The 144,179-nt window shown below is 36.1% G+C and overlaps 8 protein-coding genes and 1 long non-coding RNA gene across 16 annotated transcripts in view; 4 read left to right on the top strand and 5 right to left on the bottom strand.

Moving 5' to 3' along the window:
* Positions 1 to 3,043: 3,043 nt before the first annotated feature.
* LOC143175066 (uncharacterized) lies at positions 3,044 to 43,608 on the bottom strand. The gene is made up of 3 exons (XR_012999683.1): positions 43,353 to 43,608; positions 42,056 to 42,846; positions 3,044 to 3,224 (listed from the first exon to the last, which is right to left on the bottom strand). It is a non-coding gene; the product is annotated as an uncharacterized LOC143175066 (long non-coding RNA).
* Rop (Syntaxin-binding protein Rop) lies at positions 43,463 to 50,276 on the top strand. 2 transcript variants are annotated; one of them, XM_031981042.2, is made up of 11 exons: positions 43,463 to 43,524; positions 45,160 to 45,456; positions 46,047 to 46,150; positions 47,216 to 47,364; positions 47,436 to 47,651; positions 47,722 to 47,820; positions 47,900 to 48,107; positions 48,195 to 48,443; positions 48,538 to 48,728; positions 48,807 to 48,961; positions 49,038 to 50,276. In XM_031981042.2, exons 1-11 carry the CDS (start codon positions 43,497 to 43,499, stop codon positions 49,097 to 49,099), a joined length of 1,758 nt encoding a protein of 585 aa, XP_031836902.1. In that variant the 5' UTR covers positions 43,463 to 43,496; the 3' UTR covers positions 49,100 to 50,276. The 2 variants fall into 2 exon arrangements, with proteins under 2 accessions (XP_031836902.1, XP_031836903.1); XM_031981043.2 differs by lacking the exon at positions 46,047 to 46,150 and adding an exon at positions 46,470 to 46,573.
* A 144-nt stretch (positions 50,277 to 50,420) lies between these two features.
* On the top strand, positions 50,421 to 53,264 carry Ass (argininosuccinate synthase). Its single transcript, XM_031981044.2, has 8 exons — positions 50,421 to 50,620; positions 50,699 to 50,767; positions 50,899 to 51,144; positions 51,229 to 51,374; positions 51,553 to 51,817; positions 51,921 to 52,059; positions 52,129 to 52,230; positions 52,309 to 53,264. The coding sequence occupies exons 1-8, from the start codon at positions 50,513 to 50,515 to the stop codon at positions 52,470 to 52,472; spliced, it is 1,239 nt and encodes a 412-aa protein (XP_031836904.1). The 5' UTR covers positions 50,421 to 50,512; the 3' UTR covers positions 52,473 to 53,264.
* A 969-nt stretch (positions 53,265 to 54,233) lies between these two features.
* LOC116428839 (homeotic protein female sterile) lies at positions 54,234 to 78,659 on the bottom strand. 6 transcript variants are annotated; one of them, XM_076372018.1, is made up of 24 exons: positions 78,217 to 78,659; positions 76,295 to 76,582; positions 75,875 to 75,923; positions 75,269 to 75,310; positions 74,011 to 74,259; positions 73,729 to 73,923; positions 72,990 to 73,595; positions 72,576 to 72,650; positions 72,195 to 72,290; positions 72,017 to 72,118; positions 71,764 to 71,909; positions 71,532 to 71,682; positions 70,783 to 71,350; positions 70,296 to 70,454; positions 69,877 to 69,996; positions 69,612 to 69,761; positions 63,953 to 64,041; positions 63,543 to 63,660; positions 62,910 to 63,278; positions 62,268 to 62,819; positions 61,596 to 61,723; positions 61,343 to 61,492; positions 60,926 to 61,231; positions 54,234 to 59,819 (listed from the first exon to the last, which is right to left on the bottom strand). In XM_076372018.1, exons 2-24 carry the CDS (start codon positions 76,303 to 76,305, stop codon positions 59,754 to 59,756), a joined length of 4,497 nt encoding a protein of 1,498 aa, XP_076228133.1. In that variant the 5' UTR covers positions 76,306 to 76,582; positions 78,217 to 78,659; the 3' UTR covers positions 54,234 to 59,753. The 6 variants fall into 6 exon arrangements, with proteins under 6 accessions (XP_076228133.1, XP_076228131.1, XP_076228132.1 ...); XM_076372016.1 differs by having other exon boundaries at positions 61,596 to 61,741; XM_076372017.1 differs by lacking the exon at positions 76,295 to 76,582 and having other exon boundaries at positions 61,596 to 61,741.
* Positions 78,660 to 80,453: 1,794 nt separating this feature from the next.
* LOC116428845 (ribosomal RNA small subunit methyltransferase NEP1) lies at positions 80,454 to 82,287 on the bottom strand. The gene is made up of 5 exons (XM_076372022.1): positions 82,176 to 82,287; positions 81,712 to 82,013; positions 81,099 to 81,342; positions 80,785 to 80,993; positions 80,454 to 80,687 (listed from the first exon to the last, which is right to left on the bottom strand). Exons 2-5 carry the CDS (start codon positions 81,853 to 81,855, stop codon positions 80,574 to 80,576), a joined length of 711 nt encoding a protein of 236 aa, XP_076228137.1. The 5' UTR covers positions 81,856 to 82,013; positions 82,176 to 82,287; the 3' UTR covers positions 80,454 to 80,573.
* Positions 82,288 to 83,966: 1,679 nt separating this feature from the next.
* LOC116428863 (uncharacterized) lies at positions 83,967 to 88,859 on the bottom strand. Its single transcript, XM_076372224.1, has 4 exons — positions 88,549 to 88,859; positions 88,336 to 88,480; positions 87,143 to 87,295; positions 83,967 to 84,491 (listed from the first exon to the last, which is right to left on the bottom strand). The coding sequence occupies exons 1-4, from the start codon at positions 88,857 to 88,859 to the stop codon at positions 84,276 to 84,278; spliced, it is 825 nt and encodes a 274-aa protein (XP_076228339.1). The 3' UTR covers positions 83,967 to 84,275.
* Positions 88,860 to 89,582: 723 nt separating this feature from the next.
* On the bottom strand, positions 89,583 to 92,239 carry CCDC151 (Coiled-coil domain containing protein 151). Its single transcript, XM_031981034.2, has 5 exons — positions 92,149 to 92,239; positions 90,280 to 90,401; positions 90,061 to 90,213; positions 89,881 to 89,982; positions 89,583 to 89,810 (listed from the first exon to the last, which is right to left on the bottom strand). Exons 1-5 carry the CDS (start codon positions 92,237 to 92,239, stop codon positions 89,583 to 89,585), a joined length of 696 nt encoding a protein of 231 aa, XP_031836894.2.
* Positions 92,240 to 94,253: 2,014 nt separating this feature from the next.
* N (neurogenic locus Notch protein) overlaps positions 94,254 to 144,179 on the top strand; it is a 336,265-nt gene continuing 286,339 nt past the window's right edge. For both annotated transcript variants that reach the window (XM_076371906.1, XM_076371907.1), the window contains exon 1: positions 94,254 to 94,596. In XM_076371906.1, coding sequence (XP_076228021.1) covers positions 94,479 to 94,596 — 118 coding nt within the window. In that variant the 5' untranslated portion in view covers positions 94,254 to 94,478. The remainder of the gene's footprint in view (positions 94,597 to 144,179) is intronic.
* LOC116434209 (uncharacterized) lies at positions 142,325 to 142,900 on the top strand. Its single transcript, XM_031992927.2, has one exon. The coding sequence runs from the start codon at positions 142,325 to 142,327 to the stop codon at positions 142,898 to 142,900; it is 576 nt and encodes a 191-aa protein (XP_031848787.2).

Raw genomic sequence — 144,179 nt, forward strand, 5'->3', positions numbered from 1 at the left:
TTTACATAATGACACAAATAATCCGCATTAATTTAGAGATCAGCGTGTGCTTAATTACGTGAAGAGCAATTTATAATTCACGAGTAATGACGGAGCAATAATTAAATGCGAAAACCACATAGGTGCCGGTACATGATCTTAGAATTAGAATTAAAACGTACAATACACGAATAATTATTTCCATGGTGAGAAAACAGTTTGTTCCGTAGCTTGCTGAACATTTGTGCGTAATGAGAAAACAACGTGATGTTAGCTGTAGAATAAATGATTCAAATTCAACCTACTACACGACTTGAACTAATTAAACGAACCTTTGTGCGACCGTCTCTAAAAACTGCCATTTGTAATTCACCAGAATCTGAGCTTTGACTTGAATTACCCACCAGAAACGTAAACCGCGAACCGTATTAACTAGAGAAATTCTCGTAGAATGCTAATTATCGTTTAAGAATGAAGGAATGTTCCTTTAACTTTCACACGATACAAGAACAAGAAAAATGAAAATTTCGAAAAATATTAAAACCATTGAATCAAAATAAACAGTAATGTCTACCAAAACAAACAAAAATTAAATATACTAATACTAAAATTCAAATACCTACACAAATTTACATTTTTCAGTAGTAATCTACTATAAGTCACAACAAGGAAAACCTTTCAAAAAAACTCGACATCCTTGCATAATTTCAACGAAGAAAACTGAATCTTACTAGTTTAATTATAATTTGATATTTCGACATTTACAACTATGTACATTCAAATAATTACATTAATAGTTTAATTTAATTTAGCCTTTAATTGTTGAACCTCAGATTCTTACTCCATTATTTCCCGTTTCCCATTCAGATGTGTCACAAGTGCATCAAATCTATAGTACAGTGATCACTCAGACAATCTCAATTATTCCAGTGTACCTTGTGTATCCAAGATTCCGTTTAGAACACCCGATGTTCCTCGGATCGTCGTCTGCTTGTTAATATTTCCGTTCACAGTTCACAGTTTATCGTTGTGCCGGAATTTCCAGAACCATGCGTTACGCGTAGCAGCTAGTCATCGCAGTAACGCGCAACAAGGCGCCAACGGAACGTAATCGGCGAACGAAGATTAATAAACGCGCGAGCCTTCGAGCGAGGGAAGGCCCATGGCGAAGACGAACGAGCCAGCTTTATCAACGACATAATTATGCTCTAACTCCCCGGCGCTGAGGGTACAGAGCGCGGATTGGATAGACTTGCCAAGATATTCGAAGTTTCATTAGCTCCTAATCAAGCCGCTACGCTGCTATGGCTACCAGCCTGCACGTCCTTGTTCGCAGGACTACCCTTTAACCATGAATTTTGCATTTCAGCGATAACAGAGATAATAAAGCCTGCGTTCTCATCATCCCCAACCCTAACTTTGTTCATGTACGTCAGATCTTCGCAGGAACTTACGGTTAATGTTGAATAACCCCTCGTGAACGAGAACTGAGGAGTGTTTGTATTATAGGAAGCATAATATGTGACAAAATTGAACTACACCTCTCCCCCGAATTACACGGGAGATCGGTTCCTCAGAAAATCGTGTAAACCGAGATCGTGTTGACACGTAAAATCGTATAAACTAAAATGTGTATAATGTAAAATGAAAGTGGTATGTGCACGTATTTTAAAAACCGTGTACAAGCGAAATCATGCAAATACAGTACCATGTAAATTGAGGGAGAGGCGTATTTTGTTTTTCTATTATTATTGTGTAGTATACGAGTTATATATATATATATGTATATTTATATAATTTATTTCGATTAAATAGTAAAAAACGATCACAATATTTATAATGAAATTACTATTTATTGTATGAACTACTGACAATATTTTATAAATACAAATGTAATCCAATTAAATGTACAATGTTCAACACTAAACTTATATAATTTGTATATAATGCACGATTAAATTACACAACAAAACCTTGAATACTAGAAAACAAGAAAACCACGTAAACAATTTCTAGTTATATGAATAACTAATTATTCATTCAAACTGTCGATTCTAGGCACCAAAACCTGAAATCGCCATTAAAGCGGCAGTAGTTTCCAAAAAGGCAAAGCACACAGTCTGTCTAATAAGATAAAAATTTTTATTCGAGTACCGTTATCGTGTAAACTGTCGAAAAATCAGGTAACACGGTGTGTCTTTTACAATGCTTTCAAATCTACGCGCCGCCCACGCATCGACCAATTGGGCGAAAGAAAAATGTTACCATAAACGATTTCTATAGAAATCGAACAGGAAAATGAAAAATGTCTATTCTCCTTTCGCATGAAATTTACGGGAAGCGAGGAAACCCCCGATAAAGAACCGAATCGCTATTTCCTTATCGCTTTCGCGCAGGAGTTGGACTTTCTCATTTCCGACGGTGGAGAATCTATTGCCATAATTCGGAAGCTTCGAGGCTGCGTGGCCGATAGTCCAAAGCTGAAGGCGTAGAGGTAAATACGGGTTTACGTGTTTTCGGTAGCCGCCAATGGAATTTCAAGAAGGATCGGCTAGACGTGTTTTATACGTAGATATACCGAGGTGATGCTTTTATGCTTCGCAGAGAAAATATTTAGAATACGTTCGAGTTTAGCAATCCTTATATCCACTCATCTTTAAGTCAGCATAAAAAATAATAACCTATAATATTTTACGCTTCATAAAGGTAATTTTAAGGTCTTCCTCTAAACATCCTGTTGGTTCCATTTAGTATTAATAAATTCTTCTATACGATGATCTTCAAAATAAAATGTATGTACTAAAATAAAAAGCTTAACAAGATGGCAGTATATTTCATCAAAGATGCAAATTAAAAGTAAATATATGTTTAGAAACAGAAATAAAATAATTGTAAAATAAGATAGAGAAACTTACTGGTTTCACATTAATTGCTGGTTTTTAATTTCCTCAGATTGGTTTTTCGAGTTGTCTTACCATAGTAATTTAGTCGCAGAATATTTTGGACTTTCTTATTAATCGCTGCCGTTTAATTCCCTTAAATTACTTTTCCAAGTTGTCTTAGCCAGTGAAACACGATTACGAGAAGTTGAAAATTGTCTCATTTATTGTTGCTTTCTAACTTCTTTAACTCGAACTTTTTCGAGTTGCCTTTGCAGACTACAGGAACACAGTACTGTACATCTGCTCCTGATGTGGCACAGTATTTCTTGCACTCGTAATTAAAGTGATTCGGAAGTTCGAGAACTGAAAGTCATCGAGAAAACATTTGATTCGTTAGGTAAGTTTCCCCGGAGCTCCAGCCTTAATCTTCTCACCCCCGAACGGTCGAACACGAAAGAATTAATTTCTGAAAAGTACGAGCGTTTATTCGTTCGCCAACGACCATAGAAAAAACTGTTCCGAAAAGAATATACAGAGAGTTCGAAATGAAATCCGGTGAATGAAAGTAACTCCTTGCTCTATGATTTGTTTCTTAACTGTGATCGAGACAACTACTTCATCATTAATAATGTATTAGAAAAAAAAACAATTTTTATGCTTATTCGATGTCTATGTTTACTCCAAAGGTTAACGATTGATAATAGAAGAGTAATATTCAATTTATATTACATAGATAATATATAACATAACAGATAACACTCAGATTTGTCAAATTCAGTTAAAAATTTTCGTCACGGATCTGACATGATACTGTAGGTCAAGGGTTGAACACGTTCGCCACCAGCACTTGTTTCAGTAATAATGTTCTCAATTGTAATATTCAGTTCAATTCAACAAATCTTTTAAACAAAATATTGAAAAAATGAAACTAAACCGAGCCAATGAGTTCTCAAATATAATGTCGTATCTTATAATTTTAAATAACAATATCTATAGTGTTAATTTGGCAGCGAACGTATCAATCTTCCAGCCGTGCACAGGTTTCTGACTTTTTAGAAACGACAAGAATCCTCAGCGCAAAATGCGTGGCTTATGTTGAGTAATAGTAAGAAAATTTGTGATAACAAAAGACCAAGATATAGAAGTATTATAAGTTATAACTTTAAATAATAATATGTATATGGTTAGTTTCAATTTCTTTACGTAAAATATAGAATTTCGGCTGTCATAAATATGCGTCGTTGGTAGCGAACGTGTTAAATCGGGCCCCACGCGACGCCTAAGATGTCAAAAATGATTTCGCGGCGAGCACGATCGATCGATCGATCGATCGATCCCGTCGGTGCCACACGGAATTTTAATTAAGCAATATCCATGGCGCTAATTATCGTGGCCCTCTTTTCGGTTTCCCGTACGACTCTCGCGAACAATTAATCATTTCATCGGCGCTGCGGCGTACAATGTAATCCGGTTAATTGCGTATCGATTCGCGAAACGAAATAGGAACGCGTGTATTCGATGCGTTTCGACGAACCCCGTTGCACTCGCGCCGGGTTATTTCAATAAATAAAACGAACGAGACGGGCGTGCCGCGAAATTATTCTGTGAATGGCTTTGAATTTCGGATCTGAGTTTTTATTATATATAGGTATTAGTTGTTCTTCACGATTTATTATAATTGCTATTGCGGTGAAAATTTTGCATTGTTTAACAACCTTTGTCATTCTTAATATGACTTTTTATGGAAATGCATTTGTAAAGTTTAGATACAATTTTTCAAAATGGAATTGTAGAACTCTGTTTGGATAAAATTTGATGAATGTTTTCGATTTCTTTCTGTGAGGTAATGTGAGTGAATAAATCGTAAAATATCTCTCTCTCTTCCACCTTTTTCGTGGGCTTTATTTAAAGTTTATACGCTAATTGATTAAATTAGAGTGGGGCTTTTGCAAACCTGTAAACAAAATTTTATATCAAACAGAAAGAAAGGGTAAAAAAGAAACGGAAAATAATTAAAAGATCTGAAAGAAAAGCGCCTTAAAATATATGGCAGAAAAATATAAATGATAACCCAAGTGAATTCTTATATTATTTGCTACTTAATTTATACTACAAAACAACTCACAGTCAAACTAGATTACAAGCAATTTCATCTTCAATCTCTTTCATCAACCTCTGTAAAAACTGCTACAAATAAAAACTCAAATTTACATACAAACATTTACATGAAAACCTTTAAAAACCTTTATAAAGTTGAATTTTCATTTGTTAAAGTTTTATTTGAAAACCCGACAAGACAAGATCTCCAGAACTCGAGGATCTTATGTCTTCCCTTGCCATTCGACCTACGGATGTTCGACTGTAATACGAACTAATAGAATTTAGAACGTTATTTTCACGCAATGAATCTCTCGCACGATGGAATACAAACTGATTGCATCAGAGATTCACAAGGTGGTTCCATTAAGAAATACATCAAGCGGCAGATGTTCAATTCTTTTCGGAAATAACTCGCTCTTGATTGATCGCGTATCGAAGTAACGAAGAAGCCAGGGGAACAGGGCCGTTTCTTCCCGGCTTCCGAAAGTTCCTCGATTTACTGTCAATTTCGCGGTTCATTGACTTTTTAAATTACTCCGCGGTCGGCTGTTATCAAGCGACAATCATGAAATAATAGCCGCCGCACCGGGCTGAATCGGGCCGGGCGCCGGTGATAAATTCGTGTTTCGCTGACAGAAGGACCCGGGAGAATTTTTAATGAATCCGCGATGGTAAGACGTACTTTTCAGTTTCGAAATGAACATTTTTTCCAAGCCCGAGAGCTCGGTTTATGCTTTGATGCCGTAAAATAGTCGTATAAATTTAATGCTCAGAACGCGGACATAAAATTCCGCAAAAATCTGTTGCGGAAAATGTAAGCCACGTTGCAATCGTTACTGTCGCAGACGGAAAAATTACGACAATTTATAGTCCGCATTGGGGAAAAATTCAAAACGGGAAAATCGAAACCTGTCCAACAATCGCGTTCGAGTTTCCAGCGTGACGTTGGCTCATTTTTTCTGCTGCAATTTGCGCACTGATGCCTATTTCAAGCCTCGCATAAAAGTCTTACATCCACATTTCATAATAAAAACGAGTATAAATATAATTTATTGAAATGAAATCCTAACTGCGAATTTGATGTATTCACAATAAACCGCATCGTGCACAATTAAATGAACGTTGTTTTAAATATTAATCAAGGGAAAAACATCTATAAAACTGCTAGCATGAAGAAGTGCTCCATGAATGTATAAATTATCATAAGAATCCGTAATCCAGGGGATCAACACGCATGGATTGATCGCGGATATTTGTTTCCGGTGCACGATTGTCGTTCGGTTGCGATATCGTGCCAAAGGCCGATTCTCAAGGAGATCATCGACCCGCTCCGTTATAGGCTGGAATAATTCACGGATAAAAATCAAGATTAAAATTCTATGTACGCATTACGCAATCCGAGACGTTAATGAGAGATGCGCCTGCTGCGGAGATCATAATGTGCGACGTGCAATCACGATCGTGGGAAATCCATCCGACAAATGATATTGAAAGCAAATCAGCGTCGGCGGCCGAATAAATTTCGCTCGCGTAATTAGAGCGCCCAGTATTATATCGCAGACTAATTAATTGCCGTTTATTCCTGTATTGTTCGGGTTCCATCAAACGATCTTATCGCTGCTTATTTAACACAAGTTGCTAGTTTCTTCGGCTTTAGAGCTACAAAGAGATTGAAAACTCCCGATTTGCAAACAATGAGGTCGTTTTCTCGAGTCGGATCGCTCCAGCTAGAAGAAAAGCAGAACGAGAACAACGGTGGAACAGGGGGGAAGCAACATAATATTTTAATAAGAGACTCGTTTCCCGGCTACGCGTAGATTAATCGCGGGACAAGTCCTTCGTTAATTGCCCGCGCCGGCAATTATCGAAGATTCGACCGCGATAACGACCAACCGAACCGACGATTAGGTCGATGCACCACTGAACGATTCAGACGCGGCTCGACCCTCGGGTGGATCTAGATTACGATTACTCGAGCGTCGAGGATCACTGAAATTACAGCTGCCCTTGCCTGTCGTTCTGAGGCGAATTACTCGTTATCCTGTATGTCGGTGATCCCTATCGATCAATGTCTCTGCGGATGAAATTCAAGGAAAGCCGATCTATTAAGTAGTGTAATGTAAACTGTCAAATTTTGCGGAAAAAAGGAAACCTTAGTTGGTGTTCTAATAAATATTTATTCAAGGAAAATATTCCTTTTTTTGTAAAAATTCGGGATTTTTAGAATGAGTAAATGCTAAAGACATCTTTAGAAACTACCCGAAACGAAATTTTGCAAAACACTGCACTGTTCTTTCATTCACAGTATTGTCCTCAAATGCTTTGTTTATATTTCGAGTGGCTTTTGCAGTATTATTTTCAAGTTTGAATTCATATAAGAAAATAACATGAATGTTGACGGTATCCATGTTTTCAAACAACGATGCGACAAATAGAATAATTATTTCTATTGTATATTAACTACTTGCGCAATTCGGAAATACTTTTTTACAAAGTTACTCTGGTAATCGGCAATGAAACTGTTTAAGAGGTTATATGAAAAACAAAGAATAAAAACCACAGGAGATATTTCATATTACACGATCTAATAATTTATCTGTACATAGGGAAATTAAAAAGATAGGAAATGACTTTACAGACGAGGATTTTTTGAAATATCCAAAACTTTCAGCAGAGAAAGCTAAATTATATTTCGAAATCCTACACAATAAAGAAAAAAAGCTATGTATCGATCTTTCGTTATGCGAATAATTACATTATACATTGCCAACTTTATATCTCAGATATGAAAGTTTGATATCTTGAAAATACCAACATTCGTCCTCAAGGGGTTAAACATAGAATAAAATTTCTGTATCTGAAGCTTCATCTTCGGAAAAATCGAAAAGCTTTATTATTAATTAACGAAATGCAAGTATATTTTTCACACTTTCAAAATGAATTCCCTAGAAAACGAGATTTCAAGGAGAAAATATTACTACACATTTTTTATTTACTCATTTACACTATCTCTACACTTTTCTCAATTACACTATCCACACTAAATCCAATCAGTTAAGTACACTTCACAAAATTTGATTAATTTCCATGAAAAAGAAGCCTCTAATAAAAAATTCTCTTCCATTTTCAAATATCGATTCACTCGGTTTATCTTACTTTCAAATCGCAAACGTGTCCTTCATAAAACGTGAGAAGCTCTCTATTAACAAGAAGGCACTCATCGAATCGCACAATTTTATTTCGCACGCGTAATATCGCGCAGTTCGCGCGTCAAGTCTACCGTTCCGAGGATTTATTGGACGCGACGCGCGCGTGTATTCAGAATGTAACGCATTGAACAGGATTTATTCGTCGTCCGGCGTCGGGATGCGGAAAAATAAATTACCCGATGATGCGTTGTAACCGTGGAAGACTGTAAACGACGCGCCCACGTGTTTCTCTATTACCACGTCAAATATTTACGATCCGTGGTCTTCCTTGACGGTATATCTTTCGGCGTAGAGAGTTCTCCTCCGCTGAACACAAAGCTTGCTCCTCTTTCTCTCTTGAGACAGTTGAGCTGTAAAGAGATCCCCGATCGTTCGTGCCGACACGGTATTATCTTATCGAATTATCTATCGTTCTTTTCCGTATTTTCCCCCGTTTCGCGCGCTTGTAAACCATCCCCGGGCTGAAGGTTCGAGGGTTCCGCTGCCGGCCATAATAAATTCGTTCCTGTTCGGCTCCCGCACCGACAGACTTCGCGAAACGACTCACCGGCGCAGTTAAATCTCTCGGCAGCGCAGCCGGCTGTACGCGGCGAGACTTAGATGTGTAATTAATTGACATTGTAACGGATCAGTTGCTAAGCTACGAATTAAGTCGGCTCGCTTATTGGCGGTGTACTCCGTAGGTGGATTCAATGTGACGGATATATGATCTTCTTATGTCTTAACCATGGATTGCCTAGGTGGAAACTTTATGGAATTTCTTAACACATTCGAGAACGGTATGGCAGTTCCACTTCATATTAATTATTTTACACAATTATCAACTTGACACAGCAAAATTGTAAAGTATAATATTAAATATCAAACACTGTATAATACATGAATATGTGAAATATTGAGAAGAAATAGTTTAGTTCCTCAATGTATGTACGATTTCTCGTCAAGTCAATTTCAGAAAATGTCGTCTGCATCTGATTAGAAAATGTTGAGTATTTCCAGTGAAAAACTTCTGGAGTGCAAAAAGATAATTGTTTTAGAAGAAAACCAGTAACATAGTTCTCTGTCGTATTTAATTGTTTTAGAAGAATAATGGTAACGCAGTCCTAGGTAATGTCACATTTGTAGAAAATAGCCGATATCTTAAACTTACGTCATTTCAAAATTTGTATTTCTGTAATTCATAAATATTTGAATAATATACTCTTGTTCAACTGTAGACGATAAAAAATCATTATCTATATGATCATGAACGTGTTAACGTTGCTTCAACTTGAGCCATTACAACACGTAAAACATAATTATCAAATATGCACATCTTTCCCATAGCCACACAAAATTCAATCTAAATCAATTTCTTCGTTTCCTATTATCCGCTGTCGAAGCGAACGGAAACTTCGTTCCGCATTTGGCACATGTATTCAATGTATTTCGATCACAAGTGCAGTGAACGGTAAAAGGTTTCGGCGCAAAGGAACCAGTTCACGTATCCGTAAGCAGAAGCGGTTTCCACGGCGCGCTAGTATCGGTATCGTGAGAATATACTTCAAATTATCACCTGGCGCTGGTCTGAAACGCGCCTACTTGGTCGCGTTCAACGAGCCCGTCAATCAACAGAGAGGTTGCGAAACACGCCGCGCCGCGCAAACTGTATCCTTAAACGGTGGAAACCGATGGGATCGTGATTTACGATCGATCCCGCGCGAAGAACGTATCCACTATCCCCGTCCCGTGCCGGCTCGTCGGGCGAAAGTAATGATCCGACGTAATGGTACCGCGGTGCGTTCGTAAAGGCCGGTCCAGACTGACGGGGAATTGAGCCATTCATTTGGCAAACTGATCAACTTCACAAAATGAGAAGTGGACAAATCTGATGGAACCACATGCGTGCAGAATTGATCAAGCGTTTTGGCACCGAAACTTGATAACATTAGAAAATGGAAATAGTTGGCCTTGTAAACGATTCAATTATCGATACAACACAAGTCTTATAACAGTCCATGGACAAATTTGTCATGTGTACTTTGTTTTCTGTTGAAATGAAAAACACGAGACAAAATTTAAAAGCAATATTGAAAGAAAATAGAATAGTCATGACGAGATTCGGAACAGATCACTGTGGATTCATTCACGAACATCTCATCAAGAAAATAGACATCTGAGTCTGTAACGAATGCAACCGGATTCTAACAATTTATCACTTCCTACTTGAATGCAAAAGATTCCAGATTCCTAGACAAAAATGTAAAATATGTAGAACCATCCACATCCCTAATGTCGGAAAACGATACAGGAGCTAGAATTCCTAAAGGAAATCAAGTTATACCATAGATTATAATAAATAGAACTAATAGTGGCTAATGACTGAGGGGTTGATTCGATATAAAACTCTCATATAAAGAAAATATTAAAACATGCTAACAGACATGTAGTTCAATTTGAACACAGTCTTCAAACAATAAACGTATTGCTCATATTGCACCTTCTATATAAACTTGAAGATGTTTCTATACTGACAACATTGAACTAAAACCGTATGTCTCTACAATTGTTTATCTGTTTTTTCTAGAATATCGTATCAGATTTGTGACGAAAATTTTCAACCGAATTCGTAAATTTAAATGTTATTTATTTATGTTTAATATAAATGAAATATTCCACTAAATTATTAACGATGAAGTAGTTTCATCAAGCACAGTTGCGAAAGAAATTATAGGAGAAGGGGTTAAATGTTTCCTATTCCTGTCCCCACGAAGTTAGAAATACATATGAACCATAAATCATGACAGCAACCTCACTCGTCGTCGGAGACACGACGGAAGACACTAATTTGATGTGGATGCACGACATTGTTTATAGATGGTCCATATACATCGTTTAGCGACAGCGTTCTGCTGTTAGTAGATAATGCACGTAGACAGACTACAGACAAAGTCTGTCAGTCTGGACTAGCCTTAACGCAGCTTACACGTGTTGGAGAGTCCGAGACATACGTGTTGGCCCTCTAACGCCGGATTAACGCCACGATAAATTGTCCACGGATAAAGGAGCAATCGCGATTTATCGTCGACGTAGCCGAAGGCGAGCGGAACGGGAACGTCCACAGCAACCAACTTCGATATCAATTTATTTTCGCCGGGTGATAGAGAAAAATGAAACGTCTGGGACCCGTGCATTATGGGGATACGCTGGAGAGCTTGAAAATAAAAATTCTGATGAATATCGATGCATTCTTTTCAATAATTTCATTTAAATATTGGAAATTTGTACTTAATTTCTGTTTCCGCTGAGTAATTTAGAAAGACTCAAATTTGCATAAATATCTACTACACGATCATTAAAGTCCTTACTCACTTACGCTCTTAAGGAATATCGTTAAAGTCCATTACAAATCCAAGAATATATAAAAAATATAATTTACTTCCTTCGAGAGTCGCATTTACAGTAAATCGCCTCCAATTAAATTGAAAATTACGCCTTCCAAATTTAGTGCCGACATTTTCGATCGGCCTTGCGCAAAAACTAGAAACCGCACGGAACAAGAACGAAAGTTTAAATTGATTTCGCTGGGACGTTCGAAAGCCAAGAAGCTTGGAGGCCGATTCAAAGGAGCTCAAGATCAGCCCGCAACATCGTTCAGCCGTCGTCGTCTCATTCATCTCCATCCTTATCAATCATTCATTTTTTCGAAATGCCGAATGAATGCCGCTCGACGGAGCATTAACGCTCGCAAAAGGAACAAAAGCGGCCCGGGAAGAAATTCCACGGCAGAAGTCCGCTAATTAAATTCGCATAAATCTTCATTAAATGAATAAAAGTATCTCGTTACAGTTAACCGCGAATAAGTCATCGTGATGAACGAGTCGCGGCGGGAATAAGAATATACGGAAGTAAATCTGAAGAGACGCGCAAAAACCGAGTGTCTCGGGGGACATTCAGCGGCTCCGTGCAAGAAAAATGTATCTAATCAACGTGACAAAAGGATGGAGAGGGGCACCCGCGCGGTAAGAGAAGTAGAATGGCGGACGGAAGCGACGGCTACCGAAGACAGAAGAAGAAAGGCCCGTAGGACGTTGACGGTGCACCATTCTTAGCAAACTGTACCGAGGGGCAATTTCTGTCCGCGATATTGTTACAAGACCGGCAGAGAACCGGTGTATACGTAATTATTATGCGGCGCATTATACCGGAACTCGTATTATTTTTCCATCGCGTTCCAATGAAAGTCTTCCCCGGTAGTGTGGGAGCAGCATGACCTCGTGTTCATACATCATCATATCATGACGGTAATCTGCAGGAGGTATCGTGATACAGTGTATCATTCGTTCGGGTTTTAGACTTGTTATATTTTACGCTTGGCTCCACGAAAATACGAACCTGTGGATCTTTCAGGTTATATGTATAGTTATACGTATGGAATATAGAAATTATGTTAACATGGAGAGTTATTTGAATAATTATCAAATATTTTTCCTCTTCTCCTTCTAAGATTTGGTTATATGCTGTCTCCAAATTAAAGTGTCAAGGGGAAGAAGTAATAGAATCTAATGAAGTTATTACTACTTAGGTATTTAATTATTGTGTTGATGGGTTGGTAATTGTTAATGTCAGTTTTGGTAATATTTAGTGTCAATGACAAGAATGTTGATGTAAATTAAGAAATGAAAAATAGCTTTATCGCTGAAAACTGTCCGATGTCCTACAACACGAGTTACAAGTAGAAACAGCGAGTAATAGACAAACACGTTTGCCAGTTGTATTAAAAAATATAGGAATGCGTAGACACTAATTTAAAAATTCGTTTTTAATTTCAATAAAATAATTCTATTATAATGTTTTAAATCATTTTCATCTTTACATACAATATACTCTAAATACGTAAATATTATCTGTTATTAATTACACACGAGGAAGTAAATGAAATTATAAATAAAATTTGTTTATAATACTAAAGAAAGAAGTCTAGTTTGCTTAATTAAAATTAAAATCAAACGCTACAAATTAACAAAATCTGAACAGTTCGAACAAGATCAATGTTTATATTTATCTTCTCCTTTTACCAAAACGAAAATTTGTACCTCACAGAATTTTTATAAATTTTGCTGAACAGTCAAAGTTGATTCAAACCCTAGCTTAAAACGTTTTTACGAAACCTTTTTCTCCCCCGAGAAAACATTGGAATCGTATAGATAAGGAGTAATGCCTAATTTTACATTGAAATGCGGAAATTAATTATATTCAATGTCACGATCGTCGGAAACACTTTCACCGTTCAGAACGTTCAACTTTCGTCGGTTACGTAAAATCGACGATAAATATTTAATTAAGTGATTCGCCTGGATACAACGAATTCTTTTCTGCTCGTTTTTGGGCAGTTATATTGTTTATTTCTGTTTGTACTCCGCTAATTTTGCGTTTTACGGGGAGGAAAAGAGGCTGAAGAACTGTCGGTCTATGTCAATTCGATAATTCACCGTGCACCGCTAACATCGACAGTAAATACAGACGTATTATTACGTGTACACAGACCGAGATAACAGAGCAACGCGCGCGTGTGTATTAAATTCGTAGCCGTTTGCTCGCCAATTAACGATTGCCATTCTACCAGTATGAACGCGCGTACCTGCCGTAATTTCAATTACGCCGAGGTTCGGCTGTTTGATGACTTTCGCCGGACACAGAAGCTGCCTAGTCGCAGATTAAACAATTTAACCGAGCCCCGATCTAAAATGAGATCGTTTGCTGATCAACTGAAGACTGGGGAGGAATTTATTATTTGGATGGAACGACGTCCGGTAACACGATCCATTGCCTGTGAAATGGTTCCTAAAATGAGGACAGTTACAGAAATTTGTATTTCACGGATTGGTAGTAACCGACATTCAATTAATTTCAATACATTCATGATAGAATTTAAATTGCACGAAATGGAAGCATTAATTCGTTAATTTCTGTTTGAAACGGTAACTGCCACGTCACGCAAATTAGAGTGACACCATTTTTTGTGTAGGTAGGTAATTTTATGTAGGAATTTGCAAAACTTTGGAAACAAGAAACTATATTCACTTTCATACCCGTTACATAATGAAAGACACGTCACACAAAAAATGGGTGGTGTATTCTAAAAGACTTCAGCTTTAACGATGAAGTCTGGCTGATTGTACACCGTTATGTCATAAAATTACAACACATCACACATAACCAATTTATCAACGACAATTTACTGGTCCTTCATTTCAGGCGTTAATATATTTATAAAAGAATACACATTAATTTCTTTATAACTCCAAATGAAACCTACTAAATTGCACGAAACATGAGAAACGGTAACGTTCGTGCGCAAGTGTGCAGCGTGTATATTGCATTATTGCCATTACAATAACCTCCAATAGAAACAATGTACAGGGTTGTAGGAATTTCGCACAAGTTCGTAGTCGTAGACATAATTACTCGACCGGCACGTGAAGGGTAATAGCCGCGCCGCTGTCACGTTCAATGAACGAATAAAGCCAGGGATGAGAGATCAAAGCGGTCCAAATTGGATAGCTCCTTTCGGGGCGAATTCTCAAAGCGGTACGGGATACGCGCGCTGTTGCGTTGATGTCGGAGGATTTTCCGGCAAACAAGCTATCATATGCTCGTTGCCTTTCGTTGAAACATTCAATTCTCATAACTATCGGGTGCCACCGCAATGTGTACGCTTATATTTATCGCGTACACACGCGGTGATTCGCTTTGATTCTTCTCCACACGCAGCTGGCTTTCAACCGAAGGCAAATAGAAATTGATCGAACAAGCCTCCAATTACCGTTGAATTATAGGCTGGGACATTATATTAGAGCGCAAAAAAGAATTCGTAATTCAATGATCATGGCCCCGATTGCCTTTCCGGCGACTTCCATGGTACAGAGGTTGTTAGCGACAAAGGACGAGCGAGTTCTTCCCTTTTGAAATTAAAGAAAATGAAAGAGCAACATTTTTGCGGAATTAAAGCAGAGATGCAAAAAGTATATTATAGGAGATCGTTTCATATAACCTTATACGATACAGGCTTCACGTCATTATGTTATTAACTTAATTTTTATGCCGCGATTATTGTGTATTATGAAGCGGATTTCCTATTAATACAATTATTATCTTTCAGTTTCACATGGATTTCTTTTGCGAAAATTCCAACCTACGATTTTATTTTCGTACAATAAGTTAGATAATGGGCAATCTTTTCAATGTGGAAAGAATTGTTTCGATCGTACTGTCTTTTTCTTTTGTGGAATTCTTCTTATAGTTTGATTGGAGGCAGAAGAAGCTAATCGTGCATGACCTCAATTCGTTGTTTCAAGCATGTGTCAGATCTTGTTTTTACTTTATTGTTAAAACAAATCGAAACCTTCTGTTAACAACAGTAATGTTGATGCTGTTATTACAATAACACCGCTGCAACGCTCATAAGTCGATTTCAGTGTTTCTCTGAAATTAGAAAAAGAATGAGGGAATCGTAAACTCGTTCACTTCTCAAATAAATCATGACGCACGCCAATCATAAACGCAGTTATGGTTCCATAGAATAGACTGTAGAAGACAGTGAAGAAGTTCGTACCGCGGCGGTCAATGTTTTATATGCACCATCAATAACTCGAAATTTCATAGTTCCAACAATTAAGGTGTGGTGCTACGATAATTTATCGGCAATAAATTTTTTAATTAACTCGGGGTAACGGGAACCTTAGATAATTGGATCGTAAGTACTGTCTATCGTAAAGCTCTGCCGTATTGCTTCGATGATTCCTTTTGAAACAGCCCTATACAGTGTAATAAATAAAACCACCTATGTTTCTAATAATAAATATATCAACGACTCGAAAATTAATTACGCTATCCTCGTATAGGGTACAATATAGTATAGTGTATAGGAAGCTAGCAATTTTCTAACTTCCAATTAAAAATGTTAATTTGTATATCATGAATATTATAATTAAAACGTCAGTAGCATTAAATATTTATTAAATATTAAACATTAAGTTACTAAACATTATCATAAACACACATTGAATTAAATCATTAAATATTCTATACACAAAACAATTGCAATGAAATATTTACATTTCATAAGATTGGTAAAGGAGAATAATATATAAACAAATAAGGGGTTCAATCAAACAAGGGGTTAAATCACACGAAAATCAATATTCGACTTTACGATCGTAATTTAAATCGAATTACCTGAGAAAAACAGTTGTTCTCACCCCATTTTTGGTCACCCTTCGACACCGTTAACATCTGTGCGTCATTCTTAGTCTATACACACGTGCGTATCTATCCGCACACCTGTCGCACGGTCCTCGAAGCACGTGTATGAACGCGTGTTCGAGCGTGGCTGAATTAACATTCGACGAAGCATGGCAACGTACAATAATTGACTCCCGACCCACGGCCGATCTGGGACACGATCTTCCTCTCGCGGAAAGAAATCAGAAAACCCGTTCACGCTTATAGGGGCACCGACAGAACAGATGCTAATCATCGGGTTGTTACTCGATACATGTGGAACACTTGCAAAACCACAAATAAAGGACAAATAGAAACTCGCGACTGTTTCTTCTAGTCTAAGTATTAACTTAGAATAAAACAGGTTTAATATGCGATACCTTCGATTTAGAAGTTTGCATTTTTCATCATTTTTATGAAATGTTTATGGCTGAGAAACTCAATTATCGTTCTAAATATGTAGAAGTTAATGAACGTTAGAGATGCGAGCTTGTATAACATTCTAGAATACCGAAATTATAATTCTATATGCAATCTGTGAGTATCATAATTTGATACGTTAATTTTCGTATTACATGATGGAAAGACGTTTTATATTCTCGGAAAAATGTATAGAATATAAGAATATGTCACTTAAAATGTTTAAAGCAAATTGCCAAGTTCTTTTTAGAGGAATGTAATATTTTGGAAAGCATTTAATATTCTGTGAAACTATAATTCGTTTCTTCATTCGATATTCGTTATTTAAAAGCTATTTGAACGTAACAATCGTTTAAATTAAATTTCGAAATAAATTTCAAAATATAAAGAGAAATATAATTTTTTTAATTTACAGATATTCTAAACCAATGTGAATTTCCAACCGTTTCAAACATTAAGTAAAATCAGAAGAAATTTCAGATTAGGAAGCTCGAGAAATGATTACAAGTGACACGATTGAAAAAGTGTAATTGTAAACTGTTGACTAAATAAAAATTCGGATACGGAATTCGATAAAAACTGTACAACGACAAGCTGAGATTTTCGAAGTCTGTCACGAACCACTTGAGTATGCTCGGCCAGGATAAAAAGCCCCATTGTATTCGTTGCGCGTAAATTCTGCCTTGTACCTCGCAGATTGATATGCAAATGTGTCAAGATGCTCGTATACCCAAGATCACACTCCAATTTCACTTTAGCCTGTGACTCACAATTACGTTACTTTGTACGGACTCTCGGTGAGTCATCTGCGATCAACTGCAAGCGAATTTGCGTTGCCACGACCTTATTTTGGATAAATATGAAAACACGATAAGTATCATTAGAACGAAACGTGAATCGCGGAAAGGACTATTAAGAGATACTTTGTTATTTTTAATTACTTTCCACATTTTGTGTCATATTACAATATAATAAATTATAGTATTATTATTTATTATTATTATTATTAGTATTATTACTATTTACTTTTTTAATTATTTCACAAAAAGTATTGTTTTATGACAAAAAACGCATTCATTCTCTCTCGAGTGCACTATTTACTGTACAATGATGGCTCAGATGCAACCCGTCCACTCCAAGTCCTACAACAATCTTCAACAATTACTCCATTACAAGTTTCATTTCCTATTGACCTTTGTTGCCGAAACCGACTCCCTGACATTTAATTTCGACAGAAAGGTTAGTCTCGACGAGCGAGACGACAGCACGATGCCTTTCTTACAGCATCGTCAAGCTCGTAATTGTCCGCTATAAAATAAGCGGAGCACGTGTGAACTATACTTAACCCAATTACATCATACACAAATATGGAATATTAGTCTGTATCACCGAATTGTTTTTTTTATTATATTTTAATATTAATATCTCGAAAAATACAAGAAATAATATTTTAATATTTTGTGAATGTAAAGTGAATAGCTAAGTAAGTGAATCACAATCTTATGACTTTTACAATAATGGTATACATAATGATATGATGATATAATAATATGATAATATGGTATGATAATATGGTATGATAATATGGTATGATGATATAATAGTATGATAATATGGTATGGTGATATAATAATATGGCAACGCGATGATACGGTAATATGACAATATAATGATATAATAACAAAGCAATATGAGTATATAATATTATCACATTGTATTATTATAGTTTCATATTGTTATGACATATCATTATACTTTTACATCGAGGTCCCATCATATTATCACATTATGATAGTATCGTGCCATCATACTATCATATTATCATACTATCATATTATATACCACCATACTGTACACTGTATCAATATTACAACGTTAATTCTAATACTAATTATACAATCACCATCTTGTTTGCCAACAACTTGCACATACTTCAAGAATGCATACACACGTCTCACTGATAACGACTGATTAAATCAATCGCACGTATGCGCTAACGATGTAAATGGGGTATTTCATCTAAATTTAATATCACGAACCGTCCACAGTTCGATTATTAAGAATGAACGAACGATGATCGAGGCAGAAATGGATGAAAAGATGAAGGAGACAGAGAGACAGAGAAAAAGGAAGAGAAAGAGAAGGGGAGAGAGGAGGCTGATGCGGTTAAGTTTCAAGTAATTTCGGCGTGCATCGAACACGAAACGTTCAATTAATTTCTTGTCCCGGTGTCCCCCGTATCTGTACACGCGTTCGCCGGCTCGTTAATTAAGTTTAACGTCCGTCTCTCTCGCCTTCTCATCTATCGGGATGCAAAGTATCTATTAGCCAAGCCTATCCTTTGCGCTCATTAGGTAATAAACTCGTATAATTATCGCTATTACTCTGTGTAAGTACGTGTGCACCTTGCACTCGGCGTCGTCGCTGTCGCGCCGTGACAAAACAACCGACACTCTTTCTCCCTTTTGCCGAGCCGCCACTAGTGCTCGAAATATTCATCCAATGCCCGATATACAATTGGTGATCGCACATTGTTTTTTACCATTTTTTTTTTGTAGTAGCCTTCTAGGTTTATAAAACTTTTAACATTCGGATGATGTGAAAATAATCAATTACTGAACTGATTTCTTCTAAAACGACACATTCTGCTAAGACTGTTAATAGTTAACGACATGAAATTGGTAAAACAGACTTTTGTCGTCATTTCCGATGAGTTGCGGATTGTTAAAATTATGAAAAATTACACAGTCTGTTTCTCCACTTTCTTTCTATTAAAAAGAATTGCTTCCGCACCTTTGATGTATATATGTTTTATATATTTAATATATCATTAGTTTTATAGAATGTATTTCTCATCGTAAATCCTTTTAAAAATATGAAGATAAGAATATTAACCAGAATTGTTTAATATGGTATTTGTAATGTTTCAATAGCATACAATATTTCAAGTGTATACATGTTCTATATATTACTACTTATAAAAATAACTAGTGAGTAAAATAACTGACGTAAAATTGGACAAATGTGAAAGTACTTAAAAACTAAACAAAAGTCATCATGAACGATTCGTTGGAACAAAGAGAAACGAAATCGAGAAAATGATTCGACAATAAATTAATGAGAACTGGGAGTGAGGAATGTTACACTAATTAAAGCAAACTTCATTTACAAGTCTCCTTCCTTTTTAATAAAATCTGCTAATTAGACTCCGCACAGTCTAATTATACTGAATACGTAAATGAATAATTCCGATGTTTCAAGTCTCCCTATTATTTATTCTATTCGTGTCAATCTGAGACCTCGTTTTCCGAAACCCTTTATTCCCCGAATTTAGAGAGAACTCGAATGCAGGTTGCAAGAAAAAAATTCAGTTTATAAAAATAGCACGCTCGATTTGCTAAAGGTCTATACGGATAAAATAAAAAAAAAAATAAGAGAACGTTGTGCGCAGCTGTACGATACGCGAGTAAAATACGGAAATAGGTGTTCCGTACACAACGATTCTAATACTAAAAGCGCTCGCCAGCGGAATGTACAAGCGAATTTACTGTACGAAAAATGGAGCCATCGTCATTTCGGGAAATAAAACGAGCCGAGGCAAACTCATTAGCAGTACCGACAATTACTTTTTCCTCGTTAATATGTACGGTTATTCGTTTTAAACGAGATATTTCGCCATGCAAAGTATTAACTGTGCCATGCATGAAATTTCACGTTTCCAGGAAACAGAAGAAAAGAAAATGAAAACGCGAATGGGAGTTTCATTAGTCCATATTTTCAGGAAGCCGCTTTAGAAAAATTTTCGGCCGAATGAGTCAAAATGATGGTAATTAGGATTACATCATCCGCAGTAACGGATGAGGAAATGATTGAAACATTCTTTGTTCTCGTTGCATTGGTCGCGACGCAAATTTGGGAATCATTCATGCAAGCAATTACAATGGAAACCGAAATTCTGGCAAATTTTCCACTTTTGATGAAAATTAAAACTGACATTATGAAAGACTTTTTACAGATTATAATTACAATAATAATGAAAATACTTTTCACTCATAGTCACAACCAAAAAATTCTATTTTCATGAATGAAAAGTTTTTATTAAACTTGTTATTTCCGTATCACGTATAATTTATGTTGTTTACAAGGAAGTATTTGTTCTGCCAATAAAATTGTTTTAACCTTGCCTAAAATAAGTTAGAACGGACAATAAAATTAAATTTGTCTCGGCTCAACTAAACACATTATTAAACAAAATAATATGAAATTAATGTTCAGAAAGCAAATATTCTGCAAAATAAATATAAAAATTCTTTAGTTACATAAACAAAACTCTTATATTCTCTAAAATCTTTTTTTTTCACAACCACGTTAATTTGCAATCAATCCACTATTTTAATTGGGTTACGAACAAATGTGGTGACTTCGAAACGACTTTGATGAGAGCTTTGGGTTGGTACCTTAACTGATACTTAAAAAAACAGTTTTATTCCAAAAATATCCTAGTGCAAAGAAAGAAAGTATGAAAATGTTTCAAAAACATTGCTGAGTTATTTTTAAAGAAATGTAACGCACGAACAATAATATTTTATCCGACAGCAATTTATTTTTTCGTCTGATACCTTGATGTTTTAAACACTCCAAATTAATATTTACATACCGTTTTAATCAATCAGTTGGAATAGTTAAATATTACGAAGAATAAGTATTTACGCACTGCAGATCATGAATCAGCAAACTCAATATCTCACTTCATTAAGCATGCAGCTTTGCAGACGAAAGTCTCGCCAACGTGTAACAATAGAAAAGACAAGATCCAGTCACGACAAGTGACTTGTTAGTCTTTCCGTTAGCAAGGTATCATGTGTCTTCTACGAGGAAGTGTAAGTTTGCTTGGCCCCGAACATCCCCCGATGATTTATGAGGGCATCTTATGCAAATCGAGGAACCGTCGCGGTATGCAATAAGAAAATCTGGCTCCGCATAACAATATTTACCGGATTGGTTTTACCCGCGCATAAATATTATCATTCACTCAATGTAACGCGTTGGAGAGACGCAGACATTCGGTCGTGAATCACTTCGCGTGGAAATAGAGCGGAATGTGTCTGACAAGTGAGATCTGTGTTCCTTGATTTGGCACGCGCCAAACGAATAATACCTATTCCCATTTCAAACATTGCTTCTTGACGACTTTTTCCTTTTCATTTACCTTTAATACCTTAATTAAATTATATTCATTTACAGCTTTGAATTAACTCTAGGTATTGTACCAGTCGAAATGACTGATTTTAATTTTCTTATTTCGCAATTATTGGTATCTTAAGAATATTAAATATTGGACATGATTTTAGAAATAAATAGTTTCATCTGGATAGTACTTTAATGAATAGACGAGGAAACAAAAAGAATCTAGTGTTACAACTTTTATAAGGATAACACATAAACCGTATTAAATACTTGGTATTTCTAATACTAAGACTTCACTGATTGATAACTTATTAGTATAGACATTTGATTAAGCATCATGTATTATTTTATGAGAATACATTTTTTCAGGATGTTAGTTTTCATCAAAATATTATTCACAAATGAAAATTTCTACAAACTCTTAGCGTACCGAGCTACCAGTCATTGCATGCAGCCGAATTTTTATTGTTATATAAATAATTTAATTATGTAATTTTCTTATCTTGTGTTTTACATATGAAATTGTAAAAAAAATTTTACTTTAACATATTGTCCGCATGTGAAGATATACGGTGTACGTCCCTCGGGTCAGAGGGGTTAATAAAATATGTAGAGAAGATTTATTTTCGACCCTAAAAATTTAAGACTTAGAAGTTCAGGAATACTCCTTGAAACCCATAACCATGTAAATGGTCTATAAGCGTCGGTCTTCGCGTTATAGTGGATTAGCCATAAAAGTGAGATCCTTGCCAAACGGGAGTTATGATAGAATGTAAGGATACGAAGTGAATCATAGACCAATAAAAATGGAAACTTTAACATTTGTTGATATATGCTCACGTAGAATTATTAGGGTTCTACTACAGAAAATAACATTGAATCATTTAAATAATTTTTAAATGTAAATAATCTACTCGCTTGTAACAGATGCTTATAAAATAACATTAAAAATTGCTTAACACTAACTACATCAGCACTTTCTAACCAGTCAAACAATTGACTACAAAATAAAGGTAAACAACTGAGGTAAATACATTTTTCTTAGTGGAAATAGAGACAAAAAGAAAGACAAAAATTGAAAAACTGATTAATCGGACAATATAAGAATCCAATATAAACTTAAGCAAATAAAACACAAAATTTGAAATCAAATTTAAAAACCGGTCATTTCACCGGTTCGCGGTACGGTTGGCCTTAACCCATTGCCCTACAATATCAGACTCATAATAAAGATTTTAAATAGAATTTAACAAATATAAATGTTATTCGATTCTTCCAAGTTCGAATTGAATATCATTTTTCTATTATTATTTGTAATGCTTTCCAGTAAACGTATACATAGAGTAAACGTAGAATGAGTTGTGTATTTGTTACCTAGATATATATCCGGTCTATATAAAGTTTTCTACAAAAAGAATTAATTTCCTCTGGTTAAAAGGTTATAATAGAACAAGGCCCGAGATAAAGAGGAGGAGATCTCCTCCAGGTAATGAATAAACCCGGCAAAGTATCAAGATCTCGTTAACCTCTGCACTCATCACCCTCCGAGTCTCGCACGACTTCGCTAAGAAGATTCCCTTTTTCCATCGTCTAACGACACTTTGCTGAAACATCTCGCGCCTGCTCTTTCGTCTATCATAACGCTCATCTAGCTGTTCTCTCGAGGGATCCAGTCAGATATTCCAGATGGATAGGAGAAGTCGTGACGAGAGGCGAGAGCCTCGGAAAAATGTGGAACGCCTCGAGCTAACTTCGCTGGGAAAAGACGATGCAATAATCGGTCACGTAGCGGCCGGTTGCTAACTCGAAAAATTAAGGGGACAGTTGGCAACGCTCAGGAGATGTAATCGAGTTTCGTGATTGGCTCAGCTCGTTTACGGACCGATCACAGAAACCTGGAATTATCTTTCGTGTCTTCATATTAGGGGACTTTTCCTTTGACCTACAGTGCAGATGAATTAAGGCCACTGATAATCTTGATGAGTTTTAGATGTCTTAGGTCTTTACAGTTCTTTGCTTATTTATAGCTCCGTTTATTACTGAATAATGATGATTTTGTAACTAATTTTGAAAACTGAATCTGTTACTTTATGATAATGAGTCAGTCGCATGACTTTGGACTGAATTTAAAGGTTAAAGAATTATTAAACAAGGAACAACATTTGTGGTCCCCAACAAGAAATAAATCATGAGACTGATAATTCTGCATGTGTCTTTAAAACTGAAATTAAAGTTTGCTTTTCAATAACTTAAGCAAATAACAAAGAACTGTTAACCATTGGTGCCTCCCAAAAACAAAATGGAAATAAAATCTCCTGACGTACTAAAGTGCTAATAATCAAGATGTAACACTAACCTTTCTCTTACAATACAGAATAAAGCTAGCTGCGAAGGTTTAATACCCATTCAAAAATAAAATAATTCCCTCGAGTTGCTTTCGGAAATAATCGCACAGCATCGGCTCGACCTCGCAGAAAACAAAACGAACTCTTCCGCGTGAAGAAAAGAAATTCTTTCGCGGGAACAAAGAGTTGTTACGGCGTGTAACAAAATTATTCGCAATTGCGTGGAGAAATGGTTACAAAGCGACCTCTTGCAATTGCGTTACCCGCCCACGCGCGTGTTCTTTATGCAAGCAGAAGCAAACGGTGCTCAGTTTACGATAACAAACGGGCGTTTCTTTTCGCGATTCCATTGGCCCACGTGTCGTAACGTATATTATAGTTGTTTACAGTCGACCCGGCGCCACGAGAATCGTGAAATTAAGGAAACCCGAAATTACGGTACCTGTTGGTAGGGGGACACATCACGTCGCGTGGACACGCTAAATAATTCCACTGGAATGAAGGATGAACTCACCCTTCAGAAATGATGTCTACACACGGTACTAACTCCGATACATTTCCTGCTGGTCCATATTTTGTTTTATTATTTAATTAGGGTGACTCCGAGAGTTCGACCACATTTATATCAAGTTTTAAGCGTAACTTATAATTTAACCCCTTGCTGTACGATTTTCTTCGTGACAATATTTGACTGATTATATAGAGGATGCAAATGAATTATTCCGATAGTAAGAAAACGGTCCTTTATTTCGATCCGTGACAATTAATATTGGTTTTTACTAAATTCAGCTGGAAGTCTTCGTTTATCATTATACAGGGTTTATTGCGGCTTCGCAATAATTATCGATGCGACATTTGTAATAAGCTGATTCAAATAGCAACAAAACATATCAATAAAGAGTGTAAAAAAATTCTATTACTAATAGATTATGGTAAAACTGGGAAATTTGAAATTATGCGTCGTGTGTAAAGGATTAACTCTTACATTAGCAATCGCTAGATACCTGTTTCTATATTTTCTATACTTTCATTTACCTAATTTGTTACATTCTCATGTAAATTAAACAAAATAACAAAAAACCTCCATTTTTCGAGTACGTTCACATGTGTCTGCACTTTGAAAATAAAAAGTTTACACGACAAACATTGTAATATTAACACTAAAACTATCGGATCAATTAAATGGAGTGTTTGAAATTTTTTTATAGCAACCCTAAGAGTGCATTTGTTGAGACTATAATTGATTTACAATTCAAATTGCGTGGTGCAAAATGTGTTAATAATTTCTGACAGGAACATTTGTTACCTTTTTAATAATTGCAAAAAGAAGACATCAGAAATGAGTGACTTTGACCAGTCTGGTAGTTTTAGTGTTAAAAATTTTAGAAAGTAGACGTCTTAGTTGCTGACATAAGAATTAGCGTCGGCCCCGGTGGCGCGCGCCGAATGAAGAGTTGTTCGGAAATTAAGGAAACGTCTCGCTCGTAATAACCGTAAATCCCGTTGGGGTCCGGCGAGCGAGAGGGTTCTCTCACGGAGCCGACTCCTCTTCCGTCGTCGCTGCTTTACCGCTGGCTCGGTTCCATCCCCCGTCGTTAAATCCGCAAGATGAATAATTAATCCGCGACCTTGGCCAGCCGCTTTACGCCAAAGCAGATATGTAATTCGGATTTCCGCGGGGTTATTTTTGCGTTGGAGACTTTCCAATTCGGCCGCGGTACCGGGTACCCGTAATTTTTGCGGCGATTGTTGAAAACGGTTTGCTACGAGCCCGCCGAAAGAGAAAACGAAATAAATCTTCTACAACGATGTGACGAAAAATTTCGACACCGAATTTGTTTGCATCGATGGTGGCGACATTTTGATATCAGTCGACTTATTCGCCGAATGTTCTGCGTTCATCGTTATTCAGTAGGTCCTTTAAACACGGTAAACAGATTGTTGAGAAATAACTTTATAGTTACATAAATTATACAGGTAGCTCACATAGGTATATAGTTATATAAAAAAACTATATATTTTCTTAGTTTTATAAGTGAACAATATTTCTACTTTTATAAGTGAATCACTTTTTTGTTTTTATAAGTGAAAAAATAACACAAGCAGAGGCAGAAGTTGGACCAGCATCCAGCATAATCGGTGGAATTTAACGCGAAATTCGTAAACCTGAAATCACTATAACGAAGAATATTTTAATTGCGTTATACGGGGTTCTATGTATTGTTCATTAACGGCGAGTTTGGTATGTTTATAGCATATGTGCGATGCCCAAGACAAATTTTTTATACGCCTAGATTCTTTACTTTATGTTCTAAAAATACTTCTTGAAGAAATTTAAATTAACGCTGTTACAGTTATCTTTTAGTTTTCTAAATTTCTCAAATTCAAAAGTATTCTTCAAAACATGAACACGTGATTAAATAGAACGTATTTTAAAGCATGTAATAGTAATAAAAAATGAGAACATTGTTGGCTTAAGAAGAACTCGAAGAACAGAACAATGTTAATATTGAGAAGAGGAAACGACAAACAAAATAAACCAGAGAAACAAGTTAATGGTGTTTATTATTTCTAGTATATTTGATTGAAATTCTATTATTTATTGTGTTTAGAATGTAAAATGAAGATTCTGCTAGATAAATTTTGCAGGTTACTGTGAATGTACCATAAATAGTAAAATGAGAAGTATAAGCAGAATTAAAATAATTTTTGTTTTGTTTGAATTATGAACCTCACTGAGAGAAAATACAGTTTTGAGAAAATTAGTTTAGAAAATTTAAAATACATATTCGTCGGAATACTATTGGCCAACGTATATGCCCGTTACTTACTACTTTCACTTCTTTTACACGATAATAAAATTTTTTGCATGCTATAATGATAATCATTATCATTTTATGATAAACTCTGCTGGAGTATGCTAAGCATGCGCATAATTTCTGCACGTTGAATTATGATCTTATAAAGATAACTTCGCCGGAGGTCATCTGAAGGTCAACCATTATATACGGTTGAATTTGTTTTTTTTTTTATTCATTTTACTACTACAACGATGAAGATACGTCATTCTATTGGAAAAAAACATCGATCACTTTGAAATTTTGGGCAGCAATTTCAAGATCAAAATATTCTTTATCACAATATTTCGCCATTTAAAAAAAACCTTGTTTTTTCTTAACAATTGTATCGCATTGAAAAACATTGCAGATAACGATATTAAATAATTCAAAGTATTACTTGCTTTTATCAGTGAACCTGATATTTTCGTATAATATTGAATTAGTAAATTCAGATCAAATCTCACTACGAGAGCATCGAAGAATAATAAAATTATTGTTTGCTTAAAATTTTATACTTATAATTTTTTAATGAAGCATTTATGAATATTTTGTTACATTACACTTCCATCCATACACTTATTGTTAGATATAGAACACATTGATGAATTTTGTACAGAGACTTTTTATAACACTCTGTATATTCTTTAAATAAAATTTGAAGTACATATTGCACATTATCACTTCCTCTTACTACTAATTATGTGTTTAATAAAAACTGTAATACAACACGTTTCATGAGACAGATAATAAATTCATCGCGTAGTATACATGGAAACTCACAATTCGGAAAATTACTTCGTCCCTCAAAGGTGCACCGTATAGAATTACAGTTTTAATATTTCTGAAGTGCGTTACAGTAAAAGGGGGTAGAGGCACAGTTGAAGACGAGTTAGTAATTCAGAATCTTTTGTAGGTGTAATCAGAAGCTGGTACCAGCAGAGTTCATTGTACGCCGACGCGTCGCGACGTGACTTCCGTTTGTACCTTTATGGGTACATCGGAAGCCACGTTGATGAAATAGCGAAAGGAACGGCTCGGAAGGAGATAACGTCAGAAATTTCCAAAGTCAGACCATTGTGAATATCGTCCCATCCAAAATCTCTTTTCCCTCTCGTCTGGCTGCGACGACGAAGAACTTGTCGCGTCGCGACGCGGGGATAGACGCAACACGCCAGATCGAAAACGGAGAGCAAGGAAAGTTTCAGACAAGTTTTTAAATGTTCCCTTCCGCGCGGAGCTACGAGGGGAGAAGTCTTTGTGATCGATGTTGAAAGAAAAATTGTATTCGAAGAATACTATTGGAAACTGTCCGACGGCACTTCGTTTGTCATCCTTCGAATGGAAATTACTTCATGGGAAAGGATGATAAAAATAATTATAATGTAACATAATGTTTCATGTACTCAAGATTACTGTATTTTTCAGAATTTATAGCGTTAAATACAACAAACTTATTAACGATACAAACGTGGTGAAATATTAAGAATCGGTAAGAATTTGTTTCGAAGACTTACTTAATTAGGAAGAGATATGTAAATTTGTTGAAAATTAATATTGAATACTTTTATTATTAACTCTTATCACTCTAACCGGCAGTCTCACTGCCCAGCATTGATACATCAAACACAATTGCAACGGTAAAATATGTATGAATTAATTTCCTGTTTTTTTATATTATTTTATGCTTATCCAACATTCATAATTGAATTTCCTCTTTAAAACTAACATTATTTATTTGGAGCAACTGACAATCATTCTACGATATTCTTGAGTTAATACTATGTAATCAAAATAATATTGATACTTTTTACTAATATACGTAATAATTAAATCTTATTCACTCTTCGCAATTAAGTAATTATTTTAATGAATTAGAAAAATAATTATAAAAGATATGAAAAAATTAATTTACTTGATCAGTAGCATAGGAATTTGTGTTTCTTAAACTTCATGAGAATATTTAGAAACGAAGATCGAATATTATAGAAACTTTTATTACGATATCGAATTTCGAAATGTTTCTATGAATAAAACGTACGCGATCAAAAACGGCCACATTGGCCATTAAACCGGAAGTCAGTGTAGCTAGCCTTGAATTTGAACTTTGGACCGTTAAAAATCGCGAATTTATACCGATCTATGTTAGCAGCACCGTCTTCGATTATTGACCTACGCGATGAATCTGGCTCAGATTACTGAAGAGATACATCGAAAATGCTCGCAACACAAACTGTGTATTCGGGTGCGCGCCGAGGAAGACATTAATTTACATGTTTGTAGATAATACCTTGAAATTCTCGCCTCGTGTACTCTGCGCGATAACTATTGAGTCATCTATTTCCATATTGACAGAAGAGATTCCACCTTTTCTGAATATTGAACACTGCTGCGATAGATTCTCCCAAAAATTCGCAATTATTCCAAGATTTCGAAGAACAATTTCTTCTCAATACCGTTACTTACTTGAATACTTCTTTTTAAAACATAAACATTTGATGTTATAGAATAACAATAATATCCAATATAAGTACGTTATTTAAGTGTTAATAAGTAAAGAGGAAAGTATATGTAGGAAGATTAAAAGTTCAAGAGAGTTTTAATTTACAGGCTCAGAGTTTCAATCCGTGCATGTCGTGGATCTTTATTTAATAATACTAATCCCTCCGGTATTCTACAAAGATGTTGAAACGACCAAACAATAGAGCGTTCATATATCAGAAATTCAGATAACGGAGAATCTTCAGCGGGTTTTGTACAGTCAAAGCACATTCATAAACATTATCTCCGGGTGAACGATACGCATATTAAGTGAGCGGATTAAACGATATAACGATGTCAACGTCGAACTATGCACCCGAGCTCGTTAAATTCCTATCTACACAATTTAATTCGGTCGTACTCGGTCAATTAAACCGGTATTAAACGAGTTCGTGAGTTTGATCGAGAAAGTTGTTTCTATCGTACACCTGCCCGCGACTCGACTGTTGCAATTTCTACTGTGTTATCAAAACTAGATGCACGTGTGACCTATCACATAATCGGCGTACAAAGTAAAAGGAAAAACAGCCGAAAAATGTTCATGATGAAAATATTATTCCAGCTTCAAACTATTGTTTAACACGTTGACCGCAACGGTAGTCACCGATGACCGGAGCTTTCAAATTACTTAAAAACTGTTACAAGAAGAAAACTAATATGAAATCAAAGTATTTCATTGAATATGCAATCAAATAATAGTACGACTTAAAAGCTATGTTACTAGATTATTAATAAGATATTCGAATGTCATCTATCTTTGTTATAAATGATTAACCCTTTGCCCTACGATTTATTCCTCAACTATGATCGATACGTCTACTTTGTCATTCATAATTTATTGAGGAAAAAAAAACAAATTCTAGGTATACGCTAGGTCCATCATGTTTGCTTTAAAATATAATCATTGATAACGGAAGAATAATATTTAATTTGAACTCTAAAGAATCCCGTAATATTTATGCTTGTTAAATTCTGTTTAAAATCTTCACCACGTATCTGACACGTTATTGTAAGGCAAAGGATTAAGTAATATTATACAATACGCTCAAAATTCTCGTGATGGTCAACGTGTTAAAAGTATTGTCTTTTAAAAAATTCGAAATACAGTTTTCAAATTTAGTTTAATTTCCTTAGCTACAGAATCTGTCTTCTTCATTCCACGATCGAAAGCTAAATCTAGTACAAAGAATGATTTACAGATTTAAAGGTAGTATAACGTCCTACTCTTTGTCTGCAATGTTTAACTTTCACCAACCCCTTTCAAATAAACATGCATGTAGCAACTGATAGCTGAATGTCCGAACGTGATCATCAATCATTGTTGAACTAACGACAATCCTGTTCAGTTTCATTCACCCTCTTTCAAGACCACCCACAGGCAGAGGCTTTGCTGTGCAGAGTGTCATGTAATCGGTAGTTCAAATTAGAAAGAAAAGGTGAAATTTTACGTGACAAAATCTGAAAGTCTAAAATATACCATAAGACTTTTTTCATTGTGATCTCATTGTTAAGAAAATGAAGCATTCATATTCGAGTGGTACAATTAATGATTATTGTACAAATGGTACAGTCAATGATTATTGTAAATGCAACAGTAAATAAATTTCCTTATTTGACATCTTTGGAAACATTTAATTTGAAAAATTCAAAGTTAGTATTTTTTCGAAAAAGATATTTTAAGTGGAAAACTTTTATTTCAAATTTTTGATTCATTTTTCCATATAAATACACGTTATACCATGAACTAATACGACCAGAACACCCTGTACATCCTTCGAGCGCGAAATAGCGCATACACCTTCCATTCCATTTAAAACACAATGGCTCTAATAATTTACCGTCTGCCGCCCATTTAAAATGATTGACGCTAATTACTTAATTTTTGAATAAATGAATATAGACGCACTTAATTATCACTAGACTGCATGCCTTGCCGCAAGTTCACGTTTTCAATAACTTATAATTCAGAATTTTCAAAATATGAGAAAAATGTTTACATTGAATATTCATTCTTTATGACTTAATCGACTATTACCTATCGATAAAAATCTTTTCCTTTTGTAATTTACAAATTTTATTAGCGATAATAATTTGTTTCACATTCAAAATAAAACATTAAAAATATTAGAAACTATGAGGATTAACATAAGTCAAATCCCCAAGATTACATGTATCCATGTATATCGTGTACGCAGTGAACTATAAAGGATTAAAAAGTAATTAATGGAAACGGGAATTTAGATGTTGATTTAGAAGTTTTTGCAATACACGAATAAAATCCGTAGTGTAATTATCACCGTAACACTCCTAACGAGATCTATAATACGCTTAATTAATGGACTACTAACGACACGATTTTTTCAGGATCGTAAACACGATATCGGCTAAACAGTGTTTTATTTGAATTTAATTACAAGTGTAAAATGTTTCCTAAGCAATAGTAAACATGTCAAATTAACTTGTTTCATTCTTTACGATGAGAAACCTCCGAAAGAAATATTTCTCGATGGAACGCGAGAGAAATAAAAACCGTAAATGAAATTACCATTTCTCGGTAACGAAGATCGAACTCGATAATTCAATCCGTGAGTCCATTGTCACATTGAACCACATAATTTATTATCTGCGTCCACACTGTCGGCAACGGGAATATTTTTGTCAATTGGCCGATACTGGCGCAACGCGCAGATATGAACGTGCGTCTAGAGCTACTTTTGCAAATGTCAGTGAAATTCTCATTTACGAAACCGGTACGCGCACACTTGGAGGGCGGCGATCGGTCGGTCGGTCGCGTAAACATATCTACTATGAAGTAATATTTTGTCCCGCAACCGATCAGGATTATCCAGTTTCCTGCCTAGATTTTTGTGTCCCATGTTTATCGCGCAATTATTTACTTGCCGTGCGTATTATGCAAATGTCATTAACGCGGCGAGCCACCTTTCACGTGGCTGCAAATCAATATGTACCGTTCACGGGTTCGCGTATACTTCACCTCTTTTGTAGTTCACGGTATAAACACACGGCGATCCCTAAACTATGGTATAATCGAGAAGGAGACGAATCTATTGGGTCATCCTACAAATAATACGGTTTTCTTGTATTTCTTTCGTTTTTAAACATTAAGATAAGGAAAATTGTTTTGAATTAAAATATATATTCTTCTTCATTATGTACAGATAGCGAATTAATTTTTATACATGATGATATTTTAATTTTTAAAAATGGAAGAAGTAGAAAGAATCGTATTATACTTAGGATAACTCAATACATGAAAAAAAGTAAGTCGGAAGTATAAAATGAAATCTTCTTTCTACTTAAAAGAAATGATTAATATTTGTATTTCGTAACTTGTAAACTTTTAATCTAGATATATGAAAAAAACAAATCGAAAATATAAAATATAATTTTGTCATGGGGGATAATTAACTACGAATGTGTATCTAACACTCACGAAGTAATATTTACAAGAAGTGGAAATTGTAATTTATAAACAGAAGCATTAATTGATTATTCCAGTGTACTCGATGAAATCGAGTCTTCATACGCGATTATTTTGAAAACGAAGAATTACACGAAAAAATGTTTTATATATTTTCTAATGGGCTTCTCATGTAGAATAATTTTCTTCTCGATTAGACTAGTTCGGAAACAGTCTGCTGATATATTACTAAAGCAGCACTGTTCAGAAGACATTCCGGCGTTCAGAAGACGAAGACGAAACAAGACGAAATGAAAAAATGATTACGCGGGAAAGAAAAAAAAAGCTTTTATTGGGTTGATCCCTGTTAATCGGAATTACAAGAAAATACTAACGAGACCTGGTTAATCATTGCGTCCATTGGGCAATTCGAAAACAAAAAATGGCTTTTATTCGCGTCGTTTGAAATTATTTTTATTTACGCGATCCTTCAAAAGTAATTATTTACGGATGGAACCCGAGAAGTAAGAAACTTCTTGTTCACGGCATCGAAAGTTCCCGCGATTGCGACGCGTAAATAATTTTATAGTTATAAGAAAAATTAAACGATTCGTATATTTCATAATTCCTAAGACTAATAATCTTCTTAGTAGATCGGCGGGGTTTATGCATTTATAGCGTTTTCGATCTTCTTAAACTGGGCATAGTAAAATGTTTCATAAAGTTTAATGCGATTTTTATCTTCTTTGGAATATTATAAGGCCTTTAATGGAGCATAGATACTTTTTCCTCGGATTCCAATCTCAATAAATTAGACCATAAACATTCGCAGTCTGCTTACTCTATATACGCATAGAATTTCCTTTAAATAAAACAAACCCTCAAAAAATAGTGGCGGGATCACGCGGACCTTGTTACCTTCCTCATAATTAGGTAACTAATACCATACACCTGTTCAATTTTTAAATTAATCCACAACTGAAGTCTGAAATTTCAGCCAATGCGCGTAACATATACCCACTCTTTCAGTAGAGAAGGATATGCAAAGAAACCTATTCGACTGTGCACTATAGCGCGCGTCGATCGATCAAATTACAACGCGGCGATAATTAATACAAAAGACATCAACGAGAAGCACCAAAGTGGTAAAGGAAACGGGGGAAAAACAGCGAGTAAGTGAAAGAACACGGTCAATTCAGCATGCGAAGAGGGAAGACTATGAAAGTTGTCGTATCGAAGCAGTTGCAGCGCCGTGAACCCGGGTTCAAGCTTTACGATCGCGCTTTACAGCTGGATCCGCCGCGATATCGTTTACTAGGAACACCGATGCAATTACACAATGAAGTAGTAACGGCAATAGGCGCGATAAACCTGACGGTGTATCGACGCGGACGGAAACGCGGACCGCGGAGCAGCGAGTCCTAGCGATGGGACCAAGACTGAACGGTGGACACTGGTGCTAACTTGAAACATGAGATCTTCGAGCACGACTTTTATCATTTTTCGAGATGATTTGTTTCATGAAAGATTAAAACGGGATAATTTTTTGAAAAGAATAATCTAGGGTTTAATCTCAAAGTTTGTGATTAGCACTTCAATTACAACATTAACCCCTAGCCTGAATAAGTAGGAGGTCTGGTAAAGTTCTTTAATTCTCCGTTTTTGAAGAATAAACTCTTTATAGTAGCTTTTATTAATCAGAAGCTAATAATTTGGTAATAATGATTTATTAATCGTACTTTTTATTTTGAAATTTCATTTAATTATTTTCTTTTGTCGGATATTTTATTAAGAAATTTAGTTTTCGATTTAGGAATTGAACATCGAATTACAGGTATTTCATGTACTAGTGAACTATTAAGTTAGAACATAAAATCTAACATTTCTACAATTTCAATTTTTGAAAACGAAACATAAGCGAAATCTTCAGCTTTCGTCAATGGACATACACAATTGGAAATAAATCAATACAGTAGGATTTCTCGACCAACCGATTTAATCGGAAGACAAACAGACTGGATAAATTGGAACTCAGTGGATAATTGAAATCTGGCAATGACAGAAAACCGAATAAAAATTTATTTAATGTACAGAGTATATTCTACAATTGCCACTCAGTTAAATGAGATTTCACTGTAATTTTTCCAAAAATTTTTAAAATCTGCATTTTACTCCGTATACTATCACATATTGTAAATTAATAATTAATCTATAAGATCAAATAATTACTCATGAATATGTTAATAGAGTATGTTTCGAAATATTCAATAATGACTCCATATTTTTAATTTTTTATTTTACAATTTACCTGCGTACACTATAAACACATCCGTGTCGGAATTCAATAACAACCAAAGGCGGTAGTATTTGTATGATGTAATGGATCTATTGCATAATAAAATTCAAACTCATAATTAGGCTGGGGAAGTACGTATGAATACTCTTAAAGTTACAGACAATTTTAAGAGTATTGAAAATGAATGGAATACTTTTTCCTTCATTAATACCTTCAGTAAATAAAAAACAAAACAGAAGTTATACTAAATTCTACTAAGTTTTACATTTTATAATTCTTTGAAGATTCTTATAAACCACAAATGCTGAATCTACTCACAATATTTGTAAATTATAACACAAACACACTACCATTACAAGTTTACATTCTATTGCGAAAAATGTTACAGGTATCAAAAATATGAATACATGAATATGAACGAACGAACAGTACAATCTTATATCTCACAATTTTTCAAAGATTTTTATAGGCCATAGATAAATCTTCAATTCATTATCAATATCAACAAATCATCATCACCATCAATAATGCAAACATATCAAACTAAAAGTTCTCTTGTTTCGTGTACCTAACCAAGAATACATAAATCGAAAATAAAATAAGATGAAGCACCTCGCAATTATACCACTCAAAAGCGACTCATTTTTACAGATGCGAATCGGATTGAATAAAACCGACCTCAGATACCGAATTGATTGATATCCACGAGCACCGCATTTGAACTTGGTCCCATCGCTAGTGTGTACGCGTGAACTTCGAACGTATCGGGTCGAACAGAAGCGGCGGTCGCGGAATCGTTATAAATCAGCCAATAAATCAATTATTTATACGCGCCGGCCGCTGCGCCGAGGGAAGCGGTGTGTGTGTTCTTCCCGCGTAGGAGTAAAAGGGGAAACGTGACTGGAAACACCGTATTTTGCGCGCGTTACGGCTGAGATTAACCCGAACGTAGTTACTTAAGATCGGCCCGGTGGTTAAGTGCGCCTCTCGGTGCGGGTAAATAACTCGCGATTGGTTCGTACCCGCGGTATCTCCGGGCTCTGTATCCTTTTTATTCTCTGCGGCGAGCTCGTGCTCGTGTTACACGATAGAATCGGAGAAAGGAGCACGCACAGTTCGCGTACATATCGTATGTAGCGCACACACATATGTTCTTCCTTCTCCCCTTTTTTCTTTTCCCTTTCCCTCTTTCCCTTTTTTTCGTCTTTCGCGAGTCGCGTTGTATGCAAATGAGGAAAGCGGAGCAGAGCGGTGCAGAGAGGAGCGTATCGTAAATTGCGTTATTCGTTGGCATCCGTGTTCGCGATTGTTTGTAAACGAGCCGAGTGGAGTAAATAATTCTTCAAAATCAGTGAACGACAGGGGATACGCGAAGAATTAAACGGGAATCATTCGAAGACTGCTCCCCCGCAAATGATTCAGATCCCCGGGTAATCTGGGAAATGAGAGGAGAGATAGATAGCAACGGTGAAACCGCTGTGTAATCTGGAGTGTGTTCATGCGTCACTCATCGATTTTAGCGAAGAATTTTTCGTCAGAACGAAAGATATTTTAGGAAATATTTGATTGTTACCGAAATACTGGGTTTAATGTTTATATCAACAATTGAAATGTTTGAGTTGGATCAAGCCTTAATATTAGAATGTTTTTTTTCGAAACATGAATGTAAAAATGTAATAGTGTTTGAAGCTATTTTGTAGGATATTAATGACTGAATTTCCTGAAAAATAATGTATAAATAGAACCTTTTATAGATTTTGTTAAAAATAAAGTTTAATCTAAATAGTTTCATAGTCCTTAATTCGATGAAGAAAATTCGTGTCAAGTAAATATTAAAAATAACATTTTTGTGATTTCTATTTTATTTTGGACACATCTTTTGTAACTCAAGAGAATCCTCGTTTCCATGATGAATTTTTTTCACCTCTAATTATCTATTACATCACAATATTGTACTTATAACAAAATTGAAAAATTGTTCGAGTTATTTAAATGCGATCTGAAATATTTACAGTATCTCTTAAAACAAAGGTGTTAGGTCCTCAAAACAATTACTGAAGTAGCAAGTGAGTCATGTTTACCTGCTGCATTTTTTTCATAAAGGTTGAATAGAATTATCTGCATGACTTTTTTTCTCTATGAATCACAGTATTTCTCTATCTTACTCATTTCTTTACTATATTTAATCATTATCCTACCAGATCATTTTCAAACTACTTCATAATATCATCTCCCCGACACAGAAATAAAAAGTTCATGTTATTTATTTGTTCACTAAGCAGTTTGAAATATTACGGAAAAATTCCTAGACTTATTTATTAAACTGGCAACAGTTACTAATAAATTTAATAACATTACGAGTTTTTTTATTGTCTTTATATTTTTTTAATTTTTAAACGGGGAAATCATTAGTCTCAAATAATGAGGTCATTGAATTTTTCGAATTACCCTAGAACACTTGTAATTCTGTTAATTCTGCAACTGCTTTTGTATAACAATACACGCAATTTTTCCTCAGTCCAAGCAGGTTTACTATACGAACACAACAATGTTTAAATACGCGTTACGTAAGCTGGATAATGTTCCTCGATGCTCGAAGCAGACTCACGTTCCCCGATTTTACATGATTTACTCGTTCGTAATGAAGAATCGTGGACTACGTTCAGAATTACCCACGACTTACATGCATAGGTAACCCGTTTCTTGTCACGTGCTTAACGAAACGGTCTCTATTATCCGCAGATGTGCATGCAAACGAGCCAGGATAAAATACGAACGTTGTATGGCGAAAGTGCTTGATTCAATAGTGCCAGTTATTAAATCGTTGCTCGTTCAAATAAGAAACCGCAGAAAAAGCAACCGTGTTGTCAGCAGTGTTATTTAACTATGCCCCAGAGCAAACTGTACGGAAAATGAAAAGCAATAAATTGCGTCAATTGGATTTGAATCTTCCTGGATTTTTTTAGAAAAATTGAGAAATAAAATTGCTTTATTTGTTATGTTATTTAGAGAATGTTAATTCAAAGAAGAGTATGATACACTTTTCTTTTACTTAAAAATTAATTTTTATAGTGACATATCAAGTACTGTAAATCAAATCTAATGAAACAATTGAATGATCTAAAATTACTAATATACACTTGATACTTTAACACACATCCGTTTACTTTTTTTATATACTAACGAAACTATCATTATTTTGATTATAAAATATTGAATCTCATGTTTATTTTTATTATTAAAAAACATTTTGGATCAAAAGAGTATGCCAAAAATTACTATTTCAATTTACAATGATAATATCAGTGAAATAATTTTCAAAATATTAATACCACTTGAAATATAAAATAAGCAATCAATACAACATTTTTTTCACTGATATTCATTTAAAAACAGGACGTATCATATAACCGATTAATCAAATTGAGAGTCTAAAATTAAAACTATGCCGTAATGCCGTAAAGCTGCGTTTTATCGACAGACTACCGTCTCGCGTACTAGTATAACCGTTCCAAAAGCCTGTGGAGAGCAAGACTGCTTAGTATCATGCTCAAGACGCCAGGCATTGAGGCTCGAGGTAGCAGCACGCTGAAAACGGTCGTAGGTTCACGCAAATACGCCGCAAATAGCGGATGTGTACAAATTCATGGTACAAGGAACGTCCATTCGTTGGCCGAGCAAAGACAAAAGGTCTCCGTGATGGAGATCGGCCATCAAATAGGGATGTTTTCATTTCGATGCAAATGCCAGACGCTGAGAATGGAGGGATAAAAAAAAGGAGAGCCATCGATCGCTGGTCCTCTCGATACTTTGAAGATCTCCCCGAAGGTCGGCAAAAAAGCGACGAAGGGGATGGAAAAAAAGAAAAATCCAGCGATGAAACAATCGTCGATAATCGATACAACTGGCCACGCAATAACCCCCAACGTAATAATTGAACCGCCTTTCGATATTTTACAAGAACGTCTGGGAGTCCATTGGTCGGGCAAAACTTCGATTAATCACTTGGGGATAGTTCGTAAAAATTCAATGTGTACAATCTTAAGAGTAGTTTAAAAACCAGTCAATATGAACAGCATTTTACTTCTTTCAACGATGTAGAATGCATTGAAATCAACCCCTTGTCTTATAACTTTTTTTTGCAATTGTTTATCAATGGCATTACATCGTTCATGATTTATTAGAATATAAATGGATTTCTATTATAAGCCTACCCTTTCTCTAAAGATTATATCTAGGTTGATAGATATACCGGAGAAATATAATTTCTTCCCTACTTACAGAACAGGGTTTGTATTTATATTTAATGAATTCGGTTTGAAATCTTCATCGCAAAATGGTTTAATTTTATTAAAGCAAAGAAGACTAATCAAAAACGTGATTCCAAGTTTCTCATTTTTTGGTTATTTCGCGGAGTACGTTGTACGACCAAAGTCAGCGTCATTGACACTGACCGAAAGTCTCTTTGTAAGCAATGCTGGTTTGCAGGACGATTTATTGCGCCCCGCGCGATACATATTCATCGTGTGCGTCCGAACCGGAAAACTATTTCGGCTCGTCTAGGAAACAGCAGCTTCGCAGACAAAGACTTCTTTCAATTAAAAAAAAAGGAAAAAAAAGCATCGACGTGGAACAAACATCATACGATCAAGGTCGAGAAAGTCGAACGATGCCTTTCAACCAGAATCAAGAAAAAAAGGTAAAAGTTAGCGAGTATTTTCTTGAGACACCTTTCAAACTGCCTGGTTTTTTCTTCCTCTGTCGGGCAATTGCGTTCTCATATGTTGAAAGATCAAGGAAGCAATTTCGTATAAAAAACGGTATGCAAACATTCATTTGAATAATAGATGATAAACAGAAACAATCCGTAACGTTTCATCCGAACATTCTTGTGATTTTATGTTCTTATTTAAATATTTTCTTATATTTATTTGAAACAATATTTTACTGCATAATATTTCTGTTTATGTAACAAATAACGAACAATCAACGTTTTGTGCTTTTCGTATTCGTTATATGTGACTTATCATTTATATGATAAATTTATCAATTTTTTAATCAACTAATTAGTAAGCAATAAAATTTCGAACGGGGAAATTCCACGTGAAATCTTTTTACTGCCTTCGAAAATAGAATCACTTCTTACTTCGATTATACTGCTATTACCAATCCACCTTGTATAAAACGAAATTAGTCGATCACAGCAAAAATTTAAAAACAAATATGCGTAGAGCATACATCCCTCGCAAAAGTAAATAAAGGTGTCTTAGTAAAGGATATCGTCAAATTGTCTATTATACTCTCCGAATCAACTGTAATTCCAATTCTCCCTCGCGATTCCTATTCCCTCAACACGTTCGCTACCAGCGTTTATTTCAGTAAGGTCCTCCTCAATTGTAATACTTTATTCAATCCAATAAATCTTCTAAACAAAATAACGAAAAAATGAAACTGGAACAAGTTATTGAGCTCCTAAATATAATGCCGTAGCTTATAACTTTAAATAACAATATCTATAAGATTAATTTCACTTGCTTTATGTAAAATATAAGATTGCGCTTGTCACAAATGTGTGACGCTGGTAGCGAACGTGTTAAATAAATAAATAAACCGTTCACTAAATAATGCGACTGCCTCCACTTTCCAAATTTCTTTCCAATTTCAACACCAAAATGCTAATAGTTCTTCACGCATATAATTTAACGGACATTTTTCCATTTTTCCTACATTCAACAATTTTCCCAAATAAACAGGTAACTCGAAACTACCAACGATTACTACTCCATTCCGCCCGCGCCCGGATCATCCCCCGTGACCCACAAATGGGCGTTGGAGCATTACGTAACCGGGTGTCGATATCCCATATAAACACACTTCACACATCTGAAATTACTTGATCAATACACCTTGGGAAACAACGATTTCCCTGGCTGAATCCGTAGATTCAAATGTACACCTTAAAGCCCTCTTTCCGGCAAGATCGAAAATGATTAGAAAAACAAACGGATGTTAATACAAAGGAAACATTCTTCGGCTGGTTACGGGCGGAGGCGGGAGGGCAGAGAAAAAAGTGTTCACAGTCTGTCAAGCCTTGTTTACACAGAGATAAATATACCGGGGGACTATCAAGAAATACGGCGTGCGTGACATTCCCGGGAACGGGTACATAAGGCCGGAGAGAGTTTCGGTACGACTGAACGATGACAGACTCCCCCTACACTTGTTGTTATGCAACGAGGCGTGCAGGCCCGGCACTCGAGTGCCGGCTAGCGAAATGAGCGAAATAGCGTTCTCGTGGCGCAGAGCGCACGTGCATCTGGAAGGTTCACTGTACCACCAGACACTTTTGTACACACGACCGCACATAACCTCCCTCCGGGTTCGAACCGTTCGTCTGATTTCACTCTTTTTTTCTTTTCGTCTGTCCGGGTCCCCCTCCCCCGCCCCTCATCGCCCCCCCCCCCCCCCCCCGGGCTCGTCTACGATGAACGTTGCGCCGGATATAGCGCGCGCGTACACCGCGGCAAAGAAGAAGAATAAAAAAAGAAAAAAAATATTGAAAATTTGTAAACTCACCGCAGACGTTCAGCCAGCCCTCGACGCGACAGGGATACTCCAGCTTCATGGTGAACTATTTGGGTACCGAGCGCACTGAGTACCGGAAACGTGTCGCACAATTTCACACTGGTCACATAAGAGAACGAATAACAACGGCCCGATGGTCAGGACGTGTTATCACTGTTAAACAATATCCGCGGCACACATTCTTTACCGTGGGTTGTCGCGAGTAAACCGGGAATTACTACGGTTACTTTTATTCGTTTATTATTATTTCTTTTTTTTATTTGGATTTGACCCGCGGGGATCGACGAACACACGAAATCACAGGGATAGATAGAGGAATAATCGGTGCGTGTCGTTGTTACGAACGCGAGCGGACCACACTGTCTGGCGTTGCGCGCGCAAACCGTCGACACGATCCACGCACACCGGCGAACAAATCGGTACTGACTGAACAAACCCTCTCGCGTCCTCGTTGAGCCGATCTTCCTTCTCCCTTTCTCCCGCACGGCCACAACGCCAGCCTCTCTCGCGTTCAGGTGGTGCGCTCATCCCGTGAGATATTCCTTGTACAGTATTGATACGATGATTTGGATTTATCAATTATTCAAAATGATCGTTTTCGTTATTTAAACGCGTACGCGACCCTATTCGGAACAATTTCTTTAGCCGACTGAACATGGCGTTCAGTTTCGCGACATAATGGGACGATTATCGGAATTGATTTTTTAAACGGCGATCGATGTATCGAAGACAAGTTCAACAGGCGCCATGTTGATTGTTAAATTAACCGCCAAAATGCGTTCCTGTAATAACGAAATTTGATTTTGGGGATTACGATTATGATAGTATCCTGGTTATATTGATATTCGTTCTTGCGTGAATGCGATAAGAGTAATTTAATACTACACTGACAATAATCCGATGGTTTCATAATTCGATACTTTACTAACCTTCATTGTTTAAGGAAATATGTACGTTTACCTATATTACTGTATTTTACAAATATACATGTGATAAAATGAAATTTTGAAGATACTTTAGGATCCTTATTTATCTATCCCTATACATGAATTTAAATTAGTATTATAGGCTTTGATAAAATCAATGTAGTTTAATGAAACTGCAAATATTTATATAGTTTGACAAAAATTTAATGCCTATCCCCGACTCGAAGTTTTTTTAGTATTACAGGTTTATCGTTTACCTGAATTCAGCTTTTTATCATTATCAATGAAATCAATACTTCGTTTATTAATGTTGCTTATTCAGGACGCTTTAAAAGGCAAAGTAATTAATTAATTGTACTTACATTAATGGGCAAGAGTCAGCATCATCGATTCGAACGGTAGAACCGTACTAGATTATTGTAGATGACAAGATAATTCTGGAAGTATCTTTGGCTTCATTTCAAAGTGCCACCTGGTAGTCAAACCGTCAGTCAGTTACCAGCAACATGGCGCTCAAGGCACAAGTCGGTCAAAGTAAGTAACGAAAAATTAAGTTATTTTTCCATGATGACGATGAAATTTTGAAATACTTTTACGCTATTATATCAGAGCAACCACTACGATACGTTTTACGTGGAAAATATGTTACCTAAACCACTGTCAAACTCCGTAACCTCCAAAGGGGCGTATGTGCTGTGATGATTTCATCGTTTACGAAGCGGCTGCTTGATACAAATGTCAAATCTGCGTTCTGCTCTTAAAATTTTATATTTTACGTTTCAAATGTCATTACATGAAATAATATATATAGTTAGTTTTCATACTCACTAAGATTTCAGTCTATCGATGACATAAAGTCATTTTATCATTATTCTGTTGAAGTAAATACGTAAATATTGACTGATAGCCTTGTACAATTCTGACCAATAAAGAATTAATACATGCACTTTTCTATGTTTTACGCAGAAAACAGTAGTTCTTAAATAATGCCACGTAATTTGTCTCGATGAATGTATTGGTAAATGACATCATGTATCAACTCAACTTTGACAGCATGTTTAGAATGTAGCAAGTTATTAACGTTCACACGGTATATTCAAGTATAAAATATATAATATATTTGTGTATTTAAGTTGCAATTTCTTCTTTAATTAATAGTCATTATTTTTCGATGAATTAACAAAGTATAGAGTAAAGTACAGTTTAAATCCATCAATTAACCTTCTTGCTCTTTAATAGTTGTCTCATGGTTATAATATTGTTACTTTTAATATTTATAATCAATATGAATGAAGAATCGTTTATTCTATGTACAGTGTAGAGCTGTTAACATAAAAGTACAAACAATTGTCCTGTATCGAGGAATCCTTTTGAGTTTACGTTCAGTATCAGTTGAAATTGGATAATTCAATTAGAGAATTGTGTTTCTAGAAAGATAATTTCTGTGTCACGGTGGTACCTAATCATCGCCGACGTTGAATTACCGAAACCCACCTGCATAATAGATTTAGTTCATGTAACTTTATGCACCTTGTCGCATATCAATCAATTATATTCCTTTAAATGGGGCTCTGTCATCTGTAGATACGAACCTGTAGTGGGTGACGTCATTCCTGTGTAAGAACGATCAATACGCGTTGAGAGCGCGAAAAGATTTCTTATTTAATTTAAAATTACTCAAGTACAATTGTGATTAATTATGAATAAATCCATACAGTTTTTACACAAAAAACGTCAATGTAGGACAACCTATATCGGACTATTGAATTATTCAAATGGTACTATAATATATCTGATATGCGCAACAGGAAACGAGTACAGAAAAAGATTCAACTACCATTTACTGGTAGTAAATTTACATATTAAGTTTCCTTAAACTGTTACATTCAGAAAATTATTAAATATATTCGTTTATTGAACTTTATAAAATCTTTTAATTATATTTTTTGTTACAAGTTAATATGAATTATTAATATATTATAGTTAACGTAGACTTAACGTATATTAGTAAGAAGCGTAGGATGATAAAACAATGCTTAAAAATAATAAAAAGAAATTGTTTTATCATTTATATATGTTAATATTTAAGCGCAGGAATAATAATAACTTTTCTGCAAAATTGTTATTAATAAGTGCAAAGCCTATTTTAATCATTGGATTTTTTCGCAGAGATTATGAATGAAATCATTAAACAAAAAAAGTCCTCGGGGAGCGGGTCCAATTGGCGTATTTTGGTAGTGGACCAACTTGCCATGAGGATGGTATCGGCATGCTGTAAAATGCACGATATCAGTGCCCAAGGAATCACCCTGGTAGAAGACATTAACAAAAAACGGGAACCATTACCTACCATGGAAGCAATCTATCTGATCACACCGTGCAATAACTCTGTTCAAAAACTAATTGAAGACTTCAGCAATCCGACGCGGACCATTTACAAAGTTGCGCACGTTTACTTCACAGAAGGTACTATCGCAGTTTTACGTTACTTGTACATACGTGGATGATTATGAATTTATAAATATAAAAAAGAATTTTATAAAGGTAGTCTACTTTCATTGGACACTATAAATATGACAGTAAAATCTTAAATATGTTAAATAGAATAACGTTGAAGGTATTACATGAAAATAAATGTTCAATACTCTTTTTCAACCATAGGCATTCAAAATAATGAATACTCTATATAAATGAGTATAAGTAACAATATAAATATATGTAGAGTAATAATTAATTTTTATATAAAAATATTAATATGTTAAAACTAATAGTGAATTCAAAAGTATGTTTTAAATGAAGCCGTTCCAACAGACGTTCCATATTGGAGAGTCGCTACTTTGCAATACAATTCAATAATAAGAAGGTCTCGCTATAATGTTTTAATAGCACACCCGGTTCTCTTCGCGTACACATAAGAATTCTCATTCCCAGTTCTGTTTATTTTCTAATTCCAACAAATACACGCTTACGCATAGGATTATTTTACACAAGAACGGACAGATTGGTACATTAAACGTACGTAATCCAAATAAGGTTCTAAGTATATCTCTTTACAGCATGTCCCGATGAGTTGTTCAAAGAATTGTGTCACTCGCTGGTAGCTAAACGCATAAAGACACTAAAAGAGATCAACATCGCTTTCATACCGTATGAAGAGCAGGTAAAGCAAAGAGAACTAACGAGAAAACAAAATGTATCGTCATTTTACGTTCTTCGTGGTGGCGGACGCACACACACATACACACACGAACACGCATTAACTCACACTCGATACACCCCTTACACACACTGTCTCCCACGTTGGTGGTATTTCTGGACTCGCGAACTTAAATTCTCGATTTTTTCCTCAACGATCACGATAATGTTGACGCAATCATTTTAACTCTTTTCCTACCTCCCAAATATTTCCCCATTCTGTACAATATTCACAAGTGAGCACGTACTAACGACGGAATGCATTCATGCTTGTACGCGAACAGTGTGTCCGGAGGAGCTGTTCAATGAACTCTGCAAGTCTCTCGCCGCTAAAAAGATCAAAACCCTCAAAGAGATCAACATCGCCTTCCTGCCTTACGAGTCGCAGGTGACGATCAAGAAAAGATGAAACTGTAGTTGCTAGATACGAGCATAAATCGCAACGATTACTTTCAATTTTCTCAGTTTCGAATAGCGAACCAGTTCTACCTTTTTTCAGCTTTTTTTTATTTTAAGAAGTAGAACATAGGCGAAAGACTTCTCTGAATACCTTACTATGTATATACGAAGTTGCTTGATAGAAAAATACGCAGCTACCCGTTATTAACATTTTTTGTGGCATGCGAATCACCGGTGTACTAAAAGAACTTTTTTTTTATTCTTCTTGTAATACTATTTCTATTTTCCTATAATGAAATATTGCAATTCGATAATATAATAAGTTTCTATAGTGATGTCAAAAACGCGAAAGCTCAAATGGTGCAGAATTTGTTAAATCAGTTGTTACTAGTGCTACGTAAAAATTCAAAATTACTAATTGAATGATCTGATAACTTCCTATGTTTCCTTTTGTACGAAAATTTTTGTTTCTTGCATGCAGTTCTGTAGACCCTTATAATTTCATTAGATACCTTTCATTTTTCAATGTACATATGTATTTCACTATTGATCGCATCGCTTAATATATGACATTAAAGTTGAATCTGGGATACTGTTTTCCACGATGATATTGAAATAAATATGTATATAGGTCTTCTCCTTGGACTCGCGCGAAACGTTCGCTTGCTTTTACAACGCTTCCTTCGCCAACCTGAGAACTGCCAATATGGAGAGAATAGCTGAACAGATCGCAACGCTTTGCGCGACTCTTGGAGAATATCCGTCTGTCAGATACCGAAGGTACAAATATTATCGCGTAAAACTTCTCTTGCAACTTAATTAACATATTGTCCCGTCCCTTCAAATTTCAGTGACTTCGACCGAAACGTTGAACTGGCGCACATGGTTCAACAAAAATTGGACGCTTACAAAGCAGATGAACCAACAATGGGAGAAGGACCAGAGAAAGCTCGTTCCCAATTACTTATATTGGACAGAGGATTTGACTGCGTCTCACCCTTGTTACACGAGTTAACGCTGCAAGCTATGGCGTATGATTTACTCGATATTGAAAATGATGTTTACAAGTAATCACTCTAGCTTATATGGTAGTCTTTAATTTAAAATAGTATTTTAATATCTGTTAATTTTGATAAGGTTCGAAGCGTCGGCTGGAGTGCAAAAAGAAGTATTATTGGATGAAAATGATGATTTATGGGTAGAACTTAGACACCAGCATATTGCTGTAGTTTCACAGTAAGTCAATTCAATAGTACAATTTGATTATTGGATTTGGAAAAGTATGACCATATTCAAACGTACGAATTTTTTTTAGAAATGTTACCAAAAACTTGAAGAAATTCACAGAATCAAAAAGAATGCCACAAGGAGACAAACAGAGCATGAGAGACCTTTCACAGATGATCAAGAAAATGCCTCAATATCAAAAAGAATTAAGCAAATACGCAACGCATTTGCAATTAGCTGAGGATTGTATGAAACGTTATCAGGGAAACGTAGATAAACTCTGTAAAGTAGAACAGGTAGATAATATTTCTATACTATTCCTTAAAACTATAACGCTACTGCACATCAAATTTTATTTAACTTTTGTATATTACATTTACTAGGATTTAGCGATGGGCACTGATGCAGAAGGTGAACGTATCAAGGATCAGATGAAAAACATTACACCAATTTTACTCGATCAAACTGTTCATCACTTGGATAAACTCCGAATTATCGCTTTATATGTTATTAGTAAAAATGGTGTGACTGATGAGAACCTTAATCGTCTAGTTCATCACGCGCAAATATCAGTCGATGATAAGCAGACTATAGTGAACATGGCGAATCTGGGCATCAACATTGTAGTAGATGTAAGTACTACTTTTTTACAATTATATATAATTTTATTCATTCCTCATATAAATTTTCTTCAATATATTGTATAATCTATATGTTGGCCTACAGGGTGGTAACCGTAAAAAATTATATACTGTACCACGCAAAGAAAGAATTACAGAACAAACTTACCAAATGAGCCGCTGGACACCGATTATGAAAGATATCATGGAAGACGCTATTGAAGACAAACTTGATTCTAAACATTTCCCATTTTTGGCAGGTCGTGCTGCTAGTTCGGGGTACCACGCTCCCACCAGGTATAACATTAGATCTTGTCTAGAAGTAAAGTATAATATATCTTATATATGCAATATTATATCATTATGTATTTTCAGTGCGCGGTATGGACACTGGCACAAAGATAAAGGCCAACAAACTATTAAGAATGTACCACGCTTGATCGTTTTCGTTGTCGGTGGAGTTTGCTTCTCTGAAGTACGATGTGCTTATGAAGTTACAAATGCTTTGAAGAACTGGGAAGTGATAATTGGTACGTACATATTTGCAAAAACGCTGCTTATTCACAAATACATTTTAACATCTACCTATTGTTCTGTTTTTTTTAGGTTCGTCGCATATTATTACACCAAAGTCCTTCCTTGATGACCTGAGTAAACTTCACGTTTAAAGACATTTTCGTGTAGACAAAACAAAAACATTCCCATCTTTCCTAATACGTCATTAGCTTTGGCTCCATCAATAATACCAGCTATGAAACTCTCGACTATACAATTGAAAATATTAAATAGGGAACATACAGTCAATTCTGTAGGTCGCGCAGCCATTTAGCGACCACTTAAGAAATTGGAGAATGTCATATCATGGATAGTGATATGTGAACGTTGGTTAGAATGGAAAAAAGTATTAAGTGCCTCCGCGTATAAAAACTTAATAAGAAACGAATAAACATCTTGGCAATACAGGTATAGGTCACACGGAAGTGCTTAATTGTATCTTAGGCTGGCGAATAATCTAGTTCAGATATAATACGTTTGAGGCGAACTGCTCCTTTGTTAATAATAAGGAGCTGATTAGCAATGGAATTTGATGTGTTGTAGAAGAAAATCGTGATATACGTGTAAATTTCTCGTTATTAGTATTTCGTTATCTCCCGCTCCAAAAAAACTATAGACTGTTACATACTTTGTCTTGAAGATTTAATCTTCGATTTCACTCACAGAATTAATAACGCTTATCGAATTCGCATGAAGGGTGTAAGTATCATGTGCATTGTGTGTGCATCAACCACATCGGTTTGAAAATAGAGATACGATGTGAGTAAATACTAGTATTTATTCTTTATTCTATTTAAATATTTTCCTTGTATAATAAAGCCGTAAGTGTACATTAAATTATTTATTGTACGTTTGTTATAGTATTGATTTGTTAACAAACATGTTCACTTAGCGTGCATATATGTTGAATTATAGTGCAAATAAGTCGGTTTCAATTTCCCATTAAAAGCAATGCATTTAACATTCATCAAAAAGATTGTCCGACTTCTAAAGACTTATACACCGATTTAACTAAAAATAATTATCTTCATCGTATTGATAAGTATTTACATGTTGAAACTTCTGCTGCACATAAGAAGCAATCATAAACCGCTAGGGGCCGGTGGAAGTGAATCTGTTAATTATATATAATAATTATTGATGTACGTTAATATTACGATTACTTAGCGGCGAGATTATTACAAAGTTTACGGTATTGATCAATATATAATATATTATATGAACGTATATGTATGTAGATTGTAGACTAAACAAAATGTTCTGCTTATAAAGGCCTACAATTTGCTCCAATTATTGTCTTCTTTTCAACGTACACGTCATACCACATGAAATAATACTTTTATGGATGTCATTTTAAATTCGTATAAATATTGAAATATTGCATACTACTGTTGGAATACGACTGCAAAAGGTTATCATTTATCAGGGTTCAAGAGACAAGGTATGTCTATATAATAAAATTCCAACTTTTCGTTTAAAAGTTAACGCTGTCATTTTTAATCACGATCATCTGACGTCTTTATAATATGTCAAAGCTGGGAAAAAAAATAATTTTAGCTTATAGTGGTGGTTTAGATACATCATGTATACTATTGTGGTTAAAAGAAGAAGGATATCAAGTTATCGCATACGTGGTACAGTTGTTGAAGTACTAATTACTAATCCAAATGTATTTAAAAAGAAACACATAATATCCATCAATTATAATTCAGGCAAACATAGGACAAGAGGAGGATTTCAATGCTGTTAGGGAAAAAGCATTAAAGATCGGTGCTATAAAGGTAAAGAAAAAAATATACTTGCGTTAAAATACGTTATAGGAAATTGTTCTTACAATTTAGAAAAATACAACGATAATGTTTACTTCTTTACTAATTTCCCACATGTCTATTACCATGTAATTACCTGCAAGGTCGTGATAGAGGATCTCAAAGAGGTTTTCTTATCTTCCTTCGCATGGCCAACTGTTGCGTGTGGTTTGATCTACGAGAACAGATATCTCTTAGGAACATCGATCGCTCGGCCATGCATTAGCGAAGGTCTAATTAAGATCGCAAAAACTGAAGGTGCTTCTTTAATAGCTCACGGTGCGACTGGTAAAGGCAACGATCAAGTGCGTTTCGAGTTGAGTTGCTACAGCCTCTGCCCTGAGATCCAGGTATCACATCTTAAAATTATGCTCAATATTCTATAAAAAAATAATAATATGTAAAACAATATTTTTTGTATAATTATCATACAGATAGTTTCACCATGGAGAGAAAAGAAGTTTTACACGAGATTCGCAGGACGGGCGGATTTGTTACAATACGCTCAAGAAAATGGCATTCCTGTTTCAGCGACACCGAAAGAACCATGGAGTACCGATGAAAATTTATTACATGTTAGGTATGGCTAAACTGATACATTAAACTTTCAATCGCGTAATACATGGATTGCAACATTTATACACTTATGATGTATACAAAATATGAAAATTGAACGAATCAAACATTTTACTACCACAGTCTAATAGCGAATGCGTATGGTACTTTTTAAATTTATGACAGAAACTTTATCTTTTCAGTTATGAATCTGGAATTTTAGAAAATCCTGCCACGTCAGCTCCCAAAGGATTATACAAAATGACGACTGATCCACTGAATTCTCCTGCAGAACCGGCGGAAATTGAAATTGGTTTTAAACAAGGATATCCATTGTTCGTGAAAGATTTAAAAAGCCAAAAAATGTATACTACTCCTGTGGAATTACTTCAGTATCTGAATAAAATTGGTGGTCTATATGGAATAGGACGTATAGACATCGTTGAAAATCGTTTCATTGGTTTGAAAGTATGAAAGCTTGAACTTAATTAGAAGAGTGGTGAAATTTAATGATTGCATCACTAATACGTTAATAAGGCGTAATAAATAAATTTAATTAAATTTAATGTAGTCCAGGGGAATTTACGAATCACCCGGCGCTAAAATTCTCTACGAAGCTCACCAGGACTTGGAAATATTCCTGTTAGACCGTGAAGTGTTAAGAGTGAAATCTTATTTGGCCACCAAGATGTCTGATTACGTTTACAACGGTAAAAGAATTTCGCGATACAAAGTTAATTATCCTTTGTCTTTAAATTACACCAGAAATCTTTCTTTAGGCTTGTGGTTCTCTCCGGAATGTGACTTCGTGCGAAATAGTATACTGTACTCTCAAAAATACGTTAATGGAACGGTTCGATTAGGATTGTATAAAGGGAATGGTGCGTATAAATGAAGCAAATGAAACGTAAAACAATTCGTATGAAAATTGAAAAAAAAAAATAATTTTGATCTTGCAGTGTCTATACTCGGTCGACATAGCGAAGTCTTGTTGTATAATAAAACGTTGGTTTCAATGGACGCACAAGGCGGTTTTGAACCTGAGGATGCCGGTGGTTTTATACGGACGCAAGCACACCGGTTGAAAGAATTTTATCGTTTTAAAAATCAGTGTGACTTTTAAGAAGACACTATGACACACGATACTGTAGATCGAAGCCTATATAATGTTCTGTAAATGTAATATCATTATGGACAAAATAAAGGACTTCGAGTAAGATGAAACATACCGAAATGGAATTAATGCTTTGAAACTTTATATGTAAGTTTAATATATTTCTGTTCGATTTAATTTAATTCGGTGTTATCCATTTTTTTCGTGGATTGGTCACAGGCAGGACGTGGTTTTAGTATTAAAAAAACTACCAGCACACTTATTTTCAATTAGTTATTAATAATTAAACCTTAGAATAATTAGTATATTCGTAGATATTATAATAACGTATAATATGCATTGATTTCATCTGCAATAATAGTATACACAATGATCGTTCTTATCGTTTCTAATAGATTCGCAACATAAGAGAAAACGTCAAATATGAGACAATAATGTTTTAGTTAATATCTCTTCTATCAATGACTATGTAACGCTTTCACTCTACTCCACATTTTCTCTATCTATCTCTCATTCATTCATTCACTCTCTTTCGCTCTCTCTCTCTCTCTCTCCCTCTCTCTCTCTCTCCCTCTCTTTCTCTCTCTCTCTCTCTCTCTCTCTCCCCACCTCCCTTTTGTCACTTTATTTTATTTATATATTTATGTATTTATACTTATAGCTTTATATATAACATGCAAAATTACAAACTAAGAAAGGTAATCCTGTATGTACGTACAATTAATAACCTGCTGTAACTCCTGTATTCACAATTACCTCGTTAAGTTTAATTCGAATATGTAATAAACATTTCTTTCCTTACTCGTTACGTTAAGGACTAACAGTACAGACAATGTACCTCAATTTGACATTGTTAAGTAAACTGAGATTTAAATAGAACATACATATATATGTATATATGTCCATTCTATGCAATTAAAGATTGCAATTATCGAATGGGAAAAGAAAATTAAAAATTTAAGTAAAACTTCTACACGAAGTGTAAATTGATTATATCTTGATCAATGATTTCATTTAAAAAATATATCATGCTAAGACTTAAAATGTACCTTACGTATACAAGATGCGTTTACGTAGAAAAATTGTGTGCAAGGTTCCGTAATCGTTAGTTTCTTTTTTTTCTTAAATTTTCTTTTTCAACAGTGTGGATCAGACGAAAACACAGGATGAAATGTAAGGTTTCATTTGAACGAGTAATGGTGCGATGGAAATCAAGGATAAACGTGCGAACAAATGTTGGCCCAGTAAACGGTTCTCTCTTACTTAACAACATCAAGCGTTTCTTTATTTTTTAGCCATTTATTCTTCATTTCATTATTATTTATGTACAACCAGCTTAATGTCTCGCTATCGTTAGTCGTAATAAGTCTACTAAAACTCATGTGCCATTGGAGATGATGTGCGCCCGTGGGAACTTATATAAAAAATTATTTTTTGATACAGCGGAGTGATTTTGGTATTACTTACGAATTATTTTAGGTCTTTACCTAGTAACTTACACTGAGATCTAGTAGGTTATACAATCTATCGGCCTCCCTTAAATATTACAAACCTTATCACATATATAGAGGTGTGTGTATTAGTACTTATTACTTTTTTTTATACATAGATATTCTGTATTCTGTTTAAATTGCTGCCAATGATTTCTTCTCGTATGTACAATTACAAACCACGTATTATACAATCATAATACCTAAGCACATGTATTCTCCTTTCTCTCTTTTCCTCTCTCTCTCACTTTCTCTCTCTCTCTCTCTCTCTCTCTCTCTCTCTCTCTCTCGCTCTCTTTCTCTCTCTCTCTCTCTCTCTCTCTCTCCCTTTCTCTCCCTCCCTCTCTCACTCTCACTCTCTCGCTCTCTCTCTCTCTCTGGTTCTCTTACTCTCATTCTCACGTTCGCACCCCTATCTTTCATTATATTTCACTTTCTCACTCTCGAACTCGCTCTCCTTGATTACCTCACCTTTTTTTCAATATTTTTTCTCTTTTCTTGTTTTTAATTTTAGAATTCGTGTCACTGTTGAGCTTGTTAAACTTCAATGCGGCGTCATTTCTTTGCATCCGGAGGAAATTCTTTGAAAGATTCGAAGACACTTGCGATTGGTCATTCTAACAGTACAGCGCGAAAGGGAAACGAAACGTCTAATTGGAAACACTTTAAGAGAGTTCCCTGAATCTTTTGTCGCGAACCGGACGTGGAATTGTTCGAAGTCTCCAACAATACTCAGGACACGAAGGGTATTAATTAAATCAACAGAAAAATAACTGACGAGGAATACAAATTAACTGTGCGTCGATCTTGCATAGAAACGTGTATCATCGCTGTGAAAGATCGGTGGGCCACATTACTCGTGGCAAAAAGAAATGATACGTCCTAGAACACAACGTTCCGATACTATTCTCCGAGTCTTCGATACCGATTGCTCTATGTTCGCCAATATTTCGCGTTGTACATAAAAATCGTATGACAGGGTGACCCGTGTACCGCGCTCGAATATCGGCTACATCGATTCCGCAATCGTATATAATACACGGCGATACACACCCTCTAAATAATCTTGTTCAATTACCGACGACGATCGATAACTCGTCCAAACCGAAACGATACGCGTGTTTCATATCGCACCCACAGACAATAGAAAACTCATTAGCCCTCGAAACACCGCTTCACACCGAAAGAACACGCTCCCCGATTATACAAGAACAAAACAGAACACGATCGATCGTTCCTCGTGCTCCCCTTTCCCGTCCGCAGCTCGTACGGTCTTTCCGTTTCCCGATAATATCTCTTCGAGAGAAATCGTTCTACCACATTAAGTGCATACAACAACAATTAATATACGGATGACTAAATCATTGTACATGCTAAGCCGCGGGCGCTGGCCGCGCGGTCGAATAGATTGCTAAAGGTCCGGAACCAAGATTCGTCTCGGAAATCTTGAATTTTGATTAACGAACACCGCGCGCACGGGACTCGGTTGCTGTCCCAGCGCATTAAATTAAAAAAGGGACGCAGGATAGTCTAGTGTATTGCTAGAATTAGTTATCGACGATCACCGAGTGCGAGACCGTATTGATATGAAAGCGCACACAACACGTGAGAACTGGGAGCGTCCCACCCCCATTTCGCGAACAGGGGTCGACGCTTTGGTCATCGACAAAGTTCATCGTCATCAACGATCATCTCCGATGCACTTAACAACGAAAACAGGATTGCGAATAAACGGCGCGAACCAATCCGTCCTCGTTCTCCGTGACTTCTCAACGAATGCCGTGAGCCGTGTCGATCATCCCCCGCAATGATCTCATATATCCTCCCGGAGTATTTGAATCAGTGGCAAACAAAGCTCACGGTATGAACCCATTCGGGGAATACGTCGCACGATCATTCGTAAAACATCTTTTTCCATATTTTTTACCACCGATCGATACGCTCTGCACTTAGAAATTCTAGTTCCTTTGTCGATTTGCAATTTATACATAACTACAACCGTTACACACGCACACATATGATTACATTATGCTAAACAACGTGGACACTAACGACGTGCTTTTTTTCATCTTCTTCTTCTTATTCTCCTTAGTTTTTTCTGTTTTCGTCTGTGTTTGATACACGCATCCCACACTTTCCTGTTCAGCAATTATCTTGACGCATCATTTCTTGCACCGTAAGCTCCGCCATATGCTCGGAGAAAGCGCTCAAGGAACAAACACGAGGCGACTGTATCGGATCTAAACCACGGATCGAAGGAAACATTCTCTATACACACTGCAGCGTTACACACACGGTGATCTTTCGGCGAGTGGCTCGGCGTTTGAACGCATACGTCCGATCTTTTAACGAAATCGTTTACGGTTTTACCCTTCTTTCTTTGTTCGCTGTTGGTCGCATCCGCCGCGGAAATACTCGTATACCGTCGAAATTACGCGGCGGAAAGGAACCAAACGATCTTGTTCAGCTTTGCATGGTACTTTGGACCGGACTACGCAGCGATCTTTGTACTGAAAAGCATTTTCTTATGACGAACCGAGTAAAGTCACTGTGAGAAATGCACTTGAATTTTGAAATTCGATGAGGCTGATAGGATTGCAGAACATTTCGAGCGAAGAAATTAGAATATACTTAGGGAATCTGCTTGTATGCATTACTAAAAAAGTAATAATCTTACAAATATAAATTGTCACGTGTTTTTTCCTTTTTTTTATTAATTAGGGCAGGTGTGACATTACAGTGCATTATTCCGGATATACACCGAATAGTCGTTTTTCAACTTTTGATGTTAAAACCACTTAACATTATAAAATACTACTAAGTAATAAAATTCGAGTTAACGTCCCAAACCTTGCATAAGGTGAATCCACGCTCACAAATCTTTTCGTTCATCATAACTGGAGGTTTTCATGAATGTACAAAAATCGCTGCGCGCCTGTAAATTCAAAACGTTCCACCGATTTACGTGACCCTTTCGGAAAGCTTTCCAAAATCGGAGTGGACATGATACCATCGTGATAGATCGTGTTGAAAAACAAAACGCAGAATAAATAAAATTAAACGCTACGGATTTACAATCTACGATCAAATATCGCACACACTTTGTCGTTTTCTTTTTAAATGAAACGAATCTACTTAAGACAAAACAAATTCGTTCCTGATAACCGTCCGAATAACATGAATGTTATTAGTGTATGGACCAGATTGCATTTCTTTTCCAAGAGTTGCAAAGCACTTGGTCTAATTCCACGCACACATTCGTGACTCACGTATTAAATGTTCTCGACTGAGGTAACGGTAAAAAATCTCAGAAGCCTGTCTTTAGCGCCGCAAACTTATTCTCATCCAGCATAGCGCGTTCCATTGACCCGAAACAGAATTATTACGCTACGTTAAAGAAAAACATTTGCAGGTTCGAAGAGGCTCTTAAAAACGTAAAATTGCATGTAACGAAATAATTTAATAATCATAATAATAATAATATTATTATTAATAATAGTGTACCTCGCATAACTTTCGTTATCAGAAGTGCCTGTGTATCGTCTACGACCACTATTGTCACGACTACTACGAATTCGATTACGACTTACGGAAAAAAAACAAAAAAATAAATCCCAATTTAATAATAGCGAGTAGTAGTAGTAGAGTAGTAGAGTAGTAGAGTAGTAGTAGTAGTAGTAGTAGTAGTAGTAGTAGTAGTAGTAGTAGTAGTAGTAGTAATAGTAGTAGTAGTAGTAGTAGTAGTAGTAGAGTAGTAGTAGTAGTAGTAGTAGAGTAGTAGTAGTAGTAGTAGTAGTAGTAGAGTAGTAGTAGTAGTAGTAGTAGTAGTAGTAGTAGTAGTAGTAGTAGTAGTAGTAGTAGTAGTAGTAGTAGTAGTAGTAGTAGTAGTAGTAGTAGTAGTAATAGTAGTATTACGAAATATATGCAAACTTTAATTAGCCATCAAATTCATTTATGGTTAAATATTGTTTTTTGTACTTTTTTCCCGATCAAAGATTTTTTTTATTCAAGGCATTCATATTCGCAGAACGATGTGATTATTTTCCGTTTATAAAAATTCAATCGATCGTTGCACATACGCAACGCCTTGAGATTTATTAATTAATAATTTTCCTCTTTGTTTTATTATCGCCTTAATGAAATCCCTTTTCCATTTTTTTTGATACCTTACTTTGTCGAACAAATAGATATAATTCGTGTCTAGACAATTTTTCATTTACGGACCGATAACATGTCACGTATTCCTATACCACGATACTAAAGCATACCAAAGTTTAAGTATCATACGTCTCTGAACACCTACCGACTACGTACAAGCTAAAACTGCACAGAGGCAAGGGAAATCGTCCACTCATTCCACCTAATCTTTTATAAGAAACCTTCTAATATATAGTAATAGAAGTCATGTACATGGGATTCCGCGAACAGAAGAAAACCACGGACATGAAAACATACGCCAATGTTATTTTCTGTCGTTACATTTTACGTTACCGCATGTTGTTTCACTTGTACTCTTCGTAATACGACTCGGTAAACAACGAGAATGCGTTGAAACTAAAGCGTCACTGTTGCTGTAACTACTCGATTAAGTATCGCGAGCGAACAACAATCGCACTTTTGTCCCTGTACAGTTTTAATTTGTGGGTAGTCGGCCAACTTCTCAGAGACGTATATTACATACGTCTGAACTGATCTAATGGTTGGTAGGATCGAAAACTACATCATTCTACAATCACCTTACTGTTAACTCGTAATAATTGACGACTTTGCTCTAAGGTGAATTTTACAAATATTTTTCCTTTGTTTTCCCTTTCTTTAAATTCATATCAACCGATTGGCCCTCTCTGACTCTGTAAGTCTGATAGTTGATAGTCATACGCGGGCTATCGTGATAATCGATTACGATTAAATTCACCAATGTGTATGTTCGCAATAGGTATATTTTTTTCTCTATATTATTGACTTAACAAGCCTATCTATTTCATGATTACAAATAGCATATATTCATAATCGAGAAAGAAATCTGCAATGAAATTATTAGTAATAGCTAATAATTATATGTATTATTAGCAAAAACACTGTCTATGTAATCCTACCAACGATTAATGACTGAATGTGGAAAAATATAAAACTTAACTAAATGTACACAACTTTCACTCATTCCCACGTACACTCACTTTCGCGCGCGCGCGCGCTACACACATTCATTGGAGGCATACGACATTTTCTCACACACACACACGCTCTCTTTCTCTCTCTGTTTCTATGTCTCTCTTGCTCGCTTTCTTGCTTTCACTTATCTTCTGCGTAATATTTTTTCTTTTGTTTCCAAATTTACATAAAGTACAAACTTATGAAAACCGGAAAAATGTAACACAATAGTCAGTGTAGCATTCTCAAAATGTCGTGTAGGTATTTTATCTAATTACATGGTCACACTTAGGTGTCCGTCGATTACACACAATTAGTACTGCGTCATTTGTTAAACTGTCTCTTTGAGTTGTCCGTGTTACACGAACAATTGAAATTAGGATTCTCCGTTGGAATGTCCCAACCCGCATCACCATTTCTTTTTTCCATTAACTATTACACCGACTTCCTGATATCAGTTTACCGTGTGCTCTCTCCCCCTTTCTCTTGTATTTTGTTTTTAAATTATTATTATTATTATATATCGTTTCGTTCCATTATTGACTGACGTATATGTTAATACGTTTTTTTTCTGCGGTACCCTCCAGCGCCAAACATTCATCCAAGTCCTGCCCGGTTTCAGTAGGTACATAAAGAGCAGCAAATAACATTATAACGATTCTTCAAAAGCAGCCATCAAATCGCTTTGCATGTTCATGTCTATTTGTCCAGCCATCTGAAATAATAAATACATCCTATTCTTGGCGGATTCGCCCACAGAGACTGCAGCCAGTAAAAAAATGTATTCACAGCACACATGCATGTGCCTGTATGTATGTGTGTATGTGTGTATGTGTGTATGTGTGTATGTACGTATGTACGTATGCGTGTATGTATGTATGTACGTATGCGTGTATGTATGTACATTAAAATCGCCCTTAAGTATGATTAGACCATTAAACCCTACAGCAGGGCTGTCAAACTGCCTCATCTCAAACTAGTGACTCTCGATCAAAGATTCCACTAATACCTCTACTCTATGAGACGCCTGAGACTGTGTGGAAGCAGCTCTATATAGTGTTCGATACAAATAGATAAAAGTAGATATGGAAAGGGTTACTATTGTCAATCGAACCGTGAGGGGAAAGAGCCTAGAGAGTTCACGAACTCCCAGTTTGACATCCCTGTGTTAAAGTATTGAAACTATAAAAATATATTTACATAGAAGTTACACTGTATAAGAGAAACGATTTTTTGACAGAAGCAAACTTTCCTTTTATATTATTAATTTAAAAAATATGGAAATCTAATTTCGTCTTTGATATAGAACTATAATAATAGGAAAAATCGAAATAAAATACATTCGAGCAGGAACTTAAATGTAATAATAAATGACTCAATAAAAAGTACATATTTCCATTTAAAAAACGAAACCTGACTATCATATTTTTTAAATTAATAATAAACACAAATTTACCTCTGCGAAAGACTTTATCCTTCTTGTGCCATGTAAGTATCATAAAGACGCATTTTGGTGTTTTGACACTTTGATACATTCAATACTTTAAAAGATTATGGTTTATCTATACTTTAGCGAAAATAGATTGTATATACACCCTTTCATATATTAAGAAATGTTTATTCCAAATTTTTTAATTATTATTTTCAATAATACGTTTAATAATGTCAACATTTTTTTTCAATAATATTTTTATACCTATATATCGATTATCTTCTACTGGAACTTTTATGTAACAGTTATAGTAAAATGCTAATTCGAAGAAACATGTTATTAACGCAAACAAAACGACCTGCGAAGAATGAGGTTATGATGACACTTACCGCTTCGCGGCGCCGTCGTTCTTGCTCCCGTAGCCTCTGACGTTCTCTTTCAGCCGCGGCCTTGTCTTGACTGGATGAATGACTTGGACTACTGCTATCGGTATCGACAATGGCCTTAACCTCTTCTGCCCTCGATGTAGCAGACATTACATTCCCCTGTTGATCGCCAACATTTTTTCTAACTTTGTCTAGAGCGTCTTCTTCCTCCCTTTCTCTTCTTCTTTCATTCTCTTGTCGCAAACGTTCTCTTTCCGCCTGTTCCTTCTGTTGCCTACGCATTTCTTGTTGTTCCAATAAAGCCCTTTGCTGTTAAAAAAGAAAGTTTACATTCGTTACCATATGTTAACAAAAAATAATATCAGAGTTTATCACATTAGACTTTATCATGAAGCACAATAAAACACTATTTATACTAACCCTATCTTGTTTTTCCTTGGCCTGCTTCTTGAATGCTTGGAATGAGTCCCTAGCAGCACTCTTCATGCTGCTTCCTGCTGCTGATTGCGGACTGGATGCCTGGGCCAGAGATGACCACGATGAGGCATTTTTCACATTTTGTTCTACAGTCTAAAAATAACAAATTAAATTTTTGTGTCATGAAAGCAAGGTTTTAATTAACAGTAAAGATCCTTAAAAATAAGATTAGGATATTAAATACTTATTTTCTTACCTTATTCTTAAAGGCTGAGGCAAAATTTGATGCAGGATTTTTCGAGTCAGGCGGCGTCATCTTTTTTTCAGGCATGAGTTGCGAACCTGAATGATTTCCCATTGGTGGCATTCCTAATGTACTCATTTCTGCAAATAGAGCTCCGGCTAGAGCAACGGCATTATATATTTTATTAGTAAGCAATTAATGCAAGGTTTTAGAATATAAACACATTTACAAAGGTGCGATAAAGCATGATTAAGAGTAAATCTTAATAAAGCTGATGTCTTCAATAATATAAATTATTGATTCTTTGTAATAAAAAAAAAATATTTCATAGTCTGTTTATTATATGAAAATGTAATATCATTTAGGACAGATTCTATTATGCAATTAGTGAACTTTTAATATGAACGTAACAGTAAGTTAAAAATGTGACCTACAACACCAAACGATTTGAAAAATTTAAAAATAAAAGGCAACAGCATTAAAATCCGTTCGACAAGACGAGTCAGTGAGAATAGATAGAAAATCAGCGTACTTTGTTTTAATTATATAAAGATGCAAATCCAACTTTGTCCCACTTGTGGATATCACGATCATATTTTTGCAGCTATAGACTCAGCTCATTGAACAGACTATAGTTATGATAACTAAAATATGAAACTGAATTTAAGTTAATATGAAACGTACCATCCATCGGCTTTTGAGTCATTGACGGTTGAGAAATGGGTAACGGTTTCTCTTCTTTCTTTATTGGCATTTGAGATATTTGCATTGGCATGGAAACGATAGGTAAGGGGTCAAAAATTGAACTCATTGCTCCCATATTCATTCCCATGTTGAGTCCAGATATGCCATTATTATTTAACATGTTAGGCGGAGAATTCTCACGCTTGATATTAGAAAATCCATTGGAATGCTGTTGCGACATTGTAGCATTATGTGAATTTGGTATATTAGTCAATGATGAAGTGGTATTTATCATGTTTTCCAATTGATTGTGCATCGACATATGAGTCGCTAATCCTTGCGGTAAGTTCATATTCAGATTGGCCATAGTTATGTTTCCCAAATTTAAATTGGATGCCATACTTGTAGGCATCATATTTACTGGAGGTTTTACATCCGCCATTAAGTTTAAACTATTATTGGTTGTCGTGTGTGGTGCTTGAATCATTGGTATATGCGGTTCTTTTTTCATTGACATCGTTTGTTCCAATGATTGCGTAGTAGGCACAGGAGCTAAAGGAAACAAAAAACATGTATGATCTCTTCCTCGCCTAATTCATTATATGCGAAAATAGCGAGTAATAATTAAATTTAAACATGTACCTAGAGTATTATACGGTTGTAAAAGATCTGATTGCTGAGTTAAAGCTGTTCCATCTGACGGTACAGGCGTATTTGCATTTGAAAAGGAACTAACGGACGTGGGTGGCTGTGGTGGCTGAGGCACAACCGGTGAAGGTACCATAGAATTTGTGTTTGTAGGAGTAACACTAGGAGGTGGAGTTGGTACAGAAACCGATGGAGTTGGTGGATTAGAAGTAGTCGGTGGTGGAGGAGTTGGTTTTTTTACAGGTGCAGCCGTAGCCATAGCTGTGGGTCGCGACGGTTGTGCTGGCATAGATGTGTGACTTGCTACGGGCATTCCTTGACCAGCTGTAACAGCTGCTACTGCCACGGACTGTTGATTACCACCTAACGAAAATATTAACATAAAAGTTAATAACACATATATATAAACTACAATATAGACTTAATCTTGTATCTTAGTTGAAAAATAAATAAATAATGCAACGTGCTTTTCAAATTACATATTTTTATACGTCGCAGAATAAAGCTAAACACAAAATTAAGAAATTATTGAATACTTTTACACTCAACAGTGTTGAATATAAACACCTAGTTAATATAATCAGTTATACATATTATATAATTAGAGTTATTATGATTATTACAAACCTTGTTCTGAAGATATATTGCTAGGTTGAGTTACAGCTGGTTTTGTTATTGGTCCCGTAGAATTTGTTGGGGGTTGATTGTTCATTAAAAGACCTCCAGTGTGATTCAATGTTGTTGCCTAAAGAGTTTACTATTACTTAATACAAATTACTTCCTTATATACCAAATGGTTTGTACTAGTTATGTTCAATGTTAGTTTTATGATATTAACACAGTATACCTTTAAATATAAATAGATTTAATACCTTGTATAATTGAAACCTTAATTATTATAACACAAAACGAATCAATTGTAGGATTATGGAAGAAATTATTTCAATTACATGAAAAAATATACAATGAATGGACAGTGTTATTATATATACAATAGTTCTTACTATGCCTTGACCGTCGTTTACATATTATCTTACCGGTGTTACAGTAGTTGTTGTAGGAGGTTGGCCTGTGCTTGGCGGATTCTTCTTTGTTTTCTTTCTTGGAGGACGATTGGAAGAATTTCCTGTAATTCAATGTAACATGCATCTAACTGTGAATATGTGCAATCAACCAATTTCTCATTACAAGAGATACTTCGATGTAAACATAGTGAAATGCAGTGTGCAGAGGATACCAGCCATGAGTGTTGTGTTTGCCAAGACACGAACTAAATATTAAGTATTATTAGAAACAAAATTAAAAAACTTCGAGCATATATTTTCTAATAGATTTTATTCATATGCTTATATTATAATTGTATCACTGTGTACAACAATGTTAATTTAAATATCTCAATTGTATGATTTTTTGTGGACTTTCATCTTAATGATTTTTATATTAAAAAATTTTTAATGCGCAGAACAATTCATTCTTTTCTCATTCTACATAAAGTTAGTTGTATTCAATTCATTTATGAATAATTGCATGTGCATATATATATATACATATACACATATACATATATATATATACATATATACATATATATATACATATATATATATGTATACACATCATAAATACATACATACATACCACGCGCGCGCACATACATACACGCTCACGTGTTGCGAAACTGCCACACATACATACATAACAATATATATGTATGCGAGAGCACGCACTTTTCCTTCTCTAAAGATAATAATAATATTAATATTAATAAGAATAAGAATAATAAGAATAATAGTAATAATAATAATAATAAGAATAATAAGAATAATAATAATAATGATTATTACAATAATAATCGTGACAGTGGCGAAAATGATGATTATAAAATGTTGACTACAAAAATCATCAAACTGCCTTTTTTTAATTTTCATACAGTGTAATGTAATATAATATAATTAATGTAATATAATAATAGAATTAATGCAAATAAAAGTCACGTAAATAGTACAATATGGACTCAACTTAAACATGAATGATACAAGAGTGTCACACTCATACAAGTAGTTTGCAACGTAAATTCAAGTCGTAGTCAGCACAACATTGAGATCGGTGGCAAGATACTCCTGCTCGGTGTCTATAGTATTAATTATATCAGTTACAAGAAGCAACTCGAATACTATATTTAACCTGACACATGCCCGCGATGAATTTATATTTGCAATGGAATGGTCAATAATAGATTAAAATTTATAAAATGTACAGTACAAGAAGAAATGATTATAAGAAGACATAGTGAAGAGCTAACAAAAACATCGAGTAGGAGTTCCAGCGTATCTTAATTTATATAATATAGTTAACTGGACCACCAAATGAGCCAACCCCGACTCTAGAACGACCTCAAAGAATTAATATTCTGTTTACATCACTCATCTACTTTTGTGTATGCATTTAAAAAAGTCTTCTGTGTGTCGCCTTCATTTATAACTTACATCTATTATTAATATTTTATGATATATTAGTTTTCACTATGTACAAAACGCGTATGCTTGTGTACTGTTGCTATGCAATTCGTAATACGCATAAAACAGATAGAACGTACATACAGCTTTTGAGAGGAGAGATAATTAATTATTTTTAAATAAAAGAGCGTCTCAAAAAAGCACAACGAAATATTAAGTTCGTTAAATCTGCTTTTGCGTATAACGATCTAGAAGGAAGAATGATGTTCCAGTCTGGACAAAGATGCGAAAAAATTTAGACGCGTGCTTGTATGTATATGGAATAAATGCTACAAAAATTTTGGAAGGCAATATTAATATTATTATAAAATGCCCTATACCTTGTGTTACAAGCTAATGGTGATTGTATTAATAAATACGTAGTTTCTATCTAATTCAGCACACGCCATCAATTTGATCTCACATAGTCTAACTAATTATTTGGAAATTCGTTTATTCACTTTCAATATTTTAGAAAACATAAAATGATAAATTATTCTGATCAACACTTGTTTCTACTTTAATACTTATAATTTCCTTATAAATCAATGAACATTCTTTTGACCAATTGTAGCTTTCTTCTTTCACTTTATTGTTTTAATAAAATTAATAGCAGTTAATAATTTATTTTTCTACGTCTTTTGCTGGAACAGTAAGTACGCTGCTGGCTGTATGATTAATGATACCATTAAATTGTACTGATGTGAATTTGATCACTTTTTTTTAATGTTCATGTTATACAACATCTTGAAGCAAAAAGTGCTTTCAAAAGCACCTTAGAATCTTATATCAGTTACGTCCATAACTTCTTATGTATATACTTTGCTATATATAAGAACTAAATTTACATGATATTTCAACAAAAAACGCTATCATGGAGCAGACATTTACACATAGAAATATAAAAACAAAATATCACTAAAATTAACCTCATTCAAACTTGTATAAAAGATTTTCTAAAAATGTTTTAATAGGACGGGTTAAAATTAATATTATTTCAAACGCTTTTACAACGTGAATACTTTGAATCAACAGTATGTTTTATGTATATTTCCAAATTATATTGTTGCGAGAAGATCAGATCCACTTTTAACAAATGTAATTATTTAACATAATTTGTATAGTAGGGTATGTAGCACTATACCGACCTATATAATTCATTGACATAATGATATTGATTTAATAGAATCGAAGAGTTTATCAAATTTTTGTTTACGTACTTCCAAAAATGAGAAAACTGACAATGGATACCAATGAAGAACTAGTGGTATATATAAAACAATGAAACGACGATTAGCAAAGCTTAGCGGAGTGCAAACAATGTGTTTGGAGGCTAGGGTGCCTTGTTTCTATTGTAGACCATTTCCTCAACCTGCTCTCGCTTCTGTTTCATCTACCATTCCCTTCTCTCTCTTTTACTTACAACAAGTAATAATATGAAAAGTACACTTTTCTGTCTGTGTTATCTACACACTCCCCTTGCCTTTCTCTTTCTCTGATATGTTAACATAAACCTTGTATGCTCAAAGTCATTAACCTTATAAAAAATAAATGGAAATTGTTGATTGTATCACATATCACATCATTCTCCGCTCAATTTACATCTGTATTGTAACAACTTTTACATCAACCCACATACTTAGAGGAAGATTTAAAAACTGCAGTTTAATTTCACTGCTTTATCTAAATAATACAGCATACTATTATACCAAAGCGTATTTATGAGGTGATAAATATTAATAATTGACATTTTAAAGGAAGCACCACTTCTTTGGCTTTTGTCAAACTAAACTTAGTTAAGAAATGGAAATAGTATATGAGGTAATATCAGGTAAGAGCTTTTAAGAAATATGTAAAATCTAATATTGTTTTGCGGAGACGATATTAACTCGAGAGTGTATCTAATTAACTATTTTGACGCGAAAGCTGTGGATTATAAATAACCTTAGACTGCTGACTTGCAAATCCAGCCACCAATACACATTGTCTGCATTTGTTTTCCGTGTGTATCATAATATCACTGCCTAATTTGTTCCTCTCAAGTATTGACCATTAAGTCCGCACAGTTCTAGTCCGTGGAAATAAATTATAGTGTTCAGAAGCCTAAACACAGTTCTCACGTCACTTGGGTAATAAGTGTATGTTCACACTTAATATAATAATGACGCTTATTAATATCACTGTTCTGTACTCTGATAAATGATACGACATGAATGAACCAATGCGAGGAAACAAACTTAATAATTTAAAAAACACAGTGATACAAGTAATGCTCTGCTTATCAATTAATGTAAATAAATATTAAGTTTGCAAGAGTTAATATATTGCATGATGTTGCTTGGGTTATGTAGGGCAATATAATTGTCAGGAAAAGCTACAATGTATAAATCCAAGGTACCAACATTTGACACTACAGTCTTTGTTGCCTATACCGTGTATTTTCTATACACATTGATGCAATTTTCTTTGCTGTTAAGTCAATTAACCTTACCATTTTTTTCCTTCGTGTACTTAATCAGATTCAATGTACCTGTATTTATATATATATATATATACATATACATATTACATATATATATTTCCAATAAAAACAGGTGACTGCAGTGAAAAAATTCAGTAACCTTGAATAGCAAACTATACTTGACTTTCGAGCAACAGAATGTATTGTCAACACCGACAGGGCAAGAGAAAATATAAGTAATCATTTTTAATCAATAATATAATTTGTGAAACAAGCTGGCATGGCATATGGTATCCTCTAAACACAGTCTGCACTCCACTAGCTCACCTTTTTTTTCTTACCATTGCATATTGTCTTGTAAATTAAATAGAAATTCTTTAAATTGTGTCAAGTTTCAAGTTCCGTATTTAGAGACACTTCTAAAGCTACTTTTCCTTAAAAAAAATACATGTAAATTTAAACAAGTATACGGTGATTAAACGTCCATCATCTATTGCAAACTTTACGATGAAACTTGACACGACATTCGTACTTGCATTAATGTAACGCAGCACTTAAGCTACACGAATAACGCCGTCCTAATAAATACAATTAATAAGCAAGATTTAGCAGCTTAAGAAGATATTTGCGATGCATTTGTGCAGTCAAACCCCGTCTGAAAAATCTCTGTATCTATTCACCACTGCATACTTGTTGTTGCATCGGTATTTTCGATTGTTTAAAATGCCAATACAAAATTGGTTAGGCACAGAGTTCATATTATTTCTTAAATTTTAAGTCATCACCAAATCATGAGGCATAGAATTTTATATTTTTATTATTTCACGAAGCACTACTATCTCGATAGCATTTATAAATATTTCTTTTCAAGAATATATTTAATTTGTTACAGTCAAAGGAATGATATTCGTGATCTTAAAATCCGATACTGGAATATTATTTTTTACTTAACCATTCGATTACTACACTTGTAATATTAATTGTATTTTACTTGCATATTTCCGTTTATAGCGCGCAAATTCTTATTACATAAAACCGTATAATATTGGAAAAGGACCGAAGATTATTGATATCCAAACATAAAAATGTAATAGAACTGTAATCGTATAGCAACTGAAGATATACATAAAGAAAAACATGCATAAACAGTAACATTCCTTCTATGCAATGAAACGAAACCAAAATAGAACTAACTTTATTTTTTTTTATTTCTATGTAGCAAATACCCGCATGAATTGGTGAATAACTTTATTTAAAAAAAAGGAAAAACTATAAGATTCACGTCTATGATTTTCATATTTTACTTGGAATAACGATTTTTTTGTCTCAAATAAACACTCATACCTGAGAAATTAATGAATGTACAAATGAATTGTTATATTACTAAGAATATATTAAAAACAGAATTTATAAGCTATTCTGTCACATTACAAGAGGGTATAATAAGAAATAAAGTAATATATACTGAATGCACTGTATTGTCTCCGTAATATTTTACAGCATAAACGTGAATAGAAATCTGTGCTCTATAGAACAAATTAGCAGTAACAAATGTCACGAAAGACTTTCACTAAGAATGTCTATTCCTCAGAAGAAAAACAGTCGCAAATAACCCCATAATTTTAAATCTCACAGAAAAATTAGTTCATATTTTCATGGAAACTACTTATTTATAAGTAGTTCATTGTTCCCAAGTAAGGGTCTAATAATAGCAACAGTTACATGAGGTTCATATCTAACCTGCTTCACTGTCGCTTGAATCACTGGAGCTCGAAGAAAGTGAACTACTGCTGGAGTCGCTATCACTGCTACTACTGCTTGATGCTGACAATCGTGAAGGCCCACTGGCTCCTCCAGTTCCAACTACGTCAACTGACTTACTACTGTCTTCTGTAAACAGTATTTAAAATAATTGCAAAATCTGACATTTCAAACAATCATTGCCATCACTGGTACTTTCAAGTATTAAGAATTCTGTTTCACAAAGTAAAGATAAATTACTAACCTTTCTTAGCAGTTTTTTTAACATTTCCTAACTGCCCTGTTACATCCTGTAACCTTTTCTCTAGCTCCTGTTTTTTCTCAGCCATTTGTTCATCTTTAGATTTACCGCTAACCTTTTTATCTGTGAACATTCAAATTCAACCACATTACGAATGTGCATGAATTCTTATTTCCAATTTCTCAAGATTATTAAGTAATAAAATCAATATATATATATATTTTTTTTTTAAAAATGGGATAAATATGGTATTATCGTTAATATCGTTAATATCGGTATAATAGTTGTGTTATAATACAACTTTCATTAAAAAATAATGCACGTCTTAAATGAAACAATGTGATGAGTATTTAATGGATTTTTTTTTATATCTAACAATGAAAGTATGTATTACATAAAAAGTAAAAAAAGTCTAATCTTACGTGGTTTCTTTCTGAGACACGAGGCGACATAGCTTTCTAATTCTCTCAGTGTGGATGGTTTTAACGTTTCGAAGTCAATTTCTATCTCATCTGGATTTGAGTCCCTTAATGAAGGTTCTCGAGATTGTATTATATGTACGACTCGCCCTAATTTGTCCCCTATAACATAAATATAAGCAGCATATATCAAAAACAATCAAGCATATATTCACTCTTAATCCTTTGACTGAGCATAACGAGTTAACTCGTCATTCAAGTTAAATTTCTTTTCTCAGTCATTCGTTTTCGTGTTCGTTCAACAAATAATTTTTATATTTCATCGAATCGTAATGTTTATGTTAGTATCAATCATGCAATGTTGAAATGTATCATTATACAATGTTCACTACATTAATCTAATTCGCCTAGAGTTGCGATTTCACTAATTTTCACGTTTGAAAAACATGCAGTTAAATGGTTAACATTGTGTATAATAGCTATAGCTTACCAGGTAATTTATTAATGTCCAAGCTAAGTTGTCTCTTCTCGTCATAAGACATTGGTTTAGCATTGTCTTCATCCTCGGAATCAAACGTAATTGGAGGTGGTTGACTACTGGCACTCTTTTTCTTAGTTCCAGCCGATCTACTGTTTGCTTTTGGCCTTTTATTCGCAGTATTTGCCGTTGCAGCTTTTCCAGGTCCTCTCCCTTTTCCTTTTGTCTTAGGATTTGCCGCGGTTGGCAGATGATGACTCATACTTCCTGCTGCATGAGTTTTATTAGGTCCTACTGTTATAGCAGGATGATGAAGATCACCACCTATGCCACCAGGCATTTTCAAATCACCTGCTCCCATTGCAACACTAGCTATACTAGCACCAACACTATCAGAAACATTTGAAATTCCACCACTTGGTTTCATTAGTTCTTTCATGGCACCAGTATGACTGGCAACAAGGCTACTACTCTTATTGCTCATTGGCCTTGATTTTGTCTTGTCTGGTTTCTTCTTTTTACTCTTCTTTTTACCACTTTCTTCTACTAGCTTCCTCATTTGTTCTTGCATAGCTTTAAGCTGCAGAAGTTATTAGTTTTAATATATTAAATGTATAATGATAAAACACATTAATATACACAATTATCATGTTTTATTCATGTTTTATATATATATATATATATATATATATATATATATATATATATATATATATATATATATATATATATATATATATATATATATTTATTATACATACCTCTTGCTGCAAAGCAACCAATTTTTGGGTGCGTTCTGCGTCTGAATCGTCACTCTCAGAAGAACTTTCAGATCCCGAACTACTGGCACTACTACTGCTGCCTTTCATGCCTACCATGCCTCCCATTGGTTCATCCGGAATTTTTGCGTACCTAATTTATTAAAAATTTGATTTCATAAAATAGAAAGAACGAAACAAACACACTTTATTTGCGATGTTTATACAAACGAACCTCATTTCGAAAACATCTTGAAGTTTCCTAGCCATTGCAACAACATCGTGATCAGGAGGATTGTATTTATAACAATTCGTAAATATGAGTCGTACGTCACTAGCAAACTCTTGTGCAGTTTTGTATTCACGGTTATCCATTTTCGTCTATAAAAATGATAAGAAAAGTAAACGAATAAGTATCTCATGCAGTATAGTCGAGTAATAATTATTATAAATATATAATAATAACACTGAAAACTTAGAAGTATTACCTTCACCGTACCAAGATCCATTGGCTTTTTTATTATATCATGATAGTCGTGAAGACCTAATAATTCTGCATCCACTGGTTTATAGAAGGGCCACGCATAACCCTACATATTATAAAAAAATAGATTACAAAAATTGTCACAGTAATCTCACATTTTTCTCATATGTTGTAATAATTACCGAATGCTTCTTTGAAAATAGTTCCTTCAAAATTTCATTACAGGATTTCAAAGCTTCGGAAAGTTTTTCCTTCGATTTTCCAGTGGTATGCTGAGGCTGTAAAACAACATGTAAATAAGAATAATTACAAAAACATATAGCGCGTTTGAAATATCACAACTTAAAAAGAAAGCAGTTTATAAAAGCATTTTTAACATTGCAGCCTACTTTGAATAATGCACAAAGTCATATTAAAAGAATAAAAATATTAATAGGAAGTGATTTTCACTTTCTTAACAAAAAATATTTAGATAATTTCTCGGCGAGGTAGTTTCAGACATTTAATATGATAAGACAGCACAAATGAAAGGAAGGAGCATGAAGGAGTAGTAATAAATGTACCTGTTGGGCCATTGCCCCAATCAGGGGCATGTTGGCCTGGAATGGCACTAAGCCGTCTTCCGCTTGCCTCGTTGGCTGAAACAGCCACGTTACAAACTCTTTGTTAATGTATTAATGGCTGATATGATCATAGCATGCAAGGAACAAAAATAGTTGAATATACACGATGCTTATTAAAATCTCTTTTTTCGTTATATATAAAATGATTTAAAGAAACCGAAACATTCTCTTTTATACGTACAATTTACTATCACATGGTCTTTTTGATACCTTTTTTAAGTATAAAATGATTAAATGATGAACAGGTTGCGTGTTCAGCATGAAGATTGTACGAAAACACACACAATGAATGTTTGACAAATTTAAAAGACTTAATACATAATTAGTTCGTGAAGCATGAGAACATCATATTACCTTCTTTATTTGTCTGCCAGATTCTCGTCTCGTAGGTATTTTGGCATTTTTAGGATCCAGTTTATATATAGGTTCAAAAGAATTTGCAGTAGGAGTTGTAGTATCAGCCTTTCTCTTCACTCCCTTTTTAAGTTTTGCAGGTTGTGATGGAGGCATTACTGTGGGTGCAGTGGGAACTTGTGGAGGAGGGGGTACAGCAGAGGCTGCTTGCGGATCCATTGCTGGTTGCGCATGGTATCCACTAGTTGGAGGGACCACTTGCTGAGGCAGAGAATTGTGAGTTGCCATGGGAGTGACTCCCATGCTTGATGGAGGAGCAATAGTAGTCGTGTTCGTGCTCCCAGGTACAGATGCAGGTGCCTGAGTACCAAGTGGAGGCATGGGAATAACGCCTGTCGTTCCAGCCGATGTAGCTGAAGGCGTTAGGCTATTCGGTACACTGGAAGTAACTGCAGCTGCACCAGACGAAGGTCGACCTCGACCTGTGCCTCCTGCACCGCCTGCTACACCACCCACTGGTGCTCCAACTCTGCCAGTTTTTTTGCCTTTGGGTCCCTTTGAGACAGGAACTTCGAGTTCCACCTCGTCCTTTGGCATTTGTGCAACCTACAATGGTTGTTTTAATGTTTGCACTTTACTATCAGACATTTCGGATGTGTATATGTAACCACATAATGGAAATATGTATTATCTTGTTGTAAATAAAATGTTATGGGTGACTTTCATAAAAGTCGCTGACCTTCGTAAGAAATAATTTTTCGAGTGCTTGTGCCATAACCACAACATCTTCCCCAGGTTTGTTGTAAACATAGCAATTCGTGAACATGGTATTGAAATCTTGAATACATTCTTTCCCACTCCAGTAATACGTATTTTCTAATCTTTTTTTGATTGTGCCCAAATCCATTGGTTGTTTTATAATTTTGTGATAATCCTAATAAATATAGAAAAATTCAATTAGTTTTTAAGATTAAATCTGTTTCCCTGTATTTCTTTAGCTTTAAGTTTAGTATGAACGTACTGGTAAATTGAGTTTCTTGGCATCTACAGGTTGTTGAAAAGGCCACGCGAATTGATGCTTCCATACTGGTTTGAGCACACCTTTTTGCAAAAACTGTAGTTGATTGGTAACACGACCTGGGCGATTAGGTGGTGGCACAACAGGTGGTTGGACCACACCATTCACTGGTTCCACGGGTGGTTCATCACGTGGTGGTGGTTCCTTTGGAGGAGCCGCTGGTGTAGTCGATGTCTTACCAGGTGCACTTGTCTGCATTATCCATTATTTATTTATACATTTTATATCAATATAACCTTACTTATTCAGTTAGTACTATTACTACTGTTATTTTGTAATATTAAATTCAAAATTGAAAGTAGTATTTATCCTTACAAAGCACAAAGTCAAACCACTACCTTGTTTTTTAATTAAAATCAATACTAAAAATTTAAATTATAAATAATTCTATTATGTAATTCATGCTTAAACATTGTATTATAAATTTCAATGAAAGTTTCACTTTTAAAAGTGTAAATATGCATTATCACTTCTGCAGAAAAAAATTCTAAAAGTTCTGACATAAATACTTTAAATATAGCTCAAATAAAAGGATATACAATATTTACTTCTTAGAAGAATATAGTACATCATTAATCATTTTATTCTAGCATACAGATCAAATAATTTTAGTAGAATTTCATGCACTATAATGTTAGATAAACCCATTCATGCAACGAGCAAATTAGGCTGCTAAATATTTAGATTCCATAACCACAGGCAAGCAATTTAGAATTTCCTCTTGATAGAAATTTAATTAAATATGTAATCAAAATGTATATGTATCACAAAAATATTTCCAACTGAAATGTAATGGCAACTCGAAGTCATTTCATACGTCATGCAAATAATAAATAATAAATAATAAAAATAAATGGTATGTAATATCAGATACTAATTTTCGATTGTCAGTAATTATATAATAAATTAAACAACAAAAACAATCTATAAAATATTAAGATTGTATGAAACGACTTACAAGCTTTAAACATTTACACATCATATATTTCATAACCAATTAAACAATATTGAGCAAAAAGTACCTTGCTTCAAAAAAAAAAGTGCAAAAACAAAAATTATTAATTAAAACTTTGTTCTTCTAAAATTTAGTAAAAATGTAGAAGCAAAATTACAAGTTGCTCTTAACACAAGTTTGGAGCTGCCATTTTATATTTTTATCATATATATCCTAGTTGAAACAATACTCAACAAGGAATCTCACCTTCGGTATATTACACAGCCTTTCTCGCTCCTCCACATCTAACTGTAATTCATACATACCATTCAATCAAACATCGCTCAGTTTTATTACATTAAAAAAAAAAATTGTGCTCAGCATAATACCAGGAGTAAGGACATACACAATGGTGGTTTCATGTATCTTAGTTTTTCTTTAAATAGTATAAATAGTTTAGCCATAGATAGCGAACATAAAATACAGTAAAGCATTGATAGAATAAAATGTAGATAAAAATAATGTATCTAATTTAAAAAGCATAAAGAATTTGTGACTTAACAAAATTTGTGCTTTTGAAAAATACAAAACTTTGACTGAAAAAAATTTGTGTATGAATACTATGCAAAATCACTACAACATAAAATATTTGTAGAAATAAATAACAAAATATTTTTAGTATATAAAGGAATTTCATCTCAAAGAAATAGGAAAATAATATATCTCTGTATGCTGTTTAACATGTATATCTGCTACATGAGAATCATACAAAGGAAAAATATTTAATTGAATGCAGCTTTTATATATAGCATTAGTAGATTAATAAGCAAGCTGCACTTAAAATTATGTTATAAAACCCAATTGATTACTTACCGAATTATTTTGCGAGATAGTGTCCACCTGCTGCATCTTGGCTTCGTTTCTGCAACAGAAAAAAATGAACGCGTAAGGAAACTTCATACATAAATATTAAAGAAATAGAAGTACTATTCAGTACAGAATTTGACTCGCATATTTGGGTAAACAAACATCTTAATTATAAAGGATCATGTACATAACTTGCCCTACATTAACGCCACAATTATAAGCTTATAATGTGATGTATTTATAATTATTTTCTTAGGATTAATAATGATTTTTCCTTTCATTCTTAAAACTGTTGGTTTCACTACACGTGTCATGTTAATATTCAACCGATATACTTACTAAGCTTCGCTTACACATTTTATAAAATAACTAGGTTTATTGTATAATATAAGGCTCATTGAGTCCACGATAATGAGCTTCACCTACCTTTCCGACATATATGGTACATAAATGCTATGCAGCAGGTAACTGCCTTACGTTGATGCTTGACGCTATGAGGCTTCATCAACAATTGAGATGGCAAGGATATATTCTGAACTGAGCATGGTAGCTCACTAATTGCTTGCCAAGATGATTGCGCTGCAACCAGGGAGATTGGTGCCGTGGAGGCATAACACTACTCAAGCCTACCAAATGGTAGTACTTTGAATGTCAGCCCTGTACACTGCTGTGAGACTCCGTACCTCCAGCCAAGACTCGCGACATTAGCAACATCTGGATAACATAACAACAGGACCCCGTATTGTAACAACCCCAAATTGTTTTATCGCTTTAGAGCAAGTTAAACAATGTTTTATTCTCAAATTATGTATATATTTTTATATATATTTAATACTTAATACTTTATATATATATATATATATAAAAATATGCTGTAAATATTTAATTTATTTAACATATCATGCAATACTGAATTTATAAGATACATGCTGAACATATAACAATTTTGTCCACTTCACTGTACACGAAATAATACTGTATGTATAATCATTACTAAATTACGCATAAGTTCAAATTGCTCCTTTAAGACCTCTTAGCAACTCATTTACAAAAATATCACAAGTGAAAACTACATTTTATACAAGAAATACAGTATGCGTATATCAATCTTGACATTTATCATTGTTTGAATATCTCTGGAAAATGTTTTCTGTATCAGGCATAAACAGAGAAACAATTTTGACATTATTCATGAAAAATATAACAGAAACAGCTGAAGTATAATTGTGTTGCCTCTTATATTACATTGCATTCTTGGACAATTATGTTTCCATAAATAACATAATAATTTCAAAAATATACACCCATTATGAAGTACTTAATATTTTTACATGTGTCTCATTGAAAATATTTACTGCTATACATTGTAATAACAGTTGTCCAATATTGTACTCCATTAAAAAAAAATTTAAATATGAAATGTTAATTGGTACAAAAGTTTCTTGTAACGTGAACATGAAATATCAAGAAAATGAGTATGAATAATATACGTGAATGTGAAAAGTATTAAAAACATAAGTGGTCGTTCAAAGTGTAACACTTTTGATGCATAATCATATCAGAAATTGTGTACAAGATTCAGTGTGCATACCCTGTTTTATTCAAGACCAGTGTAAGCCAAAATGGAAAGTTTGACAAAAGTAGCACAAATAACTGGTACACTGGTATAGAAAGTGAGCTGACTATTGAAATACAAAATTGATAATACAGAGAACAGAACTGATCTCGTGGATGACCATAAGATTTTGAGCATGGGAAGCAAGAGCTTCTACCGTGGTGAAGAGGAGTATTGCCAGAACAATCCATGCCGTGGAGACGTTCTATTCGTAGAGATCCGAGTATCAAGGGCAAGAGATAAGAGTATCGCGGGCTAAACAGGTGCTTGGTGGTTAAAAGTCGTCAAAGTAGGAACAGAGAAAGGTGAGATTCACGAGAGACGATGGGAAAGAAATAAACGCGGTAGATGCGAGAGTGGAAGAGGAGGAGAACAAGTAGGAGAGGATGGCGAGGGGAAGGGTAGTAGACCCGCGCCCAGCCGATGCACCCAGCCGACGCACACAACAAACACGAGCAAGCCGCCGTGTGAGAATCTAGTCGAGCGCTCGACTAGCGCCGAATTCGCAACGTTTCTCACATCGGACAATTCTGGCGCGCGCGAAATACCCGAGCCGCCTTTTCGGTTACTCGATTTGGCGTAGGTTTCAACATGGCGGTATGGCCGCTCGGGAAAGAAAGCTCCCAAGGGCCCGCTGCTACAGCCGCCACTTATGCACCACCACGACACACACCACGCGCGATACTTATCATCAACAGACCCACAAAGTCCAAGATTACTCGTAATCACTTACCTCATTAATGGAAGTCCACTTTCCACAGGAATTCTATTGAAAAACACTACCACTACGTCTTGAACACTCGACTCGCACTACGCTTTCTCCCTGCTTGCTAGTTTGGTTGGTCGGTGTTATGGCCGCCGCCGAGTGTGCCCCACCGTATCACTCACTCACTCACTCTCACTCGTGCGAGCGCTCGGTTCGCATACGCGACGAACGCGGACGCGGCCCGACCAACTAGTTTCACACTTACGAATGCGGACGTCGATCTCTCACACTAATATCGTATCAGTGCCTCGTGCCGAGCTCCACCGACATTTTCCTGGAGTCTCGTACAATCGGATGGCTTCCCGTGCCCATGACGATCTCGGATCTAGAAACTAACGATCGCAGCACCAACAATGGCTACGCATTCTTCCGCGACGTACCGAATGGTCCTATTCCGTTGTTCCTCGAACACGACCTGCCTATCCATTCCCCTCGTACTCCGCCAACCGAACTTAACCGAGCAGACCCGAACGGAGGAGCGCTAACTTTAAAAATAGTTTATGTATAATCCAAAATTCTTTTTAATTTCTATCTCTTTACTTATATTCTGCTGTTAAAAAATATTATTTCACCAATTTATGTGACTACCGTTACTTTTTACTGAAATTGTTCACGGAATTTCTAAATATGTAGACTACAAATATCCGATATTTCGTTATCTAATGCACATCACACATTTTTAAAGCATATTGAATTGTAACAACGCAATAAATTTTATTTTCAGGTAAGTTTTTTTTATTATTAAGTACGATAATATTGGTACATTAAGGATACAGGTATTGGGATGTATAATAATTACAGTTTCTTATACATAAAATGAGACTACACTTTCTTAACCAACACAAAAATTAATGGTTAGTTTCCATCGTTCCATGTCCACCCATAATGCATTTTTACATCACAAAAATAATGATCTATAAATATAATTATTAATAACAGATAATTTCAGAAGTTGCAACATAACATTTTAGAATATAAACAGTTATTAATTTTCTTATTTGAAATAGAAGGTTAAAATTTATTAATCACCGCGCAAGTCTTGGTCCAATTCCACGATTCTGTAACTACCTGCAATGCATTTTGGGATACCGTAAAATCTATAATTACGTTTATTTTCATCACTACCTCCTAAATTGTTGAAATAATAACGTAAATGGCGTAATAATTAAAAACGTAATTGACACGTGGCGAATATTGCGCGCGAGTAGAATTGAGATCTTGACATGACGTGTGAGTTGTCATCACCTCTGAGCAAGTTCCGTTACATATCAAATATGGCGAGGCATGAATAATTGATCTTTGTTGTGTTATGATACTTTGGAGAATACAATTTAAAAACATAAAACAATCATGTTTTGCGAAAATACGCAATAACACATTCATATAAACGATCTAATTAATGTAGAAAATCCAATCAATATCGCAAAGTAAATGCTGACGCATCAGGCAGATACTGTAAACCTGTGACATTGACTACGGTAGTCAATTTCGCAACTTTACATTTATCACTTGTAACACTAATAATTCAATCATTCGAAAAACACAATACAAAAGAAATAGTATTTCAATGTGAATTAGAATTTGCAAGACATTTTCATTTCGCACATTGATGCAAACTACAATGGCACTAAATCACAAAATGGCGTCTCTTTGACGGTTGTAGAATTACTTTTCAATGCATCACGATTTCAACTAAAATCACTGAGAGTGAAAGTGTTAGATCACAAAAGTAATAGCTTTTAAGACTTAGAAAACAACAGAGTAAAATCTTCGTATAACAAGTTGCATGAAGATAAAAGAACGTACTGCATACTCGGGATTGACAACCATTTTTGCGTTGATGACGTAATTTAATACGAAAGTCAAAAGAGAAATTAAGTATTAAGAATTTGATGGCGCATATGTAGCTTTCTTCCGGTCGCCATTTCGCTTGCCGCGTTCTGAATAGCGATTGGTGCATGGCAGTAAAGTCACCGTAGAGTCGACCAATCGTTTAAAAACCAATGTTGATGAGTCATTGCGTTTAGGATTTTCCACTGAGAATTGCGCAATAGTTTCTTCTTCCGTTTTCCATGCGTAAATATTTGAATGAGGACATTCATGCATATACACCACTCGTTACGAATGACAGTTATGTACAATTTATTATATTTTAATATTACAATATCAAAATACATTATTATATTTATATTTAATTGCAAAAGTATTTTATCATTTTTATTATTACGTTTTATATTTAGTAAGACTAATTTTATAATTCTATACAAAAATAAATATAACACGTGTAATTTACATGTACATAATGCATGTAGTCAATTTAGTATCTAAACTACTCCCCAAACTTCTTCAAATGCGGTACACAATTTACTGCATGTTAAAGCTCCAGATAATGGATAATTGCTTATAGATATAGTATCTTCTATATAATCAGGCTTTACCTGTAATTTAAAGTAAGAATTTAATAGAGAAAGGATGAGTTTGGTTTAGAAAATCTCTATAATTTAGAAACATTTCTGTTGAATGTACAATACATACCTGTCCATGTGCCATTGCACCTACTACAATAGCAATTGGTTCATCAGGAAGAACTAATTCACGTGGATTCTGTACCTTATTTGCACTAAATGACATTGCTATTTTACGACATCCAACAGGTAAATGGTTTGTCACTGGATTTTTAATTACTTTTAATAGTTTCATTGGCCCATCAGATGCTCGAACACTAAATTTATGTAATAATTGAACTGTAAAATACAAAAGTTGTAAAAATAAACTTAAAATCCAATACATAAAATGCATAATTTCTTATTTAGTGCACAGTATTAGTAATTTGTTATATTATTTTTTACCCATAAGACCAGCAAAACGTTTAAATGTTCTTGGAATCCTAGTTTGCGGATTCACTTCTATTAATACATTTTTTTCTGTACAGATATAAACTTGTAATAATCCAGCTCTGTTTAAAGGACTATCCATTAACATTAATAAACACTGATGAGTTATATCTGGTCTACATGTTCCCGGATCACGATTATTTTTCTTCAATATACTTGTATGGTCATCACAATTTAATAATTCAAAACTATTTCCAACCTAATAATTAAAAATATTTTAATAATAAGAATAATATTTTTAAAAATTATATTATAATCATACATGTAAAAAAAAAAAATTAATAAGTACTGCTAGTAGTAAAAAATTTAATTTTTTACATTTATAAGTAACATTAAAGATTTATTTTAAAAAAACTTAAAAATTTGTCTTATAAAGAAATCCTCATGAACACAATACTAATGTAAAAAATTCAAATAATATAAATGAATGGATATACATACCTTTATATTAAAGTATTTAAGTACTTTTTAAAAATATATTTAAAGTAGTAAAAGAAATTGAAAAACAATTTGCGTAACAATACAATAAAAACAACATTATAATATTGTCAACAAAACATAACCTCACCTTCACAGATTCCAATTGAGCCTTATCTAGAATAATAATTAAACGCTTTTCTTGATTTTTTATATGAGCTATTTGAAGATGCTTAGGATGTGGATCGTATTCAAAATCATCCTTTTCATTACGATTCTTACGTTTTTGACCCATCTTCTACACGTTTACTAAACGAATTGAGATTACAAGAATGGTTATAAACATTCAATATCATGTGAACCATGTGGCGAGTTCTCAGCAAGACAATATTTTTTGAAACGTCATCTAGTGGAAGTTGTAGTAATCATTTTATGTTCTTATCCTGCCATGTGCTAGAAACATAGTCTTTCTTAAGTCTATGATAGAAGCACAAACAATCCATAAGCATAGAACAACACTATAAACTTTTCTAGCTAAATTAACTGCTTCACCGGCTTGGAAATTCAGAAATGATTGAAGCGCCTTTACAGTGGATTCTGAGTTCCCTTACTTACCCACTATTTCGATGTCGGGTTCGACCACGGACGAGAGATACGAGAAACTGTACATTTAATGTAAATTTTTGTCACACGACGGGGAGTACGTGACCATCTTATCCTTCTCGTTTCACTTACAACTTTACCAACAGAATTCACATAAATACAAATGAATACATAAAAAGCGTGTTCTTTTGGTGAAACTTCCAAAAACCTGACAAATTCAATGGAGCTAAAATTTTGAAAATAATTTCATTTTGCATAAAAACAGTGTTTCGAAAGAGATTTTTGGCAATTTTAAAATTCAGGTATAAAATTTTGCGAAGAAGTGTTTTACCATTGTAATGTCACTCTGTATATATGTACGTTACCGTTATAATGTAAGATAAGCACCGCTTCACGATGCATACGGACGGACATAGCTATTCTTGAAAACATCAGGGAAAATTATAGTGAAAATGGTAGGTAAGGGATTAAGGCGCTGTAAAATAGTATATTGTTAAACATTTCTTGTCACTTTTGGTTTCCAGATGTCGGAACAAAGTGTTTTAAGATTTAAGTTTTAATAATAATTGAAATGTTTTTTCGCAAAATTTTGTGTCTTAAATTTGTAATATCAAGCCAATTTAAACATAAAAGTTTAAAAAATGACAAGGAGTGACATGAAATTTCTAAAACACTTTTTTGCAAAGTTTTGCACCTTAACTTTCTAATCCTTTCCACAAACATTGTTTCTATCTAAAAGGGATCTATATGCAAAATTTTAATCTCATCAGATTTGTTAGGTTCCGCAAGTTTCACTGATTGCAACAATTGCTGTCTCCTATATACCGATGCATCGGTTTAAATGTAATTCTTATATTCACCACTTTTCATCATAGGAAACGTAACTTTTTTTTATACAATCGGTATTTCAGATTATCGAACACGAAATCTCATAAGATGTCCAGTCTATTCTGTGTCTCATCGATGCTGCACATTTTATCATCGATGACTTTCAGCAGTGATCGTCGTAAGTCTTTGATGATTAATATTATTAAGTGTCACTAATAGATGGCAGCATGTACTTCAATACGCTGCTATTTACAATTCATTTATTTGACGACAGGTGGCACTTTGATGACGAAATACGTGTATTATTACTCAATTAGATTCATTTATTTAAAATTATCGTATATGTTTGAATACTACCATATTGTACTGATAATAAATGCTAAAAATAGTTTTTTTATTAACAAGTTTATTAAAAGGATGATTGATTCGTATTGTTTATATTTTGTTTCATAAATGTTCAGATATTTTTGGAAGAAGTAAACAATGCTTTTGACGTGTATGCTGACTACTGGTAAGCTAAAATCGCGTAACAAAGAACGCAAACTAAATCGAATCTGATAAAATGTAAAAAAAGGACAGACCATGAACATGGTTGTCAATATGGTATTTATATCTCACTTTGTCGTTTGCATTCTTTGTTACGTGATTCGGTCAAGAACAAAATCATCCTCTTGCTCCTGTACACTTTTAATTTGCCTATAGTCGGCACAAACTGTGAGAGATCTACTAGTTAGTCCTTACTGTATATATATATATATATATATATATATATTAATAATATAATGTTGAATAACTAATCATATACATGAATTGGATTAATGATTAGCAACAATGATTAAAGACAATGTTTTCTGGTTAATTGGGCTTTTATAATAATAAATGACATTCTTATAACATAATTATTCAATATTTATTCTTTCAATTTTTAAAAACATTAATACTAAAATCTGATGAAACACGTGAAGGTTATACACATTCTTTAATTGGACACCCGTATTCCTCAATATAATATTCCATTGATTTTTGTTTTAGTAAAAGTCAACATTAAAACAATTTTGTTAACTTTATGAATTTAAAGTGATTTTAGTTTAAAATTATTTTGTTGATATTACGTTAGTTTTATTTTAATTACACCGCAGAAAATGCAATAAATTATAAGACAGCATATAGGAATTTCGTATCTGATAATCAAGTGGAAAGAAAATTTTATACAGATTATGGAGTAGTTGTTAATATTTACTTATATTTTCGTATTTCCGGTATTGGTTGAAATTGCCAAAAAATTCATCTTCTAAATGCAAATCCTTTTCTGCGACTTTTAATGTCAACTAACTGTTGTGCTTGTTTTTTCAAACCACCTCTAGATGGTACGTCCTCTTCATCTTCGGATAGAGCCGCGGCTGGTGTCGCTGACGACGGAAATCTTGAGAAAAGTTGTACTTCGTTTGAACGCATTGCCTTTCCCTCCACTGACGTTGTTGCAATTGATGCTGTTTCCATCTGAAGGAATCAAATTTAAACATAATTTTGCAATGTATGCATAGGAAATTGTAATAATTGTTACATCGTAAAGGGCTTAACAAAACCTCTACACACAGTAAGATTTCTACATTCTTATAGTTCTATATTCCTTGTTTGCAATTTAGAATAAAAATGTTTGATTTCGTAGGATTTTTAACAAAAAGAATACAATTTAATAATGCATCTATGCACAAATAATTAGGAACTATTCGAAGTACATTCTGTTACAAACATATTATAATTATCTATAACCTATTTTAGAAGAGGATGAAGGAATTAGAAATTAATTTTACATTATCACATAGTGTTGTATTAAGAATGATAATAAAAAAATATAGTCTAGGCATATTGAACTTGAAAAAACTGAAACTCTAATCTAATTTTTACAGATCTCACTGGAAAATATTTCGTTCCCTTCTTTAGAACTTGGAGAACCATTCTGTTCTTCTGTTCTAGCCACAGATTATTCTTGGTCATGAATGAGCTAGGTTCAAGGATAGAAAAAGATGGTTCCTATTTTTTATTTTTCTCTCTGAATTTTTGTTTTCATGAATTTTAATGTAATATCAATTTCAATAATTCCTTACGTAAACATTAAATACATTGACTTTATCATCATCAAGATGACGCAGTGATTGAAATGTAGTTTAAGATCATATTTTTAGCTTACTCAGTGTTTACTCTGAGACTTCATTGTGCTTTTTAAATTATTTCATTTTCGATTGTACGTTTATTTGGTTTCATAATTTCGTCACCGCTGCAATGTGCAAGCGATCAGCTGTAAGTACTTGCAAGTCTTCAGACCTATCGGTTCCGCTATCCAGTGCATGTACGAATCATGGAGCAAGGTGCCGCGCACCGTAGGACGGTCCGTGCTCGCTTGATCGTTCTCCGGCTTGTCTTCGTCTGGGAACCTACTCTTTGTAATCCGCTACGAGTCCCCTTCTACGGTCCTGCTTGCAGGGCCGTAGCATGGGACAAGGTGTTGGGAGCATGCCATTCTGTGTTAACCAGGGATTGAAAAGGTTTCGAAAATAATTGTTTGAAACTGTTATATATCGTTCCGACTGAAGCAATTATGAAGAACCGGAATAAAGTCATAACTGTCATTAGCTATATCGGTTTGGAGCTACATCGGTTTTAGTTCCGGTTCTTCGGAATCAATATTATATCAGTTTTATAGCGGTTCTATAACTGTTATTTATCGGTTCTGTATTTCGGTTCTGCGTTTCTTTCAGAACCGAAAAATAACAGTTATAGAACTGATACGGAACCGATATAATATCAGTTCTGAAGAACTGGAACCGAAGTCAATATAGCTCAAAACGGTGTCGTAATTATTTTCTACCCCTGGCATTAACACTCGATTTACGAAAACCGTCAATTTGATTGGTATTAAATTTTATAAACGTCATTGAGTAAAAGAGTAAGTCGATTTTGATTTGATATATTTTAATTTTCAATTTGTGAAGCTCTATTTTCAGAGATCAATATGAATGGACCCCTATTTTTCTGGGAATAATATAATGTAGCGTGTCATAAGCGTCGGTAAATCTAGTGTTAAGACCCATATACACATTGAAACCTGTCGCGATGTATACATCACTACAAACAACGACTTTGACAATGAATTTTTCAAGGTTTTTGTATGCTACCAAGTGTTTATGTACTTTTAAGGTTCGCAGTATTTATCTATTTCTATAATCGAAGGTTAGAGATGTTCGCCTTTAAGGACTTTTCAGCACGGTCTGCATTGTTTTATTTTTTTTCTTTGTCTCGCCAATTTTGAAATATCATAGAATGAATTTGGTACTTTTTTGTATACTACATTTATTCTAATCGTTCACTGATATGTTCAAAGTTTCCGAATGTGGATCCCACCATTCGAAAATTGTATGAAGTTCTAGAAATTACTTTAATTTCTCAAGGTACTAAAATGTTCTAAGAATATTCACTGAGAATAAATGAATCTTCGAATATTTCGGAGTTTCTGGTATAGTTAGGAATAAAAAACATTGTTGACAATCCAAAATAGACAGGTATTACAATTAGCGTAGTTATTAAGACAGATTGGATTTAGAAAATTTTCTTTCAAATGATGCTTTAAATATTGTGATGAGTTGTTGCATGGATGGAACTTCGAAATTTTGTTAACGGCTTGCTAAAATGTTCCAGCGTCCATTGATCTCAACATATTTAAGAAAATGTTTAATGTTTAATTCTTATAGTACGTAGAATAATTATAACGTTGAATAATTTTTTCAATTGGTAAGAACTTCAAGTAGTAACAAATAAGTGTTCAGAATATGGAATGAGAAAAGATATGGCTTACAAGATTTAAATTAGCTACTAATATTTTGAAGATATTGTTATTTTCTTTGTTTAGCAATTAACTAACATTTTACAAACCCCACCCTTTTTGTGTTTTCAAAATATTACAAATATATACATATTAATAATCGTGCTTCTTGCATTTAATTCAATTTTTCTGTCAAGCTATTCACCGTAACTGCCGTTTTGAAAAGGTATTTGATTTGACCCACAACAGTCGGAAAAGTACTTGATTTATTTTATATCTTATCTGTGATATTACAACAGTTATTCATGCGGTAATAAATTGTAAAACGTACCTTATCGCTCAGTATTTCGTTTAAAACTTCAAGATACTTGTCTGGACCGCCCAAAGATTCGATTACAGTATTCACTTTATCATTTATTATTTCTATGAGTTGTACAGGATCTTGAAATGTCTCTTGACTATCTGGTAACGTTTCAAGTATGTCCTGTAAAATATTTTAATGCGAAAATTTAATTATTAACAAAATTTCATATTTCTAATACGAAATATAAAAATCACATGTACGTTTAAGTAAACTACAGTGAGAAGGTACTATAGTAATACACACTAATTTAAGGAAAAGAAAATAGTTGGAATTTAATTGATCTTCCAAGAAGAAGATACAGCCAACGGTTAAAACTCGTGTCTTTACGTGTCAAATTCTTTTAGCCAAATTCTTTTCTATTTCCAATGTTTATAGACACCTAGCAGCGAAGTGAAAGAAGAAATAGAAAAACCGAAGGCGAGTTAACGAGTTAGGGTTATCTGTACGGATTCTAGGGATCGATTGAATCAATAATTGATATTCTCGCTCCTTTACGTGCTACCGAAGTATTTACATTCGATCAGCTTGGAAGGTGTTAATGTGTAGGACAACGGCTTCTTCGGGTGAGAATTACAGTCAGAGATTGTTGAAGGGAATTCATTGGTGGATGAACAGCGAATAGGACGCGCGTCAGGGGTGTTAAGTCTTCAGAGACAATATAGTCGGTATGAAAACTCGAGACGGCTCCATCGTGGCAGACGCCATTGAGGACGGCTTCTCTAATTTAATTAAGGATTTACATGGTATTTCCATCGGCCATTTTAACATGACACCGGCCGATGGGATTTAATTTTGTGGACTCTTCGCCTTGGGATGTGTTAATTTACTGCGATATTTCTTCGGTTTATTGAACGACTCCATGTTAATTGAAAACTCTCGTTGGGACAAAAACTAATTATGCAATAGTTTCATTGTACAATCTATTGTTGTTTATTATTCATTTCGTCCACGAATAAATCCTGCAATCTATGTAACAGTCTTACTGTTGTATTTGAATTCTTCCGTCTACGCTTTAAGAACAAAATGGCGAACATTATTAGACTGCTGAAAAGGTGAAACAAAATTGATTAATAAGTTAGCGGAAGTTCAAAAGTATTCATGGTTCAAATTATCTTCAATATCATTTCCGCGGGAAGAATATATTTAAAATAATTTTTTACCCGGAATTTATCGCACAAATTCCATAACACGGCGCTGATCTCTTGAAGAAGGTCTTCGACTTTTCGCGTTTCTTCCGCAGCTTTCCGTTGTCGCGTTCGTTGTTCGTCGATACGATGGTTTAATTTGTCCACTTCTTCCGCGTTCCTGAAACATTATATTTCATGAATCGCGGGTTCAATTTCTCTTTGAGATGCGCGAGATGAGCGACTCACTGCTCGGCGTTCTTTGTTTCAGAGAATTTCCTGGTTTCCATCTCGGCGATAAACTCCTGTCTCTGCTTTTCTAAGGTCATTTTCTCTTGCTCCGTGGCCACCCGCATTTTCTGTAGATTATCCTTGGTCGCCCGCTGACCCAGAAACCGGTTCAGAACGTCCTCGGATCTGGACACTCCGGTGGCGCTGCAGAGCTTGGCGAACGCCACCTCCAGCCGTGTCACCTCGTCCTTGGTAATGTCCTCTGTGGTCTGCACACGGCTTTTCCCACGTGTGTCGAAATCATCTCGCAAACGTGAATGGAATATCATCTTTTCCAGTCGCTCGAGTTCCGTTTTTCGTTCCAGTACACGCTGCCTGTATAAATGAAGATTGCTCGTATACAGGCTGTCCTATAGGTTTCCCCGCGAAATTTTATCAGTATTTGCAAACTAGAACTAAAGTATCTTGTAATAAGAAGTTCTTAACAGTGAAACTACCGAACGTTTAATACGATTAATATGTAATCCTTACAAAAATTGTAGGGACAGATTTTTCTCGATTTCTTCATACATTCATCACAATAGGTGAAAGTATTTAATTTTAAAATCATTGAGTATATTTAACACTTTCAAGATATCAATAACTGCGAAATAAGCAACTGAAACTCGTCATTCTAACGAGTGCTGTGCGCAATACTGTGCGCAATAAAGTTAGTTAACATTTGAATGCAACTTAATACACTGAAATTATGAAAATCTATAATAAATATTCATTAATATCTTTCACTAACAATAATGCAAAAAGTGTTAGAGTTTAATTAAGAATTGGCAATGAGTAACAAGAATAAACGTTTACATTCCACATTTATATTCATACGATTGGAAAAGTTGTGTTTATTTGAACCTGTATTCTTCAAGAACGGCATTTCGCTCCCTGCTACAGTTGGTAACTTCGATTTCTTCCTTAATCAACGTTTCCTGCGTATTGTTTCTTAACTTAATAGCTTCTTCCTTCACTGCCTACACATAAAAGTTCACGTCGATTTGGTATCTTTAAGAAGATAACGAAGAATACAGTTTAATTTCATGCCTTGCCTGCAGACGTTTCACTTCGTTCTCTTGCTCTCTAATTTCATCTTCCAAACTCTTCAACGAGGAAGCGTACGACACAGATTTTTCTTTCAAATTTGAACGCATGGCTCGATATTTCATTCGCGTCAGGTTCGCCTTTATCTGTTTCATTCTAATGTGTTCCAAGTGTACTTCCAGTTTGACGATTTTCTGTGAAAGCACGCAGGAGCTTAAGCAGTCGTAAAAATTGCAATATTCTTATAGCTTTATTTCGACTCACGTTTCGCAACGGATTATCCATCTTTTTCTTGAACAATTTTTGCATTTTATCGTTCACTAATTGGTCATACTCTTCCAACAGCGATCTTAATTTCGTCTGTCGCTAAGGGATATTCATGTTGGAATATTCTTACACACCCGCGCGAAATCTTCATCGGGAGATTAATATCTGGCTGCTTACCTTCTCGCACTGATACTTAATTAGATCGTGTTTCTTTCTTAAGCGTACATTGTCCTCCTGCGCTTTAGCAATTGTCTCGCTTAAATTACTTTTTTTCCCATAGGCCGAGGACTCGCGACTCATGTGAACCTCCGTCTGCGATTTTCCCTCGTTCTGAAACGTATGGCGTTTTAAATTCAATTTCTCGCGGGGAATGGATTTTCGAGTTTCTTCGATTACGTTTTTCGTTTTCGCGTATTCGACGTACAACTCCTTGACATTCTGTTTGAGAGCTGAAATTTTCTCCGCGTGCTCATGCTTTTTTGCCTCGTACTCCTCGAAATTCGCTTTCCTTTGACCCTCTATGAAGAAAATTTACGTGAATCGTACTATTTAAAAGATTAGATTAGATTCCTTATATTTATTGAATTCGTTTTTTTTTGTTTTAACAGCATTATTAGAGCCTCTTATTAAATTTTACTGTTTCTTCTTTATTTTGATACATATTAATATATGTATTAACTAATATCATATTTTTTCTTCTTTCTTTGTTTCATAAAATTTAAGTGGTTTTCTGTTGGATGTAATAATTAAAGATTATATAAATTGAAAAATTGGAAGTTCATATTATAATAATAACAATGAATATAAAATAATTGTTTGGTGGGTTAATTAAAATTAATTTAAGTTGGATTAAGTAAATTTAATAGTATAAGTTCAGATGGAAGCATATTTAGTACTTCATAGTATCATTTTTATAAGAAAAATTTGTTATTTATATCTGATTTATAAATTGTTTTATTTATTTTATCAGGAAATACGTATTGAATAATGATTAAATTGGAAGAATAATTACAATTTATCAGAACAAACTATTAATATAGGACGCAATAATATGTATGAAAGTAAGCAACTGTAATCCGTTCTTCGCCATTTGGAGATATTAAAAATATGAAAATTGTTAAATTTGAAAAAAGTGCGGTTAGCCAATTCGGCCGCGAAGAGACACGATTAGGCTGCGAAACAGCCAGGAAAAATGTTTTTCATAATAATAGCCGAAGGATAAAACAAATACAAGTCGTGACTGTACTCGTGATTGCGATGGATCGATCCCTGTAGCCATGATCGTCGTATTTTGCATGAACACCTTGAAAAAACTGAATTACCTAGATTACTTAAATTGATGTCACGATTTTCCTTAAAAGAGAAGAACGTTTAAGGAAATTTGCTAATGCCAGGTTGCCGGTTGTCCTTTTAGGCGATTTCAAGAATGGGGACAGAGATGAATAGTCGCGATGTCTCTTCGATGGTCAACTTAGACGTTGTACAGTCTTAACGTCAAGTATATTAGCATTATGAAAGTTTCAAGTATGTTGTACAAACATAACCTGTACACATTTTGACATTATTTTGTAGTATTAACATTACTCAATGGTCTAATTGTTGAAAAAAATGTGTCAAATAATAATTTTCAAAACTCACAGTTTCAATTTGTTATTCCGATTAATGAAATTCCGATTAATTACATTGAGATTTAAATGATCTTGTTTATCTGGCTATATAAAAAGTTCCAGCGAAAATGACTATGCATATCATCGAAGTTTATAAATTAAGACTGCTTAACATAGAAACTGCACTTATATCAACGCACGTGATAACATTGGGATGAAAATATCGTGAACGATGAATATTAGAAATCATTTTCTGAAGGGAAGTAGTATCTCATAACTGGAGATAGTAAACCAAGGCGATGCTCGGTCGGTTGCATATGTAAATAGAAATGCTTATTGGAATATCCATTTTATAATTCAAGTTTTGATAGCAACATATCGATAAACTAGTGGAAAATTCCTTTTTTTCGACGGGGCCACTTATGAGACGTGAACATTTCTTTCTGGGCTCTAGTCTTTCCGGTTAAACGTGTTCTTATATATCTTCGCGTGTAATCAGGAACTGGCTTGCGAAATAAATGCCAGCGAATTTTCTTTATTTTTCGAGGCTAATCTCTTCGCGCCGAGGTGTAGCAAACATATGAATATTAAACCATGATTAAGAAAACTGATTATAGTTTTACTACTGCCCGTAATATGGTTTTGCGCGCTGCTTTACCTGACAACTGGATCTTCTTCTTGATTTCCGCGATTTTCTTATTTAAATCGTTTAACTTGTTCTCGACGCTTGGCGTTAACGGATCGGACATGTTGTCTCGAAGGTATTAGAAGATCCACGTGGTGCTTATCGACTCAACAATGCGTTGCCTTAGCGATGGGATTATATAAAGCTTGACGTTTATAGTTGGGCGTTAAGATATAATGAACACCTTACTAGAGCTATTCGAAATGCACCAAGCATTTTCAATAACTTCAAGTCCTAATTAAAAACTTGTTAATTGCACCTATTAAAATACTTTCATGTAATGGATTTTTCTACTACGTCTACAAGATTACATTTAAAAGTGTAAACAAACTTCTACTTCAATATCAATATTTTCAATTTGTAGTGACCAATTTTCAATTAATATCTACTCAAGTTGCAAATATTCAAACACAAATAAATAAATCTTGGCATATTTATATAATGATATAAAACGTATAGTATTAGTTTCGTATACTCCTTGTTTGGTTATAACATTCCAGCAGATATAGTATTTATTGGTCCCAGAGAAATGGCCACCGGCAAAGAATAATTTCGAGTGAAAAAGAACGATGTTTCCGTCGGCCATGCAATATTTTGCTCTACAACAACGTGTCGCACGCAGATGTTTGCGGTACGATGATAGGGTTAATAGTTTCATTAATAAAAACTAACGACTGCCGCGTATTTACAGTTTCATGCTTGTGGATCTCGTGGTCGGGGCACAAAAGGGAAAGCAATTCGTAAGGCTTCGCCCGTTGAATGGTCTTAAGGAGGGGGCACCGAATTATAATTCCGCATTTGTATTCGTTAAGGCAGCAGCCGCGCCTGGCGGCGGCTATACCGACGATGAATTTCGCGTTACACGCAATCAACCGCTGGAAGGTTAATTAATGATCAGACATGCCCCGCCAGTGCCCGACGAGGCTCATACGCATCGGCGTCTTGGCACTTTATAACTGACCACGTTCGTTGCGTTCCGTTTGCCGGCTGAATTCTAGAGAACCGTCACGCGCGACGGCGTTAGATTTCAATCCGACGTGGAATTGTCGATTTCGCTTGAATTCCCGAAACAAAGAGACTCACCGCTGGAGATTGCTGTAAAAGCAGTTTGATTATCACGACTGCGTTGCACCGTGTTAGTCCTACATACGGAAAAATCGAAAAGACTTTTGTACATTTCGAACAGTTGCTTATTAAACGTGGAACACATAATTACAGTTTACACGAGCTTGTAATCGTATTTTGTAAAATATGTTTGTACAGAAATGAATAGTGAGACTTTTGTTTCATTTTTAATATGAAAAGCTTCTTAATCAATTATTTATGTAACATGTTTTATGAAATTAAAGATGTGCGGAATAAACATTAGGACAAAATTGTTGTGCATGTTAGTACTGGTTAATACTTGTCGAAATTTCGAATTGTTCTCGTGTATGAATGATGCTATTTCGTTAAATTATATTTTTATATCAAGTAGCTAACATTTTCGCATTCCTTACTTGAACATAGTTTTAAAGTACTTTCTTTTTGTTATTTTCCATTTCTGTAATCAGGAGATCGATTTTATAACGGCATTAAATGACTCTTCAGCAGATTATCTATTTACGATTAATAAAATATACTCGATATACTCGAACGCAGAACCGGTAATTAATATTCCATAACTCCATTTCCTCTTGCAGTTTGAAAAATACCCCTTTCCCGCGTCAGTGATAAGAAAACGGTAAAACAAATAAATTTAAAATATAAAATTTTACAATGCATGAACAATTCCTTAAAATAAATTTATTATTTTCAGTATAAACCACAATGAACATCCCAAACTTAATAAATATTGACTAACGTATCAACAACAATTCATTTAAAAATTATTTAAATCCCTTTTCCAAAAAAGATAATCCGATTTTCAACGAAACGCGAAGTGCGTTCTACGGCGCCGTTCCCGTGTAGCTGCGCTCCGATTGGTTCACGTGGTCAGCCATCCCTTGCCGGCGTATTGATACAACGTCCGTAGATAGGTGCGCGCGCATCGGGGAACTACTTTCAGCGCGTTAAGCGAACAATAGGGATCCCAGAAGTGTTTCGGACGCGGTCGTGTTCGTATACGGTTGCCGCATGATTTTTTTCTGGTTCTGGCTCGCGTGTACGTGTATACAGATTATCTGGACGTAACGGAGGTAACATAGATCTCGGACGATGTGCGTGGTCAAGTGACGGTACGCGTATTTCATACTGAAGTGTACTAAAGTGTTGGTTTCTCTCTAGTGTGTGCGCCCGGGCCCCGATGAGTGTGTGTCTGCTCGATGTGTGTGGATAAAATTCACGGCATCATGTTGTTGCCACGCCGAAAATTGGATTACGCATCGATGGCGTTTCTCTCGTTGCCACTGCTGCTGCTGGTTTCCCTGCCCGCGGTATCCGGTAAGTCTTTTCAACGATGCTGTCCTTTTGGTACAGCCGAATCGTCAGCCAGGCTCGCTCGGTTTGAAGTCGTTGCTCGCCACATGCCGCTGCTAGGCAACAGGTCACGAAACAACGCCGAGCGCCGGCGCGTTGGACGCTCCGCCGCCTTTAACTGACGTTCCGCGTCTCCTTTGAATATTTTCTCCGTAAAATGTCGTTGAAAGCTGTTCGAGGTCAGCGCGTCGCAAGATTATCGAACGATTTCGGCCCACCGTGCAATTGGTATTCCGCGGCTGATTTTCGGCAACGGTCTGCTCGCTTTCAATTACTACCTGTTTCGAAAATATTGACCGTTTCGGTACCTGTATGTTCCTGTTCGATACCCCATGCTTCGTTCCCGTTCAAAATTCTTCTCCATCTTTTTTTTTTACCGCGATTTATTTGGCGAATTAATGATTTCACGTTGGGACAACGGTTGGACGGTTATCATTGAAATTAGGTTAGAAACTAATATTCTTGGAAACGAATTTGCCTCGAACGTTGTCGATAACTAAAAAGAAAATTCTTACTGAGTTAATTTCTATTGTATTGTTGACGTTCGCGTGCTAGCCACCTCGAACACACGTGGTTATGTTACTGTCACAGTGGTGCTCAATTTCGATACTGTCGATAACCGGGTGCCTGGAGGTTGGTAGTCCCTGAGGGACAGGTGCTCAACCCTGCTTTCCAGGAAACGAGCCTTTCTTCCCTCGTGTGGCACGTAAACATTCGAACCAGCATTTCGCGTCCCCGTTTCCTCTCGGCATTGTGCACAAATAACAGCTTAGTTTTCCTCTTCTGGTGGGTATTCTTATATTAACATAGAAAATGAATAATTTTTATCATTACCATCCTCTCGGTTACTCCGGAACGATAAACACACTAAAGCCTTATGATTAAACTTTTCTTTCATAAAAGTTACGTATATTTTATTAGTATATTATTCTTATTGAGAATAAAGGACAATGATTCTTTTAAGTCATGAATGTCTATTCACAGCCAGCCATCGTACATTTAGACAGATGTTGAACTGTTGATTCTTCCAATTGTCAATAATTCTTCCACAAATATACGTGTTTATTTATTATAATCCTTTGGTTTATATTTTTCACACGCACGTGAAGATGTTTATGGGCATTTAGTTGTCGGAACGTCGATAACACCGGGGATTTCTGCAGACAATAAACTCACGTGAAATGCAAAACACGCGAATTCGTGTTTATTTTAGAAAATGCCAGCACAGAGTATTTTATAACCTTTTGTACGCTTACGATCGTGAATTTTCATTTTCACTTTTCCACAACGCATAAATCACCGGCGGGTCGTGACGTAACGCTGGCTCAGACCAATGAGTACTTAGGCGGGAAGAGCGTGCAGCCGCTACAAAGCAGTCCGCTAAAGAAAGTTAGCAAAACTGGATAGCAACGACGCGCGGACAAACGCGAACTCTCCAGTCCCCGCTGGTTTTATATCATTGCGCAATGAAGTCCAAAAAACCATTGACACAAATAGTTGAAACGTTTTCACGTTAATCTGGCTTCTACTATCGAAAAATTGTATTTCCTAGGTCTCATAAGAAATTTATTTTATTCTTACTTTTGAATATATTATAAAATATATTAAGCAGAAAGTAAGTACTCGATAGTAAGGACTCGATATTATAGCAGAAGGGGTTAAGTGATTCCTTAACATGCTTGAAATAACTGATCCAAGTAATCCTTACATAACGTTATTGAATCGTGTAATATTTTATGAGATAGATTGTAAGATGAAAAACAAACATATCAGAATTTATATATCTAAGAGTACGTTTATAGCAGACCTGCGATAATCGATTAGAGCTGTGATGCGAGTGAATCGAGGAAATAACTATTTTTGTTTGAAACAAAACTGTTTACTTTGAAGAAATACGTAGAGCTGCGTTCAATTAATTAATCAACGATACAACCGTTGTGAATCGATGCTTTCTTAGCTTCTATTGCAGCTCCGCCATAAACTATCTTTAGATAAAGATGTTCCTGCAACTCTATACCAAAATGAATACGTATTGAGATAAATAGATTCTATTTACATTAGAGGAATGAATAAAGAACTGAGCAGAAATAGAAAATATGAAGTAACAAAATTTTGGCTTTATATTTTTAACTAAGGTATCCACTTTGATTGATATTTTTAAAGAGGTTTAGCTAAGAAGAAAGAAGGTGTTAAAAGCGTTTTGTTTGTAATTTTCATTTAGAAATAATGTTACTGATATTAAATCCCTGTATCTAATTTTAGAAATTACATTACGAAATGAAAAATTGATCTTGTTAGTAATGTACTACTCGTTGATTAATAGTATTTCGTTTTTTCGAGGTTTGAAGCATTGAGTAATCGCAGCTGAAGTAAAACAGCATGTCGTTAATTATTTTTCGTTTTTTAATTTCTATCTGAGGATTGACGTTAGTTAAGGATCGAAAAAAAGTGTTGAATGGTCGGGGATATATTCCGGAATGTTCTCCGATTGAGGCGGGCTGACAGTCGCTTCCGAGAGCAGATCGAGGTCCTCGCCTCGAGTCTGTTACTTTGCGTTGAGATACTCTGAATGCGGCATGGCGGCAGTTCTCCAGACGCTCGCTGTTCGTACGTTCTCAGGCTTTCTCTTCTCTCTCTCCTTAGGAAACGATTCGCCCAGACTTTAACGTGCTTTCACACAAAATTACGCGTCTTCTGCGCGCCGATATACGCATCGTATTTATTTCCACGAGGCTAAATCGCGATTGATTGAGATATTATCAAAATTACGAAATACATTTAAGAACTAACACATTGTTCGAGTTGAAACGAACTAGGATTAAGGATCTACGAGGTTAATATTAAATGATTGGATTATTATTGATACTCTGCGCGCGAGAAATAGAAGTTTTTGTTTTAGAAATGTAGAAATTTCAAATCTTTTTAAAAGAGTCGTATAAGGTTTTATCATACTTCGTATACAGTTTTATAGAATTTAGAAACGACGTGAAATGTTATAACGTCTAATTTAACAGTCGCAATAGGAACTATACAATTTAATTACAAAATGGTGTGAAATATTTTCCAATTCGAATTTGTTGTTAGTGAAACACATTGATTTAATTTCGTATTAGTAGAACATTGATTACTTCAGGTAATCACCCAAAACTTCAAAACGTTCAAACTGATTATATATGACAATATGAAGTTTTCTATTCAACCCGTGGATTTTGAAACAAACTAAATTAATGAGGTATTCCAATTTCCATTATAAATTCTCGGAAAAGGAATGAAAAGTAACTCAAAATTCTTTTTTGAAAATAAAAACCTTTACGAACCAAATACAATTTTCCAATAACAATCTTAAAAACATAAGCAAAACTAAATATATGTTTATAAATATTCACCAGAGAAGTAATGTAGTTTCAATACACAATTTAATATTCTATAGCTGGTGGAGGAAAAGCAACCCCTTAGTCTGTCTAAGGTTAATTTCAGAACAATTTTCTGCGTTGTTGAACCAGAAAATCAAAATCAATTTTCCAGAAGCTACTAATTAGTCTGATATCCTGTATATTCAAAAGCTGTTTAGTCGGTTATAATTCTTCGATTTCGAATCGTTGACGCGACCAACAATTACCAGTTCTGGATTTCCTTCTTCCCTATCATTCACGTCTCCAAAGACACTCGAAACTGGCATGACTTAGAATCCGATGTACGACCGACCTGCAACCGGTTCCTCGTTCCCTTTCATCGATTCAGGGGCCACACGAGCCTCCCGTGCATTCGTGCATGCACGCCGATGCAACTTGAGAAACGCGTGCTCGACGATACTAAAGTCTGCCGCGCGTCTCTTTCGCCGTTCACCTGGAGGGAACGCGTTCCCCAATAAAGGTCACAATTTGACGATCACCGGAATTCGTTTGCAATATCATTACAAAAATTAATATAAACCTCTTATAACCAAATTTCATTCGCCCCCGATTAAAATCGCACGGTAGATTAAACAGAAATCACTTTAATCCAACGCACGAAGTAAACATAAAATCGCAAACCATTATTGTTTCTGTTAATTCAATGTTAAAATGCATATAGGAAGAGTAAATTTAAAAGTTTGTTACGTATAGGAGTTTAAACTCATGAATTATACAGGGTTAAAAGGATAAAGATAATTTAGACGTATTTTCAGTAATACGTAACTTGTTCTCCAAGTTTTTTTCTGCAGTTCACAGCATACATTGTCACAATAAAATATTTTAAATAGACAATAAAATTCCAAATATATCCTTAAGTCACTGTTTTACAATAAAACTAAATTCATAAACAATACTTAATAAACTAAATTGATTTTCATTGTTAGTTTAAGTACTTCACTACTCGCACAGAACAAAGTATCACAGCAAAATAAATACTCGACTTGCAAAGTTACATGTTCGATTAGAAATAAAATACACCATTTGAAATAAATTTTACCTGTTCAAGACTCACCGGTGCTAAACTCCGAGAGGGTGAAAGATAAACACGAGTCACTTGTAATCCCGGAATAGACGGGCGTCAATACCTTTTCCCCTGTTCCCCGATCCTTCTGTTTTCTCCGTCAAGAAGGTAGATCGAGGAAAGACTAGAGATAGCCGGTATCTCGCGGCATCTGGTAACTAAAAGGGTTAGATCTCTGTCTCCCTGTTGCGTACGCTGACCCGGCCTATAGGCCACACGGGCATTTGCATTCGTTTCAACCCCCTCGTTCTCCCTTTTCTATCCCGTTGTTGGCCGCGTAGCGTAAAACCGCATAATTAAGGACCCTCGGCTACCGGTACGTACGTGTGTCCGTCTGTTCCCTCTGTTCTTTCGTTTTCCTCCGCGAGTTACGTTGTCCACCGTCGTACGGAGATCCGCGGTGCTCCTCAGTATCGCGCAAGGATCGAGGATTGTGCCGTCAGTCAACGGCGGGACAGCCGCGAGCCCTTATAAAGCACGAAAAGATCTATCCTCCGTGACAGTATGTAGTTTCCATGAAGCTCGCGGGGAAGGGAATCTTTTTTCGGATCACAAACAGGGAGGAAAAGAAACCACTTCGAGAGCTTGTACAAGCATCCCTTCTAACATCGAGTTAGATTATACGTTGGTAAATAAATTGCGCCTGGAATACGTGTTTATTTAGTAACTTTTGTATTGTGATCTCTGACTTCTTACGTTTGTCGCTAAATAGATGAAGGAATAGAACGTAAACAGACGTTCGATTTATCATTAAATCGGCTTAATGAGAGATTTTATATTTTCGTTAGCGATGATGTGATGTTTCCGATACCTTTTTACCACATAAAACGTATCTTCACAGTTAAAAATTTTCATCGAATAGATTCTTGGTGATTTTATCGTATTATTAATAAGGAAGCACTTTTTGCCTATCTTGATATAGCGCTGTTTAGTTAGGGACACATTTAACGATTCTAATACCGAGAGTTTCGATTAAACGTACTGCAGAACCAAATGAAACCGTCTTTTTCAAAGTTATAGCAGCTGTTCGTTTCATTTTCTCTAAATTAAGTGGAACCAAAGCTCGCCATAAAGTTTTTGTGGCGCGTTTTCTTCATCTTTCGAATTAAACAGCGTACTAATTTCTTTTGCTCGAATAGCTCCAGCCTAATTAAAAAGGGATAAAGCCAATACTGGTTATAATTTCGAGTGAAACATCTCGCAACAATTTGCTTGAGTCCGCATAAAAACGGCGTTACCCGGCAAGACGACTTCGACATTCCGTTTGACTTCATTAAATTCTTCATCTTCGGGTATAGCAGAATTTTCTCCGTATCGAGTCAGTTAAGGCAAGTCCCGAAACGATGTCGACCGTATACTGTGCTCCAAAATGGCGGTCGCATTCTCCGCGTGACTTCGCGAACTTCGCGAGCGAAGAATTCCTTGGTCAGCTGTCCCGTTCCCACAGACATTAAGCGTTCCCTTCAAAACCGAGAGGGACTCGTTTTAATCCGCGCAATCGCCGCGTAAGATCTCTCGGAAGCGGCGAAAAAACACGCGAAACGTTTGCATTCCCTTTGAAAAAAGTGAGACCGAAGAGCGGCGTGGCTGTTCTCGTGGTGAGAAGACCACCAGGGAAGCAGTTTTCTCGCTGCGACACGTGGAAACGGTTTCACGCAGGTCGGGCTCGAAATCAGTTCAAAGCGATCGTTTCCTGTGGCTTGCTTGTCTGCCTGCCACCGTGGACAATGATTCTTTCTTGCCCGATGCCCCTTGGTTTTTCCCAAGACCAGCATCGATCAGGATACGTTCCACCTTTGGTTCGATGAGATCGTATCTATTAATCATTCGATTTTTTCTCTCTGTCTATCTCGGCCTCCGCAGGCGTAAGAGCGTGTACACGGTCGCTCTTTTGCCTGATAAATGGCAATGAGCGCCACGGCGAGGCGAATACTTTACATGAGCTTAATCGCCGGCTAACTAATAACTTTTCGCGTGCGAACGGTCATGGGAACACTGGCGGACTCGCTGAATTTTCCTGTTTTCGGAGACAAAAGGCTTCTTGTTTGTTGTTTCGAGAAGAGGGAAAGGGAGGTACGGTGGAATCTCGATTATGTTGACTTGGCACTAGAACTATTGAACGGTTGCAAGTGACTGTAATTATAAGAGTGAATTTATTTAAATTTCGGTTGGTTTATGTTTTAGTTTATTTTTTAGCGAATTAATTTATTTTGTAATTTCTTGGGGAATTAATTGTATCTTTCTGATAACTGTAAAAGCAATGCCGAAGGAATTAATTTGATTTATTCGGTGGTTTTAATGTTAATTGGATGATTAATATTTTAGATAAATGTGGACGTGAGAAGAAGTCTTTTAAAGCATATTTGTAAAATATTTTAGATAAATGTGAACGTGAGAAGAAGTCTTTTAAAGCATATTTGTAAAATTCGATTGTACATATACTGAAACATGGTTTCAAAATCGAAATCATTAAGTTTCCAAGTAACTAAGACTTTAGACAATTGATACTGCAGAAAATTGTAACTCGGTTAATTTAGGTTTCGTATTTTGAAAAGTAATATTTTTTGTCATATGCGTAACAGAACAGCATTAAAACTGATACCATCCTTTAAACAGTATTCGTAACTTTTAAAAATACTTAGTTTTTGTATGTGTACAACATGCCAATTAGAATTGTTGACAAATTTAGTCTAATAACTATATCATATAAATACAAAACATATTTTACATTACACCGTAAAACTATAATCACAGTGTAAAGAATTAAAGTATAAGGAAACGATTTTAACAATAAAATTATAAGTGCCGAGTATTTAATATTATTTATACATGACACATTTATAAAAATTACAAGTATACATTTTCAAGTTTTCAAAACAATCTTTACACAATACAAAAAGAAAGATATGAACTATTTAAATAGTTTCTAACACGAACGCCGTGATTTCATATCTAATTATAAAATCGAAAAGCTAAAACCAGTCGTTTCTTATGAGCACCGTGCTCGCAGAGTTAAAGATTACAGCGGTTCCGCAGTACTAATAAGAATATTCAGAAGTGATGTAGAATGTGTGTCTATATAACAGTAACGCGTACCTGAAGATTCTATTGCTTCCGCGATGGAAAACATAATAAAGAGGATAAGAGTGTTCGATCGGCGAGAGCGTTCCAGGTATTGAGATGTTCGCGAGTGGGATATAATTCAAATTATCGCCGTCTTCATCCCCTCACTTTTAGAGGTTTTATAATTTTCTGACGACGGCGGCGTTTCGAGATTTTATACGCAAGATATTTTATTCGGTTAGGAGCTGGCATTTACGAACCGTCTGGCGTCGTTGTCGTTGGTTAATAGCGCGATGAAATATATCTGCCATCCGGTTTGTTTCAGGCGTTCCGGCGTCCCAGCAGATGGACTTTTACAGCCATCCGGTCTTTTTTATAATATGTTATCAATACCGACCGGCTAATTTCAATGAAAAATAAAAAATAAACGGAAAAGAATGAACAACGTTTAGCGGGCCGTTGTATATCTCGACGAGTGATTCATCGCATTCGAAACGTATTAAATATTACAAAAATAAATTCGACTGTTCCCTATATACGTTGTAAATTCTCGCTTTTATGAATCTTCAGGAATATCAACGGAAATTATGCTTGTATGGAAATATACAAACATAAAAATCCAACGGAGAAAATGAAAAGGAATACTCCGATGAACGTTACTATAAGGATTTTATTTTTTAACTCATCCTCTTTATAGTCTTCTTTTCAGTTATACGTGAAAATTTGAATTTTTTTACGAATGTCCGGTAATAATTCAATTATAGAAGGGTTGATCAGTGATTGTTTCGTGATACCCGCGTTAACAGGTTCACAGAGTATGATATTTTGTAATTAACGTCGTGGAACGATGCGTTGATTAATTTTTCACGCGGTCAGCGAAGCTTATGTTTGAAAGTAAGAACCCCCTCGCAGACACGCTTGTTGGTTCGTATTACATGCTCGTGCGACGGAACAATCGAAAGCCACACTTACGTGGGTAACGTTCCATTAAACGAACTATTCCATTTTTTTTATCGACACATTGTCGAACTTAACGAGCCGACGCGTTCTTTCTTTGTTAATAACGGGTTAATCGGTAAAATGATTGTAAATATTATTGTGAAATGATTGAAACGCAGTTTCACATAAGAAACAAAGGCCTATTGTTATATTATTACATCGTACTTCGTTTAGATAAAATAAAAGCATTTGGAGAACCTATTAATAAATCACATGTAATTTTCATTTCGATTCAAACTTAACAAACGTCTTGATTTGTAAAGGAAGCTTTAAACATTATATACACTTTCCCATGAAGCGCAGGGAACATTCTGATAAACGAAATACATGGGCATTTAAAACCACAAATTTACAGAAAGTTCAGCAGTATACAAATATAAATTTACAACACTACTCCACTGTGCCGGGATTCAAATGTAAATACATTTCTCACATTAAAGATTTCAAAGATTTAAACAAACTTCCTTAACACTAAAGTTAACGAGCAGTTAAATCGACTTTTTAAAATTCCTCTACAGAAACTCCAACAGTGTATCTATCGAGACTTTAGTTTGTTTACAATTCACTTCGCGTATTCCTAAATCAATGTCTTTAGTAATTCCTCAGAGAAACATCTGTTATTTTCTTAACACTAAAACTACCAGACGGTCAAAATGACCCATTCCTGATGTCTTCTTTTTGGCAATTATTAAAAAGTCAACAAATGTTTTTCTGAGAAATTATAAAAAGAAATTGATTCAGCACCATACAAACTGAATTGTAAATCAATTCTCAATCAAGTCTCAACAGATGCACTCCTGGAATTTCTATAGAGCAATTTCAAAAAGTCAATGTAACTGCTCGGTAATTAGTGTTCAAGAAATCAGGAATGTGTGATTGTGACCCATCTGGTAGTTTTAGTGTTAATTATTTTTATCAGAGTGATCATCCATCTCTTGAATTCCTCATTTCCAAGCGATATCCAAGACCAGCTAAGCGGTTAATTGCGAGCCGAAGGGTACGGTCCGAAAGTCTATTCGTCGATTCGTTCCCGAGTGTTCGCTGTCACTCCTGCCGGTAGATTCGCGCGCATAACAAGGAAGGATCCGCGTGAATGCGCGCGCGCGACCGGGTATAGTCTTTCGCAATTTGTAAGTGAGAAACGGCGTTCCTGCCGAGTCCCAGCGCGCGCGCGCCGTACCGCGCCGGTACGAACCTCGCTTGAACTTCGTCGTGGGTGCACACACCGGTCGCGTCGCGCGCTCGCCGTTGCACCCACGATGCATTCACCGGTCTCCTTGTGTCGGCGTTGTGCGAATTCGTTTGCGTGCACGGCTGTCGGGGCTGCGCCGAGCGCGACGAGTTATCAACTACCGTTCGCTCCCACAAACTGGTCGCCAGCCCGCCCGTGATCCCCCCGAATGATAACGCATCGCCTCGCGCGTCGTCCCGCGCTTTCACGTTGATTGGCTGCGACTCTTCGCTCTAATTGGGTCCGCGTGAAACACCGGTTAAGAGATAATCCATTTACCTTTAAATTCGTTCCGCGCGATTACCCGATATTACGGCGGATACTGTTGGAAGATGGATTTTCTGCTTCCAAAGGTCACACTGATAGTTTCTTGTGCTCAACGTTATGATTGACTGTTTGGTATTTGATTTGTTGGGTTATCGAAATTTAGGTTTTCGGATTGTTAAATGAAAGATGAGATGAGAAATATTTATCTTGTAAGTATATTATTTAGGGTTAGTGAAATTTTTCAAATTCTGGTATGCAATTTTTTTTTTCAATTCTTCTGTACAGAGCATGCGTTGATAGAATCAAGTAAAACATCTTATTTTGACATGCATTGGTATATGAAAAGTTTATCAACATGGTTAACGATGAAAAGATTCAAAACAATATCCTCGATGTTTCAATTTGAAAGAATTTCACAAATAAGATACTAGTTTTTCAAATTTCTCTTAACGCTTTGATGCGTGGTCAACCTGTACATTGAATAAACATAATTCATTAACGCGTAAATGTGTTCGTTGAAAAAAGTTACCGGTTTAACGGGTTAATTAACAGACGTGTGACTAATACGGTATTTGTAAACGCAGAATTCTGCCGCGATAGCCGTGCCGTGCAAGAAGTTTGATAAGAATTCTTCACGCTTAGAATTCTCCACGCTGATCCCCGCGTCTCGAACGAATTTTTCTCCCTGCGTTAATTGGATACACTCGTCACTGGTTGCCTGGTGCATGGGTCGCGCTCTTCGGTTACACGAGAACGGTGATCCTTCGTCTCGTTTTTTCGTTGCCCCGTGCAAGCCACGGATTCCACGGAAACGTGACTTTCTCGGCTAAAATCCACATTCATACTATACGTCGCTATTGTGTAATGGTCCTTGAATCAACATCCACAGGCAGTTGGTGATCGGCGGTCTCCCACGCCCTGCTGCCAAACGGCACGAGTCCTCGCAGGATTCTCAGGATTTAACACGCTCGTGTCGAAGCAATTTGCTCGTGATCCTTTTCCTTTTTATCCGTTTTATCGCACTGTGATTCCGCACCTTGGAAATCTTATTTCTTCACCGGGGCTTCCTGTCGACCCGCCTTCTGCCTTTCCTGTATTTCTATGCGGTTTCTTTAGTACACCAGGTGTTCTGTAATTGGTAAAAACAACGTTTCTTCAATGTTGAAAGAAGAATTTTCATTTATTCGTTAGCAGACTTAATAAATACTTGAAACAATCAGTTCAAATGTGACTTGGAATATGTGTTATAATTATATTTATTGCATAAATTAAAATATGCAGGGTGGACTATACGGAAAGATTTTCATTGTACGTGAAAAGATAAATTGAAAACATGGAATACTAATTTGTTGTGTAGAATATAATCTTATTTGAATTACTAATTAAGTGGATGTAGAATATTGTTAGAAATTTACAGGATTATATCTACATTCGTAGTTTTCACAGCATTAATTTTATATAATTCTGTCTCCATACATTCTTCTCGGCACCTTTTAAAAATATCGAAAGTTTCCTTTTTTCAGCAAAGTATGTTGTGATTGTGCTACATTTTCTTTATTACATAACTTAATACATTCGCGGAAGTAAATGTTACAGCATTCATTCTCTTTGCGATGCAAAATGACATGAATACTATAACACTCAAATTAATAAGCCACATTATCTGCATTTGCATTTTCCTATTTTTGCAGCCCATAAACATTAAAACTACCGGTCAGGTCAAATTCACCCACTGCAGAATGTTTATTTTCCAAGTATGTAAATTACGACGGCACTTTTGCGAAAGATTTTCAATTAAATTCGTGTATTTACACAGCTACAAGACTAGTCCTTCGAATCTCAAGAAATCTATTGTTCCAATGTTTACCAGAATTCGGAAATAAGTCACTCCAATTGCTCGGTAGTTTTAGTATTAACATTTTTACTGTCCGCGAACATGTTAATGAAGACGCGAGAAAGGCAGGAAGAACATTCTGAACAATTGAGTTGCTCCCCAGGATCAATCATCATCACAGAAGCAGGAATATCGTGGATTCAATCTCGAATTCGGAATCGTAAATTCACCGCGGCGTGATTCAATTTGCCCGCGATTCGCCATGCAACGATACGCCCGTACAGAATCCCGTGTAACGATTACCGCCTCGGCGGGAACACAGGCAAAAGAAACTCCCGCGAACGGTTTTCGAGCCAGCCCGTCTTGTTTTTCCGGTAATGATCATGCGAGACGCGACATCAATCATCGTGGCCACTCGTGCGTCCCGTCCCTTCGCGCCTAGAGGAACTAACGAGCGGTCGAACCGACGATTTTGGAGCCGCGTTCCGTCTCATCTTTCTCGCCGCGATCCCGGTCTAACAGTACCTCTCCGATTCCTGGCTCTTTTCCCTCGTTACCAGCCATGCAACGCTCACGCACGGCTAACCTTTGAATTTTCCTATCGACGATCGCGCCTGTAATTACACTGATAGAAGCGCGTTACGCCGTTTGATCGCGTCCGAGCGCACCGACGCGACGCGTCGAACCGTGTAAACGCGCACTGTTCCCCGCGCGTTATGGAAAGTGTTTACACGATGAACGAAGGGGCTCCGGATGGAAGATCATCGATCGGAATTGTCGAAGACTGACAAGAGAAATCGTCGAACCCGTAAATTCGAAAAATTATGAAACTTTGTGTACAAGTAAAGTAAGTCAAACTTAACTTGTTCTTAGCTATGATCGATACAACTACTGTATCATTAATAATTTATTTGGGAAAGAAGAAATTCTGATGCTTATTCTGTGTCTACGTTTACTCCAGATGGTAACGATTGATAACAGAAAATTAATATTTAATTTAGATTTAAAAAAAATAAAGTACTTACATTTCTTAAATTTAATTTAATATTTTCACCACGAGTCTGACACAATATTGTAGGTCAAGGGGTTAATACATTATTATTTTTTTCGTGACAGGTTTCACTTCGAAGAGGTGAAACCACCTGTTTAAAAAAAATGCACATTTTTTTCCGTGGATTATTGAACGGTAAGAGATAGTGAAAAAAAGTATAAACAAAATATATATTGTTGTATTGTATTATGCTTGACTTACTCTACTTATATACAAAGTTCCATAATTTTTTTATTATTGAGTAACGTAAGTACGGCTGTAGGTTTGAATATGATCTAGTTCTAAAGATTTATTTGTGGTTTATTGCAAATGTGAGTCATTGTAATTAACAAGTACACTTTTGGTCAATTGAAATCTGGCACTGTTATCTGATATTAATAATGTAGAAAGAATATTGAATGCATTCGAACCTATATAATATGTTATCAACCAATAATTTGATTTTTGACCAAACTTTTGAAGATATTGTAAATTCTTGTTTAGAAACTTTAAACAAGATTTTTGTTTTTTCGTGGCCATTAGAAAATTATAATACCTACAAAGCTAGGAATGTTTTAAATGATATTTTCAATCGAATAATGCGTGTTTTAGACATCATGAATATAGTATCATCGACAAATGATAAATAACATATCAGTAAATGTTTATGTTGACCAATGAAGAAAATTAATGAAACTTTCTGAGATCATTAGACAAGAATGCAAATGAGGCGTTATTATTTTTTTTCTTTCAAAAGGTTGTTGCTCTTTAAATCGCCTTTCATACTCTTCTTATTCAACCAGATATTTACCGAAGAATCTTGCTACAGTTTACTTGAAATTGTGCAAAACATTTTTCTCGAATTTACACCATATTTCGACAAACTTGCTGCAGATTAACACCATCTCGCGAATCGGAGTTCTTGGTATTAACGTTTCGCGCATTGGTTAAAGGGTCCGAGAATTGTGGGCTGATCTTCGGGAAGTCCCAGCCCACTTTAGCCACCGCTTGGTGTGTTTATCAATTAGAGTTATTTCGGTTACCCGAAAAAGCGTGACTTACCAATTAGCGTGGTATAATTTAATCTGTCCGTGTGTCCCATTGGCTGATTTTTTTAAAATGGCAGATGGTACTTTGCAGTGAGTTGAATCCTCCATATTCGCGTTTGTTGCCTGAATCTCTTTGAAAATTACAAATCCTTTAACATATGGACAGTTTAGAAACATAGAATTTTCATTTGTACCTTCCTTTCGAGTAAATTAAAATTAAGATCATTAAAAGTAATACTTATTTTTCATGTGACTCATTATTTTTGCACTGTTATATACATATATATGTTATGTTTAACATTAATGAAAATATTATTTTAAGTAGATTACTACATTTTTAAAGAATTTAATTCATTTTTTTACTAAACTATATTATGAAGTCTACTATGTTTCAATTTTTTTTATATCCGTATTTTGATTTTGTTTCTTTATTGTTTTTTTACTTCGTTTTCATTTCTCAGTGATTTTATTATTTAGTTAGTAGATTTAATATGTTCAATTAAGACGCTACCATTATCTATCTTTAAAGAATAACACCACGGTATAAAATAAATTTCATTCTTATTAAATTAGAATTAAATTTGAAATATATTTGAAATTTACCATATATTTGAAAATCAGCGTTTGAACGTATCAAATTATTGGACGAAATTTTTGTTAAGGGGAACAGTCGTAGAATGTTATACACGTGGGTACGAGTTTCACCCTCGTTCTGGATCCCCGTTGTTCGTTTTCGGTGTACGGGTACCTTTGTACCATTATCGATTGCCAGGTGCGTCTCCGATAGGTCTCGGAGCGTGACAGAACACGTTGGAAAAGGGTGCTGGTCTGTTTGCAGGGTGAATAGTACGTCGGAGCGGTCTGCGAATGCAACTGCATGCCAACGGTGAAAACGTTGCTTCGTTCCAAAGCGTTTACACGATGCGAAAGTTGAGAGAAATGCCAATGTAACGTATGCGAATACCGAAGTGTTAAAATTGCAATAAAAATATTTTAATCCTCAATGTTATTAGAATGCCGATTGCCACGGTGATTACCAATGACTAAAACCTCCAAATTGCATGCAAATAATTGCAATAAGAAAATTGATGCCGGATAAAAATATTTCCTTACAGAATTAACTAGATAATAATGCAACATGAGTATTGCAAAACTAAATGATTAATAATTATTTTTAATACCATTTTCCTTTGTTATTAAAGAATAAGTATTATATAAAGCACTCAAAATTTTCGTGGCAACCAACGCGTTAAAGTATTTTAGTCTTTACTTCGCGGATTAATCAATAATACATTAGCACTAAGATGAATATATAAATTTTTATAGGTATTGTATGTTAATTATACATTATATACATGTATATTATATATGAATATATGAAAATTATTGCATTATAGCACACGATAGAAGATGAGAACGGCATGTCAATGAGGTTAGATCGAGGAATAAATATTTTTGAAGTCGTTCGTCTGACAACCAAAATTTATGGAGTCGTAAAATCACACATCGATCGACAAGAAAGATTCGATCGGCAGTTAAACGAAAAGAGGACAGGGTTTTTGTTCATTTATCTTAAAAATGTCGCAGTAGCTGCAAGTGGGTCAGCAAAGAAAATATTGAGTCGAATGTCATTTTTATTGGAAATTCATTATGTAAATTCTTTTTACGTTCGAAATCTGACTGAACCAAAACAGCGGAAACAATCAACGGCATTAAAGTATTCGTATATTTCAGCGGTCAATATTCATTATAAAAACAACCATGAAAATGATCGGTGAAACGATCATTCATTTAGCTTTAAATTTCACGGAAATGTTCAATGGCGAAATTAATTCCCTCAAACTCTATACTTTCATTAATATGCACGTTGTCTCGCCGAAATGATACGATCACTTTTTCGATCAACGTTAAACTTGTTTCCTTCACCAAGGAAAAAAGAAGGAGACGGTGGTTCGAGTTTTGATAAAGCTAGAAGTTCATTAATGTAATTGAAGGGGAATTAAATTATTTGAATTATACGAATTAAACCAATTACCATAATTACATACATTACGCGAATTATACGAATCATTTCGTTTTTGTCGCTTCCAAGCTTTAATGGAGTCAAAAACCCTGCGAGCGGTCCAGAACAGTTTTGATCGGTAGCGTACGGCTGCGGACGCAAATTCGCTGGGCGGTGCAAAAAAATTAATTTGAATCAGTCTGTCGAAACTTTCGGCCACGTGCAACGCGTTCCACTTTTCCGTGAACATTGCCGACCAGTCAGTTCGCAGTAATTACGAGCTGTTAGTACCGGTAATTCGAGCTAAAGGAGACGCAACCGTTTTGAAACGCCGCCGAAAATTAATGCTTCTCGCGCGCACAGTGTATCTGTATATCTGCAGGATATACTGGGTGTCGTGTATTTAGTGATACAACTGGATAAGGACTGATTCTGTGCCAAAAAATAAGTGGAAATTATACAATAAAATTGTTTCGTATGAAGCTTTGTTTTCAAGAAAATCGACTTTGAATATTGGCCTAGTACGCATTATGTTAATGTGCACTTGATTATGTCTCGTTATTAGATCACACTGTAGATCATTGTCTCGATTGAAGTTTATGTTGATAAAGACTTTCAGCATCAAGAAAATGTTTACTGTACTTGAGAGTTAAAAATACGCAATGAAACAGGACGTTAACGCCAAAATTACCGTGTCAGTCAGAATGCCTGGTTTTGGTCTCCTTGTTTCGCAATTATTATTACCTTAAATGCATTGAATATTCGAAATGATTTTGAAAATGAGTAGTTTCACTTGAATGCTATAATGAGTGTCTAAAGAAACTGAAAATGATGTATTGTAACAATTTTTATAAGGGTTATATATCAATCGTATTAAATACTCGGTAATTCTAGTGTACGACACCCTGTATACAGGGTGTATTCGTTTAAGGGATGGTTACCCGGTCCAAACCAGACGTGTCCTTTGCTCTTCTGAGCGAGGAAGAATCACGGCTAACTATTGGGAAGATCGATCGGTTAACGATCGCGGAATTCTACGCTGGTTTTCGTTAGATGTCGTAATCAAGAACGTTAATTGTACGCATATGTATTTGCTCTTTGACTGCAATTCTTTTTTTTATTACGGAAGAGGTAGACGGTTGAAGGATATAATTGTCCATCGTAATTCCTGAAGAGGAAGTTGTCGGTCGCATTCCTCGCAGGCGGATTCTTGAAGTTCTTGGGAGAACTTTAAATAGTGCGTTTTTTCATCGGTGTACGCGGGATGCGGGCTACACGCTATTCTCATGCGTCTGCATTCGAATGCATACCTGCCCCCTCTCGCTGCATCCATCCGGGAATTCCTGCGGCGCATTTATTTCGCACCGTTTCTGTTTTATCATCGAACCCCTGCGCGCACCGCGCGACATTAACGTGGATGCTGCTTCCTTCGCACCGATATGTGCCACATTTTTTTAACCCTTGCTGTAGAGTTCTTTGGAGACTGTGTTCTCTTTGGATTTATTTTACTATCAACAATTCTGGGGAAAAGAATTTTCTGTTCGTTACAAGTGGAAATTTACTTCGAAGCTGAAAGCATTGAGAAGAGTGAAGTGATCTTTCGCTTATCGCTCTGTGGGATAAGTAATGATAGGGTGATTATCGACGATATCTTAAATTGTTTAAAAATAATTGCAAGAGGAAAACTAATGTCGAATCGAAATATTTAGTAACATAAGTAATTTAATAATAGTGTATATTGGAAGCTATGATATCGAATCATTAATAATCATTTCTTATACCATTTTTAATATCAAAAAGCTCAGAATTGTACTGGCAGTCAGTATGTTCAGTCTTATATTGTCAACGTCTGTGTTTATACAGATTTTAGTATTACGATGTTTTTGTGTAAATTCCTCATTTTCGAAGCAAAAATTCATGCAAATGTGTTAAAGAAATGTAGATCCAAAGCAGTTTTATTAAATTTTCATGAGGACAAAACAAATTTGATTGCAAGACAGTTTCAAAATGGTTATTCACCCAGTTGTCAATGTAAGGGTTAAATTGTTCTAGAAATCTTCATCGCCAGTGTCACTCGTCATTATATGGTAAGGAATTAATTCCACGCGATCATCTCACGTGTCTTTACTGTGTTGATCATCACTGGAGAACTGGGTTTATGGTTTCTTGGCGTGGAAACTGAATAATGCGCGGAAACGATTGCGTCGTCTTGTTCGACGTGATCCTCCGGATGTATTGTGATCGGCGATGCAAGGAAGGCATGATTTTATGTGAAAAAATAAGTCAATCCTTAGACCTCCTCTTTTCGAATATTTGTAATTTTATTTGAAAGAAATAGCTACGAATTGCTTTAAGTTTGATATCGTTACGTTTGGAAACAGGAGAATCAATGAGAAATTTAGAATTGGTACAATAAGAACATTAAACGAAAATATTTGATTGGTTATTTGACATTACTTAAAATTCTTAATCGAAAATTTCACATATAATATAATCATTTTCATTTTCATTTTAATCTGTAAATATTTATCCATTCACATTACAATATAATTGAATCATCACATTTCGTTGATTTAATTGAAATCGTAATTTCATTCTGTAGAAAGGTGCTCGACTATAACTATTACACGAATGGAACATGAGTATTCATAATCACCTTTCGCAAATAAAACGTTCGCGTGTTGCCAAAGAAAACAGTATACTAATCTCATTATCATCATCATTATATCATCTGTACCATACAGTGCACGCGAACGTATACGATCAACCATATACAACAGTACGAACCAAAGATTGCGTAAGGGATGAAACTCAACCAGAGCTTATTTTCAACCCAACCCAGAACTAAAATTACACTTGAAGTTAATCCAAGAAACTGATGCATTAATAAAAACACACGAAACAACGTTGTGGAATAAGCAGAAAGAAATAAAAGTACTTCAACAAAGAAGGAACTCTAGCCGATTCTTCGTGTTAAAGCATTGTACTTAAAGTACAAATTAAACGAAGTAGTAGGTCCGGCGGGATTAATTTTCCCATTTAATATAATCCCGGGATAAAGTCCGCGGCACGCAGCCGCGCGTGAACGATCCGACTTCACCTATAGCGAAAAAAAATTTTCGAGACTCGCTAATAAAAGAAAAACAATGGAAGCACCGCAGATACCAGCGGTAGGGGTAACGTTACACCAGACTCGGTTGCGAAACTTTCCATCGTCACCGGATACCGGCTGAAATAATATAATAAGAGGAGAAATACGTGCCAGGAGTAATTATCCGCGTCATCAATTTCACCGTTCATTTTTTCGTGTCCGTTGATTTATAAGTCGCGTCGGGGGCCTCTAGTAATAACCGTCTTGGACGCGTCCGATAGAGCGCACACACACGTCGTGGCCCGGGTGAAATCAGTATTTAGACCTCGTTAATCGTGCGCTTCTGCCCCCAAGCCGCCGCCGTCACCGTCATGGGGCCGTTTTCCCTCGCGGTTTTTTGTTCCCATTATTTTGATAATTTGTCCCACTCTCGTTATTTCCACCATGGGCTCGTTCCGCGCGTATATGGTCATCGACGAATTATTGCGGCAACGGCCGATTGTCCCGGTGACTGGCGCGCTGCGCTGCGCTCTCTCGATCGGCGGAACACCGGACGACGCGGCGCAAAAACGAAGCCACGACTGCCATCGCTCGCCACGGGGAATACCTCGGCGTTCTGGCGACGGCAGGTGCGAGATACGAAGGTAGCGGACGACGTTTTCACCGTGGCTAACCCGTCCCGCTCCTCCACCCCGAGATAACCCGCGCGCTTTTGATATTCGATGCAACGCGGCAGTGCCGTACGAGACCGAAATGCCTGGCATTACGATTTACTCGATTTTACCTCGGAGATCGATCGTACGATCGTTATTTTAGATGGGCTTTTCCTTTTTGCTTGCGATTTTGCGCGCATGCTTTCCAACGGTTTGACACACGGGATTTCATGGTTTATTGACGTGCCTTCGCGGTGAACGGTGGAATATCTGAATGGATTTTTGTTGAGTGGTTAAGTATTATGCTGTGGTGTATGTGCTATGTTCGATATTTGGTTATGTTTACTATGGGTAGGACGATTTGATGCGTTTGGAATTAGGTCAGTTTTATGCCACGCATTTCTGAATAGTTGTTCACTTGAAGCTGAAATTTTATTTCATTAATTTTGTTGTTCATTTAACTGTTTTAATGCATTTTTGTGTTTTATGTTTGTTGAGGGTGAGTGCACTAGTAAACGAGGAATATGAGATTGATTGAACGCATTAGTGATAATAGCTATTGTGTTTTTGTGCATTCTATGTGTACGATGTTTTCAAATAGAAACGTGTTAATTACTGCATGCTTGAAAGAATGACTCAAACTTGAAAAGGTCGTCCTGTTTGAAAGGTGTATCCATGTTCGACACCGTCGATTCTTAATCGACGCACTATCAACGGGACACTTGATAATGCAATCGGAGAAGGAGACGCAACTCGTGCCATACCTTCTGCTTTGATACGTAGTTCAGGTGGTTTCGGAATACGATTCCTTGTACGAACTTCAGCATTCGTAATATAGTCGCAGTCGCATCATTTTATCGTGTAACTGGTAATTATATAAAAAACGCTTTTGCAAAATATATAATTACAAAAATATAATTGAAAATCATCAGAAAAAAGTCGAATCAAATTATCACAATCATCAATGATCAGAAACAGAATTACTGAAAACAAAATGTAAACAGAAAAAAGTCGTTATCACGTTGACTGTCATTGTGGTCGCCGACAAACTAAATCAAATGACTGTAATTCGCTCAACTAAACGACAATTATTTTAAAATATTTCTATATTATAAATAATGCAAGGTAAAATGACGACATTCCGCAAGATAAACGTGCAATAATGGCAACTCAACTCAATCAAATAATTTAATACTATATTACTTGTATTTTGTGTATTTTTCTCTGAAAATTCTGGCATTCAACACGTTAACACTTTGGTTCCGGTAGATTTCTATACGTACCGCACGCTGCACGTAGATCAATTACTACCTACACCAAGAATGGCGGAAGTTTGTGTCAATGCGCATGTCAAAAAAAATGTATTGAAACAATTAAGACAATTCCTAATGGACACGGCTTACACTCGAAAACTTTAACACTGAAACTGTCAAATGGGGTAAATAACCTATTTCTGATTTCTTTTTCCTGCAATGATTATGCGATGACATAATCGCAATGAATCATGATACTGCGATACCTATGGGCGTTTCCAATTTTTTTCGAGCAGCGTGAATTAAGCATCTATAGGTGTCAACAGTGCATCGGAACCAAAGTTTTAACCTTTTAGCTATGGCGGGACAAGCCGCGAAACTATACCTCTATACGGCAAGGTTCACGCGTTCTGCGTATCATAAATGTAGCACTGCGATTTGAAACTGATAGAATTTTCCACTATGCAATTACGTTAGATTGGACTATAACGTACATCGCTATCGATAACAGAGAAGGAATTGCACTGCTATAGTGGCGTATTCTTTAAAAATACGATATGCACGAAAGCCACTATAGTGGCGTATAGTAGCTGAAAGGTTAAACTGCCTTTAAGCGTCAAAAGTAGTCAGAGGGTTAAAAGCGACCACGAACGGTATGTCCATCCCAATGAAATTCCACGGGAGTCCTCCGGTATTAATGAAGCGTTCAGCGTTCATTCACGTTCGTCAACTCTCGACGTACCAGGCCAAAGAGAAATCCAACGAATAACTTCTTCCTTCGGGTCCTTGCTCTTTCTCTTATGTCAGTGCGCGGTTGGCTGCCATCTTCATTCGCATACGCACGGACATTTATATCGGCGACCGGCGGTTGTCGGCGTTCGTGCCGGTCACGAAAGAATCGGCCGTCGTCGCTTAATCGTGCGTCGGTATTTGGGGTCAACGAGACACCGTGTACAACCAATAGAGAAGAAAGAGGAGCGTAGCAACGGAGATGGCGAACGGGTGGGGATATTATTCGATATCGCGCGCTATAGCACACGTGCACGCGGCTGTTGATCCTTGAACCGTCTCCGCGCGATCCCGATGCATTCGAACACCTTTCTCTCGCGGTTTCTTCGTCTTTCTCACCCGAATCGGCTGTCCATCTTATCTTCTTTCTTCGCTGCTCCTCTCCGCCCTCGACCGGCTCCCCGCGATAATAATTATCCGTTGCCGCAGTCAAAGTCACGAAGCCTCCTCGTCTTCTGTTGCTTCCCCTCTCGCGATCGAATGTCAAGAATTATTTGCCATCGATTACCCCCACCCCTCTCCCGGCGTCTGTCCCCGCTGCGAATCGGTCGCTTCTTTCGATTAATCACAGCCGCCTTTACATTTTACCTTCCTTTTTTCTCCGTTCGTCGATTCGTCGAAGTCGTTTTTAGTGCGCGATCTTCTTCTCGTTTCGAGTAGCAAACTTTGATTAAGCACTTTGATGATTTAAGATTTATTTTGCTCGTGCTTGAATGTTTCGTGGAGAAGTTTACTGTGTAGTAATAGGTTGAGTTATTTTGTTTCGTTTTGTTTTCTGTGGTCGATACATTTAACTTTTCGATGAATTTCATGATTGGATAATAGAATGTCACGTAAAAAATTTAATTTTTGTAAGTAGTTGTAGTAAATGGATAGTAAAGTGGAAGTTTAAATTTTACACAGATTTTTTAATATTTGTAGTGGTTTCATTATAAATAAAACTTAGTATTGTAAAATTATTAAATGATAATTAAGTAATCATTATATCGAGAATACTAGATAAAATCAAACAATGATTATTGCAATCAGTGAAGCTTATATCGACGGAAATGTCTAAAAGGAAATTCGTTAATAATTCAATTTAACCGTTTGAGTTCCACCGGCTTTTGCAAAAACTCGGTCGAAAAATGCCAAGCGGCGCGATCGCGCTTCTTTCGATTAAATTTAGAAACTGAATGACGCTTTTCTATTTTTACAAAAACAAATTTCAAATAGGGCAATCGTTACAGTTTTCGACTTCTAAGCGGGTAATAAGAAAAATATAAATTAATAATTACAAGAAAAAGAAATAAATAAGCTTCATGTGATTCTACGAACCGAAAGACTGGCATTTTTGGGCAGTGTAACGGAGAAGCACGACAGCGCCGCTTGGGATTCAAACGGTTAATATAAATGATCAATGATATGGTCTATATTTTTTAATTTCTTTTATTATGAATGTCACAGATAGTTCAGGACGTTAGTTTTTCATTATAATACAGAAAAACATATGAAGCATTAACGGGCGTTTCATATGTTTCCGTCTAATCCGTTTGAGGGGTACGAAGGTTACGGTACGAATTTTCGTACGCTTTCGCGCGGATTATCGGCCATGTTCCTGCAGCGAAGCGTGCAGGAATAAGCTAATTAACTGACGAGTCTGGTTCTTTTACATAATTGCCACGTCGACGAGAATTTTAGGCTATATACGCGATCGGGGCGCGAAGGGTAGCCACTTACACAGGGTGCTCACGCGGTTAATAGCTAACATTTTTCTCGTAAACTGTAAGTATTCAGTAAAAATGAAAGAGGAGAAAATTCTGCTGTATTTTATAGGCAATATAATGTACGTATGTACAGTTTTTATGTTTACTATATTTTTACAAAAACGGAAGTGGCCGTTAACTTTTTATATGGATTAATATCTATATAGTCTTTCTTTATATCCAGACACAGTCAGCTATGTGCTCTCTGTTTATTAGCATTTCTTATTGCTGAATCTATACACCTAAATTCAATCTGAATTTTTTAGCTCCATAAATTACATCTTTATCACATTATCATTAAAATTTGATTTGTTCACCCCAAAAAATGATTTCGTTATAAAAACCACACTAACTCGTTAATTATTATTTATAATTAACGAAACATAAAGTTCCATAATAACTAGTCCCATCTAATGCAAATGTAATTCAAATTTTCAAGAAAAATAAAAAAAATAACTAAAATACTTAACATTCTGTTAAATAAATTGCAATTATCGTCTTCAAAAATATTACAATATAATAAACACCACGTTTACATTAACTATTGCATTGTTAATGAAAAATACCAATAACAAAGCCATATTCCTTCTTGTTTCTTTCTTCGCAAGAAGAACGTGGACCAATAACCGCTAGAGCACCCTGTATACGCGTGATGTTCTCTCGCATACTGTCGGCCCGTTGCCCGTAGGCACCGGGTACGGGTATAGACACGTTCCCGCACATATGCCGGTACGTTATGCGTACTTATTCATAACGTGCGCCGACTCGAACCCGGCATCGACTTTATTATCATGAAGCAAGAACACCGAGGGGATACTAAGTATAATGGCCGCGAGGGTACCTTATACACCAACCTAGGAGAAGAACCCTCTTCCTAGCTCGAGATGCTCGTGTCTCGTTCGAGGCTACTCCCCGTTCACGGTTAACGACGTGAACGTTGATGATGATTCGCCATTTTCAACCGGTCCTCTCCATTTTTTTCTGACTTTTTTCCATTCACGGTCAAGGGGCCCGATGAATCGCGCCCCACCACGAATACGCAGACCTTTTTTAATGATGGGATTTATTAGTGCATTCGCGCGACTTCTTTTACCCCGCAGCTCACGATTCGGTTGCCGGGGAGAATATTTTTAATAATAATTAAAGCCGGGTACCATGGACTCTTAAGACACCAGCAACACCTACCTGCGCAGCCGAGACGTGTACCTGGCCAGGAGAGAAACCCTTAGCATCCGTGCCGTTAGCCAGCTCAGCGAACGCTAATTGGCTATAAACTGACATCGTAGTCACCAAATTTAGCATATTGGCAGCGGAAACCATTCACGATGGCACCGGTCTAAATCCTGTCTAGAGCCGGTCTGGAGTCGGTATAAAGTCTCTTGACTGCAGATGTAGAAGTAACTTAAGATTACATCTAAATTCACGGTATAGTAAAGTACTGAGTTTAATTGCGACTAATAAGCTATTAGTTCATACAGTAATATAAATGTTGAAGCAGTATATAAAATATTTGAATTGTGTATATAGAGTTGTAACCACATGCAGTTGCAACGAAGATTATTGTAGGCATCGAATCCATAGAGTTGGATAAAGTTAGATGTTTACTTAGAAGTATCTACAATCTTTAGCTATTCAGCAAAATTAAAAATTTCTTTAGAACAATGATAACAATTATTTTTCATTTGGTAGTGCAATAGAATTTCGTTGATTCGAATTAATTTTGCGATAGTACCCAGTGTATCGAACACAATGCGAAGCTATTATTATCTGAATTCATTAATCAAGCATCGAAACAAAAGACAACTTATCCAAACAAAATTTCATGAACAAGTAAAAATCCATATATATAAACATCAAAATATAAATAACAACAAAAAAGAACAAAATAACAAAAATGTACGAAAAATCTAAGATATAAGGCTTAAAATCAACATGTAGTGAAGCAACGTACTTCAGGCGTGCGATTTGTATAAATTAATATTTACTACTTAAAAACTAGATCAAAACAATAATGAATAGAATCGAAAATTAATACACGTTTTAATAAACAATAATATAGAAGAGTGCATTTTAATATAAATTCGTTCGTCAACAAACTCGAATAACTGAGTTTCCCACTATTCAAGAAACTTTTGTACGCAACGGTGAGCCTAAATAATTATCACAGTAGTATGTACACATAATACATCGAGCTGTAGCAAACGCAGTATTCTGAACGTATAAATATTCCTTCAGGCCAAAGCGACTGTTTTTGCTGAACGCTTATTATATCCGCCCACAGTTATCTAAGGGTTGAAATTTCAGCCCACTTTGATCCTGGTGTACCACCTCGCTAGCTAGCACGCGCGCGCGCGTGTGTTTCGCCGCCAGCCGTTTGATTAATGACGAGTTACACGATTGGCTTTATCGGTGAACAAAAATATGTCGGTGGGAATAAATAGAAAATGGAGATCGCGATGTCGATTGATTTTCACCGTTGCCCGATGAGAGCCAACAGTAACGAGCACCGACACGGTGATTTCCGGTTTGTGATCAATAATATAATTCTGTGTGGAATATTTGCAACTTGATCGGCTCGAAATCCTGTAGGCGATATTTTAGTATCGGCAGATTGTATATTCCACGTTACTGCATTGTTCCTTTCGTAGTTATATACATTCCTCTGTTGCGGCGCGAGGAGATTTATACCTCTCGCTGGTCGTTGTTATTTTCATTTATACCTCGGCGGTAATGGTAATTGAGAAATTTAGTTGCCGATGCAAATTGTTCACTACGTTGCAAAGTCTTGTAATGAGATTAACTTGGCGAAATCGAGTGCTGCAGTTAAATGAGAGATAAATTCCTTGGATCTTTGTTTGAATAATCAAGTGCATCGAGGAATGAGTAATGAGAATATTCAATTAGAAATATGAATACATGATTTAGTTTAATACCAACGTAAGTGTGTTGTACTTGTATTATATCTTCTATTTTAATAATTATGAGTATTTATGATATTACTTCAAGGTTTCTTTTCGGTATAGTGTTACTACTTTTTTGGAAATAGAAGCCTTTGGTATATATTCATAACAATTAGAGGAAGTGCTATACTATTTCGCAAAATCGATTCATTATTCGTAAACTCCGTTTATTTGCAGTTTACATGTTCCTTCTGTGTACCTAAATCGTGGCCTGATAGATCAATATGATTAATGATGCCAGGTGAAAAAGATAAATTAATCATTCTCTGAGAAAGAATATCTTATTTGCTGTCTTTAATTCCCAAATTTCTACTTCCTCAGATTTCTACATTCTTTGTTTTTTGTCGCACTCTGTTTCGTTTTTCGAATACCTTGCGCAATTCTTTTGCCTCCTCCCTCTCGTTAACCTATTTTCTCGCAAATTTCGCTATTTCACACGGGTTCTCGTGCAGTCTCTCTTCGACGGTCCTGTAAATGAATTTTGCATTAAACACGACTCGCCAGCTTATCAATAATCCTCGCCGCGGGTACGAAAGTGCTCGTGACAGCAAGAGTTATAGTATTACAGCGTTAGTCACGTAGAATTTATGCCCGACAATTTTCGAACATGATAAGTAGAAAGCATTATCACTTGTGCGGCGGACTACATCGGGATCGGCTGTGAGAAAGGACGAGACAATTGATGGACTAAATCCACCGAATATAAATAATTTGACGTGTTCACGACTGCGGACACGGACGATGCAAAATTGCCGCGCTCTATTTTAATTATGGTTCATAAATCAACTCTCTCGGCCCGCCGCTCTGTATCTTCATCGGAAATTAGCCTCGTAGTGGATTATTTAACCGGCCTGGGACGCGGAGACTTTCTCCACGGCAACAAGACACATTTCGGAACGTATCTATTGTTAAAGATTCGCGGAATGGTTTACGACATCGAACGGTTTATTCGATACGCTAATTTCGTTATTACCGGAAACGAAAACATATTAAATTCCTCTTGTCTAACAAACCGTACTAATGACAATTATTCTTTTTACACGAATTCTAAACAGTAAAGCGGAAACATTTTTACGATAGTTAGCAAACTTTTTATGTATCTTTCTCGTGCAAGAAGTTATGCATTCTTTGTTTCACAACGCCTCATTTATTACTATAATATATAGTAATTATTGATTGACATAATTTGCGCAAAAACACTCTCTTTTAATATCTCCAACGATTCAAATTATCAAAAGTTCGTTCTTCCGATTAAACATTTTTCGTTTGTTTCATTTGTGAAAGCAATGACAAGCGATATTTTCTTTCAAGCTAACTTAATCCGCATTAAAATAAATTTCTTATGTAGTAGGCATATATGAATAGTTGAAGTTAAAATAGAATATTGACATATTTAAAGAAATTACAAATCACATGATAAAGGAATTTCCTCGAGCGTTCACATAAAACGTTAATAAACAACTGGAATCACGAAACGCACCCGTCCTAAAACAAAAGATGCATGAGATGCACGAATACAAACTCTTATAATTAACAAAACTAAACAAAATCATTATTTCATTTTTAATTTAAGTCTTTAACAGGTAAAATAAACGTTTTAACCCCAAATCAGTTCACGAAAGGTGAACTACATACATAAGTAGATGTCCAGAACCGTATTCATTCACCACAAAACCATACCTGGTGTCTTCTTTTTGCAATTATTAAAAAGATGACAGATTTTTCTCTGAGAAATTATTAAAGAAATTGATTCAGCACTAGGCAAACTGTATTGTAAATCAATTAAAGTCTGATGCACTGTTGGAGTTTCTATGGAGAAATTTCAAAAAGTCAATTTAACTGCTCGGTAGGTTTAGTGTTGAAATACTAAATCTCCGTACTCACAAGGATTTCTCATTTTCCCACGAAAATGGAGCGAAGCCAGCGGAATATGGAACATTGAGAGACACTGGCGAGCGTCGGCATTTAATAGGTAGGGCGGCATGGGGGCTGTTACGCAGCCAGGCTCCCCTAGTTTCCGGTGTCGATGATGCACTCTAGCTCCATGCTGCGGTTCCTTTCTGGCCTCCACGCACACGTACTTATTTGAATCACACGCGAGGCCTCTTTCGTTCGTCTCTCTGTTTGCTCTCTTCTGCGTAGCCGAAAGGCAATGTTCTTTCCTGTCGTTACGGAGAGACGTGACGAAGATAAGCGGCGACGATATTTGACAATAGTGGTATTACGAATGTACCCACATATCGTCTTTTGTGTTTGCCTCATCGGCTTCCCAAGAAATTCCCCCGGATGTAGGAGAGATCTGACGCGGCGACACCGACGAGACACTCGTCTTCGCAAAATCAAACAAATGTTCAAAATACGAGCCCTTGTGAACGTTTGCCCCCCCCCCCCCTCTGTTTCAGCTCACGGAAGTTTATTATCGGTTAACGAATTGCAAATGGATATTCTGTATCCTGTTTTTCTTTTGTACACTGTAGTTCAACATTTTGGGATTTCTTGTTCCTTTGATTGATCATGTAAGAGTATTTATTCGATTAAAAGTGGTAAAAGGAAAATGTTTAAATGTGGATTCAATTGAAATTTATGATTGCGCTTTGACCATTCTCCAAAAGGAAAATTTATAAAATTGATACCGTTTCTTGCCATTTATAATTTTGAACTTGCACTCTATAAAAATAACTTTGTTTCAAATTATTCACTTTAAGGTTGTAATTTTCGTTTTGTATATAGTGTAAATGAGTTCTTATGGAAGAAAATTACGATGAAAATAAGTATATTTTTCTAAAATAAACAAAGTTCCAAATAATGACCATTAGCTTCTTACAGTTATTACAACAAGTAGCATTCAAAGTCAAGCGAATTTTGTGCAATTCTGGAATGGACATTCACGTGTAATTTATACAAAACGTGAAGATTTATCGAACCTCCTGGGTAACAATGTAGACTCTACATTGTACAGATCGAATGAAAAAAAAAGAACTCTTGGAAAAATACGTGAAGCCGATTCGAGTGTGGGAGGGACAGGAATCGTGGAATACAAGGAGCAGGGTCTGGAGGGTGGCTACAATGAGAAGAGCCTCCGGGCGAAGGATAGTAGCACGATCTCAAAGAGATAAGGTTCGCGAAGATGAAACCGGATAACCCACCTTTCTTTTTACAAACATCTTCTCACCGAGAGAACGAACGAATTTCAGCCGAGGGTGCATCCATTGTACTGCAGGGCATATCCTGGTTGAGATGCATTGCCTGACACACCGTCTTCCTACGATAAGGTTAACAATTTTTAAACGCAGAAATGAGGATTTCGGATACCGTTGCGAAAACTGTTAAAATTCAGTATTCAAAGTGGGTCAAATACAAAGTTTGGTCAATTTGGAGACATCGTTTTACTTCAAGTTTAAATTCCCAAATAATTCAAATTTCCTCAAGTTTAAACTCCCAAACAATTCAAATTTTCTCAAGTTTCACCTTCAAAGAATTCAAATCATTCCAAGCTTAAACTTCCGAATAGTTAAAATCATCCGAAATCTAAAATATTGGAAAAAACTCGAATTATCCCGAGTTTAAACACTTGCATAGTTCGAAACCTCTTTAATTCAAACTGTCGCCTCGTTCAAACAAGTCTCCGAGAATGTCATTCTGATAGCATCCAATCCCGCTTCACATCGACACTTTTCCTATCAATAACGAACTAATGACACAAATCGATAAGCAATCACGTATCCGAAATGAAAGCCGCGTTCATCGAACCTTTGCGTTCAGGAATACCCTTCTCGGTCGCAGATTACAGGCTACTCCATCGAATTCAGGGGTGTATGATCTTCCCGTTGCACGCGGCCGTTCGCCGCGTCGTTTCATTACCATACGAGTATCATTCGATCTCGAGTAGGTAGTCGGCCGTTTAATAACTATTCCAGAAAGACGCGAGATTCGCTCGCGACGTGTATCTTAATCTAGGAAGGTCAGCGCACGGGGAAGCTTTCGAGTCGCGCGTAACCATCGTTCGCGCATTAACTTGTTCCCGTTTACGAGTTGAAATGTCGATCGTCGCCGGGAAACGATTTGCCGCCGCCGTGTCGGCGGGTGGTGGTAGGGGGCAGGGATCACGATTTATGAATCGTTCTTTTATATCCGGGATCTCACGATACTTCGGTTAACGAAATTTATGCGGAATCTTGTTCGCTTATCGTCCGAACAACCGCGGCTTCTAATACCAGTCGAGGGAAACACGCTCGCTGCTCGGTTTCGGGACGGGGAGCGCACGTAATCCCGGGACACCAGTCGAAGTTGAGGTTACGCTTGCATAATAGCACGTCGGTCGGTTCGTTACGAACGAAATGGCCGGAGCTATGTCATCCTCTCTACGGTTCGTGTCACTTCGGTACGTGGACGGGATTCCAAGCAACTCGGCGATGCTCGATGAGCTGTATCCAGCCTGTTGAATGTTCCGGTCGCTCCAAAACTTCATTCTATTTTAGAGCCTCGCGGCACGCCGGCGTTTTCCTTTCGTTTCTGCTTGTCGGGGATTTATTTAGTTGTTCATACGGCGATCGACGTTAAAAATTTTATTCGCTTAACGGACGACGGATGAGAATAACGAATAATTACTTCTTTGCCCGTTATTTGGGATACTGGATGGCATTAATGTCTTTTGTTTGTTTCGCGGTGTGTTCGAGGTGTTTGGAATTATTTGCGTTGTTGTTTAAATAGATTAAGTGTTTGGAGTATTAATATGAATTATGTTAATGAAGTACTGGGATTATAAAGATGGATTATTTAAATGCATTATTCAAATGAATTATTCATGATGATGAATTGCTTTAGATAATCTTCTTTATAGAAAATGAAATTTCTTCACAAGATAGAATGTAATGTGTATTGTCTCCTTCAGATAAATATTTTGTTTTTTAATTGAAGTGACTTAATGACAGACAAAATATTTTTACTTTTTTCTTTGTTTCGATTATCTTAATTCAATTCGGTTCCTTCTTATTCAATGTTCGTAGAGGTTCGAATATGGTTAGAATAACAGTACACGCGTTGTTTTATTGCTCTCCGACCGACTGCGGCTTGCCTTTTTTAATTCCAAGCTCAGTGCACGTCAGTTTTGTAACTGCATATTACAGTTACACAAAGGAACAAACACGGGACATTCTTCTGGATAAATTTGAGATGTGCCCGCGCGAGACTGCACCTGACTCCGCGGAGAACCTGAACGCCCGAGCTTCGAATAACTGTACTTTCATTCTAAAGATCCTCGAAGATACTTTTAACGCTCGACCGACTCCCAATTGCCAATACTATTCTTGCACTCAACCTGTAACTCACAGGCGTTTATTAAACAGCCGACTCCGTGCCAACCGGTGATTTGTAAATGTATATATATATATATATATATATATCATTCACCTTTCGCTCTGTACTTTGTTATGCATCACTCGAAATGAGGAAAAATTAAACAGTAATAATTGCGAATGTTTCGCGGCATTAGGCGAAATTACAAATCATTTTTCTGATATTTAATACGTGTTATATAATTCACTTTACTCTGTTGAGAAGTGTGAAACTTTGCTGAGTTGTTAGACACGTTTCGTTTCTAATCGTATGTTCTTACGAGCATCCAGTGGTTTATTGTAAAATTTCTTGACAGAAATTGTGAGAGAATCCTTTGCGTGTTTATGGAAAATAAAGAATTTTTTATTTTTATCAAAAAAATGTAATACAAGAGTTGGAGATATTTTGATAAAATATAAAAGAGTAATGAGTTAGTGACTGCTTTTCTTTAAATATAAAATAACATAATGCTGATTTGTACCCGAGAATTACAAAAAACGATTAAATCATAAGGTAAGGCAAAATTATAGCTGTATTCTGTTTTGTTTTGTATTCTGGTATCATATTTTCCATCAATGATAAAAAATAATATTTCTTTCGTCCAGAAAATAAATAACTATTATTATGTCAAACATTTTTACTATGAGTATATAATAAAATTTTTTATTCAGGCCAAACAACTGATTTTTACACTAATAAGTTACAAAAAGATTAAGGAAATAAACAAAGGCTACAATAAATTTTGCTTAGTCATTTTCTTCTTTAATTATACAAAAATCAGGTTGCCTTGATTTTATGAGTTTTGTGAATGTATCGATTGGGTAACAATTTTATTAATAAGCGTACGAATATTTCAATCGCAGTACAACCTTCGTACAAAATTGCTCCGGGACCCCTTTTTTGGCGTACACGATGGTATTTGCGTGCGTTCGGCGGTATCATTAATCTTCCGAGCGGACGAAAAATTACCCAATAAATAATTTTTAATTCTAATAAGCGCAATCTGACAGTGTATTTTCGGTGGATGGGAACGTTAGTTTCGGTAGAAATTGAATCGTAACCGTTAAATGCTGCGCGTTTTTGCGCTTTTTGGGCCATGAGTTGCAAAAAATTGGATTTCTCCTTTGGTACTTTTAAAAAGAAAGTATCGCGGAAGAGGTTGAATCGCTGTCATCCTTGTTGCGGACTAATTACAGGATGATTTTAATGCGGCAGGTAGTTGTATCACGCGATCGGTAACTGTAAAATTCTTGTCGCTGTGTGGTCTAACAACGACAAAATAAGTTTTCCATGTCGATACCTTTTTCTTATTCGAATCGCTGCAATGACCCCCTTTCCTGGTGATTTGAATGCCGGCACGTACTGTACTTTCCGCCGTCGTGACAAGTGTGAAGCGTGGACAATTGCCACGTCTCATACCTTTGACCAAAAGCATGCTGCCTCTCGTGTTAACCCTCTGCTCTGCCATTGTTTTCATGACTGTGCTGGTTAGAGTTATTGTTTACATTTTGACGACCATTGTTAATAGGCTCATGCCCATTAAATCGTATTAAAATACTTACTTTTTATTGTGTTCGATCAAACAGTTCTTAATAATGCAAAAGTATTTATTGTATTTTTGTATTAAGAACACAGGTAAAGAACTTTTATGTTTATTGTAATCTTATATCTTCCTTTATATTATATTTCTATTTGGCAACAGTTTATACAAATTGGTTGTGAATTTAATAACATGAAACAAATTTACATTCAATATTCTTCCTTAAGATAAATATAAACATTTGCTTGTACCCGTAGAATTTCTTGCTCACAGTTTTATTCAATATTTTTCACTTATTATTTCTCGGAGTAAAGGTTAACATTTTCTTGTGCCATAAATTTTAGAAAGAGACTTCACTGTTCAATCCCGACATGTGTTTTTCAAGTTTACTGTTCCATAAAGAAGTAACATAAAAATGAAACTGCTGGGCTCAAAAGAAGTGTTATCGAGATAAGTCAATGTCATCAACACAGTTAGTACATCGTTAGCCCCTCCACCGTAATAAGCGCAAGGTGGTGGTGTTTGGAGAAGGGCCTCGGCCATCGGCAGATGTTCCATTCATTCTGCCGCCCGCTACGTGGGCCCCTCGCAGGGCTATACTAAGTTACGGGTACATACGGCGTCGTCACATGCAAAGAAATCATCGATAGCATCGAACGGAGCAGCTGCGTTTTCCGTCAATCGTTCAAGATACCTTCAGTTTCCTTTATCTGAGTCCCCTAAGATTTTCCCGAACATTTTCTCTCTACAAAGGGAACACTTATATTCTCAATATATCATTAACTAGATTTTGACCTTTTTAACCCACGAAAATGATTGAAATCATTGAACTAAATTATAACGTTATTCTACAGATTTTGAAATTAAGAAATTAGATTAAAGTATCGTGTAAAAAAAAGTCCGTAAATACGTTATTAAGAAGACAGTTACTTTCAGTTTCTATTATGTAAAGTTCAATTAAATGTAAAATTAGATGGTTCATTCTTGAGTATTAATTCTATAAGTAAGAATAAAAAAGATAGTTATACACTCTTGGCTCTGAACTTAATTAACTATAATAAGAATATTGCGCATGAACGCAGCGCGTGGGAGTTGATGCATTTGAGTTTAATTATGCAGTCTTGCACCTACTGGTTCTTGTAGCCTGATGCCAGTTAGACTGGTCACTTTCAATATTTCAAACAGAACATTTAATTAAGATACGCAGATGAGATAAACATTATTGATATAGTTATGCTATGCAACGTGGCTAACGTATTATTAATCCCATATAATACTTGTATTGCTTCTTTGATTATTCCTTTACTTATACCATCGAGTATCTTTCAAGGTGAAGATTTCAAACCAATAAATAAATACGTATGTCTTTCATTTCTTTCTGCACTCTTTTCCGTTATTAATACTAAATCTTTTTTCTAACAAATAAAAAATATTAGCTCTTATAAATATTGTTATCCAAGAAGTTGTAAATGCTAAAAAGATATTTTCAAACCTATTTTGAATAAAATTGTTTTCCTATTCATGAAGTATATTTGTTAACTTTTATCATTTATAATTGGGACATTCTGTACATAATAAATTTGTACAAAAAAATACACTGTTTATTATATAGTGAGATATCAATATCTAAGCTCTTATAAACTAGAATTATGTAAATTCAGAAATACTGTTCCAAAGGACAATAATTTTGAGTTCAAACATTCTCAAGAAGTCCCAAATGGAGAATTCGATACTACCGCCATCTATGCGTCAGATTCCAAAGGAACATTTTCCGAACTTTGTCAAGAAAGATATTCCCATATGTATAATACGATTCATAAAAGTTTCAATTCTATTCAGTAATAACGAACAATTAATATTCTAATATTAATATTCTAAATCTCGTGAACAATCGTTTATCAATTTTCCCACGAGTACTTATCCACACGACAACAATGTAAAAAAGTCTTTCGCTAGCTCGTCCCATGCTGCCGAAAAAACGCTTAATATTCATCCTCCCACAAAAAATGACTGTCCCAGCCCCCAGTCTACTAGAGCCAAAAACCTTATTCGCGTAAATCGTCCCCGTGAAGCTCATGATTTCGCTGCCGTTGGACCACACAAGCGTGTACCCCTAAAAACAATATGGACGGCTAACGAACATCCATAAATCGCGCAATAGGACTCGGGGTACGAGCCACTTAGGTGAATATCCGTAATGCCCATTACAATACAATAGGGTCCCAGGTCTGCTGTCTCTTACCCCTTCCACCGGGCGCGCTCGGTTTCTCTCGATTCCCCCAAAAACAATGGCGGCCGAGCTCGAACGTGTGTCGTTCGATCGTTTGGGGTCCACGAAACGAGGCCCGGGGGACCAGCGAGAGGAGTCAAAACAAAAGCCAGATATACGACCTCGTGACTCGGGCCCCGCATACCTGGGCCCGTGAACCTTTTTCGGGTTCTGCCGTCCTGGGCTCTATCCAGGGTCAACTTTCCGGCTTTTTTTAACGCGTGAATCGTGAACAATGAAAATTGGATAATTCTGATTTACGAGCGCCGCCGACTTTGCTCCTTTGCCCATATTGCATCAATATATACTGTCCGGATACCCCGTTATTCGTTTATATGCGAGGGTAATAGGATTACCTGGACAGCCGGTCGGTTTAATGGCTGTATTTCTTTCTTTCAAAGGATTACGCCCTTTTTCACGATCGTAGACGGCCAAGTCGACGTATAGTGGGTGTTTAGTATGTTGCCACGGATTATTGTATTAATATTATAATAATCTGCGGTTCCGACGTGTGTTTAACCTCTGTGCGGAAACTTTCAACTGCTAAATGCGCGGGCCTTTTGGTGTTCCGTTGCTTGGATACCGGTATCGAATGATTCTGTGTTTTTCTTGATTATTAATATTTTGCATTGGGCGAGTGATTCGAATGTAAGTACGAATGGTCTTGTGAATAATTCATTCTTTGAATGGATTATTGAACAGAGATAATATGTGACTGCGTATTTACATATTGAATACTTAGCTATCAAAATTATCGTATTTATTTTATAAGGTGGTTGCGTAAAGTTGTACACGATAAATACATAATTATTCAAATAATCAAATCATCTATTTGCAATCTTCTATGAATCCTATTACCACCAATACGGTGGCATTTTTCTTCAAATTATTAAATGTGTTATTAAAACATGATGAATTATAAATAAATCAAAACTTCATAGTCAAGAAGTTCCAAATAAACCAACACATCACATAGAACATATTCCACATAAATCAAATTGTTATTGCTATTGTTGTTACGGTTTCTAGTGTATCAAGAAAAAAAGAATAAGAAAGCGAATTTTTCTCTTCTTTCTCATCGTCGTTTTCGCGTGTATCGAGCGACTCGTTTCGCCGGGGGTGATGAGGTAGGACAGGCGGTCAACAATGCTGTAAGGAAAAATAGAAAAAGGTCTCTCCTCTCGTGGTCTTTGGCCGAGGCAGCGGAGGCAGATGTCCGGACCAGTTAGGTATTGAGTGTCGAAGCCAGGTATCGAATACCGGAGAAGATACCCTCGGCGCGAGTCGCAGCCCAGGATTCCTCGCGTACGTTCGAAAAGCCTGTCTCTTTTTGAAGACACGTATAACTTTTTCTGACAATCTGCACACACAGCGCGGTCAGGGTTTTTAATCGCAGGGAAACATGCGCTGGCTTACGTTACAGGATCCCTTAAGTGACACCCAATACGGCTTCGAATGCAGCTTCGGAAGCTTCCATTTCCTAGAAACGTGATGTTAAAGCTGTCGTTCAGCTCGAAATAATTGCGAATCTGCTGAAGTAACATTGTCACTTGACAAAGTATCAACCTTGGTAATCGAAGAATTGAAGATACGCTGAGGACTATGTTGCAGAATGCTTGAAATACCATCAACACAGTGACTTTGATGTAGGATTATTCCGATGGCAATGTGAATACATCTTACTCATTTTGAAAACAAAAAAGATGAGGTTGGATTTGCATGTTATTTTTCGTTGTATGTAAAGGTTTCATATGAAATACGTTAAACAATGTTTACTCAACATGCCGAAGTACCGAATGTAATTACAACAATTTTGTTTAAACGAAAAATTGTTTTACGTGAAACAGTGAGTTATAAATATAAAGTACAATTTTATTTCTATGTTTTTTATTTTAATTTTCTATTCTTGATCTCGACTATTTGTCGTGAACTGAAACTTTTATAACCATATTATTCTACATCTTTTGTTTTGTTTCCTATATAGAATAATACTGTATCAATTGTACCGTTTATTCATCCAAGAGTTAGCCAAGCACTTATATGTTGGAGAAATATTCAAGCTTTTCTCGAGAACAAGAAAAAACCCTGTATTAAAATTTGTTCCTATCTTTTCGCTTGGCATCACATACTTCTCAATGTTTTTGCATAATTCAATCAACTGCCCGGATGATTATAAGGTATCTCACGAACAATCGCCGACATTTCTACATTTCGAATTTATTACCAACTGGCGTTAGCAATTTAATCAGTATCAATTTCATGTATGGCAGCATTTCATATCTTTTCCGTCCACGATAATAACTTTGGAGCTGTTCACGTGTAATATACTAAAATTATGCTAACTTTATGTCTGTCCAAGACGAAAAGATGAACAGGTCCCACACGCATACGTTTCTTCGTTGCCTGGGAGGCTAGGTCCGGCACGAAAAGCGGCTGAACTCGCGATTATTATGCACCAAACCTGGAATTCCCGAATGATGAAACACAATGGCGCGTCCCGGTATAGTAAGAGAAAAAGGTGGGTAAGGTAGAAGCGGTATGCGGATTCTTTTATCGTTTATTGTCTGACCTCCACTGTTTCGTGAACACGTTGAGACAATATATGTACGAGATTCTACGAGCAAACTTAAAATATCAGAAATATATCGGTCGATTCGTTTGAGCACCAGATTTTCTCTGTTGTTATCTACAACCTGTAACATTTGGGACATTTATGCAAATCCTTATTTTCAGACACTGTTCTGTGCGAATCTAAATAAAAGAAAAAATTTTTTTGTCGATTAACATTTAAGATTCTTCAACAAAGACTATTAATTTCTTCACTTTTAATTGTTTATTTCACACTTGCACACGAACAAGTGATTACGTATGATTAATTCTTTACAGACGACTTCCTTTTTTACTGTAGGTGTTACCATAATTTGTTGATAAATGTCTGATATTTCTTATGATTGCCTTCAATTCTAAAAAGTACAAGAAATTGGTAATTGAATAATAGGAAAAAGGATAAAGGATAAATGTCAGAGTCATATGATTGATAAATTTTGTATTTAAACGAATTCATAAATATGAATAATTGTAAATATTGTTATTAACGTTTCTGCCACCAGGACGTTAATAGTTCCTTCCAAAAAATAAAAAGGAATGTAGATTGTAATCATTAATTCATTTAATGCGAGCATACCTTACTAACGAATAACTTTCATCCGTTGAATATATTAGGTTAAACTTAACTTCGAGCGGGGGCAATTATTATTCTGTTACCCAATCGACAGGTATTCAAATTAAATCACATTTATCATCGAGCATTCTACAGATATGATTTAATCTTCAGTGTCGCGTATCGGAAGTCTCCGGGACCGACTTCGTTTTATCGCCGTCATAAAAATACTAAAATCCGTTCGGCCGGAGTTACTTGTTTGTAAATTAAATACACCGACACCGGGCCGCACTGAGTGCCGCTACGGCCTTCCTTTTATAATTAATCCAGTTTATATTTCCGCGCCGGTAAAATGTATCGGTGGATCGTGGCTCACTTTATCGAGCGGTGATTTACGTTACGATAACTCAGCTTATTTCGCGTTCGCGATAATTGAAACGCACAGCCATGAATTCGTTAATTATGCGATCGGAAGAGGAGACTCGCGAGGAGAATCGAAGCGCAGCTGAAAGAGTTAACGAACCAATGGAAAAAAAAACAAGAAGAAAGAGAGAAGGGGTAAGAGAAAGAAAAAGAAAAGAAAAATAACGTATCTCGTGACCGGTTCATAAATCGTAATCACGCTGGCTGCCAGTGGAATTCACGACAATTTAACAAACGGTTCAAGGCCCAAGACGAATAGTCGTGCGGGAACGGGCCCGTCTCGCTTCGACCTATCATCTTATTAAAAATCTTGGGTCGAGTCGCGCGAACGTGCCAGCCCCGAATGAATATTAACACGTTAAGCGCCACGAAAGTCTTGACTCTTTTTCCGTAGAGTTATACGTTCATAGCAAAGAAAAGCCGGAACAATTATTAAATATTCGGCATTAATATTCTTGCATTACACTATTATCAGCTTAGATACGTTATTAAACATTTTCATTTGATATCGGTTATCTTGCATGTTACGATTGTTCTCAAGAAACTCAAAAACTTCGTCATCAGTGACATACGTGGCACTTTTTGCTTACTTCACGCAGATGTGTACAGAAATTTTGTTCATTCATCATTATGTATAGAGTGATACATTTCAAAACAATGTAGAATGTGTAACGCAACAAAAGTAACGCTATGTGGAAGATGTCATTGGCAATTTTGGAACAAAAATATTTCAATGTGCGTTTCAATACCTGTTTCCAACGGAAGAGGTTAAAATTATTTCGCGCGTCGTATTCAATGACACGCCAGTAATGAAGTCGAATTTGTCTCGAAAATTACAAAGTGCGTCTCGGTACAATGTCGATTGCCGAAAAAACAACGAGCGCGTCGGGTTCGACGTGTTTCTGCGGATCCGTTCCCGCTATTTCATTTATCACTTGTCAGGGGGAAGGAACCGTGGCTCGCACACGCAACGCGCTCGTGGAACACGAATGTGCTACGCCGCCGGAATTTCTGATGAGTTCCGCCGTGAAACGACCGGGGTAGATGTATCATTTTTGGCTACTTTAAGAATTTAATTTATTTCAGATTTTAATTTATCGATCCTCATTTTGTTGTTGAGGACCGATTATATGGTGCTCGAAAAATACGGAATGCTAAAAGTCAATTCAAACAAAAACTTTGGATGTAAAATAATTTTACTCGTACATGGTTCGTTGAGAAAGAAAATGTCAAATTTAAAGGAAGATTGAAGTAATACACCTTTCGAGCTTCAACCTGATAACTGTGGAATTCAGTTTGAAAAATCTCTCGTTTCGCATACAATCGAAACGCAGGACGAATGCACCGAAGGTATATTTGAATGAAAAACCAAAAGTAAAACGAAGAAGAGTTATATGTTTATCTCAAAAAATAAAGAATTCATCGTTGAAAGAATCAATATCATTTCAAGCGTTTACATCACTTGTATACTCGGCAAACGCAGTTAACTGTTTAATGGTTTTTCTAATCTACGGAGTACAATTACTTGTAAACCATATACATTTATTTAAAATGGTTCCCTCAACTTGTTATCAAAATTTAATAATAATCAGCACTTTCTTAATTATAATATCCTAAAGTCAACATCAGTCACTTAATTCTATCGAGTTCAAATGAAATATTTTTCTATCCTCAATGGTACGTCCACAGAATAAACGTAAGAATATGCAAAGAATTCCTTTCTTCTGCTAACGAATTATGTACAATAAAATAATCCTGTGGAGGGTGGTTGTAAAAGAAATCATAGTGCAAAGGGTTAATAACGAGCGATCGGCAGAAAAATTCAGCCCGCTCTTGAGGTCAGACCTCGCCTATATTTAAGTCGTGGAAATATATCTTCTGGACGGTTTCACTGCTGGGTCAGTCCGTTCTGACAAGCGCGTACGACGCGGGACGGGGCCGAGAAACAGGAAAGTAAAGAGAGTCAGTGGAGAAAAAAAAATAGAATGTAATCGTTGGGGCGCTTTACGAGTGCGCTCGTCAAAGTAAACACCGAGAGGGACTACCGCGAGCCCGCGCGCCGGTATGCAATGAAGGAAAAGGTAAATTTGTGTGAAGCCGTGTCCTGCATCGGCGCACAATGGAGCGTTTCGCGGTGAACGTGTTACGCGAGACTTGCAACCCGGCTGAAACTCGGACCGCGTGCAACACGTGCACTCCGCCGCGGAGATAGCGGGGATGCGCTCGTGAACTGAAACGCTCCTGCGGAGCTGTAAAAGTTCCCTCGACAAGCAAATACTACACGCGTCTTCAACGTCTGCTCGAACTTCACCTTGCGCCACGGTCTGCTTTTCGCAGATCGCTTCTACAAACGGGCTCTTCGAGTTATCGCGAAGATACGGTGCATTTCCTTGGAAACGCGAGATGCGCTGCGGCCAGAACTGGATTTCGTGCGAAGGAATATTCTTTTGTGAATTTGTGGCCCGGAGATATTTGAAAGAGTTCTTACTTTTTTTTTGGTATTTCTTGATATTTGAATGTTCTCTCTATCTGGGCCACTTTAGATATGTAGGTTATATTTATACGTGAAGTTTCTTTGATATTTTATTGCGTCCTTTTGTGAAGTTTTGTTATGTTTAGATTGTACTGAAATGAGATGAGTGTTTTGAATTTTAAATGATTCTGATTGGAGGAGATTCGAGAGAAAAATTGATTGTTATTGAGACTTTTATTATCGACGATACTAATTTGAGAAACATCATAGGATTCGCGGTACAGTTTAACTGAATATTGTATTTATCTTAACGTTAATATATTACAATCAGTAACACGCAGCACGCTCATATTCAATTGCAAATTTCACATATATAAATTAAGACAAGAAAAACTTCACATAAAGGACAATAATAACATTTGTCTACAAAATAAACACACGACTTCATCCATTTCTCTCTAATAATTCTCCAAATGCTAAGATGTTTCGTTTCCAAAATCGCCCAGAAGATTCTTTCACGAGCGTCGTAATTTCAGATACATATCAATGAAGAAAGTTCCCTCGCGCCGCAGTACTTTATCTCGAAATCGATTGTCACTTGATTGATGTAATATCTGACCCCACTTTTTTATTTCCAAGGCAACCCCTTATCCCTTTCTCTTCGTTCGAAACAATTTACGGGTAACTGTTATGAAATGTATTCCAAGTTAATGCATTTAATTAACAGCTACCGCGGATGTTCGTCGGCCACCTGGTGGATTCAAAAACGGGAACGAGATCGTGATCGATTTCACGTCGGCGGCGGAGTGCAGAATTCAGATCCGTGAAAGTGTCGTCTCCGGCCGCGGTAATGGGATGAATCGTCTCGCAGGAAATTATCGAGCGATCACCCGGATCGGCCGCTCTCAGCTCTCCAGTTTCATAAGAAGTCGCGCTCGTTTACGCCATATTTGGCCGGCGAGGCCACGTTTTCCAACCCGTCTGCCCGGCTGCTCGGCTGGTCGCGATGCCGCATCGGCTCGGCGTCGCCGATAAGCGCGGCGCGGCGATCCACGCTAAAACGGGAGAAAATCGTTGCCAGGCAGATTCGCGCGTCACCCAAACGAGTTTTTCTTGTAACGACTTATCTGAACGTGGACGCCTCGCGATTTCGAAAGTCCGTCGCGTGGCGATCGCGTTATTATACCAATTTAAAGAGTGCATCGTGCGGAATCATTTTCCTTTTTTCCTCTCCTCTTTTTGCTTCTTCCCGTGTGCTGTCGTCGGTTGAGAAAGTTTCGCAACGGACGAGACGGGATGAACGCCGATACACCGCCGCGCGACGGGCGCCCACCGTTCGATAGCGTCCTTCGCCGGGCATATTTACATCGCCGTGTATTTATGCACCTCTATATGCTATAACATTTACCATGCGGCTGCGACCGCGCGCCTCCTCATTCAGAACTTTCATTCAGATGGGGAACAGTATTTCGTTCTCGGGCCGCGTTATTGCGCATTGTTGCGCGTGAGGATTCGTTTGCTGGGTTGTTTGGAGGAGGAACTTGATAATGGAGTGTATTGTACTTTATTTTGTATCAGAACGTATTGCGGTTCCGGCGAGAATTTGAATTTTATGGTGTTTTGGATTGGTTTTCCGATAGAGTTCGTTTCTTTTTTTTTAGGATTTGTATTTCTCGCGGAATCGAAACATCGGATAGGAAATAATTGTATTTGTATCGAAGGTATCTGGTTCATGTTATTTAGACATTTACATTAATTTCGGACTTGCTTACAACTCGTAAAATGTAACTATTACTCGCGTTGGTACACAATTTATTATCTGACTCGAGTTACTTAGCCATTATCACCAGGGTGCGTATATGTAAAGTGCATTATAGCGATCGTAAACTAGGTTGAAATCATCAGTGAACAGCGCATTAGTATTATGATTATATTTTGATCGTTATTAGTATTGGTTTCTTCAGTTTTCATTAAAATTGATTTCTTCGCTAAAAGTATTACATTATTATACCATCGTATTATTAGTACTTACATATGTTATGTTTCAAGTTCCTATTGACTTGCACATTTTTATCATTGGATCACATGCATCCACGAAAAAACGTTAAACTTTCTACATTTTTCAAAACATTTACGTTCACGTGCAATAATAAAAAATGTAGCAATAAAGACTAATTCCTCATATATCCTTGCGATACAAATCACTCTAAATTGTACTAGCGAAGCCAAGTTGAACCTCATTACAGCTAATACTCCCCAGCGCGAGGCTTGTTCATTAAACTGCTCGCTCTATCCCGCAGGATTAATCGGTTCCTACGTGTCTAAGATTCCCGGCCGAAGTAACAAGGAGTAACTTTTAAAGCTTCCATCGTGAGGGTAATGAAATATCGGAGCGAATTTCACCGAGATACGGTATCGGAGGGCTGCGAACAGGTTCTTTCCGATCAAACACCATAGGAAACCTGCGCTGCTTCGATCTATTTCTCTTTCGTAACGCTTAGTTATGCTGCCTACACGCTTGGCAGAAGTGTTCGCTAACAGTTTGTAAACTGTTCGAGAGGTATTCATGAAGAAAAGTAGCATAGTGTATATATGGGTGCTAGAGAATAAACAGATCACAAACAGTTAAAGGCTTATTTACTTAACGTTCGCTATTAATTGTGCACATACACGTATTCCTTCGCAAAAATGCCTCGTAAAAGTCTGTTCTTCACATGAGTTACAATCTTTTAATCCCTTTCACTGAACATCGACACTTAGATTCAGATGGAACACACATACTGAAGATTAACCATTTGTTTTATGACTTCTTTCATGACTGAGCTCCCTACGATAGCTTTGTTTGTAATTTACAAGGAAACAAAGAAAAATTCCTAATTTTTCTGTATCCACCACAATTCACAAGAACAAAATATTATGGAATTGGAACTTAAAATAACTGAGTTACATTTTATTTTTGTAGCTTCCGTTTTGTTACATATGGCAAGAAATTAAATCTCTTGGTAGCTTTCAGTTCTTACACAAAATTCTTTTACACAGTGACAACTGGGTATAAATTCAAAATACGAGCGCTCTAAACGTAACAAAATCGAACAATGATGAATGTCTTCTCATCGCAATCGACTCGCGACTCCAAGTCCTTATTGCCAAAACCTCGTAACCCGCGCAGTGTGGACTCGACATTAGAGTCCCCTCGCCTCTCCGGATTCGGAGCAAAAACGCACGATGCTCGCCGGGCATTCGGTTAATTTAACAAAACAGCATGCTCGATAAAGCAGAAACGAACCAGAGTCGTCCGGTGGAATGCCCGAGCGGACGAAGAAGAAGCCCGGTGTGCCCCACGGAACACGGTGAGCGTTCATCGAGGAATTATTTCGTTGGCCCGGGGCTTGGGGCCTCGATCCGATCCGGCCTGGCCTGGCCCGGTCGCGAGAATTCCGTGAGCGGCCGTCCGGCACGAAGCCCCGGGTCCGCCGGGGTCTTCCTGTCCCATCGAAATTCCATGGTGGTCGGGGATTATCCACCCGCTGCGAGAACGACGACAAGAGGGGTTTGTTGCCGGGCATCGGCCCGGTGGGCGGTATTTTTACCGCGGTGACTCGCGCGTTTTCTGCGCCGAGCCCGCTCGTTCTCCTCCTCCGCGATTCCACGCTCGCGCGCAACCGCGCCCGGACGAATCACGCACCAGCGCGCGCGCGAGCGTCCTGCCCAGGCCTGAATTCACGTAATTGTGATTAATGGGCACGCTAATGCGAGCCCGCTGACTTGATTCCTGCCGGTGATGACGTGGAACGCGGGTTTCGAAGGTGCGTTGATCTCATTCTGGGATTATTGAAGAGGAGGTTTCTTGAATCGAGGTTATTTGCTCCGTTTCAGCTTGTTTATTTGTGGTTTTTTGGATTGTGATGCATATTGATTAGTTTAATAATTATGCTTCGTGTAGTTTTGTCGGATTAATGGTTTTTGAGCTGGGGTAAAGATAGTATTGCGACTGTGTATTTTAACATTTCCCGCCTCGGAAGGTAAATTGGAAGTTTATTGCATCCTTTACGTTAACAACCAAAATGTTCTCTTTTTGTTTGGACGAGTATTACAATACTCTTGTTTAAAAATTCTATTTTGAAAGCAAAAATTGAAGAGAGCTTTACAATGATTTCATTTAACCTTCTTATAGCTAGATAACTTACGTTACCGGTTAATTATGGTAAATATAATAAAATAATCGTTGCATTTCATGGAAATGCGTTTAAAAAACACGTAGAGAAATGTATAAGTAAGAATGTACATCATCGTTGAAAACAACGATCCTTCGAGGATTAATAAATAAGAAATCCAAGTCCTTTCGGCGATGAACGCGAACGATGATTTAAAAACTAAAGAATAATCGCGACACTCGTGCTAAATACTTAAGCTCAAGAATCAGCTAACAAATCACGCGCTTATCGGAAACCTGACCAGTTTAAGTACCACGAACGGTGTTTGGACCACGGTTCGCTAAAAAAGATAGAACTGTTAAACGTGTCATTGCCGGACAGCGGAGTAGTTTGCGGCGTGGTGCTGATACATCACGCGATTCGTAACACGCGTGCAGCAGAACTGAATCGCAATGGAAGGAGCGATGGCCGTAAAAGTTCGTGAGATCGCGATTACTTTTCGTTCTATCGTATCGCGGGAGACACGAATGCGAGGCCCGAGGGACGTGTCCTCTTCCTCTTCCCGATCGGCGTTGTCAAGATCGCCGGGAGGCCAGACGAAAGGATCGTCTCCCACACACCCGGCAGAAATTTACGTGTTTACAGACAATGGCGGAGCCGATTGACGCGCACGATAAGTGCGAACGGCGATTTGTTTTCTGACCGGCGCGCCGAGACGCGTCGAAAGCCACGTGGTAGGCGTTTGAGTTGTTGCCGCGCGGAGAGAGGTGCATTTTTAACGCGCCGCTCTCGTCGGCCGGGCTTATCCGTCGCCATCGAATTATTTCCGACGGGTTGCAAATTTATCGGAATATAATGTGCTGTTGTTTTATTCGAATTCCGTATCGGTGTGTTGTTTGTTTTGTTAATGTGACGGGAACATTATTTACACTCCGTGTGCTCTTGTTATTAGGCTTGATAAATTTTTATGTAGCACAGGATGTAGACTGGAAATGAATAAATGCATATATTATATTTTATACTACACCTGATCCTCGATTTACTCGGACTTTTTTCGTGCGAGCCTCTTTTTTACGCGATAAGTTGAAACACTATTTACGCGGTAGTTTTTACGCGCGATCTCAATTTACGCGATCTCAATTTAGTAACAGCTAGTAAAATATACTTTTGTTTTCTGAAATGTCATTATTATTATTTTCTTTTGTCAAGCTGTGTGAAATAAATATGTATTTCTAAAACTTATACCAGCTTTTCTCTTCAATATTTTGTTTTTTTTTGTACCGACAGACTCTATTTACGGGATTTTCATTCGCGTAAAAGAAACCCACGTGGAACGGATTTTCGCGTAAACCGAAGGTCAAGTGTACTTGAAAATATTGAATATAATTTTTAATGCACCAAGACTTCATTAAGTAAAAAGATATTACTATACATTGTTTTCTTAACTCAAATTTTCGAAACGTTTCAACAATTTACTTAAGGGGGGAAATACCTTTAGAACCTTAAAAAATCGTAATATTTTTTTTTCTATAGGAAGTTAGTATAACATCTTAAGAGTATGGTGCCAAAGTTTCAAAGCGAAATTCGGAGCCCTTCTGATGCTATACCCCATAATCAGGACTCATAGGCGGTAGCCCACCGCAGGTATATATTCACGCGCTCGAAGCGGAGGACCCGCCTTTCGTAATTCCCCCGTTTCAATCATTGTAAACATGTTACTTTACATTGTTTGCGTTATACAAGAAAAATTATCATACTGCCGGCTTCGAAATATTAAAAAAAACAAAAAACATCTGTGGAAAAGGCAAGCTGACTGATGCGCTTATCAGGAAACTCATACTATGGCTTAGCCATACGAAGAAATATTCATAGTATGGAAAATATGAAGAAAGCTATAATGGCCTCGTATTATCACTTATGCTCCATCAAAGAAAATCCAAGGCACGAATACTGCCTGGTAGGAAATGACAGCTGGTGCAAGTGGCAGAAAGCTCTAGCTACAGGAGCAAATTTGGACCTTATAGAACATCCTGCACCACTACATCCAGACGTGCAGAAGCACATCCTACCAATTTACGAAGATTTATCTGAAGATAATCTACTTGAGAAGTGCTTGGGCGGACACACTCAGAACAATAACGAGAGTTTCAACTTAACTGTTTGGTGCTTCGCTCCAAAGCACCTGCACTCAGAAATAAAAATTGTTGAAATTGCAGCATATTTGGCAGCTGGCTTATTTAACGAAGGATATGCTTCAGTTTTAAGAACTATGAGTGCTTTGAATATTGTAATTGGAAAACAAGCAAAAACATACGCCCTCAAAATCGACGAACAGAGAATAATTCGACAGGAGCGACGCACCTCATTAACTACCAAAGAGGCTCGAAAAGCAAGAAGAGAGCAACGTATAGAGGAAAATCAGCTCTATGAGGAAACAGAAGGAATATTGTATGGCGCAGGAATCGCAGACTAGCTGATAAGTCATTGAAATTATTGAGTTATCACTTATCGAAACTTTGAACGTGTTTATCTCAAAACTACATTTTCGAAATCGGTGGAATCAATAACTCAAAAACTACTCAATCAATCTTGCTGAAATTTTGCACACATATCTATAACAATATTGTCTTCTATATGAACTTAGAGATATGAAATAAATTGTAAATACAAGTACCTTTTTATTGCAAAATATAGCGAAAATTTCATGTAAAATTCGAAATTTCTGTTTTAAAGCGTGCCGTTTCTTCAATTTTCAATATTTTTCACTTTCTTTAGGTTCACCTACAAACTGTAAATGTTAGTTATCGAAGTATATCTTGCTGGTTTGTTTCAAATCAATGTAGCCAATGCTAGAGCTTACACCATTTAATAAGTCGCACCACAACCTTCCCGAAAAACAGGGACATAACTCCGCCATTTTTAAATATTTTGAAAAACAAAAAATGCGTTGTAATAGAGAAAGAATATAATAAATGATAAGCAAAGTTTCAAAAATGTAAAACAATCCTTTCCTTTACAAAAAAATTCATAAAGATAAGCTCGTTTTCATCCGTCTAAAGGTATTTCCCCCCTTAATGAATTCTAAGTCAGATTCTAGATAAGATTCAGGTTAATTGCTATTTTACGTGATATTTGAAAGAAATCGTGGTATTTACAATCCGTATCTTGTAAATGCACATAACATCGCAATTAGGTCCACGTAGACTACGAATACTGCATTTTCTCAATTAATTTTTTAGAAAAATTTCTCTTCGATATCTGATACATAGATATATAATGACATAAGTGGTTACACATAACAAATACCAAAGAATAACATCGAAAAAGAAAAAACTCACTTATAGCATCGTGACGAATCGCCACAAGTGGCGATCGAGGGTCAACCCTTCCATTGTAATCCCGGGTAAACCGACACCATGATACAGTGCGATTTCCCTGGAGTAACGGCACCGAATACGTATCGACGAATATTTTCCCATTTGACATCATCGGCCGGCAGTACCCTTTTCTCACGAGCCGGGCAACGCACGTTCGCAGGGACCGTGGCGTGGGAGTACATCCCGAGTGGAACACGCCGCAACTTAAGCACGTCCAGGTTTCAGAGAATAAAATCGCGAGTCGGGCACGTAATCATCCGTACTCTGCGTCTGCTGGTGTATGTGTGTGCAGAGAGGGTGAGCGAGCGCCTAGTAATCGCGGTTGCAGGCCGCGAGAGATACGGCGCTTACTCGCAATCATAACGGGGACACTTT

This window comes from Nomia melanderi, chromosome 11 (genome assembly GCF_051020985.1).
Source record: "Nomia melanderi isolate GNS246 chromosome 11, iyNomMela1, whole genome shotgun sequence".
Classification (NCBI taxonomy): Eukaryota; Metazoa; Arthropoda; class Insecta; order Hymenoptera; family Halictidae; genus Nomia; species Nomia melanderi.

What these genes read in the sequence shown, in the direction of transcription:
- CCDC151 (XM_031981034.2), bottom strand. Translation starts at nt 92,239, where the DNA reads ATGTCCGATCCGTTAACGCCAAGCGTCGAGAACAAGTTAAACGATTTA. An exon ending in GAAGAAGATCCAGTTGTCAG is followed by an intron (nt 90,402 to 92,148) that starts GTAAAGCAGCGC and finishes TTTTCTTCATAG; the next exon opens with AGGGTCAAAGGAAAGCGAAT. An exon ending in AATACGCGAAAACGAAAAAC is followed by an intron (nt 90,214 to 90,279) that starts GTAATCGAAGAA and finishes CATACGTTTCAG; the next exon opens with AACGAGGGAAAATCGCAGAC.
- LOC116428839 (XM_076372016.1), bottom strand. An exon ending in AAAAATTATTTCTTACGAAG is followed by an intron (nt 73,596 to 73,728) that starts GTCAGCGACTTT and finishes CAACCATTGTAG; the next exon opens with GTTGCACAAATGCCAAAGGA. An exon ending in TTCAAGCGACAGTGAAGCAG is followed by an intron (nt 64,042 to 69,611) that starts GTTAGATATGAA and finishes ATTGAATTACAG; the next exon opens with GAAATTCTTCCAATCGTCCT.
- LOC116428845 (XM_076372022.1), bottom strand. Translation starts at nt 81,855, where the DNA reads ATGGGTCAAAAACGTAAGAATCGTAATGAAAAGGATGATTTTGAATAC. An exon ending in ACGTTTTGCTGGTCTTATGG is followed by an intron (nt 80,994 to 81,098) that starts GTAAAAAATAAT and finishes TGTATTTTACAG; the next exon opens with TTCAATTATTACATAAATTT. An exon ending in GTGCAATGGCACATGGACAG is followed by an intron (nt 80,688 to 80,784) that starts GTATGTATTGTA and finishes TTTAAATTACAG; the next exon opens with GTAAAGCCTGATTATATAGA.
- Rop (XM_031981042.2), top strand. Translation starts at nt 43,497, where the DNA reads ATGGCGCTCAAGGCACAAGTCGGTCAAA. An exon ending in CAAGGCACAAGTCGGTCAAA is followed by an intron (nt 43,525 to 45,159) that starts GTAAGTAACGAA and finishes ATTTTTTCGCAG; the next exon opens with AGATTATGAATGAAATCATT. An exon ending in TCATACCGTATGAAGAGCAG is followed by an intron (nt 46,151 to 47,215) that starts GTAAAGCAAAGA and finishes ATATGTATATAG; the next exon opens with GTCTTCTCCTTGGACTCGCG.
- LOC116428863 (XM_076372224.1), bottom strand. Translation starts at nt 88,859, where the DNA reads ATGATATTCCATTCACGTTTGCGAGATGATTTCGACACACGTGGGAAA. An exon ending in GAAACAAAGAACGCCGAGCA is followed by an intron (nt 88,481 to 88,548) that starts GTGAGTCGCTCA and finishes ATAATGTTTCAG; the next exon opens with GAACGCGGAAGAAGTGGACA. An exon ending in ACGAAATACTGAGCGATAAG is followed by an intron (nt 84,492 to 87,142) that starts GTACGTTTTACA and finishes TGATTCCTTCAG; the next exon opens with ATGGAAACAGCATCAATTGC.
- Ass (XM_031981044.2), top strand. Translation starts at nt 50,513, where the DNA reads ATGTCAAAGCTGGGAAAAAAAATAATTTTAGCTTATAGTGGTGGTTTA. An exon ending in GTCTGATTACGTTTACAACG is followed by an intron (nt 52,060 to 52,128) that starts GTAAAAGAATTT and finishes ATCTTTCTTTAG; the next exon opens with GCTTGTGGTTCTCTCCGGAA. An exon ending in AGGATTGTATAAAGGGAATG is followed by an intron (nt 52,231 to 52,308) that starts GTGCGTATAAAT and finishes TTGATCTTGCAG; the next exon opens with TGTCTATACTCGGTCGACAT.
- LOC116434209 (XM_031992927.2), top strand. Translation starts at nt 142,325, where the DNA reads ATGGCCTCGTATTATCACTTATGCTCCATCAAAGAAAATCCAAGGCAC.